This window comes from Arvicanthis niloticus, chromosome 4 (genome assembly GCF_011762505.2).
Source record: "Arvicanthis niloticus isolate mArvNil1 chromosome 4, mArvNil1.pat.X, whole genome shotgun sequence".
NCBI lineage: Eukaryota > Metazoa > Chordata > Mammalia > Rodentia > Muridae > Arvicanthis > Arvicanthis niloticus.
In genome coordinates, this window is record NC_047661.1 from 33,993,902 (window position 1) to 34,138,080 (window position 144,179).

General features: G+C 38.2%; 1 protein-coding gene across 1 annotated transcript; it reads right to left on the minus strand.

Annotated features, from left to right (window-relative positions):
* Positions 1 to 29,816: 29,816 nt before the first annotated feature.
* Slc7a11 (solute carrier family 7 member 11) lies at positions 29,817 to 106,322 on the minus strand. Its single transcript, XM_034500483.2, has 12 exons — positions 105,696 to 106,322; positions 101,459 to 101,585; positions 98,152 to 98,267; positions 89,925 to 90,050; positions 86,148 to 86,247; positions 80,093 to 80,137; positions 49,024 to 49,147; positions 47,051 to 47,154; positions 46,151 to 46,247; positions 44,170 to 44,319; positions 42,657 to 42,834; positions 29,817 to 37,194 (listed from the first exon to the last, which is right to left on the minus strand). The coding sequence occupies exons 1-12, from the start codon at positions 105,970 to 105,972 to the stop codon at positions 37,130 to 37,132; spliced, it is 1,509 nt and encodes a 502-aa protein (XP_034356374.1). The 5' UTR covers positions 105,973 to 106,322; the 3' UTR covers positions 29,817 to 37,129.
* Between the last annotated feature and the right edge of the window lie 37,857 nt (positions 106,323 to 144,179).

A 144,179-nucleotide genomic window follows, 5' to 3' on the forward strand; every position in this document is an offset into this window, starting at 1 on the left:
AGGAGTCCCCTGAAAATGGAAAGCAGAGCAGGTCCTAGATGGAGCAGAGAACCAGGCATTTCCAGTTTTATTAAGGCACCAGCAGATTTTGATTTTTACTTTTTAGATTTTATGATAGACTTTACCTTATAATGTGATCCAATTTTGAAGACGTAAGATTCATTATATGAAATCATAGCCTGTGGCTGTAATCATTCTCCACTACTGTGACTCATCTTTGAAAAAAAAAATACTTTATTTCTCTATTTTTCTACACTGTCTTTCTGGTCACAGGGAAATTTAAGCAGAGTGTTTCTAGTCTCCTTAGCAAGCATTTCGATCATTACAAAGTTGGTGTGAAGGTAGTTGAATATAACATGAGAAAACAAACTGTTTCAGTGAAGTCAGATAAAACTGTAGTCTCTCTAATGCCAGTAACAGTCAGTGCCCTCTGCTGCCTTCCTTCACAGTTTCCTGGACTTTCTAGGTAAAGTTCAATAATAATGAGTAGTCTTTCATTGTAAGGACGAAGTACGTTGTACTTTGTCATGTCTGTCTCATAGCATGGTCTCTAGGGAAGCAAGAGGCTATCTAGATTCTAGTGATGAAGCCATGAAAATGAGACTTGCTAAAATACATGTCAATAAGGCCATTTGTAAGATCTAAATGCTTTCAAATGTGAAGCCTGTCCAATGGTTTAAGTTGAAGATGCCTCTCCAGAAGAAATAAAGTTCAGAAAAGGAAACATTGGCTAATTCCTTTTGTTAGTAGACTTAGCCAGTTACTTTTTTTTTCTAATAAAGAGATGAATGTGAGAAATACAAGTCTTTAAATTAACTTTTAATAGTTACTTAGCAATAATTAAAATAAAATCATGGTGAAATGGGATATGTCATTTGAGTCCTTCACTAAAGTCCTATTTTTTCTTCATCATCTTCATCCTGTTTTCTCAAGATAATAGAAAATTTGTGACATGCATGCATGGAGATTCTTGTCTCTGGTTCTATACATGCATAGATTCCTCCCTATGCCTACCTTCCTTGCATGACTTTTTCCATAATTAATTCTCTGATCTCAAAACCTCTTTCTAGATCTTGACTTTCATGGTGGCCTCATATTTATCATAGTCTAATTTCATTCAGAAGTTCTCTTGTATTCCTGCAGAATTATAGTGACTCTTCTGTTAAACCCTACCAAATACAATGGCTGTAAGTAGCAGGTTGACCCTCAATTACTTTTAATCTGTGGAGCCTCACTTTGGTCTGAACTCCCATGACAAATGTAGCATGGCTGCAAATCATACATCTGTTCTTCACCAGGAAGAAGGCCAGTCTCAAAGCCTGACTTCTGAGGGGTAGGATACAAAAGAGGTCTTTATCCTATCAATAAGAAAATAGAATTTCAGGAGAAAGAGAAACTTTATGGGCAGTTTTCTTTCTAAGGTAACTTTTAAAACTGTTGCCAAAGAGGGCAACGAGGAGGGAGAATGGTTCGCAAATAAAGTTCCAGGAACTGCCCAGGGTTCACTAGGGATTTTCAACTCAATCTTTGTCTCCTGGGAAAAATTACCTTAAAACACAGAAAGTGATAGAGAACTATACAGAAGGAATGAGAGAAAGGTTTTGCTATACATATAAGTATACCCATGAAATAGTTGAGGATAAAATGTGAAGTGTATTTCGATGATCCAAAAGTACACTAGATGTGTGCTTACTACTGGATCCACGGAAGATGTGACCAGGAATTCCTTAGAAAGGCATGCTCAGACCACTTTGTCTAGTTTCCCCAATCTACTTCAAAATCTACTGCCCCTTCAAATGCTCACATGCAAACACTTACATTCAAACAATTGTCAACCCTCATCTGAACTCCTTTTCATTCTTCCTTACGTTTGTAAATCACATTTATCTCATAACGTTAAAACTCAAGCCAGATGAAATCTCTTGACAAAAGAATCGAACAAGTCCAAATTGATCTCTTAAGTGGATCAATAGAAACTTAACTGAAATGGATTGGGGATTTTATCAAACTTGATGTAGTAGAACACTAATAAAATCACTTCCAATTCACACATATGGAGTTAAATTCTCAGCAGAAATTGATCTGATTACCAAGGATGAATGGTCACCTTTAATAATGGATTAAGGTGGTAAAGAATTCTTTCTCTGCACACAAATGCTTTCTCCTTTTAAACTCATAAAGACAGCTTTCACTTTTCTACTTTCAAAAAAACTGTATTCATATCTCACATGGTCAGGTTCCAATTTAGGATTGCCTCAACTTTTAAAGTTCAACTCAACTTCGAAATATTTTCAAGAGAATTTTGTAGCAGCCAAAGAGGTTATGAGACTCATCTTCTTGTAGGGAACCACGCTATCCCTAAAAGCTATGTGTAAAATAATACAAATAATAATAATAATAATAATAATAATAATAATAATAATAATAATAAACCCTTAGTGTAGGAGAAGACTGCCCGATTGAACTGCTTATGTTGCTATTTTGTTTATTAATTTGATAATTCATGGTTGTGTCTTTTAATATGTTATAAATTATAATTTATTAGTATTCCCCAAAGATTTTATGTATGAAAATTCCTGATCATTTTAACACACTATACTGGGGTAAAGATTTAACATAATGATGCATGCAGGACTGTCTTTCTTCAAGACAAAAAAACCCTCTCTGTGCCTCCTCTTCACTTGAAATATTAAAAGATTCCATCTCTTCAAAATTTAATAACTATATCAACTGTTGGCTGCAAGATGTGCAAGCATGCTTGACTTCAACAAGAACAAACGTGTTACTATGAAGTGCTCAGACCCTGGGATATCTTGTTGACCCTCGGCTAGTGAATGCATTTCAATGGAAGTCATTGAGGGTCTTCCCCCTCCCCCAAGGGATCATTCTCTTTGGTCTGACATTGCTCTTTGAACCTTTGTTTTTCTCTCTCATAATCTTAGGTAGGGAAATAGACCCCATAGTTGAGGATTCCTCTGTCCAAGAAATAAGCAGTCAAGATTGAGACTTGTGTTTGCCCCCAAACCAAGGCCCTCTAAATCAAGAGGTAGTATGCACAGGGCATGCACAAGTCTGCATCACAGGGTGTCCTAAAGCTGAAAGGAGATTTGGACACATGCCTCCATCCCTAATGCAGAAGCAATCTCCAAATGATAACCACTTGCAAATGCAAAGTTCTTTTTTCTTCAAGTCTCATGGAAAAACAAACTACTCTTAAGGGTAGGCTGCGTGCCCAGCAGTAAATCACCAAGAGAAACCAAACTCAAGACCTTCTTCTCTTTGTTAAGTTTCAAACCAAGGAAAAGCAGCTGACCTCTACCAAAGCAGACTAAGCCTCCAGGCTCTCCCAGCATCCCTCAGTCCCTAACTGTTATAGGGTATGGCTGACATACCCTGGTCTCTACTCTGAACTCTCCAGACCAGGGGCTGGGCTGCCCTTGTCCCATAGGCTCTTGCCTACATAATCCAAACATTTTGGCTACTGCCTGTGTGTCTCCTTTTGCTCCTTTTTGTACCTTTGGCCTCCTGGCTACTATAATTGGTTCCCCTTTCTGCCTTCCTCTCCCTCTCTCCCCTCATCCTTCAGGATCATGACCAATCTGGGCTCTCCCAGATGTGTCTACCTCTGGCCAAAGCTCTCCTACATATCTGCAACAAACTTTCTCCTCCATCATACCTAAAAGCAACCATGTCCTTTCCATTCCTTTTTATCCCCATTTTCACTCACCTTGTTTCATAATATTTTGCCAGGGCTTCATATATATATATATACACACATTCATATATATATACATTCATATATATGTATATATATTCATATATATATATGTTCATATATATACATATATGTATATATATATTCATATATATATATGTATATATATTCATATATATATACATATATATGTATATATTCATATATATACATATATATGTGTATATTCATATATATACACATATATATGTATATATTCATATATATACATATATATGTATGTATTCATATATATACATATATATGTATATATTCATATATATATACATATGTATGTATATATTCATATATATGTATATATATTCATATATATATTCATATATATATATATATATGAAGCCCTGGCAAAATATTATGAAATTATACATATATATATATATATATATATATATATATATATATATATGCATACATATTTCTTGTGCCTTTTCTTGGGTTTCTTTTCTACTGTTGTTTGTTTTATCCTATTCCGATGTTATTTTGTCATATCTTATTATATCTGTATTATTATCCTTTAGAAGCCTGTTTGTTTGCTAGTGAGGGATATAAAAGGGGTAAATACAATTAGGAGAAATAGTGGAGAGGAACTGTGAAGACTAGAAGGAGGGTATATTGTAATAAGAATATATTTTATGAGAAAAAAAATTTCAATAAAGGGAAACAAAAGTCTCATGTTTTACAATCTGCATGTTAGTTGTGCTTTGAATTAGAAATATTTAAATATTGTACCCCAGCCAAGTGAGTGAAGGTTAGACCATGCAGATACTTTTGTTTCCCCAGATACAGTGTTTCTCTGGGTAGCCCTGGCTGTTCTGGAACTCACTCTGTAGATCAGGCTTGCCTTGTACCTCAGAAATTCATCTGTCTCTGCTTCATGAGTGGCTGCATTAAAAGTGTACACCACTACTACCCAGTTTGCCCTCCCCTAGGTTTTCAGTCTAAGCATCTGTACTATATCCAAATGATCCCTTTTCTCTCAGCTTAGGGTACCTAGGCATTAGGAATTCTTCACTGTAGTGTGGTCTTTAGAAATGTCTACAGTATTTCCCCTTGCATTAGTTTCTCTGATCTTCCTTACCCAGAACTGCACAATAGAGTTGATTTCTCTAGCATATATTGTGAAAGATTGTAGCTCTCATTCACATGGAAGCAGACATCTGTTAAAATAAGTCAATATGATTTGGGGGTCATTCACCTGCCCTGTGGGAGAACCTATTCTGACAAACCTGCACTCAGTGCCAAAGTTTTCAGCAGCTCATGGACACTGAAACAGATGATTCAACAAGAAGTGGCTACTGGAGCTGTAAGAACCACACCATTAAAAAGAGTTTAGAGAGGTGCTTTTCTATGGAGATTTTTCTATGGGTGTTTTTTCTTCCCTGATTTGTGTTTTCAATATTTTATAACTTATTATTTTAATAACTATTTTGTTGATTTATTATGGCTTGTTATTTGTTGTTACATCATTGGCAATTAGTTTATCTCCTGTTTATCCCTGTTAATGAAACTGAAAAAATTATCTTTACTATGAAATTAGATTTTCAATGCATAATTTTAAAAACTTAATTGATTATAAATTTTACTGTTTTAAAATATCTTTTTGTACTGTTAGCTTAAAGCTTGATTATTTTCTGTTGGCATCCTTCTACATGTGGTAGATTGCACAGAGCTTGTAGTTATTATACTAGCCAACTGCAAAGTGTCTCATAAATATATTTGCTGTGACTCTTAAAGAGATAACTGATAGAAGAATAATTTCTGAATGGCAGTTGTGTGAATGTTTACATTCTGTCTGTAAGAAATCTGGATCTAGCATCTGAACTTAGTTTTATTCCATGTTTGACATAGATGGCCAAACTGCCTTCCAAGTTCATTATAAGACAATGGAAGAAAGAGTTAAGAGCCAATATATTAACATGCTTCGATTCATTTTTCTCCTTCACATTCAAGATATAAAACTATTGTATGTAATATGATTTTATAAGCCAAGAATATGGCTAACTTCCTTAGTCACTGCTCTATTTTTATGAGGGGACAACATGACCATGGCAACTCTTAAAAGAGAAAATATTTCATTTAGAGCTTGATTACAGTTTCAGAGGCTTGGTTGAATACCATCAAGGCACGAATTATGGTGGTGGGCATGGCAAGTGATGGAGGAGGAGTTGAGAACTGTACCCTGACCCACCGGAAAAAGGAGACTGGGCCTGGCATGGACTTCTAAAACCTCACATGTCACCCCACAGTGACACACTACTTCCAGCAAGGCCATAGCTACTCCAACAAGACCTCACTATCTAATTTTTCTGCCCTTATAAAAGAGTTCCACTCTGGGGACTAAACATTCAAATATATGAGCTTGTGGGGACCATTCTCACTGAAAGCCCCACACTAATTTTGAAAAATAATAAGAATAAAAGAAGGACAAACAAAACACACACAATTCATTTAGAAATGATAAGTGTTCATGCATACCATCTAAATAATTATTAAAATGGGCAAAGAGAGAAATATTAAGATCCCTCAAGTAGTCTTCTCTGCAATATACCTAAACTCCAAATTTGCAAATGCATAATCATAAAGTTGGGGAGTAGTTGAAAAGATAGTTGAGAAGTAGTTGAGAAGTTTTGGACTTGAGCAGTGAGACAAACGTTAATACGCTTCTCTAGAGAGGGAGAACAAGTGGGGAGACTTGAATTGAAAGAAGAGGGTCTAAAACTAGAGATGGTGGAGAAAAATCAGACATGGAAATTAATATGTATTTATTTGTTTATATGTCTGTAAGTGCAGGGGTAATGACCTACACTTATCGAGTCAGTTGGCACAGTGCTAATACCATTTATTAACTTGTTCCATTCTGTGATTTAAACTTCCAAGAGAACAGAAAAGCAGAGGAGAAATGGAAAATGTTTTACCAAGACAGTAAAGTAGTGAAAATAAATGTGTACACAATAACATGCTTTAACTCATTTGGAGTAAGTGCTAGCCATTAAATATAGTCAAAATAGATACTGTGCTGTGAATTATAGGGTTGTAAACATTCCTTTAACTGGTATTTGACTTGTTAGAGTATAATGGTGGGTGGAGACAAGTATCACAATAAATAATAGAAGACAAATGCTAGGCCTGTCAGTAAGGATTTCTTATGTGTTATTTTCACGTAAACATTGAAGGAAATGACAAAGCAAAGACCAACTTAATGAAGTCTTTATACCACTAGGCAAAACTGAATCTAAACCATTTTCTAAACAACACACCCTGGCATTTAAGTCAAATCTCAGCCCTGATTTCCTGGGATTAAAACTTAGCAAAATATCCTGGAATTGTATTTGTTAGGTTTATTAATGGGTCAAGTCCTCATGCCAGGAGCTTTTTGCATTTTTCTCAATGCCGTGGTTGTCTGCTCCCTACCATTGATTGGGTTTGCTCTGTAGTGAAGATGTGCAGGGGATTAATGTTGACTTAGTCACGCCGGAGGTTTGAGTACAGCAATAAATCTAAAGTAAAGAAATACTGTGAACTCCCGAAGGTTAAGAGGCCTTTAGTCAAGCTAACCCACCTTTTAGCTTCTAAAGATGAAGCTATTTGAACTGGGATTGATCCAAATTTATGCTGTCATTGTAAAATCAAAACATGTCAAAGATAGTTTCGAATTAATTTCTAAAGAGCAATTGTTGTCTCTGAATGAACATGCTTCAGGAAATTCAGTTGTAATGGATTAGTACATTGTACCATTTCACTACAATTCTGCTTCATGTCACACACCCTATCATACACTAATAACATAAAACTTTCAGTGCATCTTTCCTGTACATATTAGGGGCATAGTTGCATGGCTTGAGTTGCAAATCCTATAATAATTAGACAACCCCACCACTGTTGTAATTCCAAAGACTTTTTATCTCTTGGTGCCATCAATACTTGCAGATTCATTTTAAAAAGAAACTGTTTCTTTAACAGGAAATGAACACAGACACCTCTGCCTGTTCTCTAGTTCAGTAATGATGGCAAAAACAAACATTCACAATAATGAAATATTTTTGCAGGCTGTCCAGCTTTCTCCCACTGATTAAATTCTCTGTGTCTCTGTCCATTACATCCTTCTTTCCCCATTCTTTCTTCTGTCTCAAAACCAACTCACTTTCTTACATTCATATCTGACATCTCTGCCACATTTCACTGGAATGTTCTAACTGAAAACAAAATCGTCTTTCTGGTTCACAGCCTCCAGTATAATACCCAGATATTATACTGGAGGACAGTATATTTCCATAGCACCTGCTGAGATGACTAAGTGATTTACATTCATCTCATCTGCACAAGAGACACAAGGCATGGGAGGCTGTTGACTGTTCCGAGCCCCTCCGTGTCCCCTTCGCCCGCGAAAGAGACACATGAGGCGGTGTTCGGGTGGTTACCACAGCGAGGCTTTATTCTTGTATCAGCAGAAGTGGAGGAAAGGCACTGTTTATATACACCCTAGAGTGGCGTGTTCACTTCTGATTGGCTGTTCACTCATTACCCATAATACACCCCGGGATGGGCAGTGACTTTGGCGCGCTTTTCGCCTTTTGCACCTGCGCAGTTAGTTGTTTACTTGTGGGAGCACAGGATGCCTGCGCCATCTTGTAATGGCGAATGTTGTCACGCTCACCGTGGCTCCTAACAGTTGACTATTTGAAATGTGGGTTAGTGCAAGTGAAGGACTGAATTTCTAAAAATTTACATTACATAAATATGTTTACAATAATCATTACACATGGCTAGTGGCTCTTATTTAAGCTATCCAAGTAGACACACATATGACATGTACATATGAGCAACACTAAAGGGACTCAGCATGATATATGTATACATACATATACATGTGAATATATCATATATATTATGTATATCATATATTCATGACATATATTATATCACATATATTTGACATATATGATATATATCATATGTGCATATATTACATATATGCAACAATAATAAAGAATAAGAAGCTATGAATCTGACAAGGAGGGGGCACCACAAGTGGAGCTGGGGGAGAAAAGGAAGGGAAAATGATATAAATACAGTACTAATACGTAAAACTCTCAAAGTAAGTAGACATGAATGCAGAAGGGTGGCTAACATTGAAAAAGGAAAGAGGATTAATGACAATGAACAAGGAAGAATAATGAGTGGATATGGTCAAAATGGACTATGTGTATATGAAACAAAGTAACCACTCCTGGAGATACTGTCATCTCTCTACTAGGTACTACATACTTGCTTAATATCCAGGGATTATTTGCAATCAAACCATTAAATATAATCTCTGTAGGATTCATTTTCTTCATATTAATTATCAAACCATACATAGTAGCATCTATTTAAAGTACTCCATAGACAATGTCTCCCATTCCTACATAGACTCACTGTTATTTCTCCATAAGTCAATAACAGAAATTCTTATGTTGATAAGAAGACTTGAAAAAAAACCTCACTGTGTTTTTTCTTGGTATCTTATAGATAAAGGAAAAGAAGTAGATTGGAGACCTGACATTCAACTGTTTTTCTCTGATTTGAGAAACCATGTGCACTGGTGTTAGGGTGAGGCAGGTATTACTAACCATAACGGGGAGAATGTTTTTCTATGTCATTTAAGAATAAAGCACAGTTTGATCCAAGTACGTCAATCACAAAGGAGCCCTTAAAAATGAAATCCTAAGACTCAATGCAAGTAATCTATGCTATCAAGTCTTTAAGTTTTAATGTTGTAAACACCATTCCTATATGTATAGTGTATATATATATATATATATATATATATATATATATATATATATGAAAGCCCTAAAATAGTCCAAGCCAGAATGTAAGACATACCAATTATTTCCATGCAGACAATATACTGAGATAATAATGCTTTATATGTTGTCTTAGTTTGTTTTCTATTGCTATGAGGGGTCCCTGCAAACACCATCCATCCCCCTCCCCAGGAATGATACACAAAAGTTAAGAAGGAAACCTAGTTCAGCACAACTTAGTTCATTCAAACTTCTAGAGACTCAACTAGAGCAGTTTGTTTCTTACATGTTTCTGCACAATACAGCTTGAAAAAAATTCATACAAATTTCAGCATAATACAGCTTGGAAAAAAGTTTCCTGATTGTGATTATCACAGCAAAGCTTAAGGTGTGACTACATTGAAACTCCTTTACAAAGTACCTGCAACCTCTTGAGTTCTATTGACTAACAGTGTTCAGGATAATGTTCTAGGGAGGAAGACTCTAAAATAAGCATACTAGTAGATTCCTTTGCCAAGTTCACGGGACCTCTTTCATAAGAATGGGTTCTACTGACTGAAGAACAATGCTCAGGAGTCTGGAAGATTCCAGCGAGGCCAAAGATCCCCAGGTTATTAAGAACATCCACACCCAGCCTTCTTGTGGAACACAGTGTAAATCCCTTCCATTGAAGATATAAGCCTGTGGGTTTAACAGTCCTGATTTTTCTAGTACTTATCTTTGAGCTAGAGAGGACCTCATGCCTTCTACATATTGCTGTGATAAGCATGTGGCCAAAAGCAATTTGGGAAAAAAATGGTTAATCTTACAGTTTATAATCCATCATAAACTCATGAAGTCAGGGCAGGAACTCAAAGCAGAAACCCAGGGGCAGGAGCTGAAACAGAGGCAGTGGAGAAACACTGTCTGCTGGTTTGTACCCATGGCTTTCTTATACCTCCCAAAACCACCAACCCATGAGTGGCATGGTGCACAGTACCCATACCAATTACCAAACAGCAAGCAGAAAAATTCCCCACAGACTGTCTATAGGCCAATTTGATGGAGGCAATTTCTCAAATGATATCAATTGAGACATGAATTCAAAGATCTGTTTAGGTTTATGTGAAGCTGTCAAAAAACAATCAGCTCAGCTATATTGTATTAAATTAAAAGTTATTTAAATTAATTGTCTTTAAATGAGACTTCTAGAATATTAAAACACATATGCTTGGTTTATGTTTGGTGGGTAACATTAGATTTTTGCTGGGCATTGTATTCAAAATTCTCTTTCAAAGACTATGCCAGATGAAAGCCTTTTTGTGATCCCTTTGAATTCTGAGATGTTCTACTTTTTTTCAATTTTCAGATATTTGCCTTGTATGCACATGGTTTGGGTTTTGGTTTAGCTCAACCAAAAAATTTAGAATATCTGTACTGGGAGGATGTCTCAGTGGATAAAATTCTGTCTACACAAGTATTCGACTCTGATTTTGAATTCCTGAACACAGGTAAAGTTGAGTGTGGTGATACCCACCTGTAATCCTGCTGCTTTTGTAGGAAGATGGGAAGAGATGGCGATAGGAGGATTGCTGGCCAGCTACCCTCCCTAGTGAATGCAGGTATGAACTAGAGAACATGTCTCAAACAGGGTGAAAGGTAAAGACTGAGGGATGAATTTTTCTTCTGACCTCCACATGTGTGTTATACTGTGTGCTCTGGACAGAGCATGTGTGCTCTGGTCTATTTACACTCACACATCATACACACATACATGCACATATCACACACACACACACACATACACACACACACACACAAAAGATTTTTAAGAGTGATGGAAGATAGGGATTTATAATTGACAGTAAACAGACTGCAGAGTCATGGGAGCTTCCTCCTCATTTGCTCTCTCTCTCTCTCTCTCTCTCTCTCTCTCTCTCTCTCTCTCTCTCTCTTCTGTGTTCATTCTTCCCTCTGTCTCTCACTCCTCAGGAACAAATCATTCCACTCCTTCCTCCTGCATTGCACTTTAGTAATATGTCTCTTTGAGTCTGTGGTTGAGATCTGCTTCTCTCTTCTGAAGACAGGCAGTTTTCTCTTTGGGAGAGAATCTAGTGGACAGAATTTCCTTTTTTTTTTTACTCTTTCAATACAAAGATGAAAGCTTTTAGTGCCTTCAGAGGCTAGAGAAGTGAAAACCCAAATGGAAGAAGGGATACCCTGGTAGCTGTTCAAGGTAATTAGAAGCAACATAGTGTCCTAGTCAAACTGTGCTCTAATCCAGTGATAAGAAACTTCTGTCACTCATTCCACATCAAATCCTCTGCTCAAGAAGTTTTCAGAATGTAAATATAACTGTGTTAGGAAACTAGACAATTAAACAGAATGCTATAAAAATATATACTGATAATGCAGATAAAAATGTAGCATCTTTCACATTCATAAGAGATTATTCTTACTCTTTTCTGCTGTTATCAAATATAGTTACACAAGGGGCCTTTGGGAAGTATGGTGTCTTAGTTAGGGTTTCTATTGTTGCAATGAAACACCGTAAGCACAAAGCAAGTTGGGGAGGAAATGGTTTATTCAGTTTACACTTCCACAACACTATTCATAACTGAAGGAAGTAAGGACAAAAACTCAAACACAGTAGGAACTGGTGCAGAGCCTTTGAAGGAGTACTGCTTACTGGCCTGCTTCCCCTTGCTGCACAGCCTGCTTTCTTATAGAACTCAATACCAGCAGACCAGAAATGACACTACCCACAATGGCATGGGCCCCTGCATCAATCAATTAAGAAAATGCCCTACAGCCAGATTTTACGGAGGTATTTTTCTCAATTGAAGCTTCTTCCATTTAGATAACTCTAGCTGGTGCCAAGTTGAAAGAAAGCTAGCCAGCATACCTGCTATCAAAGTCTCTGGGCATTACCTGCCTAGACCCTCACTTTCTACTGCCCCAATATCGCAGTCCTCAATTGTAAATGATTTCCCCACATATTGTGACCATTGGATAACATCACCATTCTTGAAGTCAACAAAAATTAAATGCTAGCAAGTGATTGTGGTCAGCTCACTTGTTTATGCCTTTACTTCCCCTCTAATCATCTAGAACCACACATGTAAATTACTCAACCCTCCCAAATATTTTTTCAGCTCATGCCTTTTGATAGACATCATAACAGTCCACCAAAGATATCTGCATTCTCAACCCATACTGCTATTAGAGTCTTACCTTGAACAACAGAAGGCTCTGTAGATGCAATTAATTAAGTTCAAGCTATTAGGAGTCCTTGAGGTCCAGGTGGGGTGAGCACAACTCAGTGAACTTCGAAGAGTCTTTGTAAGAGAGAAGCAGAAGAATCAGTCAGATAAGGAGATGTGACCACAGACAGGTCAGTGTGACGAGGCTGTGAGCCAAGGAATAGAGAAACTTGGAAACAGCCAGCAAACAGAACAAAAACAAATCCACTGAAACACTGAATTTATCCCAGGTACTTCGAACCCCTAGAATTGCAAGATATGCAAGAGAGTAAGTCTGAGTTGTCTCTATCCACTCAACATATGGTAATTTAAGATCAAGGCAACAAGAAAGGAGTATAACCCTCATCTCCATTTCCGTGTCCCATAGCTCTGGTTGTATTCTGCCTTGCCCAGAGCACCTACCAGTTTTTTCACTTCAATACTTCCTTTTTTAAAAGTATGTGTTTATTTATTTTATATATGTGTGTGTCTTCCCTGAATGCATGTCTGTGCCCCATGTGCATGCCTGGTACCTGCAGGGGCCAGAAGAGGACACAGGAGGTACAGATGGCTAAGCTACTACATGGGTACTAGGAATTGAACCTAGATCTTCTGGAAAAGCAAATGCTTTCAACCACTGAGACATCTCTCTAGCTCCACTGTAAGCTTTCTAAGACTTCTTACCAGCGTGTAGGAGGAGCGGCAGTGGCCACCTCTATATAAACACCAAAGCCTGCACAGCTGCAAAGGCATCTCCTGCTGGAGGACCTAATTGAAGACTGACTGAGAGACCAAGGATTGTTGATGCACAGTGTTGTTGATGCACCCAATCACAAATGGTTGTTTAGAAGAGATGCTTTCTTGGGGCCAATGGGGTGTGAATGGAGGGCATTCAAGGAGCATCCAGCAGTTCAGAGGAGCTTGCTGAGGCATTTCTCACCTGCTCCCTGACACCACTGATTCCCCACCACCTCACCTCTGACCCCCGAGGGCAGGTAGGCTTGGGCAGTGAGTAGTCCAGGGCACAGGCAGCAGCCGTGGTTTCTCCAAAATCATTAGTCTACTCAGTAACTGGATTTCTGAACTGTTTCGTGCATCCCACCTCAAGCTTTCATACAGGAATTCCTCACGATGACCTTTCTTTGCCTGTCTTAGCATCCTGTATCTTCCCTTTTTGCTTGCAAGCTCATCATCTGTCCATCCATGACTTTCCAATCATATAATCCATAACAAGGATGTTTTTCACAATGTAACCTCTCATAGTCGTTTGCACATCCAGTATTTAGGACCTTGATGATCAATCATCCCTCCAGGGTCTCATCTCTTGGTTTCTTAGATGTCATGAGATGTGACTACCAGGTGTTTGAGGTATGTCTCTCCAGAGCCTTCTCCCTGTGCTCTGTACAAATCTGTTTACAGCTCTATCTTTCATCATCACTTAAGACATGATGAAATAGTTGCTATGGAAAAATTGGGGTTTATCTCTGATTGCACAGCATACATCCTGACATATAATAGTTGTTTATTCTTTGTTGAAATCAGTTAAATTGTTGAATTAAACTACATAGTACTGTGTATCTCTTAAAAGATTAGTTCCTAGCAAAGGAGGGGTAATTATTTAAAAGTTAATTGAAATAATACTGAGAAACTGTGATAGAAATATCTGTCATGAGGGAAATAAATTTTAATGCATGTTATTAAATGTCACAATTCATTCTGCCATTTATATCCTGGCAAAACCTGTGCATGAGAAAAAAAATAGTGTAAAAGTAATCAAGATTGCAGTGGCAGATTTCAACCTCAAAAACACAAATTAATAGGCTGGAGAGTTGGCACAATGGGTAAAACGCTTGCTACACAGGCATAAGGACACTCCAGGCACCACTGTAAAAGCTGAGTGTGGTAGTGGGACCTGTTACTCAAGCCCTGGGTGATGGCAGACAAAAGAGCTCACAGGCCAGTTAGTCTAGTCAAAATAGCAAGCCCCACCTTCAGTAAAAGGACCATTCCTTGGGCCTCTGTACATGTACGCATAGCCACATGCGCATACATTATGTATCAGAGAGAGGGAGAGAGAGAGAGAGAGAGAGAGAGAGAGAGAGAGAGAGAGAGAGAGAGAGAGAGACTGAGTCGGAGACAGAGACATTGGGAGACATTGTGTCTGTATCAATCTGGTAAGACTGATTTAGCAAATGAAGGAGAAGAAAGATGTTACAGGTTATGCATAGTTTAAAATCTGCTTTCATATTGCAATTCAATGAAACTCTCTGTAATGATCTCCCATTGGCACATTCATTGTATTATATGGCTAAAAGGTTAATAGGTCCTTCTTGAGCCTTATTTTTGTTGCTTCATTTACTGCAGAGCTAGGAATAAATTGTAAGAGATATCTTACTTGAAAATTACTCTACCTGCGCACTGCAGATTATTAGGCCATAGATCCTACCAGAGCAGCTAGGAAGTGAGCAGGGCCAAGCTACACTTGGCTTTTTCTATAACCCAGAATATACTAGTAAATTCCCTGAACAGGGAAACAGGGACTTGCAGCGTTCTACTTGTGAGATGAATTTTTGCTAAAACAGCAACTAAGCATCTTAGTTCTTTTTCTTTCTTTTCCTCTTTCCTTTTCAGACCTCAAGATGCATGGATAACTGAGGAGGCTTAGTCTTTTGCCAGGTCTTTGAGGATGTTTCCATTAGTGCACACACTTCTAACTGCTCAGAGTTAGCCTCTGTTCCTGTTAAATACCTCCCTTTCCTGTCTCTAACCTGACATTAATGCAGTGTACTCCTAATGTACTCAGCTCAGCTGCTTGCAGTCAATTGTCTTTACAGTATTAAAAATATTGCCCAGCAGTCCCTCATCCCATAGCCCTTCTTCTTGATGAACTCATTCAGTCTCTCTACTGGCTGCAACCATTGTTCTTTTCCTCATAACCACACCTCCCTGTCTATGCCGTCCAAATTTCCCTGTACAAACAGTTCTAACTATAGCTTAAACATGGAAGACTGCCATTTTCTTCATTATTTCCTATTCCTAATTATGTTTAACAGTCCTTTTCCCCATGACTTTAAAAAAAAAAAAAAAACATTTATTTATAGACTTGTAGAAATCCAGAAATGTAAGCCATCCTTTTATACCATATTTATATTTCTGCCTCATTATCTACATAATAGCAAATCATTGGAATTCAATATCAAAACCCCAGTACAATTCTTGTACAAGCTTCAGGTTTAGGGGGTACCTGCTATATTCTTGCCTTAACAATTCACGTGAAATAGCAACATAACAGATGTGATTTAGAATCACATGTTAGATATCTTTCAGTGTGTTTATGAAGGTTTTTTTTCCAGAGAGATTTAACAGATGAAGAAGGACCTAGCATACCCATAGGGGGTACCATTCTATGGGCCAAGGTCCTGGGCTGATGTAAAGGAAAATGGTAATAATCTAACTATTCATATCAATCCTTTTAATATCTCAGCTTAAAAACTGATTGCTATTATCTTAGTCCATGTTAAAGAAACTGGAAGAAAGCACAAAGATCTATACAATTGTATAACAACAACAACATAAAAACCCAGAAGCATTCATACAACTTAAAATACTTGTTTCTGCAACTGGTCATGTAGCCTTTCAGTTAAAGTAGAGGTTTATGGAGGCCAGATAATTAATGGAGTTTTGGCTGACATATGACTCACAGTGGGTCCAATGGGTTCCTGAACATGCCCTGTGGTCATTTCTCCAGTTCCAGAATGTATAATTGGGATACATATACTTAGAAGTTGGAAGAATTCCCACATTGGTTCTCTGACCTATGGAGTGAGGGATATTATGGTTGGAAAGGCTAAGTGGCAGCCTTTAAAGTTGTCTATGCCAAAGAAAACAGTGAATCAGGACAGTATTGTATTCCTGGAGGAACTGAAGAAATTAGTGCCACCATCAAGGACTTGAAAGATGCAGGGGTAGTGTTCCCACCACATCTCTCTTTAACTCTCCTATCTGGCCAGTAAAGAAGATAGATGAATCATGGAGAACAACGGTTGACTATTGAAAATTAAATCAGGTAGTAACTTCTATTGCAGCTGCTGTCCCAGATGTAGTTTTGTAATTTGAGCCAGTTAACACATCTCCTGGAACTTGGTATACAGCTATTGATCTAGCAAATGCCTTCTTCTCAGCACCTGCCCGTAAGGACCACCAGAAGCAATTTCCTTTCAGTTGGAAAGGCCAGCAGTATACAAAACTGTAAAGTATACTTTACAGTTTTGCCTCAAGAACATATTAACTCACCTGCCCTGTGTCATAACTGAGTTAGAAGGGATCTTGATAGTCTGTCTCTACCATAAAATATCACATTGGTGCACTATATCGATGGCATTATGCTGATTGGACCACATGAGTAGAAAGTAGCAACCACTTTGTACTCATTGGTAACACATAGGCATATCAGAGGATAGGAAATAAATCCAACCAAAATTCAAGGACTGTCTACCTCAGTGAAACCTCTAGGAGTCCAGTAGTGTGGGGCATGCAGGGATACTCCTTCTAATGTGAAGGATAAGTTATTGCATCTGGCCCCTCCCACCACCAAGAAAGAAGTACAATGTGTACAGGGTCTATTTGGGTTCTGGAAACAACACATTCCTCACTTTGGTGTTTTAGTCAATCCCATTTACCAAGTGACTTGGAAAGCTGCTAGATTTGTTTGGTCTCTAGAATAGGAGAAGGCTCTTCAACGGGTCCAGGTTGTTCTACCACTTGGACCATATGATCCAGCAGACCTGCTACTACCTGAGGTGTCAGTGGCTGATAGAGATGCTATTTGGAGCCTCTGTCAGACCCCTATAGGTGAATCACAGAGAAGACCATTGGAATTTTGGACCAAAGCTCTACTATTCTTTCTTTGAAAAACAACTCTTGGCCTGCTATTGAGCCTTTCTGGAAACTGAATGTTTGACAATAGGACAGCGAAGTTTAGGCAGTGAAGGAGTTGGAAAACAGAAGGCTGGTGATAATGTAGTAAAACAAGGGGGCCATGTACCAGCTCCAGCAAACAGCAGAACTCTACAGCTTTGGCCATATAGTTATGACTTTAGAGGCAAAAATAGAAGGGACTACTAGGACAATTGATGCTGGTTATCTGAAGCTAAGAAATTTTCAACAATTAAGAAGAAACCAGCATCATTGAGGTGAAATCTGGAAAGTGTTTTCTGAAACCACAAAGAAGCTGTGTTGCAGAGATAGCCAAGGTCGTACCTCATGCTACAGCTGGACTTGGTAACGTATAAGAATCACCCAGGTGATACTGGTTCAGAGATATGAAGGGGTCATGGAGAACAGCTGAAACTTGGAACTATGAGAGACCAGAGAAGGTCATTGATGAAAGTGCAACCTCAGTTGCAGCTGACAGCCCAGGATTAAAGGGTCGTGTAAAAAAGTTGAGGCTTGGCACCATGAACAGAACCTATGAGAGACTTTTGGTGAAGCCTAATTACAGAAAAAGACCCCAGTGTATTGGAGATGCCAGTACCATAGGTTAATTACTAAGAACGGCAGCAACAGTCAAGTGGAGTCAACCAGAGCCTAGAGTGCTACAGAGGACAGAGCTAGAAATGTGACCCAAGCCCTTTGCAGGAGCCCAAAGGATTATGTGCAGATCCCAGACATTGGAACAAGAAGCTGTAATGTTGAAGTTGCCTTGGAGACCCTACCCCAAGATGTTTCAGATGCCAGGGCCATGGGGTATCTGCTGAAGAAAGCTTTTAACAGGGAGTAGAACCAGCACAGGAGAAAAAAGTTTGTTGCAGTCAACAAAGATAAAAAAAAGAGTTTGTGGTAGTTTAAATATGCTTGGTCCAGATTAAAGGGGTGAACCACAACACCTTGATCTGGAACTTGCTTTGTCTCAGGCTGGCGTTGAACTCAGAGATCTGCTTGCCTCAGTCTCCTAGGATGAAAGGCATGTACTACCTTGCCTAGGCCTAAGCTTTTCATAGCCATTATACCTCAAGATCTACATATCAAGATCCAGGTCTTGTGTCTTCCAGACTCAAGATCTGGATCACAGGTATGCCCTCCATTTCTGGATTGTAGTTCATCCCAGATGTACTCAAATTGACAACCAGGAATAGTCAACACACTGACCGCAGCTACAAAGTGGCCAATAGTACTCCACTTTGGCTGCTGTGCTTGCCCTACAGTAATGGACACATGTCCTCAAATCAGGAGCCAAGATAACCCCTTCCTTCCTTCTTTAAGCTGCCTAGTCAGGTAACAAGAACTATGTTACTATGACTTTTGTCATAGTAACAAGAAAAGCAGCCAATACACCTAAGTTCTCCTGAAAAAAAACCACATTTTTTAATAACTGGCCTACAGATACTAAAATTATATGCAATTGGATATTAACTATCTATTCTGTGTATTGGTAAATCTTAATTATGTATGCATGGACACACAGTTAAACATATTGTATCTTTATGTTTTATCAGTTTGATTTAAACAATTTCTGAGAAGTGTTACAATTAAAATGTGTAATACATTCAAAACACCCCATTATTCAGACCACTTCTCCCTCCTACGTAAGCTTACCGGCAAAGAAAACAAGACACCAAAGCCATTAGAATTGCTCATTAGAAATTAAGTCATTTTTGTAAGCTATGACTCCATCGTTACAGAATGAAAAGGAAACCTTTAATTTTAACTTGAGTTCCTGATGTGAAAAATCCTTCCAGATTATAATTCCATCTTCCATATCCCCCAGAGAGGTATAAGGTATTGTCCCGGTAAACACTAACATGCCCTGGGACCATTCATGTCTAAGCAGCCAGGACGTCATCATTACTGGTATCACTGAGTAATAGAAACCTCTAAAATTTATGCATAAAATGAAAATGAAATGCTTGTCAGAGAATAAAATTTAAATTCTTCAAACCATTCACCCAACTCTCTGTATAAATAGCGACTACAGGGACTAGACTTTGGGAGTTCAAATTAAATACTTGGAATTATGACTGCATAATTTGAGTTTTTAAGTAATTATTTTTTTATTGAGAAGGGTATACAGCCACAGGCATTGTTTAGAGAAACTACAATGTAAGAAAATGGAAATATAATAGTCACACAGAGAGATGAAGGTAAGAAGACAGAGACTGTTGCCTGGTTTCTTTTTGTGAAAAATCTTTTTGTATCAGGAGCCTTTTCCCGGGTCAGCCCAAGACATAACAATACCCTCAGCATCTCCCTCTTTTTCTTTAATTCATTCAGTTGGTTTGTGTTTACATTGTACCAGACAGCAGTAAACAGCCGATCATAGCAAACTTGTTAAAACTGAGAAATGTGTCTTGATCAGAAGATCAAGTAGTAGTACCCAATTAAAATCTTAAATTGATCCCTACAGTGGCTCATTCTTTCCTACCTGCACCAATGTTCTGGGTTCCTGAATGAAAGACACACGCACAGCCTTTATATTTTGATATGCCTAAAACAGCTCAATGGCTGGGCCACCTCCTAACCTCCATGTAGCTAATCCACCTTCCTCCGATATTCCCAAATTACTGGGAATCCATACTAAAATCTATATTCAATCTTTGCTGCCCTAAACCCAGTCAGGAAGCCCTCTTGGGGCTGTTCTCTCCCAGTTCCTGCATGGCAGCTACGCTTTCTGTTCTGTACTTTCTCAGGCATGGTGTCTCCTCTCCACCACCTCCCCTGGCATGTCAGATCTCCCTCCTCTCCCTTGCTCCAAGTTCAGGTAAACCCTAAGATCCTGCCCTATCTACTCTGCACAACCATTGGCTGCTGGCATCTTTATTTACAGATCAAAACCAAATGGAGGCAGGGTCCCTCAGTGTCTTAAATGCAGATGTGAGGATTCCCGTGAAAACAATTTGGGGGACCCAAATTAGCATAAAACAAGCAGCCACAGATAATTCAGTCATCATGCTCACCGTCTCTTTTTCACTTAACACATACCTGAACCTCAAAGTCTGGATTGCTGCCATCTGTCCAACCTGAACTGAGATCAAACTGCAGTAAGTTCTGTCATCGTTGGAAAGAACTATTCATCTTAGAACCAGAGTCTTAGTAGAAACTTATTACCCTCTCCCACTTTTAGTTTTATTTCTTCCTTGTTGCACCCGAGCTTGGTGGTGGGCTTGTGTTCTTTTTATACTCTCTGCAATGGAGACTCATCAATTCACAGTCAACTGCCAATTTTATTTATTGAGGTTAATCAAGATTACCTCTCAAGTCATTAGTGTCTCCAGGCACCACGCTTGAGTTACGTTGGACATACAATGTGCAAAAGACAGTTCTAAAGTTGAATCTACCTCTATAGAGGGCACTCAGAAGCATGATGAGGTAGAGAAAGGAAAGGTTTTGTATGTGGTGTCCACTTTTATGTAGAAAGAAGTGCATGAAGGGAAATTTCTTGACTTCTTTCTAAAAGAACAAAACTTAGTTGTATTAGTGACTTTGGAAGAAAGCAAAACAAAATGTCCAAGAGTTTTTTGTCCCCAGAAGCAACCCTGGTTCCTTTATCTTGCTGTGATTGGACATGCCCTAACTGTTAGAGGGTTGAGAACCCATGGGAAGAGAACTGATTTTAGGCAGCTTCTTGTGAAAGGGGAGGTAAATGTTTTTAATCCTAGAGTTCACGTGCTTGTGCAGACAGAATCCTGTTCTCTGGTTTGCTGTATCAGCAATAAAGGTGCCATATTTTTCTCATATCTGCCATGCAATGTTGACAAATGTCTTGACTGATCTATAATTTGAATAAGGAAGAGATTACTAATGAAAGCTAGGTGAAGGATATTAGCAATGCCTTGCTTTGTTTTCTAATAATGACATGTCCACATGGACTATTTGCTACCTCGTATTCAGCACTCCACAAGTATCCAATCTCTGCCTGAAAGAGAAATGGAAGCTTGCCCCGAGTGTTTCTGACTTAGCCAAAATGCCTCATTTACCAAATCTTTGAGGTTCGAAACCCACGTCACTAATAACAGTATTTCCATCTGTCTTTACATTCGTAATCCGTTCCAATTTAGACTTCTGCACCTTACACTCACCCCCAATCTCACACATTAGATCTTGCAGATTCCAGGTGCCATGTTGACCTTCTCATTCCTTCCAAATTGTTTTTTTCAGTGACTTCTATCTCCATATAAAATCCTTCTTCCTAATGTGAAAACACTTCCTGATGTAGAAAGATTCCTCTGAACTGCAACATTGCCCCCAGAACAGGGGCTTCTTAAGATTAGAAGTAAATAAAACCGAGAAGGCCTGGAAAGTACCATGTCCTTCCCAAGACTTATGCAAGCAGTAACCCTTACTTGGGAGAGGAGACACTCTAAACTTCAGAGTGCCCAAAAGGTCAGACATGGAGCTCCAGGGATGTTGCATCCATGAGTCATCACTGATGCTGGGGTGGGCTTTCTGGTCATGTAGTTGCCTTTGAGCATCCTGTCAGTAACTCCTTGCCCATATTCCTGAGTGGAAGCTCAGTAAGCTCACTGGTTCAGTAAGACAAACTTAGGCAGAATCATTTCCCTGGTCGGGTTTTTAATACTCTGCCTGGGGTGAAAAGACATTTGTTTGTATCATCACAGAAGTCACACCGAACATACCCCCTTTGCTGTAAGTGTTATCCTCTGCTCAAGATCTTAGCCGAAGACAGAGAAGGCATTAGCCCTGCTGCACAGACTGAACTAGTTTATGAAGCAGTCTTTCTACTATATGACTTGCTCACATTGTGATCAGCCCACACATCCTCACCTCAAGTCAGCCTCTCTGCTCTAACTCCTCCAACTGTTTAAGCACAGGTGGGAAGCCCAGCGTCCTACCCTCCAATGTTACTTTTATAGCTGCAGTGCAGCTTTTCAGTTAATCACGCACTATATGAAATTGACTGTTCCTGTGGTTTATTACAGTGTTGTCCTCGCCCAGGATGTAGTAATATGGGTTTCTGTGGCTGGAGAACCAAAACCTGCATCCCACATCATAAAATTCACTGATGATCACACGGCGGCTGTAAAAAAAGTTAATGATTGATTGACTTATAAATAAAAACAAAGTAACTGTCTTCACTTAAAAGATGGCTTGGTTCAGGACTCTGAAATCTCTGAGTAATTTAATCATCAGAATTTCTACTCTGACCTCTTTGACTTTCTCTATTGCTCCAGGCGGGCCATTTTAGTGATTTTATATTCATTTTCTTAATCCAAAAATGGAAGTTAGGTTTGTCATCTGTCTTACTCATAGAGAGAGGTGAGGAGTGTCCCAGTCGATGCAAGGCACATGGCTAATACAAAGTTTAATAAAAATGATAAATAACATCCATTATAAAATTGAACCATTGTTCAATTTCTACTGCCCCTTCAGAGGTTTGATTCAATTCCCCCTCACTGAAATCTGAGAACTTTAATCTGATGAAATGTTTTACTAATAACCACCGGCTTCCTGCATTAACCTTTTCTTTCATTAGATACACCTGGATGGTGTAAAATTATTCTTTTAAAGAAATCAATACATCACTGTAAGTGCATAGAAAACATCTGTTAATGAGCTTCAGCTAAGAGAAATCTGAATTTAACACACAATGTCAGAGAAATCCTTGTTTTTGATGGAATAGTGCTTTAACTAAGTTCAAATAGTACATCTTTTATTCTATAATTTCTTGGGCAAAATTCTTGTGGGTTTTTTTTTTTTTTTTGCCAGAAAAGTTATTTTTTCTTTTCTGTGAATTTCAGAATGTAAAACCCAAAACAAATCATTTTTTGTATTTCTAAAGAAATAGCAAAGTTCAAGTCCCCTTAAATGACTTTATTACCTTAAAACTGTTTATTGAAAGGTACTAGTCAGATAATGATCTCTTGTGATAAATAAAATGTCTTAAGACTGAGAAGATTTGGAGAGTTTGGATTAAAGTCAATCAAACAGCACCTAACCTGGGAGAAGGCAAATGTGCCAAGAGACAGCAGTAAAACATCTGGGAAGTAGATTCCCCACAGTTATTAGTTATGTAATTCTCTGGGTTACTTCCTCCTTCAAAATATATATCTTAGAGCCTATTACAGTTTATAAACATTCTTGACAGTGTGAACTAATTAGCAAAGTATAGGAGTGATAAAATGAAGAAGCCTCAAATTCGTTTTAAAACATAATTCTATCTAGAGGCATTGTGAGAGAGATGTGAAGTTTTATTTTCTTTTATTGAAAATAGATTCTTAACATTCTCATACAATATGCCCTTGCTTCTTGGGTCTGCTTCTGCCCTCGAGTATCCAGGCACCATTGTGTACCAATGAAGCTTATGCAGTTTGTTGGGTTCCACATGATCTCATTCACTGTGAGTGTTATAGCTCTCCTTATTTGGGGGTAACAAGGGCTATATAGACCTGGGGGTAGGTGTTTTCAGGGTTAAAGTGCTGGCAATGCTTCATTTGCACGGAGAGGAATTCCAGGTGCTTACTGGACATGTCCTTATATAGAGAGAAGTTTAACCTGTAATTTAGCCTCCAGGTTATGGGACTGCCTCAAGAGTGGCAGAGGTAGGGGTCATACAGGCTATATGTACTGGGACATGCAGGCCCAGAGCCAGGAAGAAAACCGTCCTACTCCTGCAGGTCTCAGGACAAGATTTTGGGGGTTTGGACAAGTTTCAACCTCACTCTTGCCCTGGACTGGCTCCCCATATGGCTTTCCAGCCTCGCACATCCTGATGATAGTTTTTCCTCCCTCCACTTCCCCCAGTCCTTCCACTGGCTCCCCTGCAGATCTACTCCCTTTCTTTCTCCTTACAAAAGAACTGGCTTCCAAGAGACAACAACCCGACATGACAAAATGGAGACTCCTTCTGGCTCTTTAAAATCTTTCTGCCTCCCCTTCTGCACAGTTCCCTGAGCAAATCCCTCCCACTCGGGGGGAGGAGGAAGTCTCTCTGATGATAACGAGATACGGAACTGATCTGTGAGTACAGTGGAATATCACTAAGAGTCAATTTATTGATACTTTCCTTTTAGACCAGTCCAGTGGTGTTTGGTTTTTATTCTTAAGGTCTCTGGGCTCTCCAGTCTCTGGTTCTTGGTTACTCAAGCAGTGTTGGGCATGGATTCTTTCCTGCGGAGTCAGCTTTAAGTCAATCCTTCCATTGGTTGCCACTCCCACAAGTTCTTTGCTCTCCCTGGCATAGGGTCTTTATCATACACTTCATTGGTAACATTCCTCCCTTAACTCTCTGCTTGTTATCTGGTGATAGGCACCCACCCTTCAGTGTCAACTCAGCTACCCCCAACTCCAAAGCCAAGTCATTCCCGCATACTTATAATGACTTAAGAACTTGAGACTTAATCTAGTTAATATCAGTGCTAATTAGTGTCATTAAGAAATATTGTTTCCAAAAATATTTATGTTCATGAAGCAGATACAATACTTAAAGTGTTAAGCACTGAACTCTGGTACCCACTATATGGACTGAAGATCAGAATCATGGTGATTTTTGCTAAATTAAAAACACGAACAATTAACCTTTCACTATAACTCATTGAATGAAAAATATTAAGGATAATCTAGCAGTGTGGGAATAATAAATAACCATAAGTGAGTTTAAAGCAGAACTCAGAACATGAAAAATATTAGATTGGCTTTAGATTTTAGGAAATTAAAAACACACAAATGTGACATTATATAAGTACTATGCTAATTACTATGGTAAATAAGATTAATATCCTTATTTTTAGGAAAAATTAAATAAGGGGGAATAACTAGTCTGCTATTCTTGGGATTATAATAATTTATTAAGTTTTTACTGTTGCTGGAACGCATTTCAACTTTTGAAGTATTTAGCCTGTATTAGAAAATCCTCTTTCATGTCTTTATGAATTATTAAAATTGAAAAGATATTGAATCTTAATTATTTTTTACTTCACAATTCTTCAAACATCAAACATTTATTAAATCATAGTTATAGCCACTGCCAGCAGGTAACCAGGTGTTCTTAAAACCACAAAAAACAATAAGAGGGCTGTGAAGGGTCACCCTTCAACGTCAGCATTCAAGCAAGCCTGAAAATGTAATATTAAAAGGTGGAAACAAAACCAAAAGCACATTTACCCACCCAACACCTGCCTGGGCATAGTCTTCTGAAGCCCTTATTCATTAGACGTAGCCTGAGTTCAAGGTGAAATCATGGGATGGAGCAGACTTTCAGAAGTCTCTGTGAGCCTGAAGCAGCACATGCAAAAGCTTCCTGAGAGCTCCCAAACAGAATACTGGCCGTTGCCTGTTTTCATTAGACACACATTCAATCCTATTCACTCTTTTAAAATAAGAACAGACTGTTGACATGGAATCCAATGAATTACTTAACCTTACTGTATATAAGAATATTGCACAATTCATTCATGTTTTCCTGTTCTCATTAATTAAATTTGTTTTTGGATAATTTCACAAACATGCAAAATGCATACTAACCATACCATACCACCTCCTACTCATATCATTGATATCATATAGTTTTCATTTCTTTTTGAAATGTAAAATAATGTAGATTTCACAGGTGCCAAATTTATTAGACTCCTTCAGTAATGTTTTCCCTTAACAGGTAAGGGAAATGTTGCTTCATCTCTCACAGCTGTTTCAGAATAAAGTCTGATAATTGACAAATTAGGCATTCTTCTCTTCTATTCTTCAGACCATAGCATTTATCAAGTTACTATGATTAAAATATATACTACTACATGGAAAGGATACCTAAGGAAAACCTAAATTTATGTTCACAAGAATTCATAGTCTATTCTTTGACTGGAAAGTTCACCTTACTGATAGAAGGAAAGAAAAAATACAGAAGACAGAAAGAGACAAAAAGCACAGGTAAGAAAGGAGAGGGACAAAGACTGAAAGGGAGAAGATGGGAGGGAAAGGAAGAGAAGAGAGGGCAAGGGAGAAAAGGTGAAAAGGGGAGGGAAGAGAGGCAGAGTTCGTTTGCTTTTATTTTTAATGTAGGAGATTTTATAAACTTTGTCAACATAAAAACTTATCCTTAGAATTGTAAAAGTATATTTTCCAAACCTACTCATACTTTTGTAACTTTATTAATAGGTCATTCTTTGACAATTTCATACATGTATAAAATATTCAAACTCCACCCTCTTGCTTCTCCCTACAATTCCTATTTACCTGCCTTCTTCCCTAAAGATATTTATCTTACATTTCATATCTCTGATTAAGACTGAGAATGACTTTTGTCGAGGTGAATAAACAGAGTGAGAAGTTTGTCTTATCCCGGTCAATTTAAAGGTTGGTAGTAATATTCCCACTGGGGCCTGGGACATCCTGGGACTGCTGAAAAGCTTTGTAGTTTTATGAGATCCAAACTTTTGTTATTGGTCTAATTTTTTGTCCTCTATGAGGTTTATTCAAAAGACTTCTATCTGTATTTGTATGTGGGAATATCACCTACTTTTGTCTCCAGTAGTTTCAGAATACCAGATCTTATGTTGAGGTTCTTGATCCATTTGGAATTGAGTTTTGTGTGAGATGAGAGATAAGTATCTAATTTCACTCATGTTAATATTCAGCTTTTCCCAGGCACTATCTCTTGGAAATTATTCCCTTTCTCCAGCATACATTTTTAGCATCTTTGTCAAAGATCAAATGTGTGTATATATGTATATGTATACATTCATATATAGAGATAGATGATAGATAGACATATAGATATACATATATAGCCCCTTATTTTTATCATTGATTTATATGTCTGTATTATGTCTATATGTATTCAAGTATGATGCTGTCTTTATTATTATGGATTATTATGGCTCTGTAGTATAACTTGAAATTAAATATGCTGCTACCTCCAGGATAGCTTTGTCTATCTTTGGTCATTTGTATTTTGACATAAATTTTAATATCATTTTTCTGTATCTGTGAATAATGGCCCTGGAATTGCATTGGAAGTGCAAACTGCTTTTTATAAAATGGGCATTTTTATAATATTACTTATTCTTATCTATGAATATGGGCAGTCTTTCTGCCTTCAAGTATCTTCCTTGACTTCTCTTTTCAGATTTTTGTTGTTGTTGTTAAATTTATTACTGTGGTGTGTGTGTGTGTGTGTGTGTGTGTGTGTATTGTGAATGGGATTGTTTCCCTGGTTTCTTTTTTATTGTCATTGGTATATGAGAAAGCTATTGATATTTTGTGTAAATTTTTGTATCCTCCCACTTTGATAAACAGTATCAACTCTAGTATGTTTTCTTCAGGAGTCTTTAGTGGACAGAATCATATCATCTATTTATTTTTTCTTCTTTTCCTATCTATATTCTTTTTAATTTCTTACTGATTGTCATACTCATCTAGATAAGACTTCAGGCACTATAATGAACACAAGAGGAAAGCAGATATTCTTGTCTTGATCCTAATCTTAGTGGAAATGCTTTTCTCCATGAAACAGGAGCCAACAACTGGTTTATTGTCCACAACATTGGCTTTGTTGAAATGTACTCTCTATCCCTGGTATCTTCATGACTTTTATATTAAAGCGATGTTGGATTTTATCAAACGTCTTTTCTACATTTCTTCATACTATCATGTGGTTTGAAATTAGGCACATTACTTTTTAGATATTATGTTATTGATTTATGTATGTTGAAGCATCCTTGAATGGAGCAGCTGACCATAGTTTTATTTTTATATATTTAATAAACATAACTGAGTATTGTCTATGCTTTTCTCCCCAATTTCTTAAACTGTGGTTGTAATTCCATATATAACCAGATATGATGATTATGGGAAAATTTGGCAAGAGTAAAAGTTTTCTAAATGCACTGTGATCAAAAAATGATTCAAAACCATATACACAGTGAATCGCATCCATTGTGGGCGGGGCAGGACCACAGGCTGCCGCACATAACCTCACAGCAGCCTTGGTTATGAGCACACAACATATCATCCCACTCTGCATTGCACGATCTGTCACATCATACACCACCACCTCTGCTTTCTGAAACAACTCAGCTCAGGACTGTGACTTCTCTAGGCTACAAAATGCAGTTCTTTTGCTCTATGCACACAGCTTTGCCATTCTGGAATTATAATGGTTTCATTATGAAAGTTTAAATTTGGACTATTAAAATATTTGATTTTCAAAAGTATGGACTCGCATTTTTTAAAAAATAAAAACAATCAGTAGTACCTGCTTGGGATTAAGCTAGAATTTCCCAATGTGTCCTTAAACTTATTTCTACCTTGTAGTCACACGTACTTATGTAAAATGGTATTCTCAGTACTGGTGTTTATAAATGTAAACCACCAGTCAACTCTGAAAAACATCAAAGATCCTCTACATCCTGCAATATCAAATATTTTAGCAAGATTTATTTTTTAGATAAAAAATAAAGAAGCATGTCTGCTTATTCATATGCAATTTGTTTTCATCTTTAATAACTGGTAAAATCATAAATGTACCTAATAATTGTTTTGAATAAAATTTCTGTTAGTAGTAATGCCTATTTTGTAAACCCTTATACTTAGAATTGTGTAAGACTTTCTATACACTATGAAAAGCTCTATATATTATGGAAAACCACACACACTATGGAAATTCCTACATGTTATAGAATACCCTATATACTATGAAAAGCCCTGTATAATGTGGAAAGCCCTACACACTACATAAAAACATTTCAGGATCATTCAGAAACGAGTAAGTAAATGGGAAACTGTTTTGAAAATGTGACCTGATTTCAGTTTCCCAAAGAATATTCTAGTGAAACACAGGAGTCTGGATTGGAAGGAAATGAGATGATACTCTTGTCAAGGGTCACAAATAAAAGACGTTGTCCCACATTTGAAAATAAGACATTAGGTAAATGAGAGCAGAAGCAAGACAGACATGTACTCTGAAGATGCTGCAGAGATGGCATCTGCCTACACTGTTAATTCACATACAGCAAATTAATGCCAAAGAGATGGCTCAGCACAGGCAAACAATTAATGAGACAAATTCACTCATAAAAAAGCACAAGCTTCAGTATAAAGCAGTATTTATTATTGAAAAGAAACGTGATGTTTAATATGTAAACTATCAAATATTTATTCAAATGTCCATTTGAAGTATTTTCAAGTAAAAATATATGGAAGACAGACATATAAAGAAGCAGCTAGAAGCATAACGAGTGACCAGCTCTGCAAATACAACTGAAATATAATTCAACAATACAAATTGGAGTGATGTCATACTGCAGCAATGCATCCATATGAAAAGATGAACAAGAATTCCCATCGGGAAGTACACTTGTTTCACTGTGCTTTCCCAGTCATACAAATAGCCCACAAACACCATCTAGCAATGAGTTTGTTACAGCAACACTCTCCCAAGAGGGAAGTCATTTAGCTGTAAAACCTGCTTTATCTCACACATCACATGTTCGTACACCAGTGCCAAGGAATTTGAAGACACATATCCCTGCCATGTTCACAGCTCATCATTCAGCATCTGTGTAGCAATGCCACCTTGCCCTTTAAGTATTCACCACTCAATAGAAGACACTGTGTCAAATTTGTACAAAATATAGCCATTGCAACATCACAAACCCAGGGTAAAGAACTTAGCCAGAGGTGAGGACTGCGGAGAACACAGGGTACCATCTTGGTCTAGGCAGTATGTTTCCAATCCTTCATTGAGATCACCAGAACAAGGGTGCATTGCTCTTGCAATGTGGAGAACGCTCCAAGGTCATGAGAAAAAGGGTCCAGATCCAACATAGAGCTTAGCAAGTTTGTAAGTTATAACTGAAGCACAGATCAAAGGACAATTGCCAACGTAACCCTAAGGGTAAACTGGCTGCTGCTGGGCTAAAGTGATTCCACCAGAACCAGTTAATGATGTTTGCAGAAGAATGAAAGCAAAGCTAAGTACATTTATACACAGAGCCTGATACATCACTATGAACACACCAGCACACCTATGAAGTTTTCTACCCTTAGACGTAAAAAGAAAAAAGTTAGTAGGCTAAATACTTAGATAAAACTTACAAACTCACATTTTAACGAAGCAAATCCAGATATATTAAAATAAAGAGGATGATTGAATTGAGTGAGTTCTGAATTAATAACTAAAATCTTCCTCTCCCAGTGCATGACTACCGTGTAAGTCTCACTTCCCTATAAGAACTACAGGCTATGGAATTCAGGGTTCAAGTCTTATCAGAGAGGGAAGACAAATTAAGTTCTCCAGGCATCCAGCACAGCATTAGTGAGACATAACTACCTTTTTTTTTTTTTTTATCTTGTACAGCCCAAATAGAAAACATACCTGATGCTTATGATTGCAACATCCCTACATGTTAAAAACTGCTGACTCTCAACACCATTGTACTAAATCTCATCAACAGAAACAGAAACTAAGGGTCTGTGTCCAAAATATTCAAGTTTTGAAATGCAGTATATACTGTTATTGCTACTAATTCTAGGAGCTTCCCAAGGGCAAAACTCCCTGAACATCGATAATATCAAGAAGAACCTAGTTAAAATTTTAGTTGATTTTTTTTTAATAGCAGCAGTAATGAAATTCTCAGATAAAAATGTTGGCTAACAAGTTTCTCCAAGAAGATGGTTAGGTTGTTCAGCATTATAAAAGAATTCTGGTGGCTTGTGAAATAAACACTATGATATATGTTCAGAGACATAGAAAAATGTAGGTATGAGGGATGATACAGAACATTTTGGTTTTAGAGTTATAAAAATGCTATTGACTAGTGTCTGAAACAATTAGAATGCTAAGTTATTTAATGTAAGTAATTTTTTCTGCTATAAACTTTCACTCATTGCAAATAATGTTTAGCTTTTATTTCCCCCAAAGTACTCTTCTACTCTAAGATCACATCTTATTATATTATTTAGTAAGTAGAGTGACAGAGAAATTACAGACTAATTCCTAAATTCTTTGAAACAAGATCCCTCAATTTTAGGAGTAGGAACTCAAAATGTCTTGTCTCCTGGTACGATCTGAGTGTAGTTCTGAGTCTATGGTTATTAAGGGTCATTAGTAAGAATAAGTGAGGTCTGACCACACACAACCCACTTATCCATCCAAAGACCTAACACATTTTCCCACAAGATGCAGTGAAAATACAATCACACAAAGTGCTCAGAATACAGTTACTGCTGCAAAAGACAGAACTGAGCATTGGTCTCCTCTTTCTCTTCCCGGCCTTCAGCATTGCTGTTAGTGGCTTCACCAAGAGGTAGTAAGGACATAGCAAGCAGGTTCTCTAAACAATAATCTAAAAATCTAAAAATCTGTAGTGTGTATGCTAAAGGGGGTTGTGTGCTTCCTTTGGAACTGCCTCTGCCAGCCACATGGCTCTCAGATGCATAATGAGTAACTGGGTCTTTGAAAGTATTGTCTATAAAACTGTGCAGGTTAGGATTGATACTACAAAAGTACTTTTACATCTAAACAGGCTGAAATACACATACCACGTAGCAGGGAGCTGTCTGCAGGGTGAAACCGCCCTGTGATTTCAAGCCAACTGGAAATAAAGAAGAGAAGGAAGGAACAGATTTTTTTTCACTAAGAAAATCTTAGAAAGTGAGTCTTTCTATAGTTACCATCTTGAAGGCATAATACCAAAAACTGAAATACAGGGAACTGTTATTTTATGCAAGTAGAACAGAAATGATAAAAAAAAAAAAAACAGTAACAGTTTTATCGTAAGTTGATAAAAAGGACACAGGCTTATAAAATGAACAGGTATATTTCCTATGTGCCCATAACATATGCTTTTACACCACTTACGTGACACAAAATGGACAAAACATTTATTTTTAGATACCAAATAATTGGAAAATTCAATAAAACAAAGAATTGCTTGTAAAATTGGCTATTAAATCATCTATTTTTAAGTATAATACTAGCAATCAGAGGCCCACCTAGAGGTCACACTTTCAGCTGTCAAATATGGCAAAAATAGACTTTTGAAATACTGTTTGTGGTGAACTAAACTATATATGCATTCAATCCCTCTTTTATCCATATATAATATAAACAGAAGCTATGCAAATGACGCATTGTCTTCACCATCAGCTCCTTGCCATTCATTACACAATGCCATGACTTAATTCCCAGCTTGAATGATTAGGGACATAAAATATCACCCTGCATTCTGTCAGCATCATCGACACATAGCACACCAAGAAGCCAATGATATTCAAATAAAATAAAGTTTCTTGAGTCATCTTCATTGAAATCTCAAATCTATTTCTCTCCAAAAGTAATAAAAAAAAAGAGCTACACAAAACCCCCACTCACTGTTTTTCTGTTATTCACGACCTAACACAGTTGACATCACTGACTTCTATATCACATAGACCTTACGAGACACTCGCTAATGGTTTTTATGTGTGTATTTCAATTAACATAGTATTTATATATTTAAAATGTTTTACAAATATTTTATGATTACTTTTAATGGAAAAATAATGGGAACTATTTTTACCTTATTCACAAAGAAAATATAGATATTACAGTGTCCAAAGTCTATGTATTTTTCCATGTCTTTAAAAGATTTTCCACATACATTTAATATATATGAGTGTTTTGTCTGCATGGATATATGTGTACTATGTACAAGCCTGTACACAAAAGAGTGCACTGGACTATCTGGAACTGTAGTTACCTATCATGATGAACTACTGTATAGGTGCTGGAAATTGAACTCAAGTTCCCTGCAGGGGTAGTTAAGTGTTCTTAGAAGCCAAGCCACCTCTTCAGTCCCAATCCCTGGTCTTCTTTTAAAAATATATAATCTTTCCAAAGGAGTGCTATGTATGGGATCTTGGAAGGACCTTAGGTGCATTAGGGGCACCCACACCCCTGCTTAATAAGCTTCTCAGAAAGCTCATTTGCATTCTTCAGACAAGCATTGATATTTCCCTTCTTTGTGACATGATGATAAAATGTGGTAGTGACCTTAACTTGTCTTTTCCCACCTCAGTTATTGGATATCAACAAAAGGGAGAGAAGCAGGCTTTGTTAGCATCCCATTCACCTGTAAATTGAGATGAAACTGGGAGTTTGCCAAAGGCTGATCTCAACTTACTAAGATTTCTAGTAGGGAATCGTCCTCATGGTAACCATCTGTTGTTGTTCAAATGGCAATTAAGAAAACAATTTAAGCAGACGCATAAGGCAATCTGAAAAATAAAATGTTTCTATATGTATATTTTAGTGTTATAGAAACTGCAGAGCATGGAGAACTAGCCCCATCAGCTGTCCTGACCCTGTACCAGCAGGGCTGGGGGGGGGTGGCAAACATGCACAGACTATGGGTGTAAACTCATGATCCCACAAGTGGACCTGGACTCAGCCATGTTTACTAAGAGAAATGTTCAATCTCCTGAGGAAAGACAAGAGCAGGACCTGTTGTCTGCTGAGAAGAGCCACCATTTCCAAGAGCCACTTGAAATCAGAGGGGAGAATCTAGTGCTTTAAAAGAAGAGATAAAATAGTGCTATATGAATATCAGTCAATGGAAATATTTATAATCATTGAGGAGAATAAAATTGCACCTAAGCTTGGGAAATCTTTACCAGATGCTTTAAAAGTTACGTTTGATGCTAAATTGTATACTAAACAAAGAATATTTGAAAGTAGAATATTGTTTATTTTAAACTGTTTAGGCTATATTTAACTCTGTGTTATAGTAATCAAATCACGTTTTTATATAAACATTCAAATACATACATCAGCAAAAATATTAACACATGTAATCACATGCGTATATCCATATATAAATCTAAAATATGAGAAAAAATTTCCTTTGTATAAAAACACACATTACAAGTGTGCAGGAGTATTCCCAGATAAAAATCTGTTTTACATGATCTCACTAACAATTATGAACATGAATTCCATGAATAAAGGATCTCTGTGTTCTCTTCTGGTATAACTTCTGAATAAGGAGAACACAGTCCAATGGACAGTACTTTAAAAAAAAAAAAACACTGATTTATTTTTTCATGCTTGGTTAAAATGGTATTTCAGTGGCATTATAAATTTAACAATACAAAAAAAAAAAAAAAAAAAACTCTTAGAAACAAGAGAAGGAATGATAAAATGTATCCCAACTAGCTTGCACATGGAAAGGCAAGCAAATAACACAATGAGGCCGATTAGCTAGGGAGCACATGGGCCCCAGGGAGAACCACAGACCACAGGACCTTCTCCATGGTTTTACTCGATTTCATAGGTAAGCAGAAGGTCCTGCTTTGATAAATCTCATGGGTCTGGTGTAAATATAACAACATAATAATGTGCACCTCTAGCCACAGATAGATGCCAACAAATGAACACTATGTTGTCTCTAGAGACTAGTCTTATGGTTTGGAAAAGCCCATGTTGGTAAAACCAGGAAAATTTGTTAGTAATTCACTTAGGAAAATAAACACTTGGTTTGAACTCTTAAAACAAAGTCAACTTTGGGTATATATTAAATGTTATTGAGACTGAAAATGCTGAATTTGTAAAATGTTCCAAATTAAGATTATCATTTGTACTTTGGGCAATTATCTATGGATTCATTGATTTTTTGGGTTTTTTTGTTTGTTTGTTTGTTTGTTCGTTTGTTTTGTAATTGGGATAATATTTTTTGTTTGTTTGGTTTGGTTTGGTTTGGTTTAGTTTGGTTTGGATTTTTTGAGACAAGTTTTCTCTAGGTATTTCTGGCTATTCTGGAACTCAGAAATTCCCTGCCTTCCAAGTGCTGGGATAAAAGGTATGTGCTACCACACCTAGTTCGGGATAAAAATTTTAAAACATTTTGTTTTTTAGTAATCAGAATGTAAGAGAAGAAATTCACTGTGACCATGATGAGCACTTAATATTTGGATGTTAGAAAAATGTTTTTAAAATCCCACCATTACATTAATCCCATTTGAATATGGCTAGTGTTTTCTAACTCTGACTCAATGTCATGTAGCTGAACAACAGTACTGAAGACTCTCCCTCAATAGGTTTCGTCACAGTTCCTTCTTTTACAAATTTAATTATAACTAAAGTGATCAAAACAGCATAGATTTTCAAAGATCAGTTGAAAGTCTTACTAAGCAGTGGCATTACTTTCATAGTTTTTAATGTAAATCTGTGCTTTTCCTAATTGATCCAGCAAGTTTTATCCAGAGACTGATTTTAACAGAACTGTAAAGGGAATGCGAACCCATCACCAGGTGAAAACAGCCACAAAGTGAAAAGAAAAGTGAGTAGAATTGCTAATACTGCATATAAATGGGCTTTATCAAGAGAAAGCCTGATATCTGGAGTTTTATGGGCAATGTCTCACGTGCTGATACTGTACTCTGATGAGTAAAACAGTTTTGTCCACCAAGAAGTAAATGACTAAGAGGTGGTTCACCAAAGGATGTCATACCAAACTGTACACATCTTAAGAAAAAAAAAAAAAAAAAAAAAAAAACACAATGAAAGCACAGTGATGTTGCAAACTCCAAGCTTCCTGACAATGAGTGACTACATAGTTAACCTAACAAGTTCTCAATGATTTTAGTTCAAACACAGTTTCTAGGATTGCCTCCTGAATCCATAGAAATGCTTATTTTATGCATTTAAGAAAATTAAGGTGTAGATGTATCTCAATGGTGGAGTGCTTCTCTGGCTTTTGTAAAGCCCTGAATTTGATCTCAAGCTACATACATACATACATGCATACATGCATATATACATACATACATACATACACCACACACACACACACACTACTCCCTCATCTTTTGTTCTGATGCTCTGAGTATAAGCCATTGAAAGATAAGTGACAGCCATGTTGGTTACTAAGGGAAAACAATCCAAGGTCAGTGTCAAAGTTATTCTGCCTTCTTTGCTACAATAGTGACTTTTTTTTCAGAAGAATTAAAAAAAATACTTTTCACAGTATAGATGTCCCCAGTAGGTAAAGCTATGTTTACAGAACTCATATATACAGAAACAATTTTGGTCTTCTATTCAAGGTTCTCAGTCATAATAAGAAATTTTGTAGAAAATAAGATAGCCCAGAGGCCAATGCCCTTAGGTTTTTTCCTCTCCCTCAGCAGATAGGCACTAGACTCAAAAACTGTGAGCTTGCCTCACTGTATGACTTACATATTAGCCTGCTACAAATACATGGAGTTACCAGTAAGTTGCTCAGAAATTCATTTGAATACACTAGAGGATATGAATAGCGATAACTGATTCCTTTAGTCCATCATCAAAGTTATGTTTTCTTGAAATAAAGATGCATTTTGGATCTCGGTCCTGGGCAGATGGCCAAGCTTTTGATGCACTAAGTTCATAATTCTTTAGAGTCTTCTGGTACGACTTCTAGGATAATCTGTAATGTTCTGGTTATTCTATCTATAAAGAAATAAAGAGAAATTAAAATGCATGAAAATCACAGTGGCATAAAAATAGCAAAATGTGAATTATTTGGGGATGAATATTGAGAATACATAGCTCCCTTCTTTACAGAGTATGTTCAAGAATTATTTGCTTCATTACAATCCTATCATCCTCAATTAGTTGACTTGTCACTTCTACAACTTCCCATGATGCATTCTCAGTAAGAATTTATTAATATTTTGCATTCAAACAAAAACATTTATTTATGAACCAGGAGGCTGAAAATATTTTAAGACAATGAGACCAAGATATAAATAAATGTTTACAAATATTCTTCACGTTCAGCCCAAAATGGGTTTGTTCTTTTTTTACATATGGGATGACAAGCAATTTCTTGTGACAGTCAGGAGAATAGTATTTCCAGTGTCTAATCTGTAGTACTGTTGAACAAATTACCTTAATTATCAAGACCTCGTCTATCTCATGAATAGAATGAGAAACTTGGACTGATTTGGGTCACTAAGGTCTGGTCCTTAGACCAATCACATTAAGCACCCTCCACAATTCTGATTTTGCTTCAAGTCTAGGGCTCAGTCTCCTAATTTAGAAGCTGAAAATTTAACCCAGCAAGAGGTAACTCTAACAGATACCAAAGTATAATAACCCCTGCATAGTATTACTTCTAAGGACATGTTCTGACTACAAACCGAAGGTGCTGGGCTCAGTGGTGATAGTTTTAGGCATATTCTTGTTTTCTTGTTGTCCCCAATCCCCATAGAACATCTTCCAACGTCTCCTAATCTTAGAGAAGCCCATGTACCATCCTCTAAAAGATTCCAGACCCAAATCATCTCCCCTCCAGACAGTCTTCTCTTCTCTGATGACTTGGTATTCTAACGAGCCCTTGCAAGCAACATGTAACTACATTTAAAAAGCTATTTTTATCCTTGGCTTTCTGCTCATTGTGGTGTTGCTAAATGTTCCTCATTTGAACACTAGGTCCCCATCTGTTGGTACTGTTTAGGAGGGCTGTGGAAGGTTTAGGGGTACAGCCTCACTGGAGAATGTGTGTTAAGATGGCAGACTTGGAGACTTTATAACAGTCTTACTTCCTATACAGTCTCTACTTGGTTTCTGCTCCCTTGCTAAAGACAATGACTAGTCACCCAGAATGGGTTGTAGTCACCCAAACTAGCAAACCTTCCTCCTAAGTTGTCTCTTGTCTGGTATGTTGTTGAAAACAAAGAAAAGTAGCAAACAGTCATAATCCCTGAGGTAGTTTGCCTGGGAACACCTTGTGTGGTTTTTTTTGGGAGGGGGGTTGTTTTGGTTTTGTTTATTTGTTTTTAACCCTATTTTTATTGAAAGGAGCCTTATGTATAGTAATATCAAGTAATGAACCTTGTATATTTCTTAAATAAATTGTATCTTATACGGTCCCCTCTGCCATGAAAGCAACAACAAACCCCATATTTGCAGAAAAGGACATGGTAAAATTATCCCATCAAAATAGGCTTATGGGAAAATTGTCTATCAATAGTTCAGGAAAGGTGGCTCTTATATGTAGACAAGGAGCTAAGTAACTGATGATAGTCAGTTAAAAAGAAAAACCACGGTTGTAAAGAAAAGCAATGGGGTTAAAGAAACATGGCATCAAGCCCATGTTTCAAAGGCATCCCTGCATAGCCCCTTCCCTAAGCTAAGCTCTACCTTGTCTTCTCACTCAGCTTCAGTCCTCCACTCCTGACATCAAAGCTCATTCCTGCTGTTTTCTCACAATGTAAGTTCTCACGCCAAGCCTTCCTAGCTCTATCACTCCCTCCTCCCCCGTGTGGTGTGGGACCTTTGTATCCATTCCAGACAATAGCAGCAACTAGGATGCTCCTGTGTCCTTCTGGAGGTACAATTTCTATTCTCCTCTTAGCAGAACAAGACAAAGACCCAGAGTAGATGGTTGAGCCTAACCAGCCCAGTTGACATTCTCCTTTGGGGTCCTAGTGGTGCTATAACATTTATTATGATGGAATGCTCAGAAAGATATTTGGCCTTAGGTACACATTGGTTTCCCAACATTTCCTTCTAAGCTGTCCTACAACAGTGGGGCTGGCACAGGTGCTCATTGGAACCAAGGAAGCTTCTAGAAACACTGCAGAACATGTGGCTTTGGAGTGTCATATACCCTTATTCACACTCACAATAAGATTAGTGACCATACAATAATAAATCCATCTTAATGCCTTTTCAAATAGAGGTAAGCTGATGGCCTACAGTTGGAGTTTTCCATAATTACAACCTACAGAACCTTACAGCCATGCAGTGATTTCAGTTTCCATGTGCCTCCCTTGTTATTCTTAAAGTAAACCAGAACTACAACTGACTTCACACGCTCTCATTCACTCGGCACACCTGGGATCCACAGAGGCTCCCCAGCCAGGATTGAGCAAGCTTGGTGGGAAGCAGTGCAAAGCTATGTGCCCCAGAAATTACATTAAAAATAACAGTAGGTTCTCTTAAAGGGGGGAGGAGGTGAATGCTTTCCTATTTATTTATTTATTTATTTATTTTTATTTAATGGAACATGTTCTGAGCCCCTAAGAAATACATAGGCAAACCTAATGAATTAAAATGGTAAACTCTAACCTTCAGGAAAAGTCTGTAAATGCATTCACCAGCGCTCAGTGGACTGTTCCAAATGAAGCTACTGTGACAGACTTTGAGCAGCGTATGCTTTTAGGCTCTCAAATTGCAAGCTTGCTGTCCACCAAGGTGGATTATGGGCATTCTGTTCATGTTGGCCAGCATAAATTCTTTTTCCCTTTTTTCTCTCTTTTTACATCCAAAGATTTTATTTACACAAGGCTGCCTCTGTATCTCTCCCTGAGCAAGAGGAGCTGACTGCTAGTCATCCTAACGGCTCTCAGCTACAATAGGGTTGGGTGGATAACTAGCAACTACCAAGCTCAATGACTGCTGCTGGCCCTGGCCTGGGTTTCCTGGGTCTAGTACTCTGTGTATCCAAACATATTAGGGTGAACCTGCACACTTTTCCTCCTCTAAGAAGTTTGTCTGTCTGTGAATATGTGAATAATATAAATATACATAATATGTATTACATATAATTTGTATTATAATTTGTATACAAGATATATAGTTTGTATTACAAGATATATATTACAATTATGTAAATTATAATATACAAATATAATATATAATACATAAAATAGGTACATAAATATATTTATAACATAATATAAATATAATAGAAATAATATGAACAACCAAATGTCTGCCCCATCATTACCGACAGAGGAGAAAGCTTTCTGCATATCTGACTACCCCCTTAAGAGAGTGCTTTCTTCTAGCTCTGGAGATGCAATCACATAAAAAGTGGTTCAATACTGGCATCCTGTGGCCAGAGACATTCATCAGATCTCTTAAAAAAATCTCACTTCCTTAGGCTTGGATCAGTCCCTGACCGTGCCAACCAGCCTTGCACTGGTATCTATGCACCAGAATGACGTCTAGTTACAACTTCTGGAAATAGCCCCAGAATGGTGCATTTCGGCAAACTGTCACATTTTCCCAGGGTTAATCTATTCACACATACTAAGGTTAAAGAAAAAAAAAAAAAAAAATAGAGACTAGAGAATTTCACCAGGCAAAACAACATGATATTAAACTACTGAACCGAGTGCTCTGGGCAAGGCTCTCCTGTCTCCCAACTCACATTGAGTTTTCTCTCTAACACAAAGTATGTCTTTGGGGAAGGGTCGGGTACTACTATAGGACTCTCCGGTTTCATCTGTGTGTTTTGTTTTGGCCAAGGGCTAAGAAAATACTTGCTTCTGTAGCAATAAATATTATGAATTTTATTTATCTTACTACAAGAACGCTGCCTAAGAGGAAAATTAAACAGAATTACAGAGGACTGTTATTTATCCCCACTTCCTTTCAAGGCGTCTGTAAAGATAAAGAGCACCAATGATCACAATTTAAAGCAGAACATTCTGCCGTGTCGCTAGTAAGGGTTAACAACGTCCGGAGAGCCAACAACCATCCTGGGTTTCCTCCACAGCGACTCCTTCCACAGATGGCTAATGCAGCAAGCGGCCTTGGAGATACTCAAAACATTATCAGAGGAAAAACACAGAGCAAAATCTCCAAAATTACCCGAGCACAGAAGGGCAACAAAGAAAGATCACATTTGAAAATGTCTCATCTGAACTGACAGAGCGGACTGAAGCCCGCCTGTGTTAGTGAGAGGGAGACCAGCTAGAGCAGGCTGACTGCACAAGGAAAGACAGAAAGCCTTCTAGGTGGGACAACAGAATGAACTTTCCCTTCGTTCTCCCCGGCCCCGCCTGTCTCAAAGGCTGCTGGCTCTGCTAGGCCTCGGCTTTCTGCCACGCTCAAGGCCGCTCTACTGTTTGGGTCTGATATTTTTGTCATGGCGATGAGGATCTAATGCAGTGGATTCTGATGTCCAGCAAAATGTGAGTTCAGATCCTAGACGTAAGGCTCCAGGCCCTGTACACCTAATTCTAAATTCTCCCTCTTGCTGAGCCCTGACTTCCTCACCTGGGTGCAGGGAACAGAATCTGGGACACACGGGTCCTCAGGGAATCTGAGACTGTGAAGATGGGGAAAGAGCTCATAAGCTCCCATGACACCGAGGTTCTTCCAAAGCCACCTTCTAACCAAAAGTCCTTCAGTACTTCCTCCTGCACATCCTAACTGGAAACCACAAATGCCCTTCCTGTGCCTTCAGCCTCAACCCAGTCTCTTCCATCCTCAGTGTGCTGTACTGCCTCTTCAAAGCCAAGTGGTTGCGCTCTAGTCCTGCCTCTTTTACCTAAACCCACATGACTTGGAAGAGTGACTTGAATTCTCTGGTGATGTAACTCAAAGTCTGTGCAATATGGACAATGGTGTCTACTACATAAATGGTTGTTAGGACAAAGTGGTCACACATGTGCAAACATAGAAACCACACAAGAAAGCTGCTATTCTTGGCTTGTTTGTTGTTGTTGTTGTTACCGGAAACCTCTTCGGCTCGCTTTTCCTAATGAGGTAGTATTACAGTCATGCTTGTTAAGACATTTGCTGGCCTCCACCTCACTTCCCAACAAACCTTACATCATTGGTCAACTTAATGATAAGAACACAATCATTATGTCACTCGTGGATTCAAAAAAAGCAGTGGGCAGCATTGAACAACATTCTACCCAAAGAAGCTATTCTTTCTCTAAAATTCCAGTGACTACAATCACCAGAATTAAATACCCCACAGGGCTACACTCTACATGCCTTTCCTGTCTCTCACTTTATGCTGCAGTTACAATGCAGTAATTTAATTTAACTGACCATTGTGCCACTTGCAGCTTTAGTATTTAAGAGATGCATATTAGCTGTGTACAGCTTTATGGGTTTTCTACAACACAGTATCTAGCCAGGGCCAAGATGCTTAAAAGACTTACCTGATAATTGTCGGAACCACTTGGGTTTCTTGTCCCATACAATGAAGAGATAATATGCAGGGACCCCAGTCAAGGTGATAAGGAAGCCGACCCCAGTGCTGAATGGATCCGAGTAAAGGGAGAGAACAACCATGAAGAGGCAGGTGAAGGAAAATAGCGCTGGGATAAACAGAGGCACCTGAAACACAGCCAAAGGGAAACAGAGTCACACCAGCGCCAGAGACCAGAGTAGAGGGCATCAGTCATGTGACCAGGTCATCACAGAGCATGCACTAGGTAGGCATAGTCTCTTAACTTGTTTTAGAGCATGTGGACCAAGTCTTGAGCTAGGAACGAGTGTTTCCTAGCTGATGGCCTACTCAGATTTCTTTGCTAGGAAAGTACCAACATGATTTTACATTTTTCATCTTAGGAGATTGGTTCCTTGATAATCACAATTAGAACCCGATTTCACACACGGAGTCAAGAGCGCCAGTGGCTTTGCTACTTGTTAAAAACCTTTCAGTGAATATTGATTTCCTGTTGACAGTCACAAAAAGACCCAACAGGAACGAAACAGGCCATCTCCTAGTCAACAGCTAATAAAGATGCTATGAGCATGTGGCAATGAATACAATTAGAGACAAATCCTGATAACACGACTGGCAGCATTATCTGTTCTAAGTCTTAAAAGCAAATAAACAGTGAGATCACACTGACCCACGGACATCTAAGACTAATGACAAGTCTGCTCTCCAGCCCTGCCAAAGGAAACTGCCAGGTAGTGTAAATGATCACCTAAACGGTGGTGAGCATCTCCTTTGGTATTTCATATTTCATCAGAGCACTGCTTCTCAACCTTCCTAATGCTGCAACAGTTTAATACAGTTACTTATGTGGTGATTTCCCCCCCCCCCCCAACCATAAAATTATTTCCATTGCTACTTTGTAACTAATTTTTATACTCTTTTGAATCATAATGTAAATATCTGTGTTTTCAATGGTCTTACACAACCCCGTGAAAAGGGACATTTGAACCCCAAAGGGGTTGCAGCCCACTGGTGGAGAGTTGCTGCTTCAGAGTCTATGGGGGAAACCTGCCCCGATGTTAACAACTTACAATGAGGACTGAAACCCAATCTGTAAAGCAGCACCCTTGGCCTAGTTTTAACAAATGAAGTACTCTTTCTTTCACAGCCTAGCTGTTTGCAACCATTTAGTATGAAGAGTAGGGTATGCCATGCTCTGAACATACCCAAGCCATGCATGAAAACCCAATGTGAAAAGTATCTTTTAACATTGTCTGTTCTCACAGATAAACTCTGTAACAAGTTCACTATATCATACTTAAAAAATGCACATAGTTTTCCCCCAGTGAAGTGCATGCAACAGAAGGAGCTCCCTGCAAGAGTTAAATATTTTACTCCATAGCACCCTACCCCACTGAACCTCCCCATCATCAAGTTAAGACATAAAAGAGGGCTAGGTATTAGGAGAGAGATTTATGTAAACCCATCAAGATGGCCGAGGTTACCTTGAAAGGACGATGCATATCTGGGCGTTTGTATCGAAGATAAATCAGTCCAGCGACTGCCAGACCCATAAAAAGCCACCTGGCAAAACTGAGGAAATTCAGAAGACTGTAGAGGTCTCCAGAGAAGAGCATTATCATCGTCAAAGGATGCTGGGGGTGGTGGAGGAGAGACAAAGTAATTGACAGGAACTAAGAGGGATCAGGTAATACCAAACAGTAACATCATCTCACAGTGTAAGTGTCCCATCCGGTAGCTATTTGTAATGCTAAGCTATCATCTAACCAAAGCCTAGATTCGACAAACTTCTTTTCCATATTCTGTTCTTATTGTTGCAAGGAAGCCTCCTTTGGAGGATGCTGTCACTAGCCCCATTTCAGTTGGAATTTTGTAAAAATGTGCTGTTTTGTTACTTCGTCAGTTCCTTTTTCATTGGAAAAGAGACAATCTATTTTCTATTGTTTTGTTCTGGTGCATAAGAGTGTCCATCTTTACACAGGTGCACATGTGTATAAATGCAGGGATGTTTGTGTATGTGGAGGCCAGAAGGCAATTTCTACCATGTGAGATAGGGTCTCTCATTGGTCTAGAACTGGCTGTGTAGGCAAGGCTGACTAGCCAATGGTCTCCGGGGAGCCTTCTGTCTCTGCCTCCCCAGTACTGGGATTACCAATGCAAGTTACCGTGCCAGCATTGGTTCTGAGGGACTAAACTCAAGTTCTCATGCTTGTAAGACTAGTGAACAGGTACAGCTTCCCCGAGAAATTGTGTTTTCAAAGAAAAAAAAGAAAAGAAAAGAAAATTCAATCACTCAAAATCATGCAGAATCAATTAGTAAGTTGCCAATCATAGATGTTAAATGCAGACAACTGGGAAACTCTAAGGAAGCTCTGAAGTGATTTCTGAAGTGCTCTTGGAGCCCACACACAGGCAACAACCATGTGAAGGTGAATCTCTTGGCTTCTGAATGCACAACATTGACCTCGTCCTACTCCAGGTCAACTCTCCCCTTGTGCTAACTGTGTGTGACCCTCAAGACCAGGGAAGAATAAACATAGAGAACGAGGACATCAGAGCAGGACTCTGCAGCTGAAAAAGCCAAGGACAGCATGAGCGATAGCAGAGGCTTCCCACGAAGGCCCTCTTCACGGAATAATACATCCTGTTCCCACAAGTGACGTTAGCTTCCAGATTGCGCACAGAGCCTATTCGTACTTTCAAAAGAAATTTCAAGGAAACATTCTGAAACAAATTTAATGCATGGAGAAGAAAAAAAAAAAAAAAGAATGTTCAATGCATCCTAGGGTGCTCTTGACAGCAGATTCTGGTTAAGAAAAAAAATGTTACTAAAATCAGAGGGGGAAAAATGACTGTAGCATTGCAGATGGGTATTTGAGGGCTCTTACACCTTTTACAGCCTTTTGTATCCCACATTTCACAAATATTGTTCCCAGCCTAGAGAATTCCACAGCTTCAATTTACATTTAGGGATTTTCTTTCTGCTCTTTAAGGTTTGCTCTCATAGGTCTCAGTTACTCTTGGAGAATCATTTCACTGCTTAGTGTTTTATCTATGCTTTGAATTATGTTGTACAACAGGAGCCAAGAGGAGACAATGGATAATTTTTGCACAGTCTGCTTTCAGCTGAACTCTGAGTCTGGAGTTTAGATTGTATCCTCATGGTTTTTCCTTTTCTTTCTTTTGAGGTTCTCTGCCAAGGAGAGGAACCACAGCCTTCATTTCCCTTCACCTCTTACAAATTTCTACAAAGGTGAAATGGAAGTGAGGTGGGTCATATCCCAGGGCATCTGATACACATCAAAAAGGGAGTCAAAGGGAGTCAAAGCCATGGCAAACTCTCTGGTCTCCCAAACACGTTACACTGAGCACCAACTGAGTGGTGAATCGGGATGTCTGTTCCATCCCCTCCTTCCTAAACAGGTTGTGAGGTTATATCTACATTTACTTGTTAGTATGCATTACCAAAACAATAACAGCTGGCAGAGGAGTGTGCTTGTGGACATGAATCATGGAGAGAATTTCGGGAAGGTGCCCTTCTCGAGATGCAACATAGAATAACCTGTGGGGAGGAAAACGGTGAAGTTGACTATAGAATCAATCATTCAAATGGGAAATTTTTTTACATCCCTGAAGCAACATGAATGCATCTTTCTCATGCTAGGCATCTTGGCATTTCTTATCTGGTCATTTGGGTTGTGCTTTGCAGACAAAGGGCAGATTTCATCCTAAATCTCGTTTCAGGACACACAGTGTCTGGGAAATATCTTACATTGTTCTGAGGAAAAACAATAGCAATATTGCACTGCATGGAGTTCTTCCTATACACATGAGTAGCTCGTGGCAAATTCAGTGCTAGATTGCTAATGTCAGTCCAAGCTAGCACACAAGCATTGCACATGTACACACATGTGCAATGCATGTAGTGTTAACATTTCTCTAATTTAAACTGTAAAGTAAATAGACAAAAAAGATTTTTGTACTATCAAACTAAGAAAAAGTGTTACAGATGGTGGGGTGGTGATTTCTGCTTTCGACTTTACTCTTTTTCGTGGCACTTTCAGAAAAACAAAAGACTTTATCGCTAGAAATAAAAGCTGTTATAAGACCCTGTAGACAGACTCTTAAAAAAAAAAAAAAAAAAAAAAAGCTGCATGCCCTACTCAGAGTGGGCTATGTGTAGACACGCAGCTCCCTCTACTGGCCAGAATGAAACATGCTTCACTGGAATTTAAGAGGAACTCGCATATCCCTTTAAAAACAACAGGTTCGGAGGAACTATTGCTTTTCTCTTTAAAAGTTATCCTTATCACATCCAATCTCTAAAACAGAAATGTGTTTCTGAAAATACATGAACTCGCTCACCTGGAGACAGCGAACACACCACCGTTCATGGAGCCGAAGCAGGAGAGGGCAACAAAGATCGGGACTGCTAATGAGAATTTTCCCAGCAGCCGCTCAGAGAAGGTCTGAGGAAGGAAAGAACGGAGCAAATTAATGCTTTCCCCGAAAGTGGAATAAAATGAAACAATTTAGGCCAAACTTGCTCTTTGACTTTCTATTAGCCTGCTGCTACGTGAATGTTTTATAATCCTTCTTTTTCGTTAGGGTCAAACTGACTCCACAAGACAATCATCAGAAGCGGGTAGCACAGTATTGCTTGTCTCAGACCTGTGGGCAAAGGTCTAAACAGTCGCCTGCCTTCTCCGTCCCTCCAAAGCAACGATCCGTTTACTGACTTTATCAACTATCGCCTTTGATAAGAGGAAGGGGCTCAGTTCAGAAATTCTACTTTAAGAGACAGAAATTGTTCTGCACAATCCCAGAAAGCCACCTTTGTATGATGAAGTATAGATACACACTCGGCGAGGGTTGCAGGTACTTGTTTCACGTACCAACCTTAGTGCGTGAGAATAAATCAAAACAATAGACAAGTTGACCATTTCATCACCTGAGTGAGCCAGTCTGAAGGTTCTTTACCCCATGTAAGCCCGACCAGCTGAACCTGTTTATGGAGTCAGCCCTCCCCCACCCTATTAGGCTGTCATTTCCTTCCATGGTTTCCTGTAAAAAGCCAGAACACAATTCCAATCTTGACAATCGACAGAAAAATATAAATAAATGATAGGGAAAGTTTTAAGATTTTTTCCTAGACTGTCACACGGGCAGTCCTGCACATTTGTTACATTTGTATAAAGGATGCGCTTTTTTTTTTTTTTTTTTTTTTTTTGGTTAATACAGAAATTTTTTTTTTCATTGTCCTTGATGCAGCTGGTGCCTTGCAATTAACAGACCCCATTATGCTCTCCACATTAGTGTTGCCCTTTGCCTAGAAACGTGAGGCAACCGACCAGACACCCAGAAGCTTTGTGTATTTCACTGCCTGACAGCGCGGCAGTGGACAAAGCCCTTTTCATACTGTGACCTCAGACACTGGTTCACACAACAGGAGATAACCATTCCCTATGGGTGTTGCTGATAGGAAGTGATAATATGGTAAAAGGAACTGCCCTTGCTCATGGGAGTGTCCCTGGATGTTTTTACGTTTTCACCCTTCTTGGCTTTGAGTTAATGAGTAAATTCTTTCTTAAAGAGTTAAAACATCTGAGCAAATACAAGGATGTGTTACAGAAAAAGCAGTCTTATAACATAATCTTTGGAAGCAAATATCGTCCCCGTGTCAAATAAATTTGTGGAGATGCTTTGGAATTATATGTACGTCACTCTCAGGGAGTTACAGTGCACACTGGCATCTTCAAGTGTTACAGAAGCCACTCTGCACAACATCTCTTTAACATTTAATTGCCTAGCTGTTCCCAAATTTATAAATACCCCAACACTGCTGTTCCAAGGTTATGCTACAAATAGATAAATAGACATAGTCCTCCTGAAATTTCTAGAATGATACTCTGGGGAGAGGATTCAAGGCAACATTTGAAAAGTTTATAACCAGAAACGAGAAGAGTGGGTTTTACTTTGCATATCAAAACTTGCATTGATTTGCATTCAGTAACTCCACCTGTCCTTAAAAACACACTGGGAAAATATTCCCTCCTTGTAAAGAAAGCCTTGATGGAGGAGTTTTAGGCAGCTTTATATAAAAATGCTTTTTAGGAGATTAAAAAAAATAATAATAACAAAGAGAACCCATGGCAGAGGTTACCTGTTATCGTATAACACATGCTAGGTAGGGTGCACTCTAAATCTTCAAAATATTATCATTCAGGTCAAGAAAAGATTACTGACTTCAAAATGCTTTCTCCCGGAGGAAACCGTGACAAAGCTTCGTCGACTCATTAACCTAAGTTCCAACTGTCAGGATTGTAACTTAGACTTACCACCGCCACAGCGTTGGACTGCAACAGCTCCTCAGCACTGATGGTTGTAAAATAGGCCACATTTGTCAGGACGTAGCCCACTGTGATGATGGCCATGGAGATGCAGATGGCAAGGGGGATGGTTCTGAAAGACACAAAGACATCACGTATGGGCCATCTCGATTTGTCTGCTACCAAAGAATACAGAAGACTAGTTCCAGGGATGGCTGTCACGGCACCAGCCATAACTGAAGGCTTTGTTGGTGTATGGAAGAACATTTTATCAGAACAAAGTACCTTTGCAATTTAATGAGATCCATGGGGTCAGGCATTTTGTATAACTCATCTATTGCTCTATCCCCAAACATATGGGTCTATCCCACTCTTTACACCATGACTGTTACTGCCACACTGTCCTTACAATCACCTGGAAGGCTTGTTAAAGCACAGGCCACAGAGCCCATCCCTGGGTTTCTGATTTAATGGGATCAGCATCGCTCCTGTGCTCCTGATGCTGTTGACCTGAGGCCCATAGGCCTCTCCACTATTAATCCACTGCACTGGACAGCTTTTTAAAGGGAGCCCTCCAAAGCAGCTTTCACACTCAAGGTTTCCCCCTGAGGCGGCTTGTGGTGCAAACAAGTAAGTGCAGAGTTTTGGAAGCAAAGAGGGTGGGCTATGTCCATCTTCTTAAAACGACAACGACGCCAATACGGCAATAAGAATTTTGTATGTAAGGGAAGTGTTCACAATAATGACTCTGCATGGCCCTGCTGTGAGTTCAAAGGACTCTCAAGATCACGAGCATCTAATAAAGCAGCCGTGCAGATAATCCCACGAAATTAGAGGTGACATGCTGTGAAGTATGGACGACTGGACAGTGCTGACACTGTGTGGCCTCAAGAAGTACCCAGCACAAATGCAATCTCATGTCTTCATTTAATGCAGTGGGAAAAGCCAGGAAGCTACTGACCCTCATAATTTGATTCCATGTTACCAATACACATTACTTGCTTAACATAATCGCCTCTTCAGACCCTTTCTAGCTCAGGCAACTTAAACCTTCAACTCCCTTCACAAAAGCTGGCCATTTTTCTTGTAAAGCCATCCTGCTATCAGCCCTCATAGAGGCCTCACCCTGCAGGGTGCCACTAATGAAGACCTCAATGTAATTTCTTCCAAGATGAAAATGCAGTGCAGAACCAGGAGGGGAAAAGCATGGCCAACCTCACATGCCAAGCTAGATGTGTTTAACACACTAAGTCCCAGCTCGTTATACTGAATGGCAATTTTCCCTGCCGAGAACAGGCTAAACCAGCTAGTCAGCTACTGCCATTCATTATGCTGCTTGCAGCCTGACACTCGCCCTGATCCCCAAAGCCTTCAGCCCTGACCTCTAAAGCCTGGCATCCGAACAGGAAAGTAGCAGATGTTCTCCATCCCCAGTGTGAAGAGGGTCCTGTGGAATCTCCCCGTGAGCGCCATAACAGACCTCGATAGCTCTAATTGATACATGCTAAATTTAAATGAAAAAAAAAAAAAGTCACCGAGCCAATGAAATACAAGGCAGTAAGGCAATTAAAGATGAATCCTATGGCTCTGGAATGGATGACAATGCAGACGGACGGGTAAGAAGGAAAAATGAGGATTCCTCCTTCCTAGCAATTCACGGAACTATTTTCAACTTGGTATCTTTCAGTTTGCATAGTAGCCCCACCTGAAGAGGGGAGAAACAAACCCCTCCATTCCCTCCAAGCATGTGGTTGATTAAGGTACGTCAAGGTTCCATAGTAATAAAAACTGAATTGACCTTGCTCAGTGCATTGTGATGACTAACTTGTCCAAGAAAAAAAAAAAGAAAAGAAAAGAAAAGTAAGGTCACACTCTGTAATTCTGAAAACAAAACAAAACAAAACAAAGAAATGCATGTGAAACTTGGAGTGTGGTCCTCCAGCATGGAACTGAGCCTCCTTCCCCAGTACCTTGAAGCCAGACCCCCCTGGCTTTCTTGGTATGAGTGTTTCTCAATGGGGCTTTCAGTATCTTAGCAGAGGGCAAGCTTAGCTAACTTAGCCTTCTAGGTTAGCCCTGCTTTCTCACTGTGCCACTACCAAATGAAGCAGCAGCCAGTTCAGCCATTGGACTGAACTGCCCCAGTGTTCTATGAAGTATTTACGTATGGCCCTCACTTTATCCTTGGAAATTCCTGTGAGCTGCAGACATAAGCACTGTTTTATTTATGAAGAAATGGAGTCTTTGGGGTTTATGTAGTTGTCCAAGGATACTCGGCTGGTAAACAGAAGCCGAGGTTTGGATACGTGCATGAACTAACTTGAAAGCAGGATATTTTAACCCTGAAGTATGTATGGTTTCCTTAGCTCTACTAATGTTCATGAAAATTAAACTGGAAAATATTAAGCAAGCTGAAAAAGTCTTATCAAGAGTACATTTCTCACAGGTTTGCCGTAAAGGGAGGGGAAAAACTCGGAGATTCTTTTTGATCATGCTTCTGTAGAGTGCAATTGATAATGCCAGGAGAAATTTCTCATCATTTTTTATTATTGTTATTATTGTTGTTGTTGTTGTTGTTATTTAGAAGGAAATATTCACTTGATAAATTTCTCCAGATGGGTTTGTATATAAAAGGGAGAGACATCAACATGCTTGTCAAATAAGTTTTAACGAGTTATTAAGAAAAATACTTTGGTCGCTCTGGGGAAAGGGGGGCAACCACAGGCACCTGAAATAAGAGCACAAAAAGAAAGGCTATGCTCTGGAGCACAAGAGACCAATAATTCTCGCTAATTAGATCAAACGAAGCCACGGGAACTGGAGACCCTGTGGCTACAGAGCCACTAGCATTACTGAGTATCCTCAGGTTCCTTTCCACTTTGTGGGAAGGGGTGGGGGTGGGGGAGATTTTGTGGTTGCCTCAGCATAAATAGCATCCTTCATGAAGGCGAGCAGCTGACCTGATCAGGGCTGGGCACCATGTGGTTAAGTCCTGGTTATAAGTATCAAAGCACGAGAACCACTGGGTGAGCCGATAAAAGCTATTAGGCCACGTCAGAGCGATCTTCCTGGAGTCTTTAGATGCAGAGGGCAGATAAGCATGGTGAGAAACCCAAGAGGAAGGCCAGCAGCACAGGAAACAAAATTGATTAGAGGAAGGAGAGGAGAGGCCGTGGGTATATCAAAGCTTCGAAATGACTGAGAGTTGGCCATCCGTCCTAAACGGCAACAGAAGCTTTAGCTTTGTGGAAGTATGAGCAGCGCTCACCTGTAAGCCTTCCGCTCTCTCAGGTGTTTGAACATGTTTGTTACAATGAACAAAACACAAGTTGACAAGAGCCTTCCACCATCTCGTATGCTTTTTCCCATTAACAGGCAATGAGTAGGTGTATCTGATAGTTTGATTAGTTGAAAATTGTCTTCAAAAATATCTTAGATAGTCTTCCCACTGCCTAATTTAAATTGGCAGCTCTAACCAAGCTGGCATACATAGAAGAATGTTTCATTCTTTGAGCCTACCAACCTGGAACTCTGAAGCGCCGGCTCAGGAGCTCCTTTTCTGTTCCAGTCGTGATGGGTGATGGCTCACGTTTCAAAAATGATGGGTGGAGATTTGTCTTTTAGAAATCAGGATAACCTTCCCACCCTCCACAAAGACCATTGCTATTGAAATAGAGGTGCGGCATTTCAGATCTTTGTGGACTGATACATAAAATAAATAAAATTCACAACTGTATGTTTAAGTAGGAGTTAACTTCTATACTCTTCTGGGAAGAGAAGAGAAGCCAAGGCCCACAGAGGTCAGTGACATGGACCAAGGTCACAAGGAGCAGTAAGTGGAGAGCTGCAAGCCAAATCCAGCCCTCTCTGTGCTTCAAACTCTCAGAATGTCTGTTGCAATGATATCTGGACTGTTTAGTGATGACTTTTATTTCAGCTTCAAGATCTAAAGGGTCCTGGTAAGCCCATAGATACACATGTTTTATATAAGTGATACATTGTCAGACCAACAGTCACGCTACACATCATATGCCTGTGTCTGTGGCTATGAATCAACAGTCACCACACATGGAGAAACTCATAGGTATGTTGTAATTAAGCACCAAAGAGACTGTTTCCATGAATTCAATTTAGCCAGGGACTGCTGCTGTAAAATCTGAATGAGTAAACTCCACTTGATGCTCTAGCCATTCAAGGAAACATTAAAGCAAAGGGGATTTTGCTACTCAGATGACCAGAGTAGTATCCTGATCACTTGAATTTAGGATGATGTAAGGTTGTTTCATAATGGTTGAAAAAATATTCCAAGTCTGTTATGAATCAAGTCTGCTCTGTCTGTCACCATGCGGACCTAGACGTCAGTGACTTCAAGGGATGTGCTCTTCTGAGATGTGTAACTGGACATAATGGCAAACAGTTCAGTTATTTATAAAAACAAACAAACACAAAAACCACATTCACTTACTCTCCTATGGTCTGAAACCTTCTAAGTGGTTCAGGTTTCGACTTTCTATTTAGAATACATTAATATTTCAATGCATAAATTGACATTTACCAAAAGAAAGGAAAAATCATCATGAATGATCAAAAAGAGCAAAAGAACGGCAAACATTTTTATGTGAAATAAATAAATAAATAAATAAATAAAAACTAGTATTTCCCAAGGATTTTTAAAAGTCTGCTGAAAAAAAAAGGAGGGGGGGGGGGACTACTTTGCTCTTATGGAATTGAAATGCAGCCATGCCTCACTGCAATATAAAGTATTTATAATCATATTAAGTATCTTCCAATTCTAGCTATTTATTTTAGAGATATACTTGTTTCAGATTTTCTCTGTAATGACCCTGCAGGGACTTTGAAAGATTTATAGGATTTTTTTTTTCCACAGATTTGACCAAGAAATAATTCAAACATCATTACGTCTCTCATTTAGACTCACCAACTTACTTTTGTGGAATTATCATCTATTTCATTATCACTGCTATTCTTTTAATTCTTCAGACTTTAGTCATGTATGACAGACCAAATGTGAGTAAGTTTAAAAAGCTTCCCACATGTTTCATATTCATGATTTTATGTGCATGAATTACGTGTTCTGAGTCTTAGTCATAGCAATATCTTAAGCACCCCCTGGATGTTGGACTGCCTAATGTGTCTGTGTATTCCCTCACACTCTTAACAGGGGGCAATTATTACTGTCATTGATAATTTTCCAATGTTTGAGTTCATATGCATTTCCTATTTTTTCAATGATTTTTGCCTCATTAATATTTAGTGTAGTGTGGCTATATCTAGTTATCCATTAAGCATGGAAATGGGCTATTAAAAGGTTAAAAAAAAAAAAGAAACACATTTGGGTAGATGCAGCAAGTAACTTAGAAGGTACAATTTGACAGTAAAAGAAAAACAAACAAACAAAAACTTATCAAGAAGAAAATACCAGATAAACCTGTTTAACGTTATTAAAGGATTTGTGTTCATGCCTAATGGCTGTTCTGGAGCACAGTTGAACACATCGACACAAGAAGCACATTGTACAAGAAGAACAGACAAATATACCACCGAATTCAAGCCTATCTGTCCCCCTCCCCCTCGTGGAGCACACCAAGACTACAGGTAGTTGTGCTGAAACACTCCAAAACCAGTTATTGTCCCATCTAAGCCCCACTGTTCGTTCTCTGAGTCCACAGGCAAAGAAGCCCATAAACAGAAAGAGAAGACAGAGAGACCTGAAAGGAGACCTGAGGAATTAACAGGCAAGGATTAAGACTGGAAGGCCACAGAGGCTTGGGAGAAAGAATACACATTGGACTGTATGGGAGCACAGAAAGAGGACAAAGAAAAACGGATATAAAGGATCAAGTTTTCCCCCAAAACCTCGCAGAACAAATGAAGGAAAACACAAACTTATGACTCAGAAATACAGGGTAATAAGCAATCACAAACATAAATATAAGCATTTTATCCCGTAAATACTTTATTTCTTGTCCTACTCCCAGAATAAATTCATGACTAAATAAAATTATACAGCAAAATGTAGCGTGAGCATAAATTTTCATTTGCTTCCACTTTATACAATCTCAAAAACTTTGCATTATGTGCATCTCATTTTTCCTCATTTTCTGAAGATTTAGTGTGTGTCCTCTGGATACATTATAGTTATCTATATTTATCGTGAGCAAACATAAGCATATTTTAGGCAAGTTTTAGTTTATAAAGACAAAACTGGCTTTAAATTAAATGCTTGCAATTAAATCGTAGGATGAAATACCTTAATAGTAATAAATTAAATCCCAGAGTAGTGGCTAGTTCTTATTTTTGCTATGATGTACATATAATATTTCCTCTTAAAATTCCATTAGTTTCCTCATAATTTGAGCCAAAGTGCATTGAGGTTTCAGTGAACCACTTTTTACAATGGTGTTACTGAAAGTCAGATTTACGGACAAGGCACGTAATTACAGACTAGTTTGTGTTCCTCCTTTAAAACTACATTATTACTGAGAAGTAGCCAGCCAGAAGAGAGCCCCCCAGGCTTCCTTGTGTAGGAAGGAATGTGACTCATTCTTAACAGCAGGGTTTGAGTGAATGAATGAGTTAGAAGCTGAGATGGCTTACTGCCCTAGCTGAGGTCTATCCTAAGATTTCTATGTTACTTGATGCTCTGTCAGGGTAACAAACTCTCCCAGAGAATCAGTATCTGCAGAGAAGAACATCCTCTGCCTCACTGTTTTGGAGATTTTGTGTATAATCATCTGACCTTGTTGCCTGGGACTGTGGCAAAGCAGTACTTCATGGCTGAAGTGTGTAGTGGGATAAGTCCTTTCCTATTATGTCACGGCCAAAGAGCAAAACTAAGGTTCAAAACAGGAAACAAGGCCTCATAATCTCCTGCAAACATAAACTTTAATTGACTCAAAGACTCCCCGGGTGCCTGTGTGTAGATAAAGAACTCCAGTGAGTCTAGGGATGGTCTATGAGGAGATGGAAATTCCGTCCTAAAGGGAAGCTCATTAAAACTCATAAATAAAACAACTCAAAAACTTTAGGAAGTCCTTCCTCCATATACATTTGTTAAGGACTGCTGAAAGACAATCTCAGGCACATCCAGCTGCCTGTAAGAGACAGAGAGAGACCAGCTGAGCAGCCTGTTGAGCCGCCTGCAGATTGTGCAATGTGCTCCAGGCTCTCAGCCTTTGTGAAAACCCCATTTTAGGATTTAGTGCCATGGTAGTCTTTGAGTCATTTCTGCTCCTGTAAGTTGACTCCCCACCCATATTCCTATAGGTAACCTCAGTAAATTCATGAAGTTGGACTATGGGAGAATCCTTAACTTAACCTAATATAAATTCCCTCCATTTGTTCATTCTTCCCAGGAGTAGTGCCAAACAATAAGGCTGCATCTCTTAATCATATCACCTCCTAATAAGACCACACTTGGACCGAGTCTTCATTTCCTGCCCCTTGGTGTTGAGAGAGGGAACATTTATCCTGTAGAAGACAGCAAGAGTACTTCCTGTGGAAGCCATACCATGGCAAGAAATCTGAATTGCAAAATTAACCTAGACAAAAGCCTACCAGGGAGGCATACATACCCAGAATGAAATATTATAAGATTAAAAAATAACCTTTTGATGGTTTAAAGACAACCCATGGATGGGTTGACTGTTAGTTCAGCAAGCATTAAACTTAAAAATCATCAAAGCATAAAGGACTTCCTTTGTATGCATTTCTTTCTCTATATTTATAGATTTTTCTCTATATTTAACTAAAAATGTGACATTATTAGGTAGTATTGTATAATCTATTATTTAGTTTAACAACAGATGAGCAAATGACATAAAAATCTTAATGGCCTAAATGACAATGTCAAATAAAAATGGATATTTGTCTGATCAAGTTAAGATAGAAAAAGTAAATCATTATTCAAACTTCCCAGAAACAGCAAAGGTACATCTTACTGTTCACAATTTTAAAGCATTACAAAATATCTTAAACTCCTGAAAAATGCCACCAATCTAATAAAGAGAAAAACACAATTACCCACTTTTATCCTTAGTGATGCAAAATTTAAATAAACTCCAGTGCTAAAAGCAAAGTAGTATATACTGAGTTTGCCCACTGCTGGGTGGTATATGCAAATTGGTGAAAAAATTCTATCAGGCTGAAATGTACATTTAGTAGAAACTGACAACATGTCACACACATAAACTAAGCCAATCACATATCTGACAAATAATGAGAAACGAGGCAGATAAACACATAGCCTTTTCATTTAGACAAAGTATTACTTCTGCCTCCAAACTTGGCTCCAATATCTCTGACCAGTGACATCAGATCAAGTTAACAATCTCTTAAATTTTCATATCCGATAAGCAAGTAGACAACTAGTTTTCAAATTGGATCTCTAGAAGTCAGACTAGAAGGTAGACAGTGGACAATGGTAGAGCACTGAGTCATATCAACTACTAGTTACATCTTCTTTTCTTGTTTTAATGCAAAATTATCTTGTTAAAAATGACGTGATCCAGAATTTTTAAGTAACTTTAAAATTATTCCCCAAGAAATTTCCTTTACGCCTTAGTTAACATTTGGGGCTCAACTGTCGCTTTCTAACATACAGCTTAAATATATGAATTTGTTTTTTTTTAAATGCCTACATATGAATAATTATATAATCTATATATTTCTGACCCTATAAAGTTGAAAATAATTTTAATAGTATAGTAACTGGGGAAAAAATAATCATAGTAGATTAAGCTAATCTTAGCAAGGCAAGTATAAAGTGGACGAAGGAGCTAATAGCCATGATCTGCTTTAGACAAAGTGGCAAATCCCCTGTTGCAGTGCACATGACATAGCAGTTCAAGGAAAGGAGGTAAAGAGAAAAAATAGAGTTGATGGGCTAAGCACCCCTGCCAGTCTTGAAAGATAATATGTCATTGTCAAGCAAGTAAGGATGGAGACTCCTAGCTAGAACAGTTGACAGCTGCCTGAAAAGGTCACAGAGGCCCACGGAATGACAGAGCCTGGTCACGCCCTCCCCCTCTTCTCTTCTTAAGCCGTCTAGCTATCAAGATTCATATTCCCAGAGAAGTGGAATGTTACCATTTCTTATCGTTCAGGAAAAAAGTAAAGCCTTTTGGAAACCATGCTTTCATGCAGTCATCTTGTATTTACTAATGTCTTTTCTTAGACCACAGTTTTATAGGCAAACCTCTCTCTGAAGGAACATTACCAAGGCAAAGACACTGTCCAATGACTCAGTGACACATGATCCAAGGGAAACAGAGGGGGTGCACACAACCATTGATTCTTTATGTCCCCTCTCTTCTGTAATTTCCCCCAGCTTCTTCCCCACATCTCTGGAACTAAAAATTCCTGTACATACAATGCCAATGTAAGTAATTTGGGGGAGCTTTAAATTTCATTCCAAGTTTGACTTGGATATTTGTTCTAACTTGATTTCATGGCATTATGAGAAGTCTCTTTATTATAGCCTGAAATCTGGGTCTCATCAGGCAGAGATACAGAGTGTTGGATGGAGGGACTCTAGAGGACACTCTCTGGAATGTTTGTGCCTCCACAGTTTTTGGAAAAAAAAAAAAAAAAAAAAAAAAAAAAACATTGCAGAGGATTCTCTGAAGCAGTGAGGTTCTTGCTCTTAGACCAGACACTAGAATGTAGATTTGCCTCTGCTTTTTCTTTCAGAGGACAGAACAGGCACCAACTTTATGATCTCCTCTGTCCTCTAAAGATACACTGCTGTCCTCAGCAGGCATAGCACATCATTACCACCTCAAAGTGTGAGCCTGACTTAAAGAAAAATGAGGGTCACAGAAGGTAATTTAGTGGATAAGTGAGATGTCCACCCTCCTGATTCTAATCATGTCACCTGTGATGGAATCAGACCCTTCGTGTACTACAACACTTATGGGGGGCTGTAGATTGCTGTCTGTATGCAGTTGAGGTCAGTGGAATCTTAGTCAGATAAAGCTAGATCCTGCGATTGAGCAATGGAAAAAGAAGGTGGGGCTGAAAATTTTAGAGAGGAGACAGGGAGAGGACAGAGAAGAGAGGGGGTGGGGAGAGGGGAATGAGGAGACAAGATGAAGCCTATAGGAGAGGATAATGAACCAGATCCATGTGGCCTGAAATAGCCACGGGTAGCTACGGATATCATAGAAGAGCAATAGAATAATATAGGGCAATTTGTCCAATCTAGGTGAGCAGCTTGTATCAATATCCATTGAGTTTTGAGTTCTTTGTATGGGCTTCATAAGTCATTGCTTTTTATAACTTTGGCATTTGTCAAAACTTTATTGTGTCCACCATGATTATCTGAAATTCAAGAGAGCATGCACAGCAATACTATAAAGGTAAAAACCAACTGTACTCAGCAAGCTCACTGACACCAAGCTTATGCAGTTGACCAACACTTGCCAAATATCATCTTCCGGCTAGTTATTATAAGTAAAGTGATTAATATACCAAGTGTACAGGAACTCTCTAACGAGTAAAATCCAAAATTCAAATAGCACCAGGGATAGGGCCCCAGTTTTTTAGAAGACTGTTTATCTGAGATGTCCTTGTTCTAGTTGGTCTTAAGTCAAAGTGCTCCCCTTAGAGAACTCTCCCTTCCTTTTCTAAGTAGGTCTCAGAACAGTGTGTACAAGTCTTTCTTTATGAATTAATACACAACAAATTCCACAAAGAAAATAAGTGTGTTCCCTGAGCGTTCTACAGCTCCTCAAGGAGGGACTGTCTGTCCCTCTCAAGTATAACTAATTTTATGCTTCTGTATGTGTGTGTTTGTGAGTGTTTGAACACATGTATATGGATGACTACATGTGTGTGTATTTGTGTGTATGGACCAGATGACAATCTTGAATAGGTATCTTCTATCTTTTGTTTGATATGGGGTCTCTCTTAACCTGGAACTTCTCCAGATACCCAGCCAACTATCAGGGGTCTATTTGTCTCTCACCATCTAAAAGAACACATCACTATCCTGTTTTGTTTGGCTAATTGGTTGGTTGGTTGGTTGGGTTGATTTTATTTGTTTGACTGTTTAGTTGTTTGGTTAATTTGACAGATACAAGCTAGAGTTATCTGCAAAGGTGGATATTAATCAAGAAAATATCCTTGTTAGATTGCCTGTAGACAAGCTTGTAGGAGCATTTTATCAATTGCTGAATGATATGGGAGGACCCAGACAGTTGTGGGTAATTCTACCCCTAAGCATGTGATCCTATGCTATATAAGAAGCTGCATGGTATTGGCATAAAAACAGAAATGTTGATCAATGAGGTAGAATCAAAGACCAAGAAATAAACCCACACATCTATAGACACTAGATTTTTTTCAAAAGAAGCCAAAACCATACAATGAAACAAGAAAGCATCTTTAACAGATGCTGCTAGTCTAACTGTATGTTTGTATGTAAATAAATCCATATTCATCACCCTGCACAAAGTCCAAGGGGATCAAAGACCTCAACATAAAACTGGACACACTAAATCTCATAGAAGAGAAAGTGGGAAATAACTTTGAATGCATTGGTACAGAAAACAACTTTTTGAACAGAATAACAACAGCACAGGCATTAAGATCAATAACTAATAAACAGGACTTTATGAAACTGAAATGCTTCTGTAAGACAAAGGATACTGTCAATAAGACAAAAACAATAGAGCTAATATCCAAAATTCATTTAAAAATTTGAAGAAATTAGATACCAACAAACCAAATAATCCAATTAAAAATGGGGTACAGAGCTAAACAGAATTCTCCACAAAGAAGTCTCTAATGGCCAACAAGCACTTTTAAAAATGTTCAGCATCCTTAGTCATCAGGGAAAGGAAAATCAAAATGGCTCTGAGATTTTACCTTACACCCATCAGAGTGACTAACACATGCTGGCGAGGATGTGGAGCATGGGGAAACACCCTTCCATTGCTAGAGGCAGTACAAACTTGTACAACCACTTTGCAAATCAATTTGATGGTTTCTCAGAAAATTGGGAATGGTTCCATCTTAAGTCCCAGCTAAGCCACTCCTGAGCATATGCCCAAATGATGCTCCAACTATGTTCATAGTAGCTTTACTCATGATAGCTGGAAACTGGAAACAACCTAGACGTCCCTCAAATGAAGAATAGATAAAATGTGGTATATTTACATAATGTAATGCTACTCAGCCATTTAAAAACAAAGACATCAAGAAATTTGCAGGCAAATACATGGTAACTAGAAAAGATCATCCTGAGTGAGGTAACCCAGACTCAGAAAGACAAATATGGTATGCACTCACTTATAAGTAGATGTTAGCCATAAAATACAGGATAACCATGCTACAATCTGTAGATCCAATGGAGCTAACTAACGAGGAAGGCCCAAGGGAAGATACTTAACTCTCATTCAGAAGAAGAAATAAAATAGACATCAAAGGTGAATGGAGGGAGAGAACTGGATGGGAGAGAGGGTGAGGAGGTATACAGGGGTAGGGATCAGATATGAGGAGAGCAGAGGAGAGAGAGAACTAGAGAGAGAAAAGAAATCAGTGGAGGGGGTCATCTCTGGGCAGAGCTGAAAACTTGGGACCGAGGAGGCTCCCAGGAATCTATGGGATGACTCTAGCTAATACTCCTAGCAGAAAGGGATATGGAGCCTAAAGTGGCCACCTCCGGCTGTAGCTTGGCTCCCTATGCATATGTAGCAGATAATGCAGCTTGGTCTTCAGGTGGGTTTCTTAACAACTGGAGTGGGTCTATCTCTGACTCTGTTGCCTGCAGTTGGATCTCTTTTCCCCTAGCTGAGCTGCCTTGTCTGGCCTCAGTGAGAGAGCATGTACTCAGTCCTGCAATGACTTGATGTGTCAGTGTGGGTTGGTATGACCACCTCCCCTTCTCTGAGGAGAAAAGGAGAGGGGGTATGGGTGGAGGAGGGATGTGAGGCAGGAGGGGGCTATGATTGGGATGTAAAGTGGATACATACATACATACATGCATACATACATACATACATACATACATAAAAAGAAAAAATGAAAGCAAGCTGGGCAAGCTACACGAATCAAGCCAATAGACAGCATTCCTCTCTGGCCTCTGTTGCCATTCTTGAGTTGAGTTCCTTCCCTGAATTCCCTCAGTAATGGAGTAGAAGCTGAGAGCTATAAAACAAAATAAGCCCTTTCCTCTCAAAGTTGCTTCTGGACATGGTGTTCAACACAGCAAAAGAGACCAAACAAATGCAGCCATTTTGCCCCAGTTCCTCCACCATGGGTTACAGAAATGGAGCTCAGGCCATCACACTGGCAAGGCAATTGTTGAAGACCAGCCCAGTTCTCTAGCACAAGTATAACATACTCTTATGTAACTTCTAAACACACATGGAAAGGGCTCTTGGCTTCTTTGGTTTCTGTTGTATTTATCATCATCATCGTCATCATCATCATGTGTGTAAAGGTTTTATTTCCCCACATGTATGTTTGCACACCATGTTCCTGCAATGACTGAGCTGGCCAGAAGAAAGTGTTAGATCCCCTGGGGACTGGAGTCACAAATGGTTTTAATTCCCCAAATAGGTGATAGAAATCCATCCTAGGTTCTCTGTAGGAGTGGCCAGTGCTCTTAAGTATTGAACTATCTCTCCAGTCCTGGACTCTGTTAAATTTTAAACTTATGTACTTTCTTTCAAGGACATCTCCAACAAGAAAGAACTCTCATTAGAGCAGGAAGAGACAGTTATCCCACTGGAAGCTCCAATTTAGCAATTTTTTTTAAAAAGAATCAATTAAAATAAAACAAGGTTTAATAGTAGCAAGAAGACATAAAATAGGACAGACTTAAATCACTTCAAGGAAACTATGGCATTCCTTAATCCACATTCTTAAATGACTCTCACGACCACGTGATAACTCAGCAAAGGTCCCAAGGGAGAGCCTACATAAGCAAACAGTAAACTGAAGCAATGAGGAACCTTGATCAGAGAAGGAAACGCTCATCCCACCAACGTGTCCTCCAGATGACAATTATAAAGTCCCTCAGGACACCCAATGAACAGGATAACACTGCTCCTGGCCAAGATGATTTTTAACAAAACACAGGAAACTCCTAGATTCGTGTAGTAGCCACACACAAACATTTCTCCATAAGACAAAGACTGATTGAAAACCGGCACTGGACCAGAAAGGCACCAGGATAAACCAGACCACTGCAAGATTCCCTATTAAAACAATACATGGCTGGAGGAACACTGCAACTGTGCTGGTTGGTGTTTTAAGTTTTTTTAAATGTATTATTTAAATATACCAAGTACCCTGAAACCATCTTGGGGAAACAGGCTGGTGATTGATGTAAGTCAATATCACCATAACCACTTAGCAAGAAAAGTAGCGGACATGTTAAGAAGATCAGAACAATTTTGATTTCTGTACTTCTTCAACAGATATTTTCCTTTGAAAGAGAAGACATCAAGGAGAATAGTGTGTGGAATCTACATAATTGCTTAGGAAATGCATTCATTGTTTCTCCAAAGTGTGATAAAAGGTTAATTCTCGTCATTATGAACCCAAAAAGGTTGGATCTATTTATACATAAGAAACTTAACTAATATTTAATCTTCAATGGGCAACGTTGGCAACTGCAAATATCATAAGCAATATTTCTTCATGTTAGCACTGGTACTTCTGCTAATATTTTGGCATGTTGTTATGTTAAGAGTATTCTAAAAAATAGAAAATTGTGTTTAAGAAGTATTACGTTAATGTATTTTCAGAGGGAAATGAAGAGAAAAAACAGATTAAGGCCATTCATAGCCACTTCCATTTGTTAATTTTCTTCTAATCTGAGAAGACAAAAGAGGCAAACCTAATAATAAGTATGGCACATAGAGAACAAAATATATGGTGAAGGATATCTGCCACATAAATTGTACAGTGGGGGTATTATTACAAGAGATAACACATTCAAGATAACTTGAAAAGCTATAAGCTTTAAATTTCAAAGCACTATTCATATTATTTCCATATATAGAAAAAGCTGAACAGAAAATCCCTCCATGAAGAGATGACAGAAGTTTTGGTTAGTCAACAATATGATGGACTGGGTATTAGGACTATCTTGTACCTCTCTGGCACAAATTGGTATAATTATGCTCTAATTGTATTTTGAGAAAAAAAGTTTTATTTTAACAGGAAGGGTGATATGTAGGAGGAGCTAAGGTGGGAGGAGTACCGAGAGGAAGAGAAGGAGTAAGGAGAGGAGGAGAAGAAGGAGAGGAGAAGCTAGGTGATAAGAGAGAAAGAGAGGGGGGGACATGGAGGCAGATGTTCATGTGTCTCCACCAGTCAAAGATAGTTGATATATCTAGGTTGGGTGTTGGGTTACACTTCTGATTGAGCATTACCAAACTTATAAAGCCTTTGATTAACACTTTAAAAAAATTGTATAAAAACAAAAAGGAAAAGGGGGCATGGGATAGGGGTTTTCTAGGGAGAGGAAATGGGGAAAGGGGATGGCATCTGAAATGTAAATAAAATATCCAATAAAAAAAGAAGCTAATAAATCACATTAAACAGAAAAAAAAGAAAATCCCTCCATGAAAACATAAGTTATACTCAATATGGATTTGTTTAGAGTGATAAGGTAATAATTGAAGTAGCATTTCTCTCCAAAGTAAAAAGAGATTTTTGAAGATTTTTTAAATATATATTTGTATAGTAATTGGCTGTTAGACCAATAGAATGATAAATGAAGTGGAATAAATTCCCTAAAAATATCTTGGTATAGAACATAAAATTTAATGTGTATTATCATATCATGGCAAGTGCCATAATTTATAAGCTTCATAAACATAGGGATATTATTACTTAGATAATGCTGAGTTGTTGAGAAATTTTGGGAGAAAAATCTAGATGATAGATAGATAGATAGATAGATAGATGATAGATATCTGTGTGTTTGTGTGTGTGAGAGAGATTTAAATGTTGTATAGAAAAGGTTATGACCATAAAAGCAATATACATAAATAAATGTTTACTATATTTAAATACAAATGCAAAATTTCTGCAAACTGGCATCTCAAATGAACAGAACACGGGTGACATGTAATAAAATATGAGAAAATGACTGCACCACTAGGTCATGTGTTCAGGCCCTAAAACTACAAAGAAAGAAACTGGGACAAATAACAAAATGTGGTGACACCCACTGCTGGTCACAGGAAAGCAGTGTCTCTTCTCTACAAGGCATTTTGGCATCACAAACAAGGACTGTTTGAATGCTCCTTGCATATGAAATAGTAGATAGAACCTAGCATCCAATCCTAAGGAAATATTGGATATACAGGAAAATCTGGAATCTAGCATTATTGTATCAAGAAAAAAACGTTTTCAAATTCAACAATAAAAAGAAATACTAAAGGCACGTCATCCATCATGAAAATAGTGTCCACTGAGAAATTAGGGACAGGGAAATCAAATGGAATAGCATGAAATGGAAAAACTGGGTTAGATCTGTAGGCACAAGAGTGAGTTGAGAGTAGAGGGTGAGCCATAGCAGGACTGAAAGACAAGACTGCAGGTGGGGTGGTAATGAGGTAGACAACGCCCTGGGGAACACATTACACTAGCAAAAGGTGAATAATGGAATGCCAATAGTGAAAAGAATGTGTATGCATCTTTACCCAAGCAACATAATCAAGCACACAAGACTACACTCACACAGGGACAGGGAGATCAATAACCAGAATTATCCAAGACATCACTATTTTGACTCAATTTGATTGACAGACTCTACATTTCTCTTTCATAATTTCTTGGAATTTTCAAATTTGGCCATCTGTTATTATTATATATATTGTTATATAGAAAGTGTATATTACTGTATTGGAAATCCAATACAAATCATTTTCATTGCTATTAAAGATGTTACTTTTACTCTTAGCAGAATGTATATGCAGAAAAAAATTGTCATTTGACTAAACGGATTATTGGATCACAACTACTTTTTTGAGTCCCAGCTACTTTAAAATTTGAAAAGTAATATGTGCTCTTCAGGAGAATACAGAAACAAGATAATCAGGGTGGTTTGGCGGGGGGCGGGGTGTGTGTGGGGTGTAAGCAGCTCTGTTTAGAAGGGCAGAGTGGGCAGGCGGGGTTTAGAATCCTGGAAATTACACTCAACTCTCTTATAGGAATGACAGGTTCATTGACACAATGTTTAGAAAACAGGGAGTTTTTCTACTCTGCTTAGTCACAGATTTGTGTCACCAGCCTGAAGGTTTAAAAAGCAGCCAGACACCCAGAGTGGAGCTTTCTCTCATGCTGGGTCCACAGCTTACTCAGCTTGTGGCTTAGTATAAAGAGGAAAGCCCCATGACTCAGAACATAGTGTCCCTGAGTCCAGTGCATACTTGCTTTCTCCCAACGCTGTCCCTTTGTAATCTCTCCCCGGTGAGAGGATACTGCATCAGGACAAACAAGTAGATAAACATGTACATATGTTTATGGCATGTTTAACCTTTCTCACCTAAGGCTCTACAGAGCTATAAAAGAACACCTGAGATCTGTGACCCTCATCTCTGACTAGCTCAGAGCTTTTGTCATGTCAGACAGAAGACAAAAACTAACTGTGTCTTCTGTGTCAATTTCTCTGTTTGTTCCCTGAGGTTGAAATACAAAAAGTGGAAGTTTGATTGTTTGACTGTAACAATAATGGAAAAATTAAATATAGTCACTCAAAGAGAGACCAAGAATCTTTTAGGAGCCAGTGTACCTGTGATAATACCAGAGCTGATAGACTTAACTATTCTTTTACTTCTGAAATTCCAGCATCTTTACCTTATAATGTTTCTCATGACCTTCATTAATAACCTGGAAAATCACTTCTACTGTTCTAGGAGTCACATTTATTATCTGTGTACAACAACTTTAGAAATCTCCTCACTTTACTGTTTGAAGAGTAGTTTTATTAAATGCCACACAGGAGTTTTTAATGGTGATGATTCCCCACCAGCTAATTTCAAGGCTACAATCTTGCCATGCCACCTGTTTTAGATTGTGGATTGTTTACCTTTTAACTCTCACATTATAGACTAGCGTGACTTATTTTCTCAAGCCAATTTTATCATGGCTTAACCATGACAAGGGGGATTGTTTAATAAACTAAGGCATACAAGACATTTCAATGTTCAGGTATAAAGGAAGATAAATAAGAACATAGATAGCTATTGGTACAAGATGATAATATGAAGAATTCTGAGACATTGATATTTGTTCCTGAGAGAATGGGAATAGAATAGCAGCTGAATCAGAAGGAGAAATGGCATCATAGAAAACCACCATAACTGAAACTTTGGAAAGGTAGGGCCTGCGATGCCTATAAAAGCCCTGTGTAATGTAGACATCTCAGGCTTTCAAAATGACTTCACTTATAGCATCATGTATTCTAACCTGTCACCTTCATTTTGTGTAAGAAGAGTACAACACTTAACTTTCAACTCTTCATGTAGTAATGCACATTTGAATGGCATGCAATAAAGCTAAATTCATTAACAATTTTCTATATGGTACTGTGTGCCATCTGCAAAATATGAAGGTTCTTGATTATAGCATTGTCATGCTAAAATGCGCACGAAGTCTGAGAGCTGGTATGCCTTTTCCATGGGTAGAACTATCTACTCTACTTCTGTAGGAGAGAATATAAGAAAAATAAAGAAAATACAGCACAGCAGCAAATAGCTTGCCAACCCATGGAACCATAGCCCATTTTCTTAGAAAGCCAAGTACAGAAATAGTCTATGACTTTATAAGATAGCCTCCATGTTAAAGATTACAAATGCTTACCTCTGAAATGAGATAAATTCTGCTTCATAGAGAGTGGTATTTCAAACAACAGTGTCATTTGCCTTGTGGTAATGTACAAACTGAGCATTAAGGCAAGAGAGAGGGGGAAAGGAAAGAGAGAAAAGGCAGCCTGGTAATTTCTAGAGACTGCAAATAGGTGATAATGTCATGTTGTTAAGAAACATAAAAATAAGCTGGGTATGATGGTACATGCCTTTAATCCCAGCACTCAAGAGCTACAGATAGATGGATTTCTGTGTGCTTGAGTTGTGAGCTGAGTTTTAGGATATCCAGAGTTACATAATAAGGCAAGTTAGTCTCAAAGAGAGCAAGAAGGAAGGAAGGAGGGAAGGAAGGTAGGAAGGAGGGAGGGAGGGGGAGAGGGAGGGAGGGAGGGAGGGAGGGAGGGAGGGAGGGAGGGAAGGAGGGAGGGAGGGAAGGAAGACAATGAGAAAAAGAAAAGCCAAATATTCTATCATTAAATGTCTACTGTAAGAATGGCATTGTCAAACACATTGACATATATTATCCTTAGTTCCTACAATAAGTGTGTTAGGTGAGGGTTACAACACACAAATAGCATCTGAATACCTGTGAATTTGTGAAAATTATGACAAAGGACTCTCTTCTATTTATTAGGCTGGGCAGTGCAAATAAACAACAAAAAAAAATCCTAATGGGTTATTGAAAACATCTTCAGTAATGCAGGAGACTTGTTGAAATACTCCTGCTTGTATTCCTGCTTTTGAGAGAACCAACAAAGCACATAGAATAATACCAACTAAAACTCTTCTGGACCACCAAGATTTACCAGGAACTGTTTGTCTTCTGTGAGCATATTTGATAAAGAAAATAAATAGAAAAGGGGATTCTTCATTACACAACAGGATCAATTTAATCAAAAGTGTTATTCTTGTTTCCTGGAACACACACAAATCATGAGCCCTGTCCTGAAGGTAACCTCACTAATTTAGATTCCTGGATGTGGCCCTTGGATTTACAGTCTAATAAATTAGCTCATTTCTCCCCTTTATCCTTCTGAAATTAACTCTGGCCACTGCAATAGGGTTTCTTTTATCTCAGGTCTTAGTGCGATCTACTCCACTTCCCATACTCAGCACCTTCTATCATCTACATAGGGTATGCTAGGGCCGAAAGGAGAGGCAGAGTCTGCTACCATAGCATTCTTTACTAACAAGCAAGATGCTGAGAAAGGACAAAGAACATAGATAGCTAAGTTTTAAAGCAACATAATTCAGAAGCAGAAATAAAATCTTGGCTGGTGTGGTGGCTGCACATCTATAGATGTGTCACAGTGCGGGGGGGGGGGCGGGCACCAGTGCTTAAGTTTAAGGTCATCCTGAGCTACATGCTGAGACCCTAGCCCAGAAAATCAAAAGGCAGAAAGACCTAGAATCTTGGCCATCTGATCCTTGTGGATCAAGGAGCACAACAGTACCGTGAAGCCCAGTGTCTAGCAGTACCAGTGGTCTACCAAACTGTCTCCTGTCCTTCTCCATATTTGCTCACCTAAAAGCAAAACTTGAATTTCAGAAAATTCCAAGCAAAGTTAGTCACTACATTGTCCCATATTTTCAATGGTAAAATCTCAAGGTTGACATTGAACAAGATACTGAACAAGAATCCTTTACATTTATATGTTAGGCATTTACATGACTAACCGGATTCTCTTGTTCGGATACTTTTGAATTATAAATATTCTTCATAAATGAACCATCTCCTCTCATCTCATTTGCTCTTCCAGTGGCAGAGAGAATCGATAAATGGATCATTTTTTCACTAATAAAGAAACACCTGCAGCCCTGTATTTATGAAGGGAGTGCATGGACACTGTGTTGATTCAACTTACTCTCTGAGTAGGTGGGCCTCTATATTAGGCCAGGGATAGTATGGTGATTATGTTGCTCTCTGCTAGAATTTATGCAACATACCATGTCACTGGGTCTCCCTAGCAATGAAACAAGTGCAAATGTCAATTAATTTCTCAAAGATGCTGTTTTATTATGACTAAACCTGCAAAAGAAGATTAAAGAGTGTCTTCATCACTACAACTCCATTTAAGCTCAGTGTCACAAGAAGAAAACCCACTGGACTTGAAATCAAGTTAATAGTTTTCAAACACTAATTCCCATTCTCCAAAGACTTTCCTTGGCACCTGCCTGCCAGTTTCAATGGCTGCTAGATCAGGTCCCAAAGCCTTCCAGTGGAAGTTTAGGCTCACCGCAGCCCAACATCTGCACTGTCCTATACAGGATGTATTGCGCATTATTCCCTGAAAGTAATCATTCTTCTAAAGCTTTGTGCATGCGTCAGCTCTCTGTTCTGCTTTTTACTTCCTCTTCTTCCGTAAAGTTCTATCCTTAGTTAACACTGATGCCCTTTGCGATCAAGGGCTCACTTCTGCCTTTCCTCCCGCAAGATTAACTGGTTTGTTAGAAAGACTGAGCTCTGGAGCTAGAGAATCATAGATTGATGTCCTAATCTCACTGGCCAACTGCATGGCTTTAAGAATGAAGGCATTCCACTCCTTTGAGTATCAGCTTTCTCCTCTGCACAAGACACATATCATGCTATGAAAAAAATAATCTGAATTACTAACCCCTGTAACCCATCTATGAGCCAGATTAAAATGCTGTTTGTATAATTATTAAAGAATGATTTTTAAAGCTGTACATATATACATATATACATATATATATGTGTGTGTATGAGAGAGATAAAGAGAATATATATGTGTATATATGTATGTATATATAATGTATTTGAATGTGTAAGCAAATATATATTTCTATATATTATATGTATATATACAAAACAATATTTTACATCTTAAATTATATAAAAATCCATAAAACCTTAGCTTGCATTCTCATATACTGTACTAATTAGCATTTTTACTGGAATAAAGTAAGGATAAAATGTCTAAAATACATGGTGTAAGCCACTCAAACCAAGACCTAAAAACAGGTCACTCTAGTCAAATACAAGCAGTCCATCTCTTCTACCAGTACCATCAATCAACTGTGTGACAATGGCTATCCAGGTGAGGGCGTGCTAATATTTATCACAAAAAAAAAAAAAAAAAAAAAAAAAGCTGCCAAGAAATTTCTTCTGACTCAGATGCTTGCATGGCCGGGCATCACCTGAGGGACCTGGACATCAGCACAATTCTCTCCCTCCCCTCAGCTTCTAACTTCTAATAAAAGAGTGATTTGCTGATGGTGCAGCAGTGTTCCAAGCTGATTATTAGTTCACATGTGCAGAAAAGGCACCCCATGTTCATGAAACAATCATGTTAATCCTTTAATATTTTCAGAGCTTACGCTTATAAAATATTCTAATCTTCAAAGAATATAGGTGTGGGTTGCAGCTGGTGTTTGTAAATTACTTGTTGAGCTCATTAACATGCCTGAATTTCACACATCCATCCTCAGAACCTTGAGGGGGCCTAATGTGAGGGTTATTATCGTCCACACTAGAGTGGTAAACAAAGGCTCACCAAGTCGTGTGGGTCTGTCTGAGGTCAAACAGCTGCTTACAGCCAGACAGGGTTTGAATTTTGATTACTTTTTTTTTTTTTTTTTTTTTTGTAGCTGCACTATTTGCAATGACTCTGAAAGCAAGCATAGTTCATGTAATGAAGGAATGCCTCTTCCTCACTGCAGAGCCTTAATTTCCTTTGGTTTCTTTCAGATGCATTCTGGGAGTAGGTTTTTCTTGTGCCTATACAAACCCTACCATTATTTCCAGGGTTTGGATGACTGGAAAAAATTAACAAAACAGATTTAAGGCATGATGTGTGTGATCATATAGTGGCCTTCTTATGTCATGAGGTATACACATAATAACATATCTTGCATCTACACATAAAGAGTCACATGGAAGGTTATCTTATGCTAGTGAGACTCTTAAAGAGAAACGGGTTCCTGTGAGTGCCTAAGCAGCACCAGCCCAACAATAGAGTTGACAGTTCTAAGGCATGTTTCATCCATTATAATCTAGACTGTGAAATTTACTTCTGGGCCACATTTTGGGCATATTTGCTTGACTTTCAAACGCAGACATACCAAAGAGAGAAGGTAGACTATCTGCATAAATGAGAATATGGATGAGGGGGGTTATGAACATGTGATATCAAAATTGGGAGACAAGCTAATTACTGACTTGATACTTCTGAATATAGAGAGAATATTCACATAGATGAGTAGATGCAAACCAGAGTTGATGCTTGACTACTACTCTGGCATAAGCTTCTAGATTTCAGAGACTCTGACTCTGACATTGAACCCAAAGCGTGAACGATTTCATCTCTCATTTGGATAATATCTACTGTGATCAAGACAGCAACAACCACCCTGCTTATACCATTCAAACAATAATTTATCCCAACTAGAAATGGTTGTAAATTACAAAGTTGCTAGTCAATACACACAATAACTAGCACAATGCCTTAAAAGGCACAGACATGGTGGCATGGGCCTTTCATCCTTTTCATCTGGAAATGGATGGATCAAAGAATGTTCACAGCCAGCCTGGTGTACATTATGAGTTCTGTGCCATCAGAGCTTTATCTCTAGAGACCCCCGAATCTAATAATAATAAATATTATTATTAACGTAGACTGATTCAGAGACATAAGTTTCCCATTTTGCCACTTGTGACTCATTGCTGTTTAAAGCTCTGGCAGAGGAGATTCATGCTCAGACACTCTCCAGTTTCCCCTAATTTCAACTCTGCATCCCATCACCCCATCCACACTACCATTTGTGGTCTCTTATTTTGCACTAAAAGAAGCAGAAATTGGGTGAAGATAAATAAATTAACCACTGTTATTGATTTCAAACCTGACTTTTTTTCTATTCTAGATGCCAAATATAAACTTCAATGAGATTAAAAATAGAACTTAGAAATGACTGAACTGAAAGGAAATAAGAAGATTCAAAAGCATTCCCCTTCAAAACTCTGCTTTTTGATGTGGTTGGAATAAAAAAAAAAAAAAAAGATAGAAAAAGTGCTGTGTCCTCCACAAAGCACTTGAAGGATTAGTAGCTGTCTTCTTTGATTGCTCCCATGATAAAATATTATAATATAATCCTATAATTTCTGCATCACGTATTAGATACTTCAGCCTTACAGGAACAAAGAGTCTTGGAGGCAAACCTAGTTTTTTATGCATACATGAAACTGAGAAATGCAAGAATTTTGATTCCCAAGTATGCCAACCCCATATCACACAAGGGAGGAACTTTCACACAGAATACGGCATGGAAGAAGGAAGTGCAACCTGGTGACCTTGTTTGGCAAAGGTACAATCATGTCTTCTTGCCATGTGGTCAGATGCTGGCTTCTGTCTGCCTCAGTGGCCCCAACAATATCATTAAAGTTTGACAGTGAATCACATTGGAATTGAAATGACCAAATTGTGTATTTATTTCCAGGGAAGCACACCATGGAAACATTTTAATTTGGGTGTTAATTGTTTCAAAATTGAAGAACAGCAGTGTTCTGGTTTAAGATAAATCCAATTGCCAAAAAGGAGACCTTTTTAGACTGAGATACAAGTTCAGTTTTGCAGTTTATAATATTTGTCAAGCACATTACAATTTAAATCTTTCATATATTTCTTCCTTATGAGAACTATAATATTTGGATAATTACCATCCACTTAAAAGTAGTAAACAAAGGCTCAGAAGCAATTTGCTTCACCATGGGGTTGAATCCTTAAAATCCTCTATTCAGAAACTTTATGTTTAAAGAGATTTACTTGGCAAATATGTTTGTAAGTTAAATTAGCTTAATAATATAATTTTTCTATAAAGTTATTTAAAATGGGTTATTTTTCTATGAAAATAATCAGTTTATATCACCAAAATAATCAAACATGAATATATGTAATGAAAATGTAATTATGTTCTATTTTAAAATTTTATTATTTTGTAATGAACAGTTTCACAAACCTAGCTACAATACACACACACACACACACACGCACGCACACGCACACGCAAACACAGACAAACATGCTGTTATTTTCTAAGGAGTTGTTATCTTCTAATTGAGCACATAAAGACAAAGATTTTAATCATATAAGGTTGAATCATAAAAATCATGAAACTTCACTGCAAAATGTTAGGGCATTTCTTTTTGATGTTGTTGTTGGTTTATTTGTTTGCTTGCTGGCTGGCTTGCTTTGTTTTGCTATTTTTAATATGATTAATGGTTTTATACAACCTGGTACTTACAGGCCATATAAAACAGTATAATGACAAACAAAACAGTCAGAAAGAAATCAAATATCTATTCTAAAAACTTAAGAGTGTAAAATTTGAATCAAATACAAACATCAAGGTTGTTTTGGGGACCACTGAGAGTCAATCAAAGGTTTACTCTGCCTCACCAATCTGATCTCAGTGTATATTTTCCCAAACCAAGTTCCTTTTCTAAGTTATCATTAGTACAAGGAGCAATGACTTTGAGGCACCAATTAATATAAATTGGAAGCAGGAGAGATATTAATTAAACGTGACACTCTGATTATTTAAACCTTCTATTTAAGTTGATTGTTCAGAGCACAATGAGGGCCTGTTCTTAAAAAATGATGGATGGTATCAAGCTTTCCTGACTCCCTCTGTGTCTGCCGTTTCCAACAGAAGGAACAAATGATGTGAGAAGAACACCAGAACAAGTCTAATAGACAGACTGACTAATCTCAGACCCCCAAGGTCAAACCAAAGCAATTCATTTCTTAGCTTTCATCAACACAAGACATGATTTATCAATTGGTGAACAGGATTTCAAACAGTATACATCTAAATGATATGTTCTTTGTACTGTGTAACTTTTTGAATAATGATAGATTGTGTGATATATTCCCTACCAAAGTAATGTCATAAAGAAAAACTCATTATATTTCCTAAGACACGTTTTTTTTTTAAAAAAAAAAAAAAAAACTGAATATGTCATCTGTCAGTATTACTCTACATGTCATTTGGGGAGATTATATTTCCAAAGTATATCCCTTGGAATTATATGCCCTTTGTGGTTCAAATATTATACATCAATATCTCTAAAATCACTATTATTCTAATTCATTTATTTGTGGAGTTGGTCAACAAGTTGCAGATAATTATTAAAGACAATATAGCAAAACTGTTATTTCTTGTGTTGTTATGAAATTTAATGCATTTTAGGAGATAACTCAGTTGGTGAAGTGCTGGCCACACAAGCAACCTGAGGACCTGAGTTCAGATTCTCAGCATCTGTCAAAACTCCAGGTGTAGAAGCATGTGCCTGGGATTTCACCACTGGCAAGGTAGAGCTCAATGGATCCCTGGAGCTTACTGGCTAGGCCGTCTAGCCAATCAGTGAGAGTCTTACTGTCTCAGAAAATAAGACTGAGAGAAACTGAGGAAGACATCCAACAGGAACCTCTGGCCTCCATAGGCATGTACATACATACACATGATCATATTCACCAGCACTAATATTTATAAGGAGAAAGCATTGTTAAAAAGAAAAAAAAAAACATGAGAAAAATCTCTCAACTATAACATAATGTAAATGTAAACATAGAGATTATTGTCAAGCTGTTCTCTTCCTTGTTAACACACCTTTAGAACTGTTTTCTGAGGCATGCCTATGACAGCTCAGAAATGAGTTCATAGGGTCCTGTTAGGTAATCTGAGAGATGTCTCAAAATACGATAACATGAGCAGAGTAGGCAGCTGAGAACATGAAACTTCGCTCTGCATCCTATCTCCTTAAAACCATATCGCTATTTTCACTGACTTAAATTAATTATCACCTTCTTCCTATTAGTTTGGGGGAAGATCTGATTACTTGCATGGAAGAGGCAGTAGGAGGGTGATACCCTTCCTTGGCTGGTGATTCATTGCACCAGCTGCCCGCAAGTTGCAGGTCTCCGCACACCTGGACACATTCACCGGTGACTGATTAGGAAACACATTTATCTTGGCGCGTCACAAAGGAGATGCAACCATAATTACTCTCCCTTGTAATGAAAAGCGTTTTGGAATCTGCGTCCACCTATAAAATAATCCAAAGTATGCATTTGGACCAAATCCATATAACTGTGCCATCTGTTCTTGATACTTAGCTCTAAATATTTCCCAAATCATTCTTGTGTTCTAAAAATAAAACACAGTTTGAAAAGGCCTACTCTAACTGTCAAAAACGGACACTAGATGTCATTTTAAAGCCTAACACTAATGAAAATGATCAAAACTCTGTATTACTTCAGTTGATAATTACAGAACCTGGCATTAACCTTCATTGTGTACTTAAAAATTTTTGTGGGTTTATCATGTTTTAATTTTGAGAAAATGAATGTATTGGCTAAGTATTTCAGAATCCTCTAAATGAGAACAAACTTAACTAGCTCTCTTGAGTGAAGGAGGAAAAAGGGACCAACACTTTTGTTCTTCAACCTGTCTCATTATATTGACCTCAAAATTCTGGAGACTCTTAACGTGTACTGAGAAAACCTATATACTAAGACCTTAGTAAGATGCTATATTAAGAAACTAGAGAGATGTCATAGCATTTAAGAGCATGTTGCGTTATATCTAATTGAATTGTTGGCCAAAGGGAACCCATGGGGTCCCATGGGACTCCCCAAATAAAGCAGACTGTTGCCAAGGCAATTGGTTGCGCTACAGATTGATGATAAGGGCCTGATGCTGAAGACAGCAGCTACACACTAGTAGAACATGGAGATGTTGAGGCAGTGCCTACCTGGCACCTTTACCTCTATGTTCTCCTTTCTTTAGAACAATATAACACTCTGCACACTCTCAAAAGAGAAATGAAAACACCAAGCTAGCCACAAACCCATTATCTACATTGGTGTAGTACTTACAAGATATGCCAGGGCAATGGATGCACAAAGCTTTTGGGAGTATCTAGCCAATGACTGATTAGACTTAAGGCCCACTCCAGGACATGAAAACCCATAACTGACTGCTTGGGTGACCAAGAGCCTGAGATTACATAGCCCAGGTACCACAGGGAAAAACAAGACAGACTGGTCTATAATAAGGGGAAAATGTATTGATAAAAGTACTTCTAATGATATCTTGCTGTATTCATAGATCAGAAACTTCCTCCTACAGCAGATGGGAACACATCTAGAGAACCATTACACATGGAATGAGAGACCTTGGAACATCATCCTTACATGGGGTGTTTCCACCAAATCCCTTCTGTTGGAGCCCAGAGAACCCCACAGAAGAGGAGGGAGAATTAGTTTAACAGCCAGAGGGGATGGAGGACACCAAGAAAACATGGACCTTTAAATCAATAAAGCTCATATAAACTCAGAAACTGGGGCAGCATACACTAGGTCTCTATGTTACGCCTACACGCTATGTCGTCTGCTTTTGTATTTTGATGGGATTCCTGAGTGTGTAAACAAGTGAGTCTCTGACTCTTGGGCCTTCCCTTGGACTCTTTTCCTTTTGGTTGGTTTGCCTTGTTCTATTTCCATGTGATAGATTTTGCTTTATCTTATTTTATTTTAAAATAGTGAGTGAATGAATGAATGAATGAATGAATACCTAACTACTATGGTAAAGGTTAACAAGTGAACTTTCACTTATACCTGTTGAGAAAGGGAAAATCAATTTTCTCAGCGGGTATAGAGTGACACTGAGTATATCATTCATTCCAGGACAAGCCTCATGCCCTGGAGTAGTTGATCAACATATAATTGGATGCCACTGTTTTGCTTTTGTTTTTGTGGGGTTTTTTGTTTTGTTTTTATTTTGGGGTGTGTGTGTGTGTTTATTTGGTTACAGTTTGATGGTTGTAGGGTGTTTTTTTTTTTTTTTTATTGGTTTTGAAGAGTTTTGTTGCATTGGGTTTTTGTTTCTTTTTGAAAAAACTTACAGTTGGGTGGATAGGGAAGGGGAGAGAATATGGAAGGACTTGGAGGAGGGGAAGAGTATGGTCAAAACATGTTTAAGATTAAAAATTGTTTTAAATAGTAAAAATATAATAATAAAAGTATGATCTACCAAAGGACCCAATTTTCATTCCCAGCACCCATGTCAGGAGGTTCATAACTGCCTATAACTGTAGATCAAGGTTATCTAATACTTTTGACCTCTACAGACACTCATGTATGCATACGTGTGTGTGTGTATATGTGTGTGTGTGTGCGCGCACATGTGCATGTGCAACATGCACTAGCAATATGTACCTGACAAATTGATAAGTCTAAATTGTTAAGTAACTCAACCTAAAACATGAATTACTTCTATAGCACTGATATAGTAACCTAAAATATGTCTACAACTGATAATTTTCTATTTTTATAATGAATATTCTCTTATATTAGATTTTAGCAGCCTCCTTAAAATATTTTTCATTTAAATACCATACTAAGCCATAGTTATTTGTTTGATGTAATGGGAATTCAATAACTACTTTACATAAAGTCTAGTATGAACTGTCCTCTCTCTGTGTCACTACATACATGCTAATGAGTCTACAAAGCTACCAATTCATCTCTATAATCAATGTACTAGAGTCAATAGGTATCCTGCTTACTGTTTACAAGAAGTGTAAGAATTGGTTTCTGGTAAAAATTTTCTCTACCTCTAATTTCAGGTACAAATATGAAAATGTTCTTATAAATTGGCCATATTTCTTAATAAACAGGCCTACTTCATATTGAAATTACACATTCATTTCCATAGCAATTGAATCAGATCCTATAAGGAATCATGTTAACATCCATTGTTGGCTTGTATGTTCCAAACTTTGATACTTTGCCTAATGTAACCAGCTAGCTATGTCTTAGTACACACAGTGCCATAATTTGATAGTTCACTGAACTGGCAACCCTTAGGTGAACCTTCTAACTCCAGCCTGTTCCACAGTGGTGGCCTTTCTCACCTACTACATGCTGCTGTTTTTCCCACAGGCCAGCGCTCTCTCTCTCTCTCTCTCTCTCTCTCTCTCTCTCTCTCCTCCCTCCCTCTCCCTCTCCCTCTCCCTCTCCCTCTCCCTCTCCCTCTCCCTCTCCCTCTCCCTCTCCCTCTCCCTCTCCCTCTCCCTCTCCCTCTCCCTCTCCCTCTCCCTCTCCCTCTCCCTCTCCCTCTCCCTCTCCCTCTCCCTCTCCCTCTCCCTCTCCCTCTCCCTCTCCCTTCCCCTCCTCCTCCCCTACCCCCCTCCCTGCCCCTTTCTCTCTGTATATCTCTTTCTCTCCTTCTCTCTCTCTTTCTCTTTCCCTCTCTCTTTTTCTCTTTATTTCCCTGCCTCTCTGGTTCTCTCCCTTCACCCACTTCGTGTACCAGCGGACACTTAGTCACTTGATACCCTTGATGAGCAACATGTCCCAGAATGAAGTTAAGAACTTCTCACTTTCTCTTAGCTAGCTAACACCCTGCTGTGGTGTTACTCACACTATTACAAGTTATCTGCACACATTTCATTCATGGAGAACACAATGATGTGCTTGAAGATATGCCTTATTCATCCTGAAAGAGGCTCCTAGGACAATGGGTGGAAGATAGCCCATAAATAGCACTATATTTTGTATTTCTTAAATTTTCCTTCTTTAATTCATAGATTTTTAATATACAAAGTCAAATAGTTATTTACAAATTATACAACTAATTTATTTTGCAGTCCACTTGACATATTGTTTAATTAACATCAAGTCATCTAACAAACATTTTTAAGGAAGAAAGTTAAGAAAAATCATCAAGCTCCCAAATTTATAAGTTCCTACAACATTTTTCAGTTACCTCATAAGTTTCCCTTGATTATATTATTATCTCTAATTATACAGTTTTTATAAAATACATGCATTGCCAGAAATAATCAACTTTTTCAGATCAGACTAAACTTGATAAGAGTTCAAGTTAGGTTACAGGTATATGTTTATATATGTTACATAAAAGATAACTTTATTCTTTCCTACATTCAGATTATAAGGTAATTTAGCATTGAATATTCTATATTGTTATATACATATAATATTTGACACATACTAATATGTAATATATTTATACATGTGAGGAGCAATTTATTATAAAACTTAAGTCAATTTATCTAACAGAATAATGATAGCAACAACAGTAAAGTTAACTGGCTCACACTGAGTTTCTCCTTTAAGTCTATTATTTAATTACAAAATTTAAATTTTATGTCTAACAAAAATCTCACAGTGAATAAGGTTACTTACTTTTCAGGGTTGTCTACTTCTTCAGTAATAAAGTTGAGGTAAAACCTGTATTATAAATAAAAAACTATTAGTACATCTTACTATTTTACCATCACAATCCAAAGTTTCACACATTAAAGATTTTTAAATCAAATTAAGAATCATAAAGTTACATTAGAATATACACAGGAAGATGAAAATATGCAACCAGCGAGAACTCCCACAGAACACTTCCTACTAAGCCATAGTGGAGTCACTTAAGCATGTGAAATGTGATGGCTGTAAGAGTGGAAAGCCCATAGCCTGTAGGGCAAACTCACAGTTTACAGATGTCTCAGAGCCATGTGATACAATGTCGGGAAAGGGCACAAGAACTAGAAATATAAGGCCATCCCAGAACCAAAGTCAAGAAGTATTTCCAGATAAATTTCCTTCCAAGCCAAGCCTTCGAGAATGCAGAGCATTTACCCTAGTAAGGTGTTATGAGGTCATTCCAGGTCAAAGTAGGCCCAAAGCACAGAAGTGCATCCCTGGTTATGTGCTCAGGGAAAGGAGAGATGATATAGTATTCTGCCTTATGAGTGTAAAAGTAAGTGTGGGAAGGGAAGGTAAGCATCAGGTGCCCTGTACTTCCTGCACATCTCAATTGACAGTTAGGAACAAGAACCACCTATAGCCGTGTAGAAAACTGCTGTTGACTTTCTACACAGAACACAGCACATGAACAGGGTTCAAAAATTGTACAAGTGATAGTATATTATATGTTTCAAGTTTTCTAAAAGAGTAAATTTCAAATGTCCTACCACAGAAATTTAAAAATTATATGTCAGGTATATGGCTAGGATAATGTTAATTACTTTAATTATTTCATGTTCTATTTATAACCATAACTTAATTTTTATGTCAGGAGTATATATAATTTGTCAATTTATAATTTTGATTAAATTTTTCACTCACACTTCTTCCTGTAGAGTCTCTGACAGTATTTATCCTATATAACCTGATTCACAAACCTATAGAGGAAAGAAAGTCTCAAGGAGGTTTAGACAGTTCATTGTAGGCACACTGTAACTTACCACACTGTTTATCAAGAATGAAAGAGAAGTTTTAAACATTTCTTAGATCCATAATATGCTTCTGGGAATTATATGCAAAAAAAAAAAAGAAGCATTTTAAGCACAAAATCTTTCACTTTCAGGGTCCATGGGATCCCAGATTCTTATCCCAATGTCAGGGCTTGTGAAATTCTGATCGTTTTTCATCACAGTAAGCTTCTACCAGGCCCATACAAGGGGTGGCTTGTATCTTTGACCTTGTTTTCCAACTAAAACAGGCTATTATTGGCCCTTTAAGTCCTACTAAGTTCTTTCTAAGTGAGGTTATTCCTCAAGTAAGGCTGAAGGACATTCCATTCTCAAATAAGAATAGGGGACAATATGAAAACCATGAGGAAGTTAAGACTCCACTTGAGTAGAGCTGAACCTAACAATAGCAAACTTGCTAGATCTTCACTCCATCAGCCCAGGGAACTTCCACAGAGTGAAAGTCATGCATTCTACTGTTATCTTATAATTTAGATGCTAGAATATCCTCTTGTATGGTACATGGAATCATAGTCTGACAGTTAAAGTTTCTTCTCTCTAAAACCAAATATCCAGAACATTGGCCCATCATCTGTCACATGCTTTAAGCATCTCACAGCTTTTGAAAAAGGGAAGAAGCTTGTCTTGCCCTGTGATCATGACAATCCTATCTGAATTCACTAGTCAGCTGAGGCTCAAGAAGAAGACAGCTACAACTTTTGAGGACTGAGGTATGAATTAATATTTGAAACATATAGACTGAAGAAACAATAGCAATAAGTGCCCTATAAAAAGTGCACACATACATTCACATGACTAATGACGTGTCTTAACAATTAGAAAGTTAAAAATTTAAGAACAGCAGTTGTTGTTACTCTGGGAGGATGCATATAATGTCATTATGCTAGGAGATGAAACTGTCGGTGTGACACTTGCTGTGTACACGATCCATCTTTCAGTATATAATGCAAGACTGGCTCGAAGAATTATAAGGGTGGACTGTAAATGAGCTACTCCCTGCTCTGAGAACACCAGACATAGTGCTCTGAAATGTACTATTTGAGACTGATTTGACATGTTCGTCATAAGCCCGAGGGAACAGGCAGTATGGGAACCAAATAAAAATAAATAAGCACATATATAAGTAACACCCCAAACTGAATAAACCACATGAATTAAGGAATATGCCAGGTTTCGTATGTCAAAGATGGCCAGTTGCTTCTTAATAGTTGATGAACTGGTCTTTTCCAACAACCCTAAGGCAAGAAGAAAACTATCTGTGAAAAAGAATATGACTCCAATTATTTTTGCCATGGCCCTTAAAAATAGAGAAAAATAAAAGTGCCTGGGTACAGTTTGGGGAGAAGAGGAGGAAAATGGATCATCTCAGTGTGAAAGTCCACACACTGTGGGAAATATACCATGATGCCTGTCCAGTCTCTAGTATGTAGGCCCAGTGTATTCTCGCTCTCCTGGTTTAGTTCTCAGGGTCCCCAGAAACTGCTCATGAGGTCTATTGTCCAACATTCTCTATGACTCTGCATAAATACGATGGTTGACCCTGCACTGTAACTTCCAACCTTGTACATGACTTTTAAAGGAAACAGATTTTTTAGGTGAGATTTGACACAAAGGTGTACAATAATCCTGGCTGATGCTTCAGGGAGACTAAATCCATTGAGGATCCGATTAAAGAGGGCGACAAAAGACACTGAAAACCAATTTTCTATCACACAGTGAGAAGAGAGGGGAAAAAAATCTCACCACACTATGCTTAGCTTTGGACCCAGATATAGGACTGAAATTGGTTGACTCCCCAAGGCCACAGGCTGACTGGCAGATGGATTCCTCTGAATGCGGACATTGGCAATAATATTAAAGTTGTGCTGGCCCAACTCCGTGACCTGACTGAGTTAATGACTTCTTTTCCCCTAATCATGTTTCTTTGAAGGGGTTTTTCATCATTCTGGATAGTCTGTGTGCTCCTCAGAGCCAAAACTCTACTCCATCCAGGATCCCTGAGGGTTGGTGGTATCTTTTTCCTATTCCGCCAAGCAGCTGGAGGTGACCGCTCTTATAGCAAGGTATCCAAGAGAACAGTTGGCTGCCATGCTTCCTGTCCAAACAGTGAGCAGTCTGGCCTGCAATTCGTCATCATAACTGCCTTGCTTTTGTCTCATTAAAATGTCTCCACATTTTTTTTTAGACAAATATTGTTCTACAGCAATAAAAGAAGTGGTAGCCACTTAAAGTCCTGATTTATGTCTGCAAGCCAGTTTAGCAATCATATGGTAAACAATGGAGAATTCGGATACCAAAGGTTGTTTTTATCATGCCTCTGTCTATGAGACACACTTAGACTCCTCTTTGATCCATTTCCATGGAACTATCTGAATCTCTGGATTGCCAAACCCACAGGCTCTTCCTTCTAATACTGCTTCTATTTTTTTTCTTCCAAGACTGAGAGCCATAGATTAATAACCAGATCATCTCCCTCTTCACAAAGCAGCATTCAGCCAGCAAACAAACCATTATAACGAAATACTTTCTTATCATTCTATAACTAAGCCATTTGGATCTGATAACATCTCATTTAAAATCCTAGACTCACTTTTCAACCTTGTGACTGAACCCTCAAGAACACAAAGAAACTGATGGTTCCTGGCTCTCCAAACTGGGGTAGAGATACAAGGATTATGTAGACAAAAGTATAAATAAAGTTTTCTGTAAATTTCTATTACCATTGGAAGTGGTTGCATTTTGGATTTCGCATTGGTGAAATGCAATATTAATAAGAAGTCAAGATGAAAAGAGTCTTTATCCACAAATAAATAAATAAATCCACAGAAGTGGAGAAAATTGCCTATACACAAAGCAGGTGACCTGAATATTCAGTCCTGGGTGGTGGTGGAGTCAGGGTAGAAATGTTTTAAGATTCCGTGGGAACAGATGCATGGTGCTCACAGGCAAAAGAGACTCCATTGAACAGAATTAATCAAATCTGCCGTGTGAAGATCACCGCGCTCCACATTCTTGAAAGAGTACAACAGGCTCCCAGCACCCAGCTGGAGCTGAAAGCTCTTGTTCCCTCCCCTGCTTTGCTCTGTGGCTCCCAGGGACCCTCACAGTGGCTTGGCTGCTGCCCCAGGGCATGGAGCCCTGATCCAGGCTCAATAGACAGAGAAGAGTTGATTCTGCTTCTAACGCTGTGATCACACTCAGTTCTTTTCTCTGCTTAGCACCTCATTGTGCTTTGGACAAAAGTGAAAAGACTTCAAAAACACTGAGATTCAATACTAAAGCATGCATACAAATGGCTGCAAAAAGTCTTCTGTGGGTATACAAATATTATATGCTGATCTTCTTACGCTCTAACCTAACAGCCTTCAAACACTTTTTGCTTCAAAGCTATGCTAAGCCCACGTGGCTGGACTCTGCTGAGTTTCTTCTAATGCCATATTTTCACAATTTGTGAGATTAATAGGGTACACACTGCTTATTTTGGAATGCATTTTTCTATTCTCTGGAAGGTAATACAAAAAAAATGGAGGTAGGGAGAGGAAATTTTATTTGCATTGTACATATTTACATAATTCTTGAGAGAGCAAAGTTTCTTGCTGGCATATTTAGGCTCACAGAGGGTTGTCACAGCTTCAATTACTGGTTTTATAGAGATGCAAAAAGAGCTCCTATACATGATTTACTCCAAAACAATGAAAATTAATCTTTCTGCAATGGTTCTGATGTTGTACCTAGTGGGCTTTCTGGAGATTGTCATTTCAACTGAAGCTTACAAGGTCAATAAGTAGTTACAGGAAGTTCCTTGCTCTGATATTTGATTACTATGACTCATGTTCCTCCACAAAACACTGCTACACCAAGGCAGGGGAATCACAGGCAGACAAGCACAAGGAACACAGCGTTATTTCTGGTATCATAGTGTCAATTATATTTGCTAGCCATTTTTCTTTTCAACTGCTGGAAACATTTTAACGAAACGTCTGTGGGCTGAGAACATGCTGCATGCTACTTGACCACTTAACTTTTAGTATTGTGATTTCTCCTTTCCTAGCTTTATCGTATGGACCATTTTAATATCCTGAGACCATCTCGTCTCTACATATGAACTGTTTCTTCCCCATGACACAGTGGAAAAAAATTATTTATGAATATCTTTAGTACTCTAGCACAATGGCTTTTTGACAGGGCACGTAGTAACCCCGAGTGCCCCGGTGCACTGTGTTGTCCCCACTGATGAGCAGTTAGAAGTAATTTACACTGGCAGTTAAACCCCAGCGTTTGTTTGTTCGTTTTTATGACAGTGGACTAAATCTAATAGCAACCTCAATAAGGCCTTATCTGAGGGTCTCAGATAATGATACTGTAAGCTTCAGGCTTTGCCACACTAAAGGAAGCTGAAAGGGATTCTTTCTATTATCCTTCCATCTTTCCCCCATGCTTCTCTTTCTTCTCTCCTACGTAAGCTGCAGAAACTAGAGTCTATCTTCCCCTAAGTGGCTCACAGAAACTAGAACTGATCTCCCACAAGGCCAACAGTACAACCTAGAAATACGTCTCCCGTGTTTCCCCCATGTCTGTGGAAGGTAGCTGCACGGTTCTCTGCTGTACCTTGACTCACTATACATTGTGAGATTCTCAGGTGAGAGAAGTCTATCCTATCGTCGGGCAGAAGAAATGTCACACAAAGAAACACAGGAGACTCCGAGCAGACAGCTCACTTAGTTTCCTCCAGGCTATTTCCGTTGTCTTATGTTCTTTGTCAGAAAAAAATAATTTTTACTGGCTTTATAGGTCTTCGTTTCTGAGGATTCTATGTTACTTGAAACTTTGACAAGATAAGTGTTCTGTACATGACATAATGAAAACTTAGTTGGGGAAGAAGCGTGTGATATGATGCTTCTATGATAGAAAGATGAACAGGACAAAAGGCAAATGAAGTTATTTAATACAAGTATCTGGAGATATCAACTTACCAGCCAGCATATGCATACATCCCATAATAAAAAGCCAAGGGCAACCCCATTAGACTTGTATCTCTTCCTGAAAATGCATCTTTAAAGTGATGTGTTTGCCCTGCAATTAGAATGGGAGGAATTTTAGAATGTAACAAAGAATTGGTTACTTATTCCAACCTTATACACAGTTGGGAGCCGAGCTTGCCTGTTCTGACTCTGTTCGTGGTCAACTCTATCTACTGATACTGTACTCAGTCTAGAACAGGATTCCCAAATGCACACATGTTGTCACCTAGACCATTTGAAAATTCCTTTGTAGATGACCGAAGGATTAAAGTGACATTTATAATGGATAATTCCATTTTTCTTGCTTGGGTGTCTTCTGTTTTAACCATGAAACTGAAGTTTTAAGACTTTGACAGAATTCTTAGACAATAACTTATGACCTGGTGAGAGGTGAAAAGAAATGTCAGCGCCTACCTCGAGTGAGGAGGCATCCACAAACACCTGCACTGCCTCCCCACATCACTGAGCCTCTCAGCCTCCTGCTCTCTATCCCTGTAGTCCCTTCCACACCTGCCTCCTAAAGCAGGTAAAGGCTGCAGACAAAATCCACTCCTGAAGCACAAGGCTTGTTCATATAAAGGTTCCCTGGAGCACAGGCATATCCACTCACATCAGAGATGTCTATAGCCAATGTCAACCAGCAGCACAGTGTAGTTAACTGGGATAAGTCATTCTACCCACAAGATTGTCTTTATAGAGATAACTCATCAACCCCGTCTTGGTCAATGCCACCATTTTTTTTCTATGAAAATGAGTAAGAGATTACACTAAACCCCAAACCAAGTTCTACCGAACACCTTCATCCATCATACTTTTTTCCCATTTTGTGAACAGTGGGGTACCTTTTGCTTTGAATCTTTGGGATAGTTTCAGAGGTTACAAAATCAGATTCATGTTAGGCAGCACAGATTAAAAATTAGACAAAAAATATGTCTGCTCTGCCATCCAAACAGCAAATGAGAATATAGGAAATGATCAAATGGTCAAATAGAAAATGATCTTGTTTAAAAATTGGCTGAACTTTATATAAGTAATAAAAGGTGGCCAAGAGGGCAGGGTGTGGATGATGTATCTACAGCACTGTCTTGTAAGTCAGATGCTAGCTATTGCTCACACCACGAGACCACCATTCCTAGTGACAGAATGTGAGGATGGGGACCAATGAGGACACAGTTCTGTCAATCAATGAATGCTGTTTTTCTCAAAGCAACCAACTTCTAAATATAGTTTTATGAAAACCTGACAGGAAGAATTCAAAATGCCCGTTTCGCTAAAATATCTATATGCCTTAATAGAAGGAAAATAAACACATTGAGATTCAGAAAAGGAACATCTGTAGGGACTGGAGAGATTGCTCAGCAGCTAAAAACATATATTAGTCTTGTAGAGATCCTGAGTTCAGTTGTCAGCATTCATGACAAGTAGCTTACAACAACCTGTCACTACAGCTTCATGGCATCTCATCTGATGCTCTCTTCTGGTCTTTGTAAGCACCTGTACTCATGTGCATATGCACACACACACACACACACACACACACACAGAGAGAGAGAGAGAGAGAGAGAGAGAGAGAGAGAGAGAGAGAGAGAGAGAGAGAGAGAGAAACTAATTTTTTTTAAAAGAAAGAAATCTCTATTGGAGATTTTTCTATAATCTGTGGTATCCTTAGCCTAACAAGACAATATCCTTCAGAGTTTAGCAATTAGTAATTAATAATAGAAAATATCTAACTGTGTAGACTAATCCACAGTTCTTCAAATGAACTCTTTTGAGAGTGTTGCAAAAGAGGAACATTGTTTTTGAACTTCAGGAATATTTTGGATATATAGTGCAGGGCTTGGGGAGATGAAAGTAACATTCAAATGGAAGTTTCAGGCCTTGTAAGCTAACACACAAAGTCCAGCTACAACTAGGATCTGATTAGAGTAGAAATAAACACACCATACACATCAGCGAAGTATTATTTTTCCTAGGGTGTCAGAGAAATGTAGAAAAACTAAATGATCATGTTATAAACTAAAATCTCAATTTCATAAAATTTTGTAATAATAAAGGAAATATGTTTGCTCTCCCATGTACTAAACTATGCTCCAAATGCAGGAATGTCCTCTGGGAATTTCTCTGTTATGTGAGAACAGTAAGAATTAAAGTGGTCCTATGAATTTCTGATACTATAAGCAATAATTGAAATATCACTCTATTATAGCTGACAGGAAAGATTTGGGAGCTTCATCATGGTCTCTTCTCTCCAGGAGTTTGTAATACAATATCAATTACCAACCATGCCCCACTTTGCACACACACATAGATGAGGGGTCAGAACCAACTACACAGTGTAACTATCTATCACATCTGGCATTACACCAAGGAAAAGCCACATAACAAGAACACTAGAGGAGCTAGTGACTCATCTTCCTCTCCTTTCCAGAAACTGAAGGGCTCCCTACAGATGACTAGAAAGTCAACTCAGGAGCTGGAGGAGCTGGGAGTATGGGCAGTTTTGTCTCAGGTCTTGGTGGAAGGGAGCAGGTGGAAAGGAGAGTGTGGTGAATTGAGACAGCAAGCCCACATCTCCTCTCATATAGACCTTCCTGTTGAAATTCTTCATTGTGTTTATTCTGGGCCTGAGATTGCTTGATTTGACAGGAGCATTTTACCAGCAGGACTCTAAGATCACCCACTAGGCTGATTAAATGGACAAGAGCAATTCCCGCTTCAAACTAGAGTGATCAAGTTCTCAAGTTGTTGTTTGGTGCCTCTATGGATAGCAATGGCTTTGCTGAACTTCGCCACTTTCTTTTGTGTTAGAGCTCTCCTCCTGCAGGGTCATTAAATTTCTCTATAGATTCCTTTGCTTGGAGCTGGCAATGTCAATGTAAACAAGAAATACCCACATACATGCCCACATGATATGTTACCTCTTTCCATAGGTTCGCTTGAATCATTCCTATTTCCTGCTGCAAATTCAGTAACCTGTTTGGGCCCGCTATCTCTTCCAACCATTTCCACTAAATCTAAGGAAGCACATATACCATTTACTAGGGCCAACCATACACTATGACATCATCACTCAAATTCTTATTGTATTAAATAAGAAGCTCAATGACAAATCCAAAAGCTACAGCATTTCTTCAGAAATGCAAGTTTTACATAGAAAATAATGTAACAATAAAAGCCAAGTTTTTGCAATGTTTTATGTTCATATAAGGATCTTGATTTTAGGAAGGCTATTTGACTACTCTTCTGTGGATAGCAATCTCATAATGAAGAAATACAAACGAAAGAAATCAAGAATTATCAGTCATCCTCCATTATATTTCCAGAAATATTTTTATCTTTCATATTTGTTTCTACTATTGAAAAGTTCTGGAGTGCAAACAAAGGATATGTTGATCTGTACTTAAAGGTAAATAGCAAATTTATTTTGGTTTGGATTTGCTTTTGTTTTTGCTTTTCACTTTGGAGTTGACTCCAAGCCATTTATACCAAGGGAATTCACAGACACCTTATTTTAGTTGCTCGATCTAGTCTTAATTCTCTTGCTGCCATTCAACTATAAATACCAACTCATCCTCGATGTAGCCTTTCAAATCAATTAGATGACAGTACAGAGTTTAAGTTCCACAAGCAAAGACTAATTAAAGATTCTGCTAGACAAGCAAAAGTCGGTGTTAGAAGAGACCAGAAGCAGATACGCAGTTTAAAATGCATTTCCTTTTCAGTCCATACCTTTAATTAGCTGTATAACTCCAGGGACTATAATTATCAGAATTGCTGTGAGCTTGCAAAAGGTTAGGAAAATCTGGATCCGGGCACTCCAGCTGACACTCGTGCTATTTAGGACCATCACCACAGCTGCAAACAAACAGACACAGTTACAAAAGGCAAAGCCCCATGAGTACAACGATGCCTTAGGTCCTTGTCAGTCGAAATGTGATCCATAAACCTGCAGGGCTGGAATGAACTACCAGAACTTAAGAAGTACAGAATCCCAGGATCTGCCCAGATCCAGGCTCTCTTGCGTTAAAGACGGCTCTCTGAGAGACATTCAAGCCGGAGAAGGTTAGATAAAACTCTGCATAGTCAGAGTACCTCTTTTATTCTTTACACATTGGTAACAATGAACATACACTGGTGTGCAATAACAATAAAGTCAAATATCTTGGTCCTGAAGTCATCCAGTGGTCAGGATGGTGCTGAGTTTGACTCAGGAAGGGGTAAGAAGTGCTATGTCTGAGATCCTATTCTTCACCTTCAGGACCAGCCCTACTCAGTACTATTCTTGGAATTCCTGATTTCCAACTAGATAATGAGGGGTGAGTTTTAATCTACCCTCCAAGTATTAGTTTCCAACATATGCTTGCTATTTAAACATGAGGTCTTGGGACTTTTCAGCTTAGGATGCACAGTGGGTCTGAAGCCAGAAGACTTTCCTCTTAAGATATTGTTGACAGTTTCCTAAGCAGCCACCCCAGTCCACATCAAAGACAGAACATTCTGGCAATGCCAATAATTGCCAATAATTTTTTCCTGGCCCAGGTAGCTAACTAATGTATTTTTGTTGAATGAATGACTGAATAAATTAATTAATGAATGAACTTGGTTCTCAAAAATATTGAGATTAATATTTTAATCTCAATAATAATAATTAACTCAGTTAATAATTAACTGGGTAATTAAAAATATTAAGGCACAGTTTTAATGGTGGTATTCTAGGCTTTCATTTTCTTCTCTTATGGACTGTTCAGGGTTATTCTGCACAGTGAATTTCAACTTTATGTTCTTGTCAAAAACATAGGCACAGTATAGCCCCAAACAGCAGCTATTTCATTCCTGATATTTAAGGGCTTCACTAATAAACTTTAGTTTAATAAAGATGTATTCTCCCTTAAAAAGATTTTTAAATGAATAAAATTATTTCTCATGAAATTAAAAGAAACACCAGCAGAATTCTTACCATTTGAATTAGAATTATGCAGAGTCAGGAGTTGTCACTGTGCTTCCCTTGTATAATATAATCTATAAGCTCAATTTTATAATTAGGAATTGGTGAGACATTATTATTATATAATAACTAATGTGAAAATTAAAACAATCTATACCCAAATGGTACCTAATTAATATACACTCTTTCAATGGTTTTGGATAGCCATCTAAAATCAATATACAGTCAGTCTTGCATCAGATGAAACGGTGTTTATGATATGCCACTGAGCCACAGTGGTGTAAAGAGTCATTGATGGATGCATGGGGAGATGATGAAGTCTAAAACAGAGGAAAGGAGACTGTCAGGAGAAATATTTATAGAATAATATCAGGGGCTGGAGAAATAGCTCAGTGGTTAAGAGTACCACCAGCTCAGCTGTTCTTCCAGAGTCACTGAATTCAATTCCCACATGGTGGCTCACAACCATAATGTGATCTCATGCCCTCTTCTGGAACTCAGGTGTACAATGCAGATAGAGCATTCATGTACATAAAATAAATAGATAAGCCTTAAAAACATAAAATATCAAGAACCTATAGATGACAGAACATCAAAATGCTTCAACTTTGAAATTTAGTTTACAGCAATATTTCAACAAATTTGGGGGAGGATAGTACTTTAGTGTCTATGGGCAAAGCAGTTCAGTCTGTCACAAACTTTCACGAATTAACACTTCACATGCTCTATGCAGATGAACTTACCACAGTGTATATACCAAAATAACACAATTTTATTTGCCAAAAATACCTCAGTAAAGGTAGACATTTTAATAAGTAAGAATGGTAACTTAAGTCTTATTGAAACAAAGTGTGTGAGGGGTCAGAAGTCCCCACTGAAAGAGAAATAGGAGAAAGGAATAAAGTATGTCAAAGCAATAATGATGAGAATAGTCAGTCAGAAAGGCCTGGGATAAGGAGGGGGCATAATTCAACTATATTTGAAACTGAACACACAAAGGAATAACTAGATCTCCTGTCAGAGCTCAAAGGCATGAGTTTAACAGAAATGATGAAAAACGAAATAGTTTCTGTCTCTAATACACACAGAGATGTTGCATATAGAAAATAGTCAAATACAACCCTTCTTCTCTGCAAGTTATCTAATGAGTAACTATTTCTCTAGGCAAGTGACCGTGTGGCTCATCACATGAGAATGATGACTGTTTTAATTAAAGAGGTCCAACTTTGACATAAAAGTGAAAAAAAAAAAAAAAAAAAAAAAAAACCCTTGGCATTGGTTGTCATCAGCAACAAAGAAACACTGTGTTTGCCGTATTTCAAGTAATCCAGAGTAGAAAAGAAGCCCTAAGAGGAGAAAGGAGAAGAAGAAAGAGGGAAAGAAAGGAAGCAGACATAGGGCACATGAAAAAATATTCTCATTTGAGGAACACCTGACCATGTGCATATTTGAAGAAAAAGGGTTTATTGTCCTCATAAGAAAGCAAATGTTTGCTGTCCACTGAAACAGGAAGAACAGTGATGATCTGGAATATTTCTCTGTATTTTCTAAACTTTAAAAGACAAATGGAAGACAAAAGTCAAACAAGCATCATGAATCCTTCCACTTTGCATTTTCCCTTAGCTAAGGAAAGAAGTCATAGTAAGACTGGCTTTCCTCAAAGCTTTCTCCAAACTCCACTTTTTTTTTTTTTTCCTGAGCATCTAGTATCTCTCTCATTAGTAGGTTTGCCATATTGCAGTAGGTTCACCTCAGTGACCCAGAGGTAACTACAGCTTAGCAAGTAAGGAGGCTGCCTATGGGGAAGCCAGGAGAGATTCTCCATCCTGTGTCTGAGCAGTGGAATTTAAATGTGCCTAAGAGAGTTATCCAACAATATTCAATAGGGTCTTGATGTTCGGTAAACACAGGAGCATTCTGAGCTTCTGACATAAACCATATATCTAAATTCTTAAATACACACACCATCTACCCATATCTTAATAATAAGATGTCTGTGCCAGTGCTCTGGCCCAAATCATCTTTTAAGTAACCATTCACTTCACTCATGGGGAAAAAATTGTTTTTTGTTTACTTCAAACTTTTACCAAAATGAAAATTCAGAAATAAGTGGACTTTATTTACTTACTTAAGATGCAGTTTCCTAGAAACGAAAATGTAGCAGGGAATGCTATATCCACAAATTCTAGAAAGAAGAAGCCCATTTTTGAAAGGAGTTGTATTTTAAAAAGATGTTTAGGAGAATCTTAAGAGACTGGTGCTGTGGTTTAAGGACTACCAAGTATTTCTTTCTGCACATGAAATCATTCACCGCTGTCTTTCATTTTGAAGAGAGATGTTACAGATTATTGGGTAGTCTCTCAGATTCATATTCTTTCCGACTTCCGTCTTTGGAGTGCTTCGTGCTAAACTGATAAAACATACAGATGGTATATTTGAATGGCACATGATGAGATAAAGCTGGTGCCTCCACTTCTCTCTGCAGCCGCTGCTGGGTTGCTTTATCTTTCAGCATCCATTTCCTGGACACACTGATTTCAAAGAGAACCTTTAGAAGGCAGAGGGCCAACTCTGTATCATTGATCTCGATGTTAGGAATAGACACAGACAGCACTACATAAATGTAAACTATTATCTTCTGTCAGATATTGTGCAAAGACATCCATGGATAATGTTTGCCATTCCTCACATTTCTATGACATGGTTGCTATTATCAGGTGTGTGTTTCAGAGGAACAGGGAAAACTCCAGCTTCTGTTTAACTTGCCCATGTTAATATACAGGCAGTAAGTATTAAGATAAGATTAGAAGGACACCAGTAGGCTAAGTCTGGAGCTCAAGCCTTTACCATCAGCTTACAGATGAAACAATAAGGAAATAGCTCAAAAGGAATGTGTGAGCTCACTGATACAACCAGTTTCCTGACATCTTGTGACTTCTCTTTTTCTTAGTTCTCAGGGAGTGTTCATGTCTGACTTAGGATCTCAGGGCACTTGAATTCCACTTTTTATGGACAATCCTGAAGGATATGGTTGCCCTTCCTCGGCACCCGTATATCTTGTTGTGTGTATCTATCAAAGATTCAGCTTTATTTTGTTGTAATTTAGCTAATGGAGGGAAGAAGTAAAAATACCTAAGTTTCAAATTTAATGAGATACACACATATATACACTATGATTGAATTGCCAACACAGACCAATCATATATTTTCAATACAATTTGAAGGCTCCAGAAAAACAGAAACAACAGTAATATATTTGCAGAATTGGCTGGGCTGATTTGAGTTCGTCTTTCTCTGTCTGTGTGTGTTTTCATGTGTTTGCACAGTGCATGCAGGTGTGCATGTGTATACACACATTAAGAGACCAGATATAGTTTAGTTGTTGACCGACCATCTTTCTCAGTTGTTCTCCACATTATTTTGGAGATAGGATCTTTCAATGAACCCAGAGCTCATTGACTTGGTCCTGAAGGTCTTCCAGTCTCTAACAGTCCTGGGATTACAGGCTGAGGGTAGGTCTTTATGCTTGCTTAGCAGACACTTTACCTCCTGAACCAACTCTTCAGCCCCTAGCTATTTTTCACAATGAAATATAAATGCCATTTTCTTTGTTCCTCTTGATTACTCCCACAAAGGTTAATGCTGTGCAATATGACTGTATCGCTGTAAAGTTAACCAGCAAAGGATATGAGGCTCAGAGAGATGCGCTGAGGAATGGCATAGGTAGATGTCATAACACAAGAAGAAAGTACTTTTATAATATTCCACTTGAGGATATTTTTCTTTAAGGTTCATATTCCTCTTGAAAATATGCTTCTTTAGGGTTCAGCTTTAGAGACCAGAACAATAGACTCAACATTTTAAATACTGAATATGTGTCTCCGTTCCTTCAAACTATAAGAGCCATAAAGCATGTTATCTTCCATAGAAGGTTATTGATCATGTTAGAATTCAGCTTAGAGACACAAGCCAAAGTCAACTTATAAGATTTTCCAGTTACACTTTGACATACCTAATATTTTTACTAAAATGGACAGAATTTTGGATAAACACAAGTGTCTCATGCTTATCATTGGCCAGAAGTGGGGTTCTTTGAAAAAAGAGGGTAAGTTAGCATTTAGATAAATCCTGCCCCCCACTCTGCAGATATCTTTCAAAGGGTCTGTTAATATTTTACAAAATTTGAAACTCTTTTGAAGTTTGACCTTTTTCTATACTAAACTGGAGACTTAAATTCCTCATTTCCCTCAAGGAACTCAGGGAAGTAATTTATGCAATTAAACTCTTACTTTCTACATCTCCACAACCTTTTCCTGTAACAGGCAAAACACCACCTATGTTCACTTTGAAGAATAAAGTATGGGAGATATTTGCCCCCAGGTAAATTTCTCTTTCTCCATCCCCTCCGCCCTGTTGTTCCATTAAAGCTAAATTCCTTTTAAAGGCCATTTGACTTTTCCAATTAATCCATTGCCTTCAATTATTTCCCCCTGAGACATGAGAATATTCCTGTTTCTCTTTCAGTACTTCTGAGCTTAGGAATTTGTTCCCTGATCAGGATCTATAGCTTATATCAGAATTTACAAACTAATATTTATAGCTTGTGGCAAAAATAAAACAAGACATAAAGGGTCCATCAAGCCTCCAGGCTCTTCTCTACCCATCCCTCCACCAAACTGCAAATGTGAGCCCAAGCACAGCTTAGTGACCTTTCTTAAAATTGCTTTAAAGGATTTTTTTTTTTTAGGGGGTGATTTAACATTTTGAATTTCACAAAATACTAATGTCTCCTTTAAAAAAAGGCTAAAAAACAAAAAGTTGGGTTTAATAAGAGAATCATCCAGACTTTCAAAGCTAAATTACAAATATATCTTCATTATTCATCTAATATCTTGATCAAAGCAGGTAAAAATTACAGCTTTGCAAATATCTTCATAGCAGATAAAAATTGCGGTTTTGTAAATATCCCCATATCAGGGTTTGCTTTAAGATCTTTGGTTATGCCTTTTAGTTAGTAGTATGTATTGTTAGTCTATGGAGTTCTTTAAAATACTCCTTTTCTCTTCTCAGTCTTCATAAAACAACTGTGATGTGACATGGTCTCACTCAGGGAAAGAGAACATGGCAGATGTAAAAATGGCTGTTAGTCCAACCCTTTTGCGCAACACCAGAGTCATCAAGAGCGTCCCATGTGCTTGATGGGGCTCTTCAAAATCTTAAAACTCTGATATAATTTTATATTTCTACAGTCATTCAAGATACACTGGTATTTCATAAGCATTTTATAAATCGATAAAACAGAACCATAAATAAGTTTAACAAATCGCACAACCAAGAAACCAGGACTCTTTATTCCAACTCCAGGTTGTAGGTCTCCAGGGAATTATAACCGTTGTGGGAGATGATTCAGCACATAAAAGCTCGTGGCACCAGTTCTAACATCTTGTCTAGCAGACTGTATTTTTTGGCCACACATCTCCCTTCTTCCTGAGTACTGAAGCCACCTGAAACTTCAGTTTAACAGGTCACAAACTGCAAGTACTTTTACTACAATAAAAAGAAAATCCTTAGACTTCCCCATATAAAGTCAACCAGTAATAGACAGCTACTAAGCACAAACAGCAAGACTAGAGGTGTAGCCTTGTAGAGGTCCCTGGTCTCCAGGGAATTCTGGTGACATTTCTCCACAGAAGTATAAATATTCATCACTAGCCCTGCATTCTTAATAAGTCCGTCATCATCACAAATACTCTATATACGACTGAGTCCTCACAGCCTCCACAACACTGGTATAATTATCTCAGGAGAATACTGAGATACAGAGGAAGTGAGGTCATTTGTCCCTAGGTGTTCCTAGGTCCATGGAATTTTAACTGCCCAGAACTCTAAAATGTCTACGCTGAGTCATTTCCTTTGTCTTTCTAGAGATATCACAGAATAACTGCGTTTAGGATTTATCTATTTAGTGCAGACATCCATGTCTGCCATACCAGAGATGTCTTTATGTACAATCACTAGTACTTTGTTACAGCACTTTGTTACAGACTAGCCCCTGGGCCATTCATGTCAAACGTGAATCGATCATTGTGTTATTCTTGTAAGCCACTGTGAAGCAACTCTCTAACCAGTCTTCTTGTGTGTGCAATTCAGTTATTCCTGTGTAGCACTTCTGAGATTGTTAAGCGTAGTTAGCCATCATCATATGACTCAGACAACAACAGCTCAACCAGCAATTATTACCCTATTCCATGAGATTCCAGAGTGTTACAGGAAATGACCATCAGATGTGACTCTGTATCACTATGTAATCTTGTACATGTTCCTCTTTTTCATTTTCTCTGTTTCTTTAACTTTTAAAAATCTATGCCCATTAATAAATAATAAAGTGAACAACTTCCTAATTTGTAGCCCATAGAGAAATCTTCTAGCTGAGAAAGGCTACTGACTATCAAATCTTCAGGGAAAAAAAATCTTATTATAGGTGGAAATAGGTAGAGAAAATGGTAACCCTAAGGGTGACAACTAATATCACTGTAAACTACACAAACACAACACATACATCCAACATGTAAACTTAACCCCAGCACAATTCATGAGTAATAATTCAACATGTTAAGGTAATTTCCAACACACACACACAAAAAAAACAAACAATTCCTCAGAATAGTTCTTCATCCTGAACAGTGCTTTCTGATGCACAGTCTATTTAATGTTTTACCAAGGAAGCAGTTTGGGTTTGTCTGCTTTAAGAAATCAGTCATCACATCTGTTGATCAAGTGTACAGTTGGAATACATTGTAATAGCAGAGGCCACTTCAAACCTTGTGTTCCTCCTGTCTCTATTTTCCAACACAGATTGGGAACTGTAAGAAAAAAAACCAAAAAACAAAAAACAACAACAACCAAACAACCCACCACAATTTGGGAGATGCCACGCAGACTCTAAAGAAAATTTGCCTCCAGTCACTTTGTTACATTGCTTGTCTTTTCTGTTACAGCTCTAATACTCACTGATGCCCACAGCTGTTACGAGCTTGATTGCAAGTTCAGGAATTTCACATTGAATAAAAAATGGTTCCAGAATGTAGCGTCCAAATGCCAGGGATATCACAGCAGTAGCTCCAGGGCTGAGAGAGAGTATATTTAGGTTAACTACAGGATACAATAAATAACATTTTTGCTGATCTTTAGATCTTAGTATCTAACATGTGGAACATATTTAACATGAAAGTCTATCATGTTTAGAGCTTCATATTTCATTAAGTTGCTGTACACTCCAAATGCAATATTGTCTACACTAAGAAGGGCTAATTTAAAAAAAAAAAAAAAAACAAAGAAAAAGAAACTTTTGTTGAAAATTAGTAGTAAGAAATGTTTATCCCAACATGTCTAAATATTTAATATTGATTCTTAATTTTTTAGTAAAAAGAAATCTCAAAACCAAGTGAGTAGTATTAATTTCTTAAGAATATTTATTTAGAGAGAACCACAGAATAAGAAGACAAAAATCAGCCTGAGAAGATAGCAATCCAGACGACAATAAGTCATACCACTTGAGTTCTTCAAAGGGAAAAAAGGAATATTCCATTTCATCTTAAATATGAGGGCATATTCTTGCCACACACAAGGAAATCCACAAAATTGCTTAACATCCCAAGCAAGCGTTCCTTTCAGCTTCTCTTCCTTATTGTGGTTAACACCTAGGCCTGATCCCTGGATCACCAGAGACCAACCCATATCACCTGTCTCCAACCTTGATCTCCTACCTCCAGTCAAAACCACAAACACTGTAACTTTCCTCTCTCCCCATTTCTTTACATTTCTTTAGTTTGGAGACTCCCGCCTCCAAAGGGGATGTTTTGCTATTCTCTATCATTTATAGAAGTCTTTGATTTCTAAACCTAAATCTGGTAGCATCATTTCCGTATCCTTAAAACATGTTCTGACCGTGGTCAGTCCTTGCACACACAAGCTTCCCAAGAACAACTGAATCACTTCTGCCTAGAGCCGTTTCATATAGCTACTTTTTGTACTTAATATCTAGTTTTAGTCTTGGTCCAGAGAAGTGACTCCAACCTTCCCTTTGTGCAAGCATCCTTTTACACAGCACCAAGCCTGTCCCCTCCACACTGTTTATTACACTAGGGTTTTTATTCTAGTTAAGGTGATCCCCAGATAGTAACCCCATCCTTCTGCTTGACTTTGAAGTCTGTGGAAACAACACTGTGTCCACCCCCCAATTAGAATGTTATCCCAGTGCAATGGCAAGCACAGCATCTGTTACGGTAGAAACTCAATAAGTATCGAACATCATGTGACTACATGACCTCAACTTTAAAGTCCCCATCATGTTCTGTTGGGTGACTTTGCTTGGATTAGTTTTGCAGATTATTTATGGCACTACTGACTTAATTTGGAAGTATAATTTTAATGAGAAGCATTTATATATCATGGATATTACTTTCAGATATCATGAGAAGAAATTAATTTATATCCTAGGGAATGATGTCCTTCATGTAATTTGCTATTTTGCTAGTTTGAAAGACTATCCTAGGGAATACAAATGTATTCAAAAGTTTCTAGGATTTTTTTTTAGGTAACTTGCATACACACACACACACACACACACACACACACACACACACCATAGAACAGTTCTTTCAAAATTAAGGTGCATCTGATTATCAGCTGTTTAGGAGCATAAATTATGGCTCATTCCAATTTAGATCTCTTTATCTTGCTGTTTGCCACTCAGCAGCAATTTGTGGAAAGATAAATTAATGAATGGGTACCATATCTGTCCAGTGCAAATGGAATGATCATGCTGTCATAGCAACACTGAACAATTAGCTAAAGTTACACCACAAATGCATGGATGAAGATGGGGTAAAGATGAAGGACATGAGTCTGGGAAGCTCAATAGCCTGACAGGCCAGCATTCTACAGAAGTGTTCTTATTTCTATGCTGTGTATGTTACATTCAAAATAACATAATCTTGAATTTCCTAATACTTGTTAAGAAGGAATTAGTATCTAAAATACACAGGGTACTGATGTAAATAGTATGAAAGCCATAAAAGGTGTAAGACCTGTTCTCACATACTTGAAATGCTTATAATTCTAATAGGAAAATACTAATAGGTAGCTAAAGTATTGCTATAGAAGGTGTTGAATTCAATTTCAAGTTATTTGTAGAGGCCATTTTTGTTTTTTGTTTTTTTTTTTTTCAGAAGAATTAAGACATTGAGAGATGAAAAAGTACCACAAACTAGGGATAAACCAGAAATTATGTATATTATATGTATTATATAATATGCACATACAAAATAAACTTTGAAGAGTACATATGATTACAATGACAGAGAGAAGTACAGAAGTACATCCCAGATAGAGAAATCTTAGGAAAGTCAAAAGACAAAAACAAACTCTTTTTATTATCATTTAACACTAATAATTTCGAAGCAACAATGAACTGTTGTTACCAATGAAGCCTGCACTACTCTGACCGTAACAATTGTTCCTGTTAGCAGATACTTCAAGCTCTGCCTGTCACTTCTGTTAGTGACAGAATGAAAACATAGCTGATATTTTAGTACTCTGAGTCTTCTGTTTACAGGAGAGCAAGGTTCCCTAATGATTTCTAATGAATCCTGTGATCGCAAAGTGCAAATCACATCCCTCAGAGCACAAAACACCTGTGACACAAACTGTACATGTGACATCACAGACTCCTCACAATGTTGAGGGAAATTTGCTATTCAGAGTGACTTGGCGCTATTTTGTGCCAAGAGAATCAGGAAGGGAGACAGAGCCTTACAGCAGTACAATCAAACAATTTTTGCAACTGCAAATCGTCGGTTTGTTTAATGTGAGGAAATGAATCACTCATTCTGAGTTAACTTGATTTTTTTTTTCACTATTTGTAAAGCATAAGACTTGATAATACACTAAGCTGTTTGGCACAGACATTTCTTAGTCACAAAAGTAAAGTTAAATGTCCTGATGACATAATCAACAATAAAAAAACAAAAACACCTTTAATTCCTAACACATTATATCGTGTCTGGTCAATCCAAGGTGTGATTTATCAACGTGAATTTTGAAGATTCCCCTCATCTCAGATAAATGCCTTTTCTAGAAAAACATATATCTATAAAAAAGATGGAGTTTAAAGAAAATTTTTTATGCCTTAGGGTCTGTATTTTTTTCAACAAAATCACATGACACACATTTGTAATTAGTTAAAACAGTCAAGATGATTCAGGAAAGTGATGAAATGAATAGGTTTATTGTCCCTTAATTGTTTCCATATCCTTACCGTATTACGAGCAGTTCCACCCAGACTCGAACAAAAGCTAGCAAAGGACCAAAGACCTCCAGAATGTATGTGTAATGACCACCAGATTTCTTTATGCTCGTACCCAACTCAGCATAGGACAGGGCTCCTGTGAAAGGTGATAATAAAAAGGCACAAAATTGACACAGCATCAAGTAGTCTTGTGATAGAATCAACACATCATTGTTTGGGTTGTATGCTCTGTGGCTACTTCCTTTGGTTAGAATGACCTTCTTCATGGGAATAATTGTCATCTCCTGAGACATACCAAGTTCCTCTTTTAACTTCCTCACACTTGAGACCTGACTCAAACTAATAAAAAAAAAAAACAAAAAAAACGAAAACGCCAAGAACTGGAAAGATGGCTCAGCAGTTAAGAACACTATCTTCTCTTCCAGAAGACTCAATTCCCACCATCCACATGGGGACTCACAACCATCTGTATCTCCAGTGCCAGGTGATCCAATGCCCTCCTCTGGCCTCCCTGGGCACCAGACATGTGCAAGCAAAACATCCATACACATAAAAGATAACTAACATTAACTGAAAAAAAAAATGTAAGAAAAGAAATTTTGTTTGAAATGGTACCTACAAACATGATTCAGAATTTGTGGTCAGAAACCAGAGAGGAAAGGGAAAAGAGATGTCAGCCATCAATGATACTGACCTATTATTTAAATAACAACACCATCTTATACTAAGACAAGCTATTCACTCAAACTGATCTCACTATGGTGTTTTAATAAATTTTAATAAATAATGTTTCTGTGGCAAATTAAAATACAGGTTATCTGTTCTTTGGGAAAGAAGAGACTACATGATGTGTGAGACTTCAGTTAATTTGTGCAATATACTTTATCAGCAAAATGAATCTTGACTTGATTGTTCTGTTCCTAGAAATGGTTATTCTGGATGTTTTTAAAAAGTACACCCAGGCAGTTAAAAACAATGATTCTTTTAAAAAGAAATTCCATAATCTACAGTCATGTATGTAATGAAAATCAATTATTAATTAAAATGTGAGTGTTTTAAAATAGCACTAGTATAAGATTGGGAAAGTTATATTTAAACTCTCCAAACCCTAAGTTTCACACCCATTGAGGTGAAAACATGAATTTTCATCTTATTAAAGCATTCTGGATGTAAAGGTGGGAAGGTGAACCACAGATAGGACTGACTCTGACACAGCAAACACACCACATGATATTACTTTACTTACCAATAGCTTCATAGTTAATTAGGAAGGTCATGAAAAATGAATCTTAATTTCATCTAAAAGTCAATCAGTCAATCAAACAGCTAATCAATCAAACACCTGTGTCTACATCACTTAGTGCTCAATGGTAACAGGGTTTCTGCCCAAGCACCTCAAGAGGCTCCACATGTGCAAAGTAATTACTGATCAGTAGTGTCCCCTGCAGAATGCTCAAAATAAACATAATTTCAAAAATTAGAGAAACCTGAGTAGCACTTTGTCAGGCTCACCTGGAGCATTTTTTTTAAAAGAGTGAACAAATGAGAAAAGATACTACGACCACATCCCAGACTCATCTTCTGAGACAAGACTCCATCTAAAAGAACAATGCAAGCAATTCTGCTTTCCAATGTTCCAGATACTAAAGTGGTAAAATTACAGATAGCCACTGAAGTACTTCATTAACTTAGACCTAATGACAACTAGCAAACTTTTTTTCTTTTTGGAAAAAAAAAAATGGTCATCATGTTGGTAGGTTGTCCAGAAAAGCAACCAATATAACCTTGTTATTGGAAAGACTCTTAAAAACCTTGGAATTTACTGTCAAGGAATCAATGCCCAGACCTCTGTACACTTTGCCCTAGATATAAATTGAGTTCTGGGGGGGAATGGAATTTTCATTTAAAGTTCTCAAGCTCCATAACTATATGCCCAGATGAAAAGAAGTTCAAAGCAGGCTATAAAAGTCCATGTGTTGACCTCAGTGCTCAAAAAGTTGTAAACCAAACACAGATGCTGCTCCCCTTCCAGAGAGGGGTGACCTTGCCCCCAAAACATGGTAGATTCTAAACACCAGTCAGTGGGAACTGTATGTACCACATATAACCTAGGCACCATCCTATACACTTGTCTGGAGCTAGACAACATCATCCTACAAAAGTTCATTTTATAACCGTTAAGATATATCAAATAATTTATTGAATAAGAATTACTGTCACCTACTGCTGTAAGTTTTTTTTTTTTAAAGCTATCACATGCTGAACTGTCTTAAGTTGGGGACCATCCACGTTCACATTCTTGACTTGAAAATACCTAGACCCTTGAGTTCTAGAGCTTTAATCAAAAAAGAATTTTCTCCTTATATTTTTCTTTGCTTCTTATTTGTAAAGACTTGGTGTTCAAACGCTCCCAGTAATTTAAGTAGCAGTAACATGAGAGAGCATCTCTGAAGTTGGCAGTCAAACTTCCACTCCAGGTTACACATACCCCCTTAGCTCTGTAGTTTCCTGAGCTCCCACCAAAGATGGCAGACTCATGTATAGGCATATTTTCACAGTACAAGTCAGTGTGCCTTTAACTAGCTCAACATTCCAAGTATTTTATTTTACAGCATGTGAATAAGCATTGATTGTGCGTGTGAAAAAATCAAATCACACAGTGAGAGCTGCCTGTGTGTAAGTATGCAAAGTTCAAGGAACTGGTTGTAATTTTTCTGATTAGATATTGATTTATTCTAAATATATCAAGTACTGTAAGATGCTTAAAGCCTGAGGGTACACGGTCTTTTAAGATCAACAATTGAGTTTCTTCTTGCTTATCTGGACCTGCATATGCCAGAACCACTTTAATACTAATAATGATAAGGATTCTGTTGAAGTTTTTAATAACTGTATTACTCCAAAGAATGAAGAAAAGGGACAGGTATCACCAAAACATTCCATAAAGCATAATCTATTCACATAAATGATGTTGCCAAGTTCTCCAGGCTCTTAATAGACTTTTCATAGACTTTTCTCTTCATAGACTTTTCTATAGCAAGACTGCTTTGAAAATTCTCTGAAATGCCTCCTTCCTAAAAGCAAGTATTTGAGTTCTCTAGGTAGGAAACTTTCCCCAATCAGTGATGTAAAGTGTCATAAGACCTGAGCTGAAAGAACGAATGGAACTAGAGTTAACGCTTGGTCCCGGAGGAACTTGGTTCTGGGTTAACAAAGTAACTTTCAAGTGTCAGCTACTTTGGAACCAAAGTATTGCCCCATAATATAAACCAAATTTTAAAATAATTGACCATTCACAGGTTTCTGTGACCTTTACAATGAACTTAGGAGAGTTTTATCTTGCTTTGCCCTCCTGATCAAGGACCAATTATTTCCTCTGCAATATTAATCCTCAACCCAGAGAGACATAAATTTTGAAGAGAAAATAAAATACTAAGCATAATAATACCAGTTCTGGTCAGATGAACTTTTTTGAATGGGCCGAGAAAGTATCTGTTTCCCCAGAGACCTAGTAAAATACAGATGAAGAAAACAGATCCTCCGGGCAAGGAGGGAAGACTGACACCCAAGTGAAGTTTGCAAACTAATACTGAGAAAATTTTTTTAAGGCATTAAGAAAAAAGCAAAGGAGAAAAAAGCTCAAGCCTTAGCCCTTGTACCGTTTACTGAGACGGAGTCACATCCAGTACATATCTTCCCAAGGACTTTCAAAAGCATAATATTAGGAACAGACAAGCCCATGAATTAAAAATATTAAAAAGGGCAAAGAGTACCACCCATTTATTTAGCTAATAAAAGGCCCGTGACACTGTTCTGAACGTTCAGTTTTGCGTGTAAATAGGCCACGCCGGCTGCACCTCACAGGTGTTTGACCCAGCGAGCCAGCTGCCAAAACTCTGCTCTAAGCAAGCCTCACAAAACCCAAGCCCTCTGCACGGAAGGCTTGCTTGGTTTTCTGGGTCATCAAAGTTACTTTTTTGCTCTCAGCAAACCAGAAAAAAAGTCAAAGAGGAGTCTGACTCGGGCAGGAAAGGAGAGTATAGCCTGCAGGAAGGAATCTGAGAGGATTCAGTCTTGTGCCAACAGTGGACGGTGTGTTTGGGTAGTGCACATACCTGAACAACAACAACAAAAATTCAAAATATTTCCTGTAGTATTTGCCCATTCATTTACTCCTCAGAAATAACTCTTCGATTTCCCAGAGAGCCACACAGCCACACCCCCAGCAGAGAAGAAGCACACTCACCAAAAAGTGACAGTACTCCACAGGCAGACCAGAAAACCAGGGACATGCCCACGCTGCCCGTGTTCTGGAGTATGCCTTTGGGGGAGATGAAGATGCCTGATCCGATGACGGTGCCGATGATGATGGAGACCCCCCTCAGCAAAGTGATCTTCTTTTTCAGAACCACCTTCTCCTGCCCAGGTGGCTCTTGGTCCCCCATGGAGGGCAGCCTCCCGCTCACATTGCCCTGCAGGTAACCTCCTTTGGAGATGGTGGCCACAACTGGCTTTCTGACCATGGCAGTGTCACACCAGAGGAGGGGGGGGATGAAAAAGAAAACAGAGGGGGGAAAAACAAAAGAAAACAAAACAAAAATAAAACTTTCAACTTGTTTCTCTAGAGGTGACTGATCACTGTTCGGTCTTGACTTCCCCTTTGCTATCACGGACTGGCTCTGCACTATCGTGTCCACAGGTGAAAACTCAGAGGTGTGTTTCAGCCGTCGCGGCTATATAATTACTCCTCTTAGTCCTCGGAGCACCTGTATGGCACCCGCTCCAGGGGCAGTCAGTCAGCTGCAGCCGCGGCGGCTGCTGCCCTATCATTACACACCAGCTCAGCTTCCTCGTGGGCTCGTATTTAAGCTACCGCCTGTCACACCAACTTACTGGGCTGCATGATGATGCAAATTCTCCAGGTTTGCATCAGCCACATGAGAAAGCTCCAGCTTGAGAAAGCGCCAACATTACTCAGCTTTTTTTTTTTTTTTTTTTTTTTTAACAGTAGCAGTGTGTTGCTCAACGGATCCAAAGCATTTCCCAGAACAAAGCATACACTTAAAGAGGGGCTTAGCCAATCCAGAAGAAGTAAACAGGGAACTGAGAATAGACATTGTCCCGGTGACTTTAAGCAGCTCCGCTCTCAGAGAGAAAAGAAATTGGAAAATGAAACAGAAAACAATTACTTCGTTTTAAGGAGTTGCTTCTTAACTTTAACGCGTGCATAAAAATGTTGTATTCACAGCTGTTTTGACAATAGAAAGTGCCTCAGGGCTTCTCTGTTTGCAACAGCAAAGTTTATACTTCATAATTTGTATTCGACTTACTTCCCGGTGTTTCCTAGCAACACTGTCAAATCTAATATTTACAAAGCTAGAAAGTTTCTGCACACTAGAGCCGTGGCTACGTACAGCTCCGCATGAACAGACACAATTATTTCTTAAGACCTATATAACACACTGCTGTTTAAGATCGTCATCTGAATTTGAGAAGTTGAAAGATCATAGTGACTGCAGAAAATAGTCTTTTTCTGATTCTTGTCAGCACAGCGTGATTTACTGAATTCAGTAGAGGACTCCGTCTTCATTTGCAAGTTGCTCCATCAAATTAAAAAGTCTCTTCTTTGAATCTTAGGCAATACTTATAATTGCATGAAGGCACGCGTAGCGCCAAAGCTTGAGAAGGGAGTCACATTATAATAGCTGGAGAAAATGAGGAGAGTATAGGACATATTGGTTTGGATCTATAAGCTATTCTGATTATAATTTAGAATGTATTAAAATCAACAGGTACTAAGTTTTAGTGTGACTGTATCAGAGTGTTCAGGTCCATTTCATAAAGCTAAAAGAATGTGTTTTTACAGAAGGAAATAATGAAATCTTGAGGAGATGGACATGTTTAATCTGATTTAGCATTCTACAATGCACACATGTACTGAAACCTAACACCCTATCCATATACACAATTTTAATTTTTGTCTGTCAGTTAAAAAGACATTTAAACAAAGTATATTAAAACTTACATTGAACATTTTTTTAAAAAAATATTAAACACACTTGAAACTGTTTGCTTCTAACCAAGTGTCTTATAAAAAAAAAAAAAAACAAACACCAAAAGAAAAAGCATCTCAACTACCAGCCTTGGCTCTGGGTCTCTGTGGTTTGAATTTAATGAGAAGAATCCCATGCCATCATTATCCTGAAGCTATGTTCAGACCCATGATTAAATATGCTTTTGAATCTCGGAATAAAAACAACAAACAGAGAATCTCTGTGGAAGCAAAGTTGGCTGGAGGGAGGAGGGGAAAGAAGCTAGGGGAGGGGGTGAAGGATTAGGAGGTGATGGAGGCAGGAAATAACTTGGAAAGGAATCATGGAAAATGCCAGAGCTTTTCTGTTAGGTCCTTATCTGAGAAAATGCCATGACATAATTGCCTTATCAGACTAATAATGGAGGTCACATGACTTCCCTTTTATATGACCTACACAAATTCTGTATAATTTGCTTTGGATCTACCAATCATCATTTGTATAAAGCCAAATTAATACCATTTTTAGCTGTTAGGTATTCCAAAAACTCATAAATGGGGAATGTTCCTTACTCAATCCTGTACAGATTCCTCAACAGGAAAATGGAGAACTCCCCATCCCCCGCCCCATTCCATTTTCCTGTTCTTGCTCAAATGTCCACTCACATAATTCTCCTGATTAATGAGCATAAGCAGGACTCTCCCTTCTTCATTCCATTTCTCCTGTTCTTGAGCGAACTTCCACTCACATAATTCTCCCGATTAATGAGCACAAGCAAGGAGCAGGAAGCTTTTGTTTCCTCAAAGGGGAACAGTAATTCCAAAGAAATAAAAGTTTAAAGTGAAGCACAAAGACCCTAGGCAACAGTGCCCAGCCCGACCATGGCACTACACTTTGATGACTAAAAGCCTAGTTGGATGAGTAAGACTGGGCACTATTAAGAGAGGATGTTGGAAATATTTTAAAGGAGAAATAATGTTCTTCCAATTCTAAATAACATTCTCCTCCTGGGCAATTTTGATAAGAATTTATGGAGAAAAATATTCTGAAATTATACTAATAACCAAGAAGGTCGTACTATACTGTCTGAGACTAAGATTCCAACTTTCTTCAAAACTGCACACAGCTAATAAAAACCTTAGAACATCTCTTTGAACCACCTACAAATTTACAAAAAATTACAGGTTTCAAAGAAAATATTGAATTACCTTTAATGTTAACATGTCTTTATAATCACCGGTGTTAACCTTATAATCTTAGAATTGGTTGGTCTTCAAGTATGTGTACGTCATAAAAACAAATTTAAATCAAACACACTTACTTATCTTCCTTCTGCCTTCAGTCTTATTTTGAGCATTTTAGAGATTGTTCATGTACACATACTTAATGTTTACTATGTTCAAGGAATGACCTCAGTTCCCTAAAAGAATGTGATATGCTGTGTTCGGTAACATGTTATGCTAAAGGTATCAGCCCCATGTGTATAAATGTGGCTGTATAATTTAGGTGTGGCCAAACGCATAGTTATTTTTCCAAATGCAGCTCATCAGACTGAGACCTGAGCTGAGCTATTTCTAATTAGAACTAGAGTTACCCTTTCTTATTTGATGGCGGTTGTAATGACAGGGGTCATCAAACAACTGGTAGACCTCTCTCTGGCTATGTGGAAAAGGTCCCCATAAAGATACTTAGTGTTAGTATCATAGCACTGTCATCACATCAGTATCACATCAGTGCCAAGAAGGTCAGACTGGTGCTGAACCCTGAAGATCTTCCATTGAGCTTATCAGCTACTGGGGTTCCTTAATAGGAATGCTGACTGGCACTGCATGTATATATCAGTCACACATGTGAAGCATCTAGAAGCAGGTTATACCATATGATAGCCATTAGCTAGCTACATGTAGTTACCAGTTTCTGCAAATGTGTTTTAAATTTAAAGTTGTATGAGATGACTCCCATAAGAAAGAGATTATATGCTTGGTGAAAACTTAGAGAGTCTTCAATATAAAATAGACGAGACATATATTTTATTTGTTATGTTTGAAACAAGATCATTCTTGCTCTTTCAAAGAGTAAAAACTATGGATAGCAAGCAGAGAAAAATGCTCACCTAATTTTATGCATCTCACCATAGTGCAGAAGCTAACAGGTTTTTTTTTTCCTCCAAGTAGCCAAGTAATGAACAATTTAGGCTTCATGTTAATTTTTGGTCTCTGTACAGTGTTTTTCACCTATGTATATAAGTGTGTGTTACAACCCTTTTAAAATAGTAACACTCATTATTAGCTTCTGTATGGTTTTCCAGCTGTTTGTCCAGCAGCATCCTGTCTGCAGTCAGAATGAAGCAAGACAAAACCATTGCAATGGCTCATAGTAGGGAATTTTTACAAATACAGTTTTATTAAAATATACCCATAGCCACTTAATAATCTATTTCTAAAACTCCTTTCACATCACAGCAGCATGGCTGGACCACTGCAAAAGAGATGAGTGGTCCCCAGAACGGATATGCTCATTGCCTCTAACTTAAGAACAAACATAGGAACTGACCAGCATTTGTATTTACCATTTTGTTCTTCTAATACCCATCCTTCTGTGTTTATTGCACTCAAAGGGATGTATGCTCCAGACTTGATTCATTAAAACCATCCTTCCCTCTACCTGAAATTCTATCCCTTAACCCACTTATATTGTTCACACACCTCAACAGTTACAATACATTTATATTCACCAGTTTTCTCTTCATTAGATTGGGTGCTCCCTGATACGGAACTGAGTTCACAGTTCTGTGGCGTCCTGAAATGCTTAGTCTGCTATGGAGTAGAAATCACTGAGTACATCCTATAATCATTAATCTCAGTACTACAAGCAACACAAGGATGTGTCTATAATGTAAAAGGAAAAGGTGGAACTCAGGGGCAGAGCAGGGAAACGAAAGAGCTACCTCATGATTGGTCACTGGTCATGCTAAAAGGTAGATGTATAACATACAGAAATGAATTCTGTAACTATAGCGGAATATTGCTTAAAGGTTTGGATATAAACCAGGGAAGGCACAAAAATCACACTGGTTTCTCCAAGGGGAAAAAAAGAACTCAATTTGCCTAGGGGATGATAAAAAGCAAGGACGCTGTTTATTTCTTAATGTTTTCAGAATACCGTGTTCTTACTGACTGATAACATGGAAACAGAGCATGATGCAAAAACACCAAGCTAAAGTAAGACAAAATAACATAAAGCTAAGAAATAATCAAAGTGTTTTCTAAGGTTTTTTAATAGGAGAAAAGAGAGATGAGGCATTAATTCCTTAGATTATCTGGTAAATTATTTGTGTTAACAAAGGATGAAAAAACACTAAATGAAAAGTAAAATGAAAGAGGACAGAGGAATAGAAGATGAGGAGAAAGGAGAAAAATGGGGCAAGGGTCGAGAAGAAAGGAGGGAAGGAGGGAGGGAGAAGAGAAGGAAGGGGAAACAAGAAGGAAGGAAGAAAAGAATAAGAGAGAAGGAAAAGAGAGAGGAAGGATAGAAGAGTGTGAGAGAAAAAGAGATGGAGGAGAGTGGAAGGAAGAGAGAGGGGAAGAGATGGGAGAACAGAAGGAAAGGGGAAAAAAGAACAAGAAACCAAGCAAAGAAATTCATGATTCTTAAGCCATAGAAAAAAATCTCAATAATTCTAAATTATAATCAGAAAAGTTGAAAAAAAGAGGTTAGAAAAAAGAAAATCAAGTTTTTAAATAAGTAAGAATCCAAATATATAAATCATATATCAGTATAGTTACATGAGTTAAATTCACCCATAGTTTTTTTTAAAAAAAATTCATCCAAGGTCTAAATACAAAATAAAAAATATAAAATTAAAACATGACATTTAGATAACTTTGTCAAAAAATTGTGAAGGCTGAAAGAGTCTTTGGTCAGATAAACATCTTTATGCATTGAAGAACGCAGGTTCAGAGGCTAAAAACCAAACATGATGTAATTACAGGGAAAGTGGATGTGTAATAACTTCTGCACAATTCCTTAAATTTCCCTCAAATTCATTAAATTAATGAGAAAAACAGTTATGGCTTGTAACAAAGTTCTTGATCCACATCTCTTCTCCCTCTTCCTCCTCCTTTTCTTCCTCCTCCTCCTCTTTTTCCTCCTCCTCCTCCTGTCCTCCTCTTTCTCCTCCTCTAATTTATGGTCTACTTTTCACTATCATATCTTAGGTCTTCCTGAGGATGAGCTTAGACTATTGAGGCAACTATTCCTGTGGGAGTAGACCTTCAAAATAGCTAGGAATAGACATCCCTAGAAGAATAGTGACAAGGATTCCCTGATCTGAGATTGTGAAAGCCTAACACTACTGAACAGAGGTAAAACCGAAGGCGTAGCTTAACTTGTAACATTCATCCTACAACATCACACTACTGAAATAGTGCTTTCACCCACTCTTGCTCCTCCTGACTCCTTCATTCCTATATAGTGTTCCTGGATGTGTTTCTTTATCAAATCTTTTGCATATGACTCCTCATCGCATCATCTTTTCTTAAAGAACCCAGATCAAGAAAGTGCTATTGGAGTTGTCTAAAATGCAACCTCTAAAGAAAGGAACTCAGGTTTACTCACCTGCTGGCCCATCCCACAAAGGACTGTTGCCATCTCTTGATCGGCTGAGGTGTTAATCACAATCCTAATCCAAATCCAAAAGCAAAGGAAATATTGTCAAAAGTACAATGACATTATAGCAGCTTATTTTAAAATTGAAAGATCGCCTACTTGTTAGTATAGGTAAATTTATGAAATATAATGTATATTTTATTAACTAATGAAAGAAGGCTGAAAACTGCATGTCTACATGCATATGACTATGTATAATCTCTACATCAATGAGGTACTATATAATTATTCCTGCAAATTGAAACACTGGCTTCTGGGGTAAGAAGGAAACTCATAAGACTCAGGAAGTTAACATTTATAAGACTCAGAAGTGACAAGCGTCACAGGGAGACCTCTGCTGAGGCCAGGAAAGGAGTTAAAAGTTGTTGAGAAAAAGCAGTTCTCCAGGAGAGCAGACAGTTCTTAGGGTGGAGTTTCCACAGTCATCCCCCTTGTTGGAATGGCCTGTTCCTGGATAGAGCCGGTTTTGAGCTATCCAGCTCCTGTGTTTGACCTTTCACCCATGCTCTGATAAGTAACCCCAATAAAATCATGGGCTCACTAGGTCAGATTTGAAGGAGAACTTTTCTTTGGTCCATCATCATTCGTATCTTGAGTGAATAGATGTTTGCTTTCATCTCTCAGGGAAAAGTGCTGTAAGGTTGGGGTAAAAAGAAAAAACCTTGGACTTGATATAATACCTGTTTGGTCAGATACTTAGCCGTTGTAAACAGTTTAACTAATGATAATTTTTAACACAACAAACAACTTTTAAAGAGCAATAAAAAGAGTGAAAAGAGTGGAAAGAAAGAGGGACAAGGTGAACCCTCAAACAAATGTAAATACAATGATGAAAAAGCACAAGAGTAGCAGCTAGTCTTCTGAAAACTAGCCAATTGATTTTGCCTTGAAGCAAGATAAACAAAAAATAAAAGGAGACAATCTATAGCAAATTTTGAAAGAATACATACAGTAACTAATGACAAAATATAGGTTTGAAAGCTATAATTTGCTACGAACTCAGCACAACTTGTTAGAAAACTAAATTTAAAGTCATTTTGAAACCTATCATTGCTAATATGTACCAGAATAATAAGGAGATTTGAGTGATTTTTTTTGCTAGTTAGAATTAATCATTAGTTTAGCATCACAATTCACAGTAAATGAAGACTGGGAAATTTCACAGGTGTCTCGACAAACACTTCAAGGATATGTAATTCTTAACTTATGAAAACTACTACACCAAGTAATATATCATAAAATGCTCCCTTTCATAAAGGCCTTTTCAAGTTAACTTTCAAAAGGTAGAAAAAATGATAAAGAACAAAGACCATGAAAACCAATTTTATTTAAAACAAACACAAATGCATATTATACTGTAAATAAATGAATGATTTTCACATAAGAGAAAGTCATAAAGTCTATAATATCTAATGATACCACCTTTAGGTGTAAACCACTAGTCCACATGTATCAATAATAAATACTGATTGAAAGAGCAGTGAAAATCCAACAGGATGAACCTACCTGAAGTCTAGAGACGGGAACACATATAGGTAAGATGCCCTTCCTACATCAGCCACAACCTTCAGCAGAGATGAATGGTCAAGGGCCCCCCAGTCACAGTCTCTACCCCATAAATGAGATGAGTAAGATCTGTGGGATTTCTGTTTGTATACCATGCTCTTCCCAGATCTAGCTGGACAAAACAAATGCTGAAGCAATCTGCATACAAAATGAATCTGGGTATATGCCAGCCAGCAGCTGCCCATCTACAGGCTTATCTCATCAACCCCAAACTCCTGATTACAAGTTACAGTACTTTATACTCAGACACTAGCAGAAGATCTCATTTTCTTTCCCCCAGTCTTCTCCTGGCTAGCATACCCTTACTGAAGACAGACTAGAGAAGCAAACGAAGCCTCAGACACATGCAACATGTGACACACTGGACCATATAGTGTCATGTAAAATAAACCTAAAAAAAAAAAGCTTCAGGGAAGAAATATAGTGATCATGTTCTCTGGCTACATCTCCATGAGAAAACTGGAAGTGTGAAATTTAGAGTCCCAGTTTCAATCTCTGGTCAAAATACAAGGTAATTGATTTAAAAATAAAATCTTATAAAGGAAGGAATAGTCACAATACTACACCTAAATTTGTAAGCACTAGTTATGGCCACATTAGAAAACAAGAAAAACTAAGAAGTAAATAGTAAGTCTCCAGTGTGAAGACTTAGAAACAATAAGCTCAATGAAAGTAAAAAGTAAAAATCAAAATACAGAAGCACAATGAATTCAACCTATTTGAAAAGTAGACAAAATAAAAGTAAACTGATAGCAATATTAATGTTCATCCAAAGAGACATAAAATAGTATGAATGATAGAGAAAATATCATGCTAACATGAATGAGCCAAGGAGTGCCAGGTAGATGGAGCAGCAAGGAAAGGTGCTTGCTCTGAGCCTCATAACCTGAGATCCCTGAGAGTACATGGTGGAAGGAGAGAAACACATCCGATAAGTAGTCCTCTGACTCCTACATGTGAAGAATAGACGGTGTGTGCTTGCAATCAATCTCTCTCTCTCTCTCTCTCTCTCTCTCTCTCTCTCTCTCTCTCACACACACACACACACATCACACCACACACTCATACACACACATACACCAAACATTAATTACTAATAAATAAAATGTTAACAAGGAAATACTGCTCAACTTGGTCTTATTAGACTGAAATCCTAGAAGTGACCAGTAAACCAACTGTTCAAACTTCGCCAAACATAACATACTTGTGAAGACACCAAATGCTAAGATTTGCCAGCTCTTCAATTTCCTTAATAGATGTAAAGTTAACACCAGATCAAAAAGGGTTCATAACAGAATCTTACAAATACTTTTAAAGATCAGCATGATGAAAATTTGGTTACTCTAAAAGAACTTAAATAAGAGATAAGAGGATGTCTTGTAGATAGTGATGCTGGCAGAAACATTCAGAAATCAACACATTACAAACAACCTAAGCTCTTCCAGCAGGAGGATGGTTATTGATTGTGTTTCATTCACACAGTGGAGTGTGGAAACACAAACCCTATAGTTTCATAGAAAACCATGAGGATTCTTACATAATGCTGAGCAAAGTCCAACCACCATTCAATAAAAAACACTTCTTCCAGCAAGCAAAACCAAGGCACGTACACACAGACTCATCAGTAATTCCTAAAGCACAAGGAAAAATTAAGGGGATGGGGCACAAAAGAAGAGGCCATGACACTTCCTGACAAAAATCAACTTAGTAGCTAAGGGCCTATTTTGGCTCAGTTGAAGGAAATAAGCCTTCTGGTTGTAGGGAAGGCATGGTGGTGCGGTGTGAGGCAAAGGGTCATATTGCATCTATAGTCAGCTGGTGCTTGTCTTGCCCCCTCTATTTTTTTCTATTTCTTCTTTCTAGAATCCAAATCCATGGATCAGTGCTTCTTACATTAAAATTGGGACTTTACATCCAATCTCTCTATAAACAATATTACTGACATGCCTGAGATATGTCTTCTAGGTGATTCCAAAGACAATTAAGTTGTCAAAAATGGTAAAGTATGATGTGTATCTTTCGGTTCCATGATTACTGTTTTTTTATTTTCATTTTTTAGTGCTAGACACAGAGCCAAGGGCTTCACACTTGCTAGGCATATGCTGTGTTCTAGCACTGAGCCACCACCTCAAACACTTGTAACATGTTTTAACCAAATATTTTCACAAGGAAAGGGGAAAAGTTAAGCTTTTCTTCTCATAAGAGGACAACGGTAAAGATGGATAATGTCTATGTGTCTGTAAGAATATGGAGAAAAAGAAAAGAACCTTTAATATTGACAAGAGTATAAATTTATACAAAGACTTTAGGAAGTCTAAAATTATCTATAAAAACGAAACTGTATCTGTGCTATAAATTAAGTATATCACTAGAAAATGCCATTTATAAAAATTATGTATAGATGTTCAGAACACAAACACAACAACCTTTCTTAGCAACAGTGTTTTTAGCAGCAAAAATATAGAAGCATCACAAGAGAATAGGTGGACTGCAGCTTGCCACATCACTGAAGCGAGTGAAGCAAATTTGCATAAGTTAATATCCCCAAAGCATTATGTTAAATAGGAAAAGGAAGTTACACTCAGCACTGTCAAAGCTCTGTTAGAGGCAAAAAGCACACAACCTTGTATGTTGTTTGTGAATCCACAGTAAAAGGATCACAGATTTCCAAGAGGATTTGCCAACTCCAAAGGATGCATACCTCTGAGGAGGGAAAAGACAAGAAAGTTACAAGATAAGGTTTGACTGTAATCTAGGTTTTCGTTTCTTAAAAATGAAAGCATACTTTGAGTTCAAGGAAACGTGCAAACTGCCAACAGGTGAACCCAAACCTCACATCCTGTGTTAGCTACACTATCTGTAAATGCTTTTGTCTATGGTATTTGATTATGTCATCAATAAATGTGAATTGAGTGAGATCGTGTGAGAATTCTGGTGTGACACCTACAATTCTACTGAAGTCCCTTTGAGCATCTTCCTTCCCAGAAGGACTCTGCACACACCAGCAAAGCAACCACTGGAATCCACGGAATTGCTCATGTGTCCAGTCTTGCCTGTAATTACCTCAATCATATAAGCCTAAATTCCAACCTGTAAAGAAGAAGGGAACTTGAAGGAAAGCATGTCAACTTCTGAGGTACAAGTTTTTAACAGTCATCAGTGAATGAGACAAAAGGCTCTGTTCGTTGTTGTTGTTTTTTTTTTTTTTTTTTTTTTAGTGGATTATTGAGATTTTATTAAGCAAATCCAGGTCATCCATAAACGAGCATTTCAGAATCCCTTCAGCACGTAAGAGTGCTGACTTTACATCTGGACACCTTACTTCACTATCATTTTAAGAGGTCTGTGTACTCCATGAAAATCCATAAAGGTGATGTAAGAAAAACTATGAAGAGGAGTACAAAGAAGAGTCACATGGATATTTGAATACCAAAGGTTGTGTGTGGTGTTCCCATCTCACAATCTCAGACTGACTGCCAGGGAATTGTGGGTCTCGATTCCCATCAAAACACTGAGTCATCCTACTAGAATCACAAGCAAGTTTCAACCTGGGCTGGCAATCCTTGTTCTTGAGCAGCAGGAAATCTTACGATCTCTGGAACGGGTCCACCCCTCAGTGCTATGAAAGGCAGATAGAGAGTGTGACTAATAGGGTCATTTGTCAGAGGATCTGTGCTACATACTTTGTACTGGCAAAATATTGTTCAAAGGAGTTCACCACAGGAAATGGCTACAAATAAAAGCATTACCAGAAGGGGAAGGATTGGGGATTGAAGTCTCTAACATAGATTCATATGTATTATCTATTAATCAGCACAAAACTAGTCGATTCATTGTGAGCTACACACTTACAAAACAAAATCACAACATGAAACTTGGGAGTAGAATTCATTAAAATTGCTTAGTAAAATGATTTGGCAGGTATTTCAAACAACTACAAGTAACTTCTGGAGCCTATAAAAATGTGCAGCTTTTTTTTTTCTAAGCTTGGATTATTTTCAAATCTCCTTATGAGTAATAATTAATGGATAAATTAATTTAACTAGGCAATGTTTCCTCCATCTTGAACATTCTTTAAATGTAAACACCCTTAGAAGGACCACTCACCACAAAGGGACAGTGTGACACCAAACACCTCTTCAGCCCAAGCATCTCCCCCAGAATCTGTTCATTTATCTCCCTTTTTTTTGGCAAACATCTGAGGTCTATTCCCTATGTAGGAGGTGCTATAACATGTGGGAGTAAACAGTGGTGCCTAATAACATACAACATATACCTGACACTATATAGAAACATCACAGTTCCTGCCTTCATGAAGATGCAACCAATAAATTGATTATAACTTCAGTGAATCCTGAGAAAACCTATAGGTTTTGTAACAGCAGACTGTAAAGCAGCACTGCTGGCCCTTATGAAGGACAGTCACATGGTTTCCACCAATCCCTCTTCCTCATTTTGCCTCCTTTGTCCAATACTGCTTCTGTCTAATACCAGAGCCGTGCTCAGTCTTTTGCCTCCTCTCCATGTCCTAACGATCTCTGCTGTAAGAAATTTGGACTTTGCGTAGATGAACATCATCCCATGACTATGCAGAGATGCATGTAAGCACTTACACACAATCCTTCCCTACAGGGTACCAAGAAACCCAAAGAGAAAGCAAGCACTGCAAAGGGAAGGCTATATCTTTCCATTGTGCTCACATTCAGGCAATCCCAGTCTTGCTTCTAAACAGAAAACTGAGAGCAGAAGGCAGGAAATGGGTAATAAAGGAAGAGATAAAGAAGATAATGAAAGCAAGAGAATAAGAAGGAAATGTCAAAGCGGGTGCCTGCAAAGCCGTGAACCTCTTCTCTCTTCCTTCTTACTCACACTTTGTGCTCCTAGACACTCAGGAGTGAACAATTGACAGCTGATTGTCATGAGAGTCCCTTCCAACTGTAGACCCTACTGAGATGCAGGCAGGACTGTGGATGCTGAAAACTCTGAGCTCATTTTTCTTGAGTGTAAGGAAGCTGTAGGATTTGGATTGGGAAGGGGATGATCCTTCCTTGCCTTCCAATCACAACTGCCTGAAAGACAGCGTTGTTTTGCTTTTGCATTCATTGCACGACAGCCCCCCACCTTTGCTTCCTCTGTATTCTTTGACTTCCTTCCCTTTTCCTCTCTTATGTGCAATAGCTTCAGCATTTTCACACACACACCCCAAAAGTGTATATCCAAGGGCCCGGCACATTCATGTGACTGATTGATTGATTGATTGATTGATTTTTGAAAAAGTAAGTTTCACACTATACTATACAGGTAATAACTCAAAACTGAAAATCATATGTGTCTGCTAGACTATAATGTGTTGATATAACAAAATGCCTGGGTAACTTCTACACTAGAAACAAATACTCATACTTCTGGAGTCTAGAGGGTCCAAACATGTTGAAACAGCATCCAGGAAAGCATACATCACACCACAGTAGAGAACTAGTTACATGTAGAACCACATGCAAGGATGAGAGGAAGAGAGTGGGGAGTTAGGGCTCCCCTCACAAACCTGATCAGAAATCATCTACTCCTGAGAGACCAGGGATAATCCTTCCTGAGCACCGGCTTCCCATGATTAACTCATCTGCTAGGTTCCATTTCTTAAAGCTTCTACCAAACCAGCACCATCACAATGGGAACAAGCTCCAAGAACATGATTTTTGGGGGCATAGATTCTATTTGGGCCATGGAACCTGTCTTCAAAGTCTTCCAGCCACTCCTAACAGCAAATACTTTCACAGAGAATGCCAGCTGTTTCTGAACTCTCTGTCTTCTCTCACCCACACAATCTTCCCTAATGTCTTATTTTCTAGTCAGAACAGCCAGCTTTCCTTTGCCTCAGGCCTACCCCAGCTTGTTCCTCCACTGAGAGCCATCTTCCTGCCAACCAAATCACCCCTCACAGTGCTTGTCTCAAGAAACACATTTGTTTCACCTAAGAGGTGTTTGTTCCCAGCTCTCGAATTAACAGCCTATTTTTCCTCATTATTACAACTTAGAAAACATAATTGCAAAATGAAACTGAAGCAAAAGTAAACAAACCAAAGTCTACAAGGAGTATATTGAAAGGTAAAGTGTGCTATAATACAGTGCATAAAAGTCTCAACCAGAGCCTGGTTCAATGCTCAATTAAAACGATTATAAAGGTTTTTGTTATGGTTTCTCTGCACTTACCTCAAAATTGTATATATAAAATAGTAATAGAAATCTAAGAAATCAAAAGGATTATGTAATAAATACAAGGAGAAGAAGAAAAGAATGTTCAGATTTTGGCTAAAAGGCAAACAGTAATAGGAGTAATCAGAGTCCAGGCATGGTTGCTAAGACTCCTGAAAGTCAAATAGATCGTTTATGTCTATGAATGTATGCTTGGGAAAAGTGGAGGACCACACTGAAGAGGTGTCCACCATTAATCTGATGGTAAAGCTGAGAATCTTCTAGCCAGGTATGGTAGCGTCTGTGTCGTACAAGCAGGAGGACTAGAGTTCAAGGTTGTGCTTAGATCATATGGTGAGTTTGAAGCCAGCCTTGGCTAGTCTCCCAGAAACAAACAGATGAGACACAGCAAAAACACAGGGTAAGAGAGATACCCACTGAGGATTTACTGTGAAAGCAGGAGAAGCTGAATTCCAATTCTAGAGCCCATGTTGAAAAAAAAGGAGAGAGAGACAGAGAAAGGCAGAAAGACAAAGAAATGGGCGGTCGGGGGGGGGGGGAGAAAGAGAGAGAGAGAGAGAGAGAGAGAGAGAGAGAGAGAGAGAGAGAGATCTGGCCTGTGGGAAAAGCAGCAGCATGTAGGTGAGAAAGGCTTCCAGCTGAGGAACAGGTTGGAATCAGAGGGTTCGCCTAAGAGTTGCCAGTTCAGTGAACTATCAGATTATGGCACTGAGTGTACTAGGACATAGCTAACTGGTTAAATTTGGCAAAGCACACATACAAGCCACACACACTCTCACATATCACACACATTCACATACCACCTCACATATTCATCACACTCATATACACACTACATTTATACACATGCGTACACACACATTTATACTCACACATTCACACTCACACACACACATACTGCGCTCATACACTCACACATATACCACACACACATTCACACCACACACAATCTCACATATACACCACACTCATATGCATACACACACTACACTCATACACAATCACAATACACACTCACACACCAAACTCATATATGCACTACACCAATACACACACATGTATACACATTCACACTCACACATGTACATATACACACAATACTCACATATATGCCACACACATTCACACTCACACATGCACATGCATACATACATGCATACACACTCCACACTCACACATACCACACTCAACCACACATACACACCCACACACCACCTCACACACATACCACACTCATATACACACTATACTCATACACACACATTCACACACATGTACACACATACACACTACATGCACACTCACATATACACCACAGACACACATACACAGGCGTATACATTCTCACACCACATACACTCACAATAACAAAAGTAGGACGATCCATTCAAACAGCAAAACATGAAATACATGGAATCTGTGAAATCAACAACCTAAAAGAAAGCCAGCAGTCATGCCCATCCAACTCACTACTAAAAGCACAATTGCTTATGAAAGAAACAGAATGGAAACCCAGGCTGCAGCCAACCCCAAACACACATAGTGAGAGGGGAAGCATCAGTGAATATGACTGACACCTTTCGCAGAAAGAGACTAAATGAACAAAGACCACATGGCTGTTCAGGAGCAGGCTGAGAAGGAGGCAGATAGAGGCAGGTAAATCTGATCTGGGGAAATCTGTTAGAAGCTGGAAATATTTCGGTCAGGATGCTACTTGGGAGCAATATACTCAAGTGTAGCATAGTCAACAACCTAAATCTTGCAAAATCTCAAAATTAGAAGTGAGTTTTGGCCATGACAGAGGCCTCTTGCTTTTGCAAACATGTCTGTCTGAACGTAGCCATGTCAGCTAAACAGCCTGAAACCATAGGCTGGGCCAAGTGGTCGTGGCGTGGATTTCTAGAGAAGGCGTTACAACCATACAAGTATACCTCTGTAGACTTGGCATTCCCCATATCAGTGGAAGAGAGTTCTGTACTGATTCATGCCCCATATGTCTGTGTGGCAAACTCAACCAACACACTTCATATTTTAAGAAAATGTGGGGAAAAAAAAAAGAGAAAAGAAACAGTTGTTCTGGAGTTCCAAATACCATGGCTGAGTAGTTCATGGGATTTTTAGCTGATCATATGCCATAGCTGACTGAGTCCTTCTAAAATTAATACCTGAAAAATCACCAATGGTTTGGTGTTGCAGGAGGACCTTGGAGGGAAATCTCTTAGAAATGGAGTGTCTAATGACTTTCCTTATCACCAGGATAATATATCCTGTGATATGTATTCTGAAAGAAGCAACTCAAGTGAGGGAGAAGGACACACTTAGGCCTGTGGTTTGAGGACATATAGTCCACTGTGGCTGGATGGCAAAGTGGTGAGATGGACAGCTATGTTTCCAAGAGTTTGTTCACACATAAGCAGACCAGAAAAGCTAGAAGACATCTGGAAACAGGGCCAAGGAATGGGCTATATACAACACCCACTTCCTTCAGTGAAGCCCCATTCCTCATGGCTGGACAAACTCTCAGATATGTACCAGCTAGGGGCCACATATGCTCACACATGTCACCTATGTGGCATTTTTAAACCATAGCAGTGACCTTAAAAAAGAGGTCTCACAGAGGACACAGGGGAAGCAGGAAATAGTACCTTACCACACATGAAATTGGCTAGCTCCTTATTGATGCTCAACTTACATTCTTGAACAGTGGGATAATGAGAAGTCAATTTCTATCATGTGTCAAGTACTCTGGCTATGGTTTTCCGTACTCCATCCCCAGCATCCAATTACGTCAGCTCATGTTTTTACGGTATGCTTTTACATATGAAAGAAAGACATGGCCCAATCATTTTTATGGGTTTGAGGAATTTGATTTTTTTTTTCTGTTTCAAAATATAAAGTATGAGCATCTGTGCTATGTAAAGTCACCCACAGAAGAAAGTTTCAGTGGTACTTCAAAAAAAAAATGCCAAATTAGAAAGGATTTATTTTACCAGCATCATTCTGTCTTGCTTCTATCCCCTTTTCAGCTGAATTGGGTTGTTTTGGTTTCTACAATTTAGTTTTCTCATCTGAATCCACTATGGACCTTCTCATAACAAATAGCCAATTCCTCAAAGAGAACACATTTAACTTTACTTATGAAAATAAAAAGAGCAATTGTATGAGGGAAATGCACGGGAATGCTAAAGGCTGTTCTAAGCCTCAATCTCAAAGGAGTATTTCTTGCTGAAAATCAATTGTGGAACCCAAAGGAAGACTTTTTTGTTTATTTGTTTTGGCTTGTTTGTCTTAGCGTGGAGCGTTGGAAGCACACAATGCTTGCTGTGATAGAGTAGCCTTTCATCCCAAGTGTTTTCAGAAGAATTACCCAATTTGATGGACCTTCTAGTAAGTTTCCAAACCTTGCTAAGACATGAATAATGTGCATTCCATTTGTAACATAGCATCATCGTCTTCAGATGTTTCTTCCTCCTTTCTGGATTTAATAGCATAGGAGGCATTATTTCTCTAAGCCCTTAGTTAGGTAACGCTGAGGACAGGTAGTTAACTAACAGCCTCATGCAATCAAATGTAGACTTATTACCCTTGTCTTCATGGCAAGAGTCTGATGCCACCCTTCTCCTTAATACGACCAGGTATTATCACTGTTCTCTGCCCATCACACAGTAGCCCAGTGAACGTGAAGCTTTGACTATTATTTAAGAAGTATACACAGAAGCATGACTCTCCTATTCCTTTCTTTCTGGTTACTCTTTCTTCCCCCTTGTAAGTGTCTCTATGATGACACCAGGCACTCCCAGGTAACTAAGAGGAATCCCTTCATCTTAAGATCCTTAATGGAGCCACACCTGCAAAATCAGAGGGTTCACAGCTCATGATAGTTCCATTTGTCATCCTTTGACTCTGTAATTGCATGAAAGTCATAGGCATTCCACAGAAACTGCTTCAAATGTCCATTTGTTCCCAAGCTTGTGATGTGACATAGAATATACTTTCCCACTGTAGTAATGGGCAATGGCAGGACGCCACAGCTCCAGGTGGGCCAGGAAATCACAAAGTTAAATAGCTGACACGCTAAAGTAGACTGTGATGCTAAGCCTCAACCTGGTAAGGTGTGCTTAATCCATTTTCAATGCAGATCATTTCAATTTACTATGCATTTGTCAAGATATTACCCTATCTATACAAGCTACCATAGCCACCAATTTCAGGAATTGAAGTATGGGCATGTCTGAACAGATATTTATTCAGCATAGCAGCGAGCAAGCAAAAAATGACGCTCTTTAAATGGAATAGGTAACATTTTAAAAAACTAATCTGGTGTCAAAGGGGAAAGATTTTAGAAACTAACTCTAAAGTCAGATTTCTTCAGTGAAACTATTGATTCAGCCTCTCAATAAATATGTTACTGTCTGCTAAGTTTGAATATGTCTCTAAGAGGCAGGTATTTGAAGGCCAGCCCTGACAGGAGTTATTTAGATTGTAAAGTCTCCATTGCCATAAATTGGTAAACACTAATTATTAAAGGTCTTCAGGCTGTGGGTTCCATCTTTTGCGGTATTTTTCATGTGTATTTTTTTGTCCTTCCACCTTCATGGGATGACACAGTTAGAAATCTAGATCTGTAGCCAGCAAAACCATTTGAGTGGGCTGCCTAAGGCCTTGAGAATCCAGCCACACCTCCATGTGACTCAAAAGCAGGAACATGGGTTTGCGTAGAACAAATATGGTGTTTAAGATTTAATATTGTTTTTCCTACTGGATTTTTAGCTTGTCTGGAACCAGATACTGCTGATACTGATCTTTTCCTGAGTATTTCTTCTTGTAGGAAGAGGAGTATCCTGTGTCTGTCGTACCCTAGAGTTTAGAAGGGACAACTTTCTTTGTTCCCAAGCTCATAGTTAGAGAAAATTTATCTTAAGATGAGCTATGCCTCCAAGCCTACCTTGCATATTGAAATTTGATGTTATTACCGGGATGTTAGGTTGTTTTAGAAAAAAAATAAGTGCAAAATACATTCTTCATGTGAGAAGGACTTTAATTTGGTGAGGAGGAGAGAGAGCACGAACATCAGGCTACAGAGTTTGAGCATGCCCCGCCCAAAGCAGGTGTTGGGAATTGAATCAACACCATACGTTTTCGGTGGGAACTGATGAGAAGGATTTAAGTTATGAGGGTGTCGTGCTCATGATCAGGTTAATGACAACCTTGAAGGGCTTGAAGTTATAGTTTTATATATTTGGCTTCTACATCTGCCCTTTTCCATGGGTTGACTCAGCAGGAAAGTTCTTACCAGACTCATAAACTTTGTCCTTCCTGTCCTTCATAGCCTTTAGAATTGTAAGAGACAGGGTTGCTCTTTGCACATTACATAGTCTTGGAGGTTCTGTTGCAGGAAGGCAAAGTAGACTAAGACACTCACTATTCTTCCCATTCACTGTTGAACCACACAGCTGAACATGTTAAACCATGTTCCTTATTGTATTTGCAGATCACTAGACCTCACATCATAGAAGCTTTCTCCTCTGCTTTGCAGTGTCCCGGAAGATCCTTCAGTTCTCCTCTGACAGCATCTGGTCTTCAAATGCCTCAGAGTGCTGCCTGTACTGATTTTTATGCTGTTCTTGGTGAATATTACCACCAGTCCTACCTAAACACACCCACTATGTCCTTTATAATCTTTACTCTCATTTAGAACACAGCAGCCTCAGAAATCTGCTGGCTGCCCATCTCTGTCTTGTCTCCAGTGTTAGGGACTGCTCCAATGACTCCATGCATTCTCTCTACACCCAGTCTGCCCAATCAAGCCACGAGCAATAAAGCCATCTCTGAACTCTTTGAATAAATTAGCCTTTTACCCATAGATGGTCCTCAATGACTATCTCCTTACATTTTCACCTGAAGCACTTTCTTCCTTTCTCTTATGCTACCAATCACCTACTTACTGTATCTCGTACCCACCTTCCCTACTCAGATATGCCCATATAAACTCTCAGAAATCCAGCCACTTTATCCTTTATTCATTGCCAAATTCCCTTTGCCTCACACACTACTACAGAGCTATACTATATTCTAGCTCCCTTATTTAAACTTATTTAAACTCACTTTATTGTACTGAGGAAGATCCTGAGACCTTTCTCCCATCCTTCGAGCAGCATATGCTCCATTGGCAGAAGCAAGGAGTTTACGAAACCTTCCTACTATCTTTTTTTACACAACCTCTTCACAGGGAAAAACCAAATATGGCTGGTAAATATACTATAAATGCTCACTGAGATGCTCACTGTAATTTGATAAAAATTCTCCCTGTTTACAGTATGTTCTCTTCTATGGTTGATGTGTCACTTTGCTATCCACACATCATTCCATTCAGGGTTCTTAGACTGCCATGGGGTGCACACTACAATCCCACTTTACAGATTAAAGAACAGAGTCTTGGGAAATGTAGGGACATGATGGCTGACCACTCCCATAGCTATAATTTTCATGAAGAGTGACTTAACATTGAGTTGCCCACCCTCCATCCCCAAGAGTCTATGGTCATGCCCCTCTTTCTAACTAGGAAGAATCTGGCATCTAATTTAAAGCTTCTTGGAAGCCACAAACAATGCTCGCTTTTCTTGTGATCTCTAGAAAAAAAATTAGTAGCTGAAGTATGTATGAAATGATTTCTACTCTGTTTCTGCTCCAATCATGACAAATGCTTTCTTTAAATGTTTTCTATGTACAGACTCTAAATATAAATCTACAGCAAAACCTCCTCTGTGTCACTGGAGAAGGCAGCCATTGCTTCTGCTGAGGAAACAATGGCTTAGCATTCATCCTGGTAGCCATTTAGGATTTTAGTCAGACCCCAGAAGACGCATGCTCATAAAGTTGACTAAGTAATAGAATAAGACTAAGTAATAGTAATAGAATAAGACTAAGTAATAAGAAACAAGAGACATTCTCTAAAGTATATAAGATAAAACAGTAAAGGAAAGAGACAAAACAACAAAACACATTTGAGTTAATATAGATTCTCTGTGCTAAGAAGGAAATTAAAATAAAAACAGAAAAAACATTCTGTACTTGACTTTTTGAAAAGAGAGACTTCTGGAAGAGCAGTACCAGATGTCACATAATGCTCTATATGCAGGAACTGAGTTGATGTCACTAGGTCCTGGAGGGGCTCATGTTCCTGATACAGTGTCTATACTGCAGCTTCCTAAGCAGCAATTGTTCATTCAGAAAGAGCATAGCTCAGAGCTCAGCAAAGAATTATCACTTTATAGGAACATAGCCTATGTCTCATCCCTGCATTTTCTTGAGATCATTATTTGAGCTTCATAAATATGTTTTCAAAATCTATTCCCAACTCTTTTTTTTATCTGAAAAAGTCAGACCACCTAAAGTACCAAGTTAACGCCTCTATTTTTACAACAATACACTTTTTAATACAGCATATATCTTTGACACTTATACACCTCCTTGTTGAGCAGAATGTACAAGAGGCATCACGTCTGGTCATTTTCAAGGGTATTTTGTACCTAGAGACTACTGTCATTCTCCTATTCCAAAAATGTCAATCTGTCTATGCCACACTACTGTGAAAACACTTGGTCTCATCAAAGGCATGCATCTAAATTTTATCCCTAAAGTCTCCCTAGTTTTAAGCTCTCAGAGAAGAGTAATTATGTGCCTCCCTGGCCAATCACTGCAGTAAGCACTGCATGTTGCTCTTGCTGACAAATAACACTTTTAATTGACTAAGTTGCAATATTCAAACAAAATACTTGAAAATACCAATATTTAATGGTTTTAAGATATTAGGTTAATAACACCTAACATCTAAAAGCAGTTTCATCTTTCCCAGAGTAAATATTCAGAAGAGACAGATCTCACCTTTCCTCTACTTCTCAATGACCCAGTCCACACTTTGTGCCACTCTTACTTAGCCTGAATAGCTGCACATCTAGTCGAGGACGCCTGAGGTAGATTACCCCTTCTCCCTTCCTTCCTTTCTTTCTTCCAACAGTGTAGCTAGGACTCAAGCTCACAACCCCCCCCCCCTTGCCCTAGCCTGGCAGGGATTACAGGTAGACTTGCACTGTTATGCCTAGCTAACATTTACAGTAATCACATCTTCAAAACTCATTTAAAAGTGGGTAAACTCTGGCTACATTTGGCAGAGTAAAACACTAAAATTACTATGAACAAGTAGTTCTTAAGAAGGTCACTAAGTCGAACTAAGAATTTGAAATTTTAGTACATTCAATGTAAATTCTTTTTTTAAATTTTTTTATTGGTTATTGTTTATTTACATTTCAAATGTTTTCTTTCCTTTCAGTTCTCTCCAAACCCCTCCACTCCAATCCCCCTTTCTTTGCCTCCATGAGGGTGCTCCCTCACTCACCTACCCACTCCTGTCCCACCGCCCTATCATTCCCCTATGCTGGTGCATCAAGCCTTCATAGGACCCAGGGATTCCCCTCCCATGATGCCAAACAAGTTGCCAATGAAAATGTGTTCATTAGAAATCCATCCTCAAGTACTGCATTATTTAGCTTTGCATAGGTATCAGAATACCAAAAAGAGGTCAACTTAAAAAGAGGAAAGGTTTATTTTGACTCACACATCAGAGATTTCAATCCATGACTGAGTTGCCCCTTGGTTTGGGGCCTCTGACATTCAGAGTATATCAGTGGACTAGAACCGTTCATAGTACTGCTAGGATGAAAAAGAGAGAGAAGCAGCATCCTATAATCCCCTTTGATTGTACACCCCAAGTTATCCCATTCTATATCCAATGCCCAAGTGGTCTTTAAAAGACATTCCAGATCCAAATAAAGCATATATCTAGTCTTGGTGAGAAACAAACATCTCCCTTAGGACAGTGAAACAGTAATAGCTAGTTTACAAATGCAAGTCTTCATAAAAAGTATAGCATGATTTACTTTCTAATCTTCAGATACTAAAATGAGGTTTGGATGCACAATCTTTTTAATGATCACTATTTATTTACTTATAACATTGATGACCTTACCACAACAGTGCATGCAACTGGGTCCTAAACTTATGTTCATTTTAATTTGAAGTTCTATCATTGAGATGATCCCAGATGCCAACATGTGGAGTACTTTCTCTGTTCACCTGAGCATTTAGGGGCCTCACTGATACAAGAGCAATTGAAGTTAACTCAGTGACATCTAATGAGTTGCATATAATTTATGTATTTAAAGTACTTGCTTGTTGTCATTGAATAAAAATATAAGAAATGCTAAGTGAGTATCAAGAACCATATTCACGATTCATAGAGAGCACCTTTAAGTTACAGACAGTCCATAGTCTTGCACTCTTCTGCCATTCTTTGCTTCGCTGCGATGACATAGGAAATAGATAGCATGAGAGCAAGGGCATTCCTTAATATTCAGTTTTCTTCCCGTGAATGTTTGTTCCCTATTCTCGTTTTTCTAGCTCTTTTATCCAAACTGAAAAAATCGCTCCTGAAACAAGAATGCTTCTAAGACTCAGAAAGCTAAGATTTAGAAGGCTCTGGAAGTTCCTGAAAGTTACATGATTTGGTAGGTCTCACCAAGATTATAAAATCAGGAAAGCCGTGTGCAAGTTATGCTGGGAGCACGAGGAACATAGTTTGTGTGAGGTGTCAGCCATATTAAGGTAAGGTTTCCCAAGATGCAGCTGCTCTTGGGTTAGTGATGCTTTTGTAAAGAACTCCAGTAAACTCATTGGCTCACCAAGCCAGACTTAGATAGAATCATTATTTCTGTCTGCAATAGGTGACTTATCAGGGATGAATAGACACATCTATTCATTGTTGTTCACATCTCTTCAGGAAAATCACAGAACACTTTCCTCCCTAGCCTCCACTTCATGCCCTCTTGGGCATGCCTCTTAGGTTGAAATTGACCACTCAGTCCAGCATCTTTCCTATCATTTGAATCAATTGCAGCTGGAACATATTGCCTCTGATATCTAATTGTTTGCTTCGAGGTCTATCTCCTTTTTTTAGCTTTCTTGAGTTGATTCCATCTCTTTTCAATCTCTGACATACCTATAAAATCCCTGACCTCTTAATAATCTGCCTGTTTGTCTTTTATATTGACAAGTGTGCTTAGAAACACACCTGTTTCTCTCTATTGGATTCCTGGGAAATAACAAGGTAAATGGGAGTCTAGGATCATCCCTGTACCATGTCCCAGTGTGTTGTAAACTTTAGGGGTGTTGGCATCAGAGGAATTGCCACCATGAAATAATGATGATCTTATCACTCAAAATTTAAAAATTGTTTACATGATTCAAATTGTTGAGTACAGTAAGGATTGTATAATGATGAATACATGCCCAAGAATAAGAGTTCTTAGATATTAGGTCTGAATGAAGTTTAAGAATGAAAACATACTCCACCACATGCTTAACAAAGTTCATGCTGTGTTCAGTAGAATGTACAATTATACAAAAGGAGCCTACGATGTTCAAATAGTCACCTTGGGATTTAGAAAGCATTGTGGTATGATTTATACCTTTATTAGAATTGTAAGGAGTTTTAATTATGCTACATCAGAAAGACTATGAAATGTTACGTGAGCCTTCAGTTCAAGATATATAAAAAATGTCCCAATACTAGATTTTTATTGGATAAACAATAGCATGCTCTTACATTCTAGAAAGGTCTTTACAGGGAAGTATGAATATGACAGAGAAGACTGCTTCAGTCCAGCCTTGTCTACCCATTTTATACCATTTGTTAAAGGGACTTCAGGCAAATGATTTATCATGTCTAGGTTTCAATTTTATCATCTGCAAACTGAGTCATTTGTTTTGATCTAGGTTTCATTTGAAATTATATTAAAAATTGTTCTAATACTCCATGTAATTAAGGACTGGAAAATGCATTATGCATACATAATGCAATAATTGTGTCACCACATTCTATACTCAATACTTATGACATTCCCATTTTCTAATTGAAAATTAATGCTACTATGTATACTATTGTTACAATCACTTTATGAACTACACTGCTCTGAGTTGTTTTATAATTTATCACACTTAAGAATGTTTCTTTAATAAACATTCCCTTCATTATGAAAATAAAATATTTTCTATTATGCAAGCTTTAGAAGAAAAACATAATATTCATAAAATTTCAAGTGGGTACTTTTAAGAAAATTAACCAGTAATTTAAAGGAATTACAAAAAGTAAATACATATCTGTGAGGCAGGAGTAAGAATGGTGTCATTTTAGCATAGTTTGCTCCATTATTAGGATATGAATTTTTCTGCCAAACTCTTCCTTCAGGGCCTCCGTTCTTCCTTTCTCAACTTAGACATGCTAAGTAAACTAGGAGGAACATCTGAAAGCAATACCAATGGATCACCATGGGAAATCACACCATTTCCCAAGCATGGACACTAACTGTCACAGGATCCTTCCTCTTAGGACAGGCATGCTTCTTGTGATGATCTCTGCCCATATTATGTCTGATTTTCATGGTTTGGGGGAAACATATCAGGACTGGAAAGATGTCAACATTGAGGACCAAGATGCCAGGGACAAATGGTGACTTACTATAGATAATATATTTCAGTTAATACCACACATTTGTTCAGGTCCCGGTTTGTGATGCCTGAGAGCCATGGGAGGGTGCAGAACTGGAGGCTGCTTCTTCAGAGATTGTCACAAATAAGAGCTTTTGCATTTTTTTTCTTCAAACGGCCCTTTGTAATGGAAAGGAAACTATTAGGGAGAGTGGAAATCAAATGATTTTTTTGCTTCTCCCTGCTAGCCACTTGAAAACAGATGTGGGGTTTGTTTTGCTGTGGAATTTCCCAGCAACCACAAACGACTCCATTTTCAAATCGAAATGAATATAGACAGCATGCCTATGAACACATCAGCTACTTTCTGGATTTGTCCAGGCTTATCTCATCACTTAGTGTTTTTGCTTGGAGTAAGCTTGATAATTCCTGAGAGAATGTATTAAAGGAAACATCATTTGAGAAAGAGAGCCAAAGGAAAGGTCCAAGACATAAAAAACATAAAGATTATGAATAAAGTCTTCATGTGGCCCCATTCTTCTCTTAGGATGCCGGATTTTATTGCTTAAAGGCAGATTCTTACTACTGGAGAGGAAGGACACAATCCTCCAGCCAAGCTCTCAATTTCAAAGCAAAGGAATTTTTGTTTCATGGACAAAATGCAAGTATCACCAGTACACTCCAAGCATGCAATAGAGCCATTAAAGATTTCTAGATCCTGTCTTCAATATTACAATTTTTTTTTTCTTGAAATAACCTTTTCAGCAAAATGAAACTTGGAAATGGCATACCAACTGGGTCCTTTATTTTTTCAAATATATTTACAGAAATCTTATCCAATTTTGAATCCCTAGACTTAGGGACATATGTACATTTCTTTAAAAATTGCCCAGTGACCTGAGGACAGGTCACACTTCATCAAACTGGACGTAGTATGTGCTGACCAGAACCTGGCCTGCTGAAACAATTAGAAGAGACATAAACTGAAATCTGGATTGAGACTTGCTGAGATGGAAAATCAGATGTTAGGTCTGTTATTTAGTTTGGTACACACCCTTGACCTTCAGCTGTCAGAGCAACCTGGGGCATTATGGTTTTTTATAATTTAAAAAAATATTAAAAGTATAAAAACAAAATTGTTTTAAGCAAAGGCACTATTTTATAAAAATTCAAATGATATGATGAGCTAAATGCCTACACTCTGAACTTATTATTATCACTGTGATAAATCATCATAAAATAGCAAAGTAGAAATCTAATATTTCATGGTCATATGCTAAATAATACACATGACTATATTATATATATGCACATATATTACCCTATTACAAGTCCACAATCATCTAATGCATATGCATATATAACAATTCTAAGCCACACAGCTAAACATTACTATACAGTTTAGAATTCTAATTTTTTTTCTAAGTACTTGAATTGAGCAGAAGTTTGACAACTCATGGAATCACAAACCAGAACCCAGTACATACACTAACCAGAAATGAAGATCTGTTTTCTCCCTGTTTCTGGGATTGATTCTGGAGAATTCAGAACATCAAAGCAAGTAAACTTTAGAGAGAAAAGAGAACCTGCAATTGCTAACATCTGTGACCCGTGTCACTATTACAGCATGTGGGTAGCTACAGTGAAGAATGAAAGCATAGGGTCACAGTGTGCACAGGCCACTCTTCCTGTTTCTCCAGTTCCCCTGTGTGTAGTTAAGGCTGTGAAGAATGCATCTCCATTTGTCTCTGTTTTCCTTAGCAATAATATCAAACTCTTCAAACATTATTTGCCAAGATATACATGTATCCAAAGAAAATAATAATTAGGAAGTGGCATTTGACTAAATAATTATAATTGAAAGCACAATATAGTGATTGGATGAGAATGACCCCCAAAGACGCATATGTTTGAATGCTTGGCCATAAGAAGTAGCCCACACATTAGGAGGTGTGGGCTCATTGCAGTGGGTGTGGCCTTGTTGGAGAAAGTGTGTCACTATGGAGGTGGGCATTGAGATTATATTTGCTCAAGCTATGTCCAGTGTGATGCAGTGTCTCTCCCTGCTGCCTTCAGATCAAGAGGTAGGATTCTTGCCTCCTCCAGCACCATGTTTGCCTGCATACTACCATGCATTCTACCATTATAATAATGGACTAAATGAACCTCTGAAGCTGTAAGCCAGCCCCAACTAAATGGTTTTCTTTATAAGAGTTGCCTTGGTCTTGGTGTCTCTTCAAAGCAATAAAACCCTAATGAAGACAGCACCCAAGCCTTTTAGAAACCTCGCTCCAATATTGTTGAGTTTTCAAAAGTAGGAACTCCTGACATTCATGGATTATTGGGTCACTGTGTCTAAATGGGAGAAATAGAATTGGAAAGGGCAAGATAATTATGTCTGTCTGCAGGATTTTATATTCTCAGAAGTGGTTTAGGTTATTTCACTGTGTTCGACCATGGCATCAACTCTGTATAATAACTTACTCCCTATCACACACCCAAAGCCTTCTCTCCAGAGCAATTTCTCTCCACATTCAACTTGCTGCTCTTTTCTCCTTTTCCACATACAGCAATAGGAAAGCACAGGAGAGCAATCTAGTAGGCTGCTCACAAGGAGTTCACTTCTGTGCATCCATGTTCCAAACCAAGCTTGAAACATCAGCAATTTAAATTTACCCCTACAGTGATCATCTGAACACCCCAGTATGTCCAGTCAAAGAGGAAAAGCACCAACCACGGTCTGAACCCCATACTGTGTCAGTTAAAATGCACCCCAGAAGAACCCTTCACATGCAAACTCACATACATAATACATATTTATACATATATATATATGATTGCTAGTTACATTACAAACTCAAAAGCATCAAATAAGCAGCATCAGGAGTCACTGTGACAAGAGCCATTTTATTTCCCTGCTGAAAAAGAGGCCTTTCCAGCTTGATATTTTACCAAGTTCATAAGGCTTAAACAGGAATTTTAAATTGTGAAGCTTGTCTAGTGCTGGCATCATCTAAAGCTACACGCATTATCAGCTCATTCAAGGGCCTTGACAAATCTCCAGAAGTTCAAACATAATTTCAATATTTAATTCTTCATCTAAATGAATAAGCATGAAATGAATACCAAATACCCATAGTTTTATGGACTATTCAGACGAACACTTTTCACATGGGCAGAGACTGCCCAGGGCATCCTTGTTCCAGGCTTCCTACAGTTTCTCCTGGATTATCATGTGTTGGTTTTTTTTCATAGTCCAGATATATGTCATATACAGGTACATTCACACCTAAAAACCTGGATGTACATGCTGATTTTTATAGGGCTTGGAGGAAGAGCATCAAACTCACAAATGTCTTTCAAAGTACTTCCTGAGCCCTCTAGGTCTGGGAAAGAGCTAGATGACCGTGTAGTTACAGAGGCAAAGACAGTTGGGCTAACAGAAAGTCTTCTTTCTTTGTGAAAAACAATCCACACAAAGCCCACAGGCAGCCTTGAGTGATTTCCAGAGTCAAAGAGGTGGAAAGGAGGGAAGCACCATTTGTTATAAAAGGATATGAAGCTTGAGGCTCATGGACATCCACTGAGCTAAAAGGAACTAAGGAAGAATTGCACTGTCACAAGATTCTGAAAGTTTAGCAACTTAGTGATGTTATCACTCTCAACACTAAAGATTGTCCAAACCTTCCAGCCAATCAAACACTCTGGTGTTGAAGTGGGTTAGTCAGCTTAGAGACCCAGGTAAGATGAAGTCCAATATGGGACATATTTATACTGGGCTTAATAAATATTTCTATAGTTTTCAGTCATTCCTCTGCGCAATTACAGTGCTGTAAGTTGTGGCAGAGTTTTAGGAATATTCTATCGGACAGATAAAGACAAGACTAATCTAATGGTCCACTCAGAATTCCATCAACTTTTAAAACACCTTGATGCGGAAACACATGAGGGAAAAAAATGAAGAAAAATGTGAAGTTTACGAAGGCAAAAGCTACATTTTGGAAAAGTTGACCCATTGTTAGCCAAGTGTATAAATAGTCTAGAGGAAGAAAACTGATAGAATCAATATATGTATGGAATCAGTATATGTATAGAGTCTGATAGGGTGGCTTATAGGCTGTGGTCCTGCCCATCCAACAATGGCTGTCTCCCAAAGGAAAGTCCAAGAATCTAGTAATTGTTCAGTCCATGAGGCTGGGTGTCTCAGCGGGTCTTCAGAATACGCCAGAATCTTGAAAAGAGGCTCTAATCCCAGTGCGAGTGAAGACAAGCAGGCAGAGCCAAAGCTGCTTTCTTCCTTGTCCTTTCTGTAAACTTCCAAGAAAGGGTATGGCCCAGACTTAGGGCGGGTCTTCTGATCTCAAAAGACCTAGATATAAGATGGGTCTCCTGACCTTGGTGATCTGGATTTAAAGTGGGTCTTCCTACCTAGAAGGATCCAATTATCTAAAAATATTGCTCTCAAAAGTATGCCACATGCCACGTTCAAAATATACTAAAGTGTTTGTTATTTGTCTGAAATTCAAAGCTAGTTGGACATTTTTCATTTCCTTGTTCTTGTCATGTATGTTGGTTACATCTAAATTAGCCCAGAGCAGACGAGAACTATCTCCAAGGAAAAGTGACATAGAGAAAAAGGAAAGTTTTCTACTTTTGAGTGCTTCCAGTTTCAGATGTTCTTAAAATACAACAAATTGTGGACACCATGATAACAAAATGAGAATATGGACTGTCACTAACTCAATAATAGCTACATCACCCTACTTGTACTTTAATAACTATAATCCCTATGAATAGATGCAATGAGATATTTTTGGAACAGTAGCCATGATATTCTTTGAAGACAAATGCAAAACTCTTAGTATGGATTCAAAAAGATCAGGGTGGGCTAGGGACACAAGTGAGAACCAAGATGGTGTCAGAAATAAGGACTCTTCAGCCTCCTTTCCAAGGCTGCCCTGTGGGAACTGATACATGGTTAAATGTTTAGCGAGAATCTCATGCCTACAACCTTGACCCTTGACGGGATGTACTGAAGATGCTAATGTCACTACAGTGTCTAAGGAGCTCTTATAAAGGATGAATGTCTGCGGAGTGACACTTAAATACAAATCCAGCCATCATTGTGTTTTTAAACTGACGAGCATTTTAAAGAATGAAGAAAAAAGATGTAAAAGAAGACATAGCTTAACTTGGAATCCTTCTCTGAAGAGTTTGGGAACAGCATTAAAAAAAAAACAGGCTTATCGCCTGTAATAGACACACACACACACACACACACACACACACATATATATATATATATATATATATATATATATATATATATATATATAACAGGAGACATCTAAACATTTTGTAACACAAAAATGTAAGAAATTCTGGATCAGTCCCAAGAGAAAAAACTTTTGAGCCATTTTTGAGCCATGGCTAGCATAAGTCAATGAAATGCCTAAGGATTGGTACCTAGAATAAGAGAAATACTCTCTTTTCTCTATGCCCCAGAGAATGTCAGGAACTAAAAATGCCTGTAAGGATATTCTGTATGGAAGATCAAAAGACACCCACGTAAATCACATTTTTAAAAACTAAGGGCAAAGCAAAGAAATCTCCCCACATAATCCTGTGTCTCTATCCCTTACTCTAAAAATACGTTTAGAAAGTATTCAGTGGTTATAGAATTAGCAATCAAGGCCAATGGACAAAGGTCAGAGTTGATATTTTTGAAGTTGTATAGACAAAGGAGACTAGCATTTGTGGGTTTGATCCTTATGGATAGTTCACCCAAACTATGCACTGGAGAGTAATTCCCAATGCATGCATGTTGAGATGTGTGACTCATTAAGAAATGACTAGGCTATGACCATTCTGTCACCACAGGTTGATTAACATCATAATGGTAAAAGTGGGGTCACTATAAAACTGCAAGTCTAGCAGTCTGATCCCTACTATGATAGCCTTACCTGCTGCCAGGACCATAAGCTAAAACATTTCAGTGAATTACAAATTATCCAGCCAACAGTACTTTATTATAGTATCGTAGAACAGAAGAAAACCATTTATTTATCCCTGGGTTTCCTATCTTCACAGCATGATACAGCCAGATGCAGCAGGAAAGATGCCATGTGTAAGCCAGAACCAAGTTCCTTATTAGTAGCTTAATCTATCAGTACTTTGATCTTGAACTTTCCAGACCCAACAGCTATGAGAAATTAATATCTGATGTCAAGCCATCTAGTTTTTTTTACCAGAAGCTCAAGGTGCCCCTGATCTGAGGTTGATGAAGTTAATTTGGGAAAATGAGCAAAGTCAAAGTGACTAAAGAAAAAAAAAGGTAACATTTGGGATGTAAATAAATAAAATAATTACTTTTAAAAATAAAGGTAAAAGAATCAGACCATTTACAATCATGAAAATTCCTGAGAGACACTTCATAAAACATATGGCTGCTCTTTGAAACAGGATTCATTCAATGAGGTCAAAGCCTAGCCGAATGCAAATCTATTGGTCTACACTGAGTAGTGCTTAAGATCTGATTCACTTTGGTGTGTGTTGACAATAGGATTCTACCAGAAATAGGAATAATGTGCAAAGTATAACTTGTAAGAACAGAGAGAAATCTGGAAATGTTAGCCAAGAACATAACAGTAGAACAGAGAAGAAGACATTTTGGTCCAACAGTAGATTAAAAAATTAATGCAACAGATGGGATGGATCCCTACATGGGGCAGTCTCTGGATGGCCTTTCCTTCAGTCTCTGCTTTATACTTTGTCCGTGCATTTCCTTTAGATAGGAGCAATTCTAGATTAATATTTTTGAGATGGGTTGGTGGCCCCATCCCTCAACCCGGGGCTGTGCCTAACCTCTGGATATGGATTCTACAGGTTCTCTCCCCTTTGTTGTGTATTTCAGCTAATGTCATCTCTGTTGGGTCCTGGGAGCCTCTTGCTTTCCTGGAATCTGGGACTTTCTAGTGGCTACCCCCAGTTTCCCACCCCCACCCACTGTTACACAACTCCATTCAATTTCCTGACTCTCTGTACTTCCCTGTCTCCTCCCACACTTGGTCCTGCCACTACTTTCCTGCTCTCCCTCCTCTCTCCCTCCCAGGTCCCTTCCTCCCTCTACTTCCTGTGATTATTTTGTTCCCCCTTCTAAGAAGGATTGAAGCATCTACACTTTGTTCTTCCTTCTTCTTGAGCTTCATATGGTCTGTATGTTGTATTGTGGGTATTCCAAGCTTTTTGCCTAATATCCACTGAGGGGGAATGGGATAGGGGATTGCAGAGGGGAAACCAGGAAGGGGGATAACATTTGAAATGTAAATAAATACAATAACGAATAAAAAGAAAGAAAAGCAATGCTGGCTTGTTCTACAATGCACAAAGAGTTTAAACTCAGAAGTAAATCACTAAATTTGACCTATATGCTAGAGGTGTTTAGCTACAGCATAGTGAGAAAGCAAGAGGCAGAAAAGAAGATAAAGAGGGGGCATTAAAATAGCTTATCAGCTAGAGATGTTTTCTGCCAAATGTGGGGAACTGAGTATGAACCACATAGTGGAAGGAGAGAACGAACTCCTGAATGTCATCATCTGACCTCCACGCATATGCTGTTTGCAGTCATGGGCGTATACACAAGGCAAACACACTCCCCAAGAAATCAAGGGGAAAACTACTTTTGAGAAAGAAACTGAATACTTTGTTATTACTCAAGGAGGAAATGGATGAGCGAATAAAAGTGATTGCTATGACGAAGAATGAATGAATACAATTTCTGGGAGAAAGGATGTCTAAGTATTGTAGAAAAAAATTAATCACCTTTAACCATTTAATTCCTGGATGAAACACACAACCTTTATATTTACAATAAGCCCTAATCATCACAAGAGCTGGGCAGATGTCTATTCTCTATGCTATTATGTCTATTTCCCAGCCTATAATCTCATTATATAATTTGCCATCTTTCATCTGGGCTGCTCTTAACTCCAATGAGCCAACACACATGGCCATGATTTCATGACTCATGTAACCCATGGAAGCTTCCTCCTCTATTCACCTTCTTCTCCCCCTTGTGGTTATCATCCGACCCCAAGCCTGGGAACCCTAATCCCTGCCTATGTCTCTTCTGTCCAGCTATTGGCTGACAACATCTTTATTCACCAATCAGAAATAACATGAGGACAAAGTCACATAGTATCACTTGGTTCCAGGTGCAGACTCTCTCCTCTCTGGGGAAACCAGGCTGTGGGGACCTGCACTTAGCATTACAATACATAGCAAGAGAGCAAACCCCAACACTAGGTACAGAGAATAGTGGCACTTTTATAGAGGAGTGGAAGTAAAATAAATCTCCAGAGCCTACTAAAAAGAAAAAAGTATGGTTGCAAGACACAAACATAGTACTCTTTGGTCTAAACACTCATGAGGCTACATATAAAAACAGAAACACACTTTATCCCAAGAAACTCAAATCCCACATTGGAAATGCAACAGGGAAAACAAAAGCAGTTTTATTTTCATCCTTGAAACTCCAAGATCATCTCTTAAGATCAGAGTTTATGGGATATCCTCTTCTGCTGCAACTTCTGACCTGCCTCTATCTGCCTAATTCCTAAGAAGGTTGTATTAGTCAGGGTTTTCTAGAGAAACAGAACCCATAGAATGTGGTGTGTGTGTGTGTGTGTGTGTGTGTGTGTGTGTGTGTGTGAGAGAGAGAGAGAGAGAGAGAGAGAGAGAGAGAGAGAGAGAAAGAGATACCAGAATGACTTACAAGTCCAAGTAGTACAACAATGGTTGTCTACCAACAGAAAGTTCAAAAATCCAATAGTTTTGCTCAACCCACAAGGCTGGATGCCTAGACTGATCTTCAGTATACAACAGAATTCTGAAAAAGTAGACTCTAATGCCTGCTGCCAGAAGAAGGTATAGTACAAATTAAAGTTATTTCTTCCCATCTCAAAGACCTGGATTAATTAGTAGTCAGTCTTCTCCCTCTCAAACACACTGAAGCCCAATCATAGAGCTTGCATGGGTCTGCACCAGGTCCTCTGCATATGTATTACAGTTATTGACTTTGTGTTTTGGAGAGAATCCTGGCAGTGGGAGTAGGGGTGTCTCTGACTCTTTTGTCTGCTCTTGGGACCCTTTTACTCTTACTGGGTTACCTCATCCAGCCTTGATATGAGGGTTTGTACCTTGTTTTATTGACTCTTGATGTATCATGTTTGGTTTATGTCCCTAGAAGGCAAGCTCTTTTCTGGAGGAGAATATAGAGGGAGGATCTGGGGGAAAGAGGAGGTGAGGAGGAACACTGGGAGGAGTGGAGGGAGGAAAAGCTGTATTTGAAATATATTGTGTAAGAGAAGAATAAATAAATAAATCTTTTTTAAAAAAGCAATCAACTATGGAAAGAAAACACCAATATTTGTACAAACACATTTTTACCAAAACAGAACAGAAATACTCAAGTCAGTTATATAACCCTTGTTTCTGCAACTGGCCACATGGTCTTAGCTGGTATTTATAACTACCTTTCTTTACTACCCATTCTGTGTTTCCTCCATCCTCAGCAAGAACTACAGCAGCTCTTGGGTCTTTTCCCAGAGGCATGACCCATACCTTCATTCCTGATGGGTCTGTGACCTTTGTTATTAGACTGTTGTACTTTACCATTGAATTTAATCACAAGAAAAGGGGACACCAAGAGATGCCCTAAAGGATGGCCTGAACTTCAGACATAATCTTTCTTACTTCCATTTTAGAGAAGTAATCCAATTTCCCCAAGATAATCTGGATCAATCACCCCTCGTAACACTGTTATTCCTTTCTTATCAATTGGCTTAAGGACATCAGGAGACCAAAGTAGCCAAAGGGAACTGTGAGCTTCCAGTTCAATAGAATGTTTATTGTGGCTCCTGGCACAATCACTCCCTTTGGAACCCAAACTTCTAAACCAGAACTTAAGGTCACAAGAGCATAAAGCAAAAATTTCCTAATGGGTTACTAGAGGTCATAATGAATGGCACTATTATTGTATTTCCCACCCTTGATTCCTGAATTATTACATAATGAAGATAAAGCATAATTAATAAACTAGTACACAATTTAAGCAATCAAATTTTTATTAGAGAAAACTATCAGTAAATATATCACGTGACAAAACCCTTTAGTAATTGGAAACTATTATAAAACTCTATTTATTATATTAGTGCATGGGCATGATGTATGTGGGTGCACATGAGTATGTACATCTGTGGAAGCCAAAAGATGATTTTGTGGAATCAGTTCTCTTTAACTTTGCATGGATTCTAAGAGTAAAAATCAAGGGTCTAGTCTTATGTAGCAAGCACCTTTACCCATTGAGTCAGGTCACCAGCCCCTCACCAGAAAGTTTTGTTTGCATAATTGTTGTGTTTATTCTGGTATGTTTTAGAATTACAAAAGAAATATGTGCTGATTTTAACATAGAGGACAATAAAAATTTTATAAAGAAAATTAGCAAAGCTTATATACTCATCTCCTTCAAGTTTGGATAAGTAGTATTTGTACCTGTAAAAATTTATTCATTTCATTTTCATAGACAGAGATATAATAGATAAATTTGTAACATATATACATATATATGTAATACCTTACACAGGAATATAGAAACTGAGAAAAAATATATCAGAGAAAGAAAAAATCAATCCTAGTAAAAGTCTGTTATTAAAATATGGTCTTAAATTAAGAATTGTACTTTAAGATTTATACTTTAGCATGCAACTGTTAACATGGCTCTTTATAATTCCTTTATATAGGCCCTACGCTTCATATGAGTGATGACCAATAATGTTCAAATACATTTAACTTTAGCAAAATAGAAACGTTTTATTGTTGCTTTTCTAATGATTCCTATTTCAAACATCATCAGACATAACACGTGAGCAGTTAAGTATCTGAGTGAACATATTTATTCTTTTAAAATCGTGACCTTCTTCTAAACAATGATAAATGATAGCAAAATGTAATAGGCTATAACCTCATTCTGGATTGTATCTTAGGCAAAGAATAATAAGAGATATCGGTGTTCAATTATTCAAGTATGTTGAATTTTGATTTCTGGCCCGACATAGAATCATTTGTTATACAACAATCTTTGAAATATCTGTGACCTTAAGTCATACTTTAATGATACTTGGAAAAAATAATTGAAATAATTTAGTGATTTTAATGAGAAAACATCAGAGTGTCAAACATAAGCAAATGTGTGAAATCATCTTCTCATTATTAAGTGTGAATGTCATCTATATGCTCAAGGAAGTCCAGAAGTTGGGAAAGCAAATCATTTATAACTGAAACTGTAAATAACTATTATGAGTTACTGGAAGACACACTGAGAAAGGTCTAGAGCACAACTTTTAAATCTAGTCTAAGAAAATAGTAACTATCATTGCAATAAAAAATGAAAGCTGAAAATGTAATGTGTACATTTTTTAATCCTTTTAAATTGTTTTTGAGTGATAACATTTTTATGAGTGATAACTAGCAATACATTAACCCAAATTTAAGTATACATCACTATAACTTTTTTCATTTGTGTGGGTTTTTTTGTTTGTGTTTTGTATATAAATAGTTTTATGAATCACCAAGTGCTCAGGCATTGCTGAGTTGACTTATCCTTAATTGTTTCTCTAACACACTATATTTCTTTGTTTTTCTAGTACTCTGTAAGCACTCTTTAGGCAGGAACTATAGCTTATTTTGGCCCCATGTGTAAAAGTCTTTTATTCACCGGATGTAATTGTAAACAGAGGCATACTGCAGAACAAGCTCATCTGTTTTAGTTCTTTCTGAACTCTGGTTGACTGGTTCAACTCAGCTGTTCTGGCTCAAACTCCTCTCCAAGATGACTGATTTAATCTGGCTTCTCTCAGCTTCTCACTGAATTACTCTACTTAGAAAAACTGCCACTGAATTCCATGAACTGAACTGCACTGACAGCAGGAACTGAATGAACTCAAATGAACTCAGCTTCATTCAACTGAACTGAATTGACTCAGCTGAACTACATTCCATTGCCTGAACTCAACTGATCTGCACTCACTAAACTGCCCTTTATCTGACCAAACTTCTCTACCTGCACTACTCTTAAATAGCCTCCCTTTCTTGTCTGTTCTCATAAAGGTTGGGCATATTCTGTCTCTGACACATTCTATCAAATCTTTGATTTGTCACTTTGTCTGCCCCTAGATTAGACATCATTGCATGGGATTAAAGGTATTTACTAAAGAATTCCAGCCAGAGAAATTAAAGATGTCTACTAAGACATGTCTGCATTCCAGATGGATCATACAAACCTAGAAGATCTTTGGATGTGATCAAAGAAGCCATGTTGATGAACTAAAAATCTGCTCATGACCTGATACCTCAAGATGCTTGGTACCACTTGCTAAGTAAACCTCTACTGTAAAACAAAATTCTGGGCTAGGGGATAGCTCACTGGTCAAATCTTAAATTACTGCTATTTTATTTTTATATGTTTTGTTCCTATCATATTATTTGATACCAATTACGTAAGTTACACAGTATAAAAATACATTATTTTATAAATAAAATGCACTGCTGATATACACTACCATTAAGTCAATGCTCTATAAAAGGAGCAAATATTGACTTAGTACAGATTGTGTTAAAACACCCAAAAAATCAATTCTGTCACCACCACCTAA

Bases quoted from the DNA above. Each gene is read 5' to 3' on its own strand.
- Slc7a11 (XM_034500483.2), bottom strand. From the start codon at position 105,972: ATGGTCAGAAAGCCAGTTGTGGCCACCATCTCCAAAGGAGGTTACCTG. The intron at 47,155-49,023 runs GTAAGTCTAAGT...TTCCTTCCTCAG, and splicing joins AGTCCAACGCTGTGGCGGTG to ACCTTCTCTGAGCGGCTGCT. The intron at 42,835-44,169 runs GTAACCTCGGCC...GCTGTGTTTCAG, and splicing joins ATATGCATCGTCCTTTCAAG to GTGCCTCTGTTTATCCCAGC.